Below are 130,977 nucleotides of genomic sequence, written 5' to 3' on the forward strand. Positions count from 1 at the left end.
GATTTTTAACCGACTACTTGGTTTGTCATGGGCGGCACTATCATTTAGATTTTAGAGCTTCAAGCAAACAAACAAAACCAAGTATTCGGTCAAAAATCAACAACGAAGTCCGAATGATGGGCTACTAGTACACTCTTGAGACGAAAATCGTCTTATAGAAAAAAAATTTTTTTTTTTTTCAGGATGAAATGGGTTTAGATATAAAGCTGATTGAAAATATTAGGCAAGATACTAAATTATAATTATACTACACAATTGTATTTTTTTTTGTAGGTTGTTACGTTTTTATAAGAATTTCCGCGAGGTAGTAAAAAAAACGATTTTCAGCGATTTTTTTATACTTCCAATATTATTTAAGTAAAGGTTACAGTTAATTTTGAAACAATGTCAAGTAATGCAGAAGAATTATAAAAAAAGATCCAATATAAATGATATAAAGTTATAGCTTTTCCCTAATTTTCATTTTCCTATTGACTGCTATTATATTATATATTGCACACAGCTGTAATAGTTAAGAGGCCGTAGTCGATTTTGGAGCAAAAATTTAAATTTATAGATTTAGTCGTTGAAATTATCCACGTTTTGTTACGTAATATCTAAATAACAAGTATTGGTTTCTATTAGCACGTTTTCTCATCTTGCCTTATAATAATGAGGTCGCGATAGTGCGTCACCGGTAATATATGTAGAGAAGGGTTAGTTTTTAAAAATTCGTCATAAAATTATGGTGGTAAATTATACAAATTGATGTATAAGAATAGTTTCAGCAAATGTTGTAGATAGTTCAAGTATCCAAATTACGTTGAACTTAAGTCGATTTTCAGAGAAATTGTTACTTGTTTTGAAGTAATTTCTGGAGAAAATTGAATTCGTTTATCTTTCATTTCCTCGAACTCATATATATAAGTCATATATATAACAAAAATGTAATCTGATAAAGGTCAAATACAGAATACGTGTAATACAAATTTACCATTTTTAGCAGTCCAAACTTTACGAAATTTACAAATAAGAGCGACAAAATCAGTGCTTTACGCGCGTTTACCTAAACGTCCTTCAGAAAAAAAATCATTACTAATTTAGTGAGTATGTTTTCAAAAAATTGATCTGATAAAAGGCAAGATAAGGAGACGTGCTAATAGAAACCAGTACTTGTTATTTCAATTTGGTAACAAAAGGTGTACAATTTCATCGACTAAATCTATCAATTTTACATTTTTGCGACTAAAATCGACACCGGCCTCTTAGAGTGAAGAATACCACGCACCTACCTACTCGTCCATACAAAAAGAGAAAATAGTTTCCCACTAATGTAATTAGTAAATATTTACCATTCTCCAATTTCTCCATGATTTTTTAGTACGTTATTGACACAACGAAAGACTAGGTTTATAGGTTTTTCTTTTTTTTTTCAAAATTTCCTTTTTTTTAAATGCGAAACCTGTAAACCTAGGTTTACACCTAGAATATATTATGCTGAATCGACATCAAAATCAAAGTGATTTGTTAAGATTTAGTTAGTGGAAACCGTTTTCCCCCGAAATAGAAATTCAAAAAAGTACCTAGGATCGCAAATATTCGCAAAGCTATTCTTCCTTCTTAACGCTGCTAGTTTAGAATTTTGCCACCGTTTCAGTTCAAGGGCAAGACGTTCATATATAGAGTGGAGCTTGGGTATAAAATAACATTTTAGAGAACATTTGATTCTCTTGAAATGAGCCAGCTATTTTCAGAAGAGTCAGCGCTTCTTAAAGCTTTTATTTTATGCGTTTTATGCGGAAATTCTATGAGTAAAGCTTGACGGTTGTTATGAAGTGCAGAGAGACGGCTCGCGTAGACGAGTGTCTGGCCATCGTGTCCGTCGTTACGGATGTAACACGCAGGCAAGTCGTATCGTCGTCTAGCGGCTAATTAATAAACGTCTAGCGGGCGATAAAAATATGCCAGTTACGAGCTGGCTGAGGAGATGTGGCTTCCATCAGCGACCGTTAGAACACTAATAGACGTGTTGTTACTGTTGTTCAAGGGCCATGCCATAGTTTAACGATGAGGCTGCTAGCCAGTAAAGATTCGGCCTCAACCGCTTTTCTATGTGTCATTCCTGAGAATGTTTACTTTATCTATTTGTAAATGTAAGAATTCATGGTCATGGATAAATACTTGAGGGTGGAACACATCATCCACAACTCATCCCTCGATTTATACAGTATATTACAAAATTAAGATTGATTGGTTAATAACAATTGGGAGCTAATAGAGTATTGCCACCACACGCATTTCCGACTCTAATAGATATGGATACCGCGTAAACTAGAATAGTTATAAGAAGGTAACTACGACAAGAGGGATAATAGGACGAAAAAGAAACTGAAATATTACACTGGTGACTGTCGTTATTATTCAGGATCCTGCAAAACCTTTGACATATTTAATGCTGCATGATAATAGGAAACTGCTTGTCAGTGGTTTTGAAATATTTAAGTTATTTTCAGAGTTTAATCGTTGCCGAACCGCACCGGTTGTAATACGAATAGCTCCGTAATTAGCCTCCCGGCCAAAAACGACAACTTTTTGCAGGTAAGCACGCAGACGTGCTTGATGTCGGTTCCGCTAGGTTTAGCTGAAGTCTGAGCGCGCGCGGCATGCGTGTCGTGTCGGTAATTATACCACAGACGACAAGTGTCGCACCGGCGATTAGCCTATTTATACTCCTTCCTGGATTACCATGATCGTTGCTCATTAACGGCGACTTCAGATGGGAACTGCTAAAGCGATACTGATGCAGCGTTGCGATAGCGGAATATAGACGATGTATGTCGCTGCCATATTACTTGATAGTGACCGACAATAAATAAAAAAGAACTTAATAGGCCCATGACTGTAACCGCTGTTGCCAAGACACTGGTGACTTAGGATAGGTTACTTACAGTCACCAAACAGTCCGTTTCTCTTAAAACATTCGCTAATAAAATGTTATTGTACATAATATATCCAGTTGACCAAATAATGGTTGGGAAATTTTATAGTTCACTGCTTGTTTTTTTTTTGACATGGATGTAACCTAATATTATCCATTAATGGAAATAAATGATTTAAGTTCACTGCTGAAGTAGCGTTGATCTGTCCGTCAATTACCTATGGTTAGTGCAGTTATTACGTACAATACATATAGGAATGCTTGTCAAAAATGATAATGACGCGTGGGAAAGCCGGACACAGACCGATTGTTTCCAGATTGGTTGAGTTTCGTGTTTTTCAACAGATACTAGGAAAACGCCTCATAGTTGCGGTGTTCCCACAGCGCGTCAATTCCTTTCACTTTCGTTTTCCTGTACAATTTGTTCGATTTTTTTGTTTAGTAATAATGCGGGGAGAACGTAACCACAAGATATAGTTCTAAAAATAAAACTTCAATTTGTATCGGCTCTGGAAAACAATTTGTGTCTGCTGTAATGTAAGATATATCTAGTTCACTGCTGTATATGTAAGATGGCATATAAGACAACGAAGAAAGACACATATTTATTAGGTTTACTTTTATTCTATCGCCTCAAATTTTTGATCCGTCTTTAGCATGTCGCATTTATAGAATTACAGCATTAGTAAACAATTCTTCATTATCGGACTAAGGTTCTGATATTTGCTTGTAAATTTTAATACCCTTAAATCGAATAATGTTCCGAAATTTTGCAGTTAAATGCCTACAATCCGAATAAAAGTTTCACTAGCAGCATCGTGGTCATAAAACCACACAATTACTTTTTTTTTACTGGCAAAATAAGGCTGGTTTCAGAAATTATAGTGCAACATTTTATATACCTCTTTATTAACTCCTTGACTATTCTAAAAAATAGATTATACTATCGTAAGTAGTTTTCTAATCTATTTTATCGCATATTAATTAAATATACCTAACCAATTGTAATTGTAATAGCTTTAGCTCCAATAACATTTCTACTAAACAAACGCAGCAACTTGATGTTGTGAAATTTTAACTCGAAACTGTTAAAAACACGACACGATTAGAACCATCAACCATGTTTCCAAGTAAGCGAACAAAGAAATTGTGAAGGTATCCAGTTGCCGTTTAAATCTAAAACATCGTATATGTACACATATGTCCTTATGTTATGGTATGTGGTAGACGCGCTGCGCGAGCGCGGATCGGGTGCGCGCTTTCTGGGAACGGAGGCGCTGACGCTGACGGCCGCGATAACCCTGTCGATCGACGCCAACTCGATCCTGCTATGATGCTACATAATAACAGTACCTAGGGTTGGTAAAATTTTAATAGCGGTTTCTAGAGGCTGGCCGGTACACCTAAAGAATATAATGTGCCAATAAAAGCTATTTTGTTTGATCATAGCCGTCGATACAAAACGGCAATCGAATCTTAATTAATGTATGAAGATAATCACATGACTTTTCTTAGTCGTTCGATTAACAGTTATAATCTTGACTATGGTACTTATTGTCGCTTGTCAGTAAGGCGCTATTTCCATATAGCTTCAATTAGAAATCAACCTTATCGACAATGTGGTACCTTTTGATTGAAAACGTCACATATATATTATATTATTGCGTGTGACTGTACACGCCATAAAAACACCATAAGAATCTTCTCGCTGCACATATAGCCCCCGCAGTGCAAATGCATTGACAAGTTATCGCCACCCGCTGAAGGGTTTTATCTTATCTCAACACTCGGCAAGTCGGCATGCCTGGACTGGAATGGCTGGCACGGTTGGCCTGAGACCCCACATTGAGAGCTGCTCTGTATATTTATTGTTTTTTTAAACTAGGATATTAAAGATACGATTTAAGAAGTAAAGCATTCGTAAATTCTTTGGACTCAGAAAAGCACCACTCTGGAAGTCTGGACTGGATAGGTGCCGATCGTTTAATCTCGCTTCCATTATTCCGCTATTTACGTATTCCGCGAAGCGTTATGATTTATGCCAGGCTTGTGGTATTTTATACCATTGTTCACTTCTGGAATCGAATAATAATAGGAGTGAGCAACGATTTTCATCCACAACCATTCATCATGGCTGACTCAGCCGCTATTAATACGACAAATCTATTGAAGTTTAGAATTGTTATTGTGTTCTTTACAAATTAAGCGAGCGCGTAGTTAGTTAATTATGCGCTAAGCCAAGCATGTCTATCTAATGCAATCCGGCGGAATAGCATGCTCGTTGCTGACCATAATAAAAAAAGGAGGTACAGATAAGAACCATGTATAATATATATTATAGCACTGACTTTACCTACATAATACATACAGTTCAGTTCAAGTAAATACTAAATACAAAGCTTACTCTATCAGAATTCTCGGTGCACTAACCATCTTTAGCTGTGAAGTCGATAATAAATAACATCTGTCAAAACCATTGACAGATGTATTTATATAGTAACTACCAATTACAGATGATTATTTAGGAACACAAATAAAACTCATTTTGACTAATTTCTACACCGCTATACCTAATAGACATTTTGATATTTCTGATGACGTTGTGGCAACGTTTCCACGCAAGAGCTTCGGTATTTTTCAACGAGATTTTACTAGATAAAACATAATGTAGAAACGGGTATTACAAATGTAGTTTTAACTGATCTCATTAACATTTAATTATCGCTCAATTAATATTCGATTATAACAATCAAGTTCTGTTTAATTACATCTTGTATCCATCACTAATACAGCGCCAAATATAAACACAAGATATGTAAACATTGTAACAGTTGGACTCGTTCAACTTTGTCCAATAGCTGATACCGGTGCAGCGCGATAAGAGAATACTATTCATAAAATGAAGATAGTTACTGGATTTATATGACAATGTTAAGTTTTACTGCCTTTCTCTTTCGGGCGATAAAATAGTTGAAGACAGACGAGGTCGTCGGCGGCGGAGGCGGAGGCGGAGGCGGCGGCGGCGGCGGCGGCGGTGGGCGAGCGGAGATATCCGCGGAATGCTGCGCCGATAGCTCCGGACCACTTTATTGCAGCCATCAGTACAAGTACATGGGCCGACTCGCTGTGTATGGAGCAGTCAGCACATAGTGCCCACGACACCATAATAATACGTGCCTGAATGTTGTAGTTTTAGTACACATTTGATTTGCAACGTAGATCGTAGCTACATTAAGATTTATGTAGAACAGACATAAATTTTATTTATTTATGATAATAATGATACAACTATCATAACAGTAAATATTCATAAGTATTCTACAGGGTGGAGAAAATTAATGGGCCCTGGAGGGAAAGTGCCTTAAAACTTTAAGTTAGCCCATTGTACTTAAAGTTTAAACTTTATTTTTAAAAAGAAACAAAACTGCATTCAAAGCTTGTCTAAAAAATTCATGAGAACTAAATATTCGATTAACGGATATTTTGCACGACAGATGAGTGAGATAAGAGAGATAAGACCAGACCTAATGTTTCTTGAAGAAATGTTATCATTATCATTAACTGTATTGACTAGTAGAATAAAATAGTGAGTGTTTATTTTTTTGTAATTTTGAGTCGGATCGATTCCCGGACGAGACAAGCGAATTTAAAAAAATCTTTAAATGCAGTTTTGTTTCTTTTTAAAAATAAATAAATGTTTCCTTTAAGTAAAATGTAACTTAAGGTTTAAAAGCACTTTCCCTCCAGGGCCCATACATTATTTTAACACTGTATATGTATTTATTTAGGAGCAGGCACAGCGCATCATAAGTATTTCAAGTATTGGCTATGCTCACGCCTGTGATGCTCACCTGGTGGCCATTAACCAATTTACGATAAATTTCGAATAAAATACATATACATGTGTAAGGTACCCTTAACTAGGCTTACTTAATCAATTAACTCTTTTTCCTGTTAATTTCGTACAGCCACCACCAAATAGATAGTGACGGCCGAAGTGGTCACTAAGGTCCAACGATATAATGTTTCAACTTTGGCCGTCAGGGTTCATCCACATATTACGTCACAGAATCGGGGAGGGGTCATGTTAAGTGTGACAGAACGTAAATACGTATCTCTTTCCTGTGAAAAAGTATGACAAGGGGGGAGAGGGCGGCTCTAAAAAATTTAAATTTTGTGTTATGTTAGTTATGTAATTAATAGATGTCCCCTATCTATTATATGGGAACTGTACAACATTGTTTTATTGCATAATTTCATAAACATTCGACATACATAGGTACTCGTACTTTAGCTAAATAAAAATAAAAATTCTAACAAGTTATTCGTTTACAATTAAAAAGAGGAACTAAAAAAACTATTTTCAGTATTAACAGTAACTTTAATAACAATAACATAAACCAATTCCTTACTCATTACACCTTTACCTCATTAGAGAATAACTGCTGTGCTAAGTTTGTTTCCAGTTGAGTCATTGTTAATCGGAGTCATATTCCGACAAAGCCTTATCTCATCAGGCATTCGGTAATGACCTCTGCGATTCCGATGCTCTTTAGGTAGAACAAAGAAATTACTACTATACGAAGAATGCCTCAAAATTACTATTATACGAAGAATGCCTCAACCGCGCGTTATCTATGTGTGTCATTTACTGGAACATGCTATTTTTGAGGCGCAAAGCTACCTTTTTTTTACGTTGGAGAGATGCGTTTACGCATGCCACTTGCACAGTGGCTCTGTAGTAGGCCCATAATAGTGACTTGGGTAAAGATTATATATTATTAACTAATAGCCATACTACCTAAGACTATATATAGTTTCTAAATTATTTAAGTAGATCGTTAAATTTCGGACCCTCGAAATGAGCACATCGACCACGCGTAATTAGCGTTATCAGTGACACAGTGAAGTGAAAGTTTGTCTACGGCACATATTTCGAAATTATTTAATTTTTATCAATTGCATCATTATGAAAGTCTTAAATTGTTTTTAGGGTTCCGTACCTCAAAAGGAAAAAAGGGAACCCTTATAGGATCACTCGTGCGTCTGTCTGTCTGTCTGTCCGTCTGTCACAGCCTATTTTCTCCGAAACGAATGGACCAATTAAGTTGAAATTTGGTATACATATGTAAGTTTGTGACCCAAAGAGGGACATGTAACGTAAACAAATTAATTTTAAACATAGGGGCCACTTTTGGGGGGTAAATGAGAAAATTAAAAAATTAAGTTTTAAAAACTATATCGTGTTACATACCAAAAGAAAGAACTCATTGTGAGAATCTCAAATATATATTTTTTATAATTTTAGGTTAAACACTTTAAAAGTTATTCAAGAAAATAGGCAAAAAATGACCATTCTTCCCCCTTTATCTCCGAAACTACTGGGTCTAAAATTTTGAAAAAAATTCGCAAAATAGATCTCTACCTATAGATCACAGGAAAACCTATTAGACATGTGCAGTCAAGCATGAGTCGGACTTACTTATTTAGTTTTTGATCCAACCTTTTTTTTTTAAAGGGTTTTATAAAGACATTTCACGCACGTTTCACATAAAAAATACATTGTTTAAATTGTGTAATGTACGGAACCCTTGGAACGCGAGTCCGACACGCACTTGGCCGGTTTTTTATTAGTAGCATGGTATTTATTTAATAATATTAGATTAGCTTAGCTTGGGGTCTACGTGACGTCTTAATGTTACCCAGTTATTTACTACTAAGAGCATTCACGGTAGCTTTTAAAAGTACGGGGCCATATGGGGCCAATGACTTTATATACGTCGTATTGCCCATAAAGCGTAGTTATAAGATCATTGTATTTCGCTGGCCGGGTCGTGCCTTACTGAAGGTTATAAGCCCTCTACGAATTTCGTTGCACCTGCTACGAAATTGAGTTGTGTTTTACTAATCTTGAATTATACTTTCTAACGATTTTTGTTTTTATTCAGGTACTTTTTTTAGCATCTGTGTAAATATGTAAGTTTTACTTTTAAATATAGATTTTTTACATTATGATTGATAAAAACTATTTGTTTTAATATATTGTTGAAGAATATGTTGGAAAACTATTTTATACCACGGACTAACCAGAGGACTACCGTCTAAAACCACACACGAGTGCCGACTCCGCCTTAGACGGGGTGCCGCAGGGTCGCTATCAGCATTCGACCGCGTGCAAAAAATGAGGTCAACGCGGAGAATTTCGTCAATGATGTAATAAATTCAATATCACCACAATTATAAATATATATGTTAGCGGCTTTCCAAAAATAAGAGTAATAAAACTTCGCATTTTTATTTACTTGTGTTCATTTATAACAAGTAATGTGATTGAACTTGCCAATTTAACTTAAGTTAAAATTATTAAATAATTGTAACGTCACTAACGGTCTGCCTACCTCACCTGCCGAACAGGTAGAAGTGGTCAGGCTTGGAGAAGTGATGATCTAATAAAAAGCCTCGCACCTCATTGAAGCGACGATTACATATTGTCTGATTAGCCTTAGGAGTAAAGACCTTAACAGCCTGTGGTTACAATTAAGTGTCTTAAAAAGTGTATTATTGTTATTTGCTGTACGATGGTGCTACTAATATTAACAAAATAGTGAAAGTGCTGATAGTTTGAAAAGTGTGCTGTATAAAGTTATAAATAAATGATAAGTATTAGAGTTTTACAACGAAGTTTCTTTTCTACACCGAAGACTTCAGCCCCCCTGCTACAAATTACCACGAATAGCGCTCAAAACGAAGCCGAATGCTAACATATTATTATTATTATTATAGCCTCTTTATTCCTTAGAAAAAAAAAAGAAAAAAAAACTATATATTATGGATAATTAACATAGGGTTTTATTAGTTAGGTATATCATCATCATCAGCATCATGTCAGCCGATAGACGTCCACTGCTGGACATAGGCCTCCCCCAAGGCTCGCCACTCCGACCGATCCTGTGCCACTCGCATCCACCGAATTCCCGCGACCTTCACCAGGTCTTCGCGCCATCTCGTTGGAGGCCTGCCGGTATATGTATGTAAGTAACTTGGACACATTTAGCCCACCTCAAGCTGTCGAACGAAAATGTTGCCATACCTAGATCAACTGGATCACTTTCACTATGCTACTTTAATATTCTAAAAAAAGCATATTTTGCCTTCAGACGGAATACCGTGGTTGATCTTCACTATTTTACAGGAATTCTTATCACGGCTTAAGAATGCCGCCGTGGTTAAGGAATATTCATCAGGTATTAGTGTCGACATGCCGTCACAAAACACCTGACATTGACGCGTGAATCCCTGGATAATCATGTCTATTGACTTCAAACGGCCCTCTTTTATACTTGCAGCATTGGATTTTCGTAGTGTTGGCGTTTGTCAGATGTAGGTGTACGATTAGCACAAGTTCACTTAATAATCTCGGTAATAATCCTAAAATGAGAGTTAACTTGAACGACTTGAAGTCTATCCGTGTGTGGGCATCATCAAAGGGGGACTTTTAGCGACAAGTGAATTAACAAAACTTGGACTGAATTTCGAGAGACAATTGGATACCAATATGTGCATTACTTTGCTTTCCCGGCATTTTGCCACGGCTCATGGGAGCCTGGGGTCCGCTTGACAACTAATCCTAAGAATTGGCGTAGGCACTAGTTTTTACGAAAGCGATTGCCATCTGACCTTCCAACCCAGAGGGGGAAACTAGGCCTTGTTAGGATTAGTCCGGTTTCCTCACGATGTTTTCCTTCACCGAAGAGCGATTGGTATAAATATCAAATGATATTTCGTACATAAGTTCCGAAAAACTCATCGGTACGAGCCGGGGGTTTGAACCCGCGACCTCCGGATTGAAAGTCGCACGCTCTTACCACTAAGCCACCAGCGCTTCAGCCGATATTTGGCATAATAACGTTTAATAACTTTGCTTTAAATTCATATCTTTCTTTATAATACTATATGTAATACAGATTTCAGTAATTCCTTAAGATAGAGCTATCATAGACGTCACGTTCCCGACAAAGTAGACCTTTTTGTGGAATGCCTCCACGGATATATCACATTGGTATCATCAGTATCATGTTAGACGTTTCCAAACACGCTCCCTAGCCGCTGCAGGGGCGGCATCCTTATACCATTCATAGCCCGTCGCTGTCCCACGGTGGAGCTCCGCGAGTCCCCACACCGAGAGACGCCTAATAACAGACTTGTCTAGACCTATTTCTGGCTCACTTTGTAATTTCAAATGTCTATTTCCAGAAGCGTGGAATCAACGTGTCTTTCAATCCAGATTGTGAACATGTACATTAGTATTTTGCTTTGCTTAAGAATTCACTTCAGGCTAATCATGGCTTGTGAATACTATAAGAACAAACATGAGTGATGTAACCTACAACAGCTATTTATGTCTGAGGGCAATATAGGCAAGTCTGACTTCTTGCTGTTTCATAATTATCTTCCACTAGGTACTACATTTAACTAAAAATATTCGAGTAAACCATTACTCGCGTGTACTGTAAATTGTACTTTTTACTAAATAAATACCAGACACTACATAATTCGTGTTTATAATACAAGCAATAACCTAATCCATTTAAAGCTGAGCGCCTTGAACAAACTTTAGATTTTAGATTTTCGCGGTAGGCCCTCTGAAGTCCCTAATCGTCCTGGACACTCGACGAGCGATAAAAAGATGGCGCGATTTCGCGAAGACCAATGTTCAGCTATATATATTACCCAAATGTCCCAAATACAGAATATAGAATCCAAGAATATAGGTCCAAGTGCAGAATATAGAAGATATCGCTTCTTCGTTTCCTGCTGGGGTGTAGGGCTCGAATCTTGTTCTTCCATTGACTTCGGTCTTGGGCAGCTTGGGTAACCTCCTCCCACCCCATCCCCAATACACCCAGCTCTTGCTCCACAGAACTACGCCAAGTGGATTTAGGGCGACCATGTTTCCGCTTGCCGGGCATCTTCTAGGTCAGGGCTACTTTGAATAGGTAATATCGATATAACAGAAGAAAATATCTACTTCAATAAAATTGTATGAAATTCGCACCGCACGTTACCTTTTCCCTTCAACCATTTTATTGAAATGAATAGCAAATGACGGAAGCTGCAGAGAATGTAGAACAATTGCCAGTATTTACAGTCCACGGTGCACAGGGCTCATTCATGTCTGATGTGTTCATTAGCTCAATTGTTGGTAATAATAGGTAATGCACCGCTAGCGCCCAACGACACAGGCATTGTGCGTGAACAACATTGTCAAATCTATAATATATACCATACATGCAGATCTTTTGCTAAATCAGGCTATAATCAGGAGGTTCAGGAATTTGCGAATAAAAATCTGTTGTGACATATTAAACGTCGGCTTATGATCCCTCGAATGAAATGCTATTTTTTTTATTTGTGGTTGCCGTGGTTGACATAGTTTTGTCCTAGATAACATGTCTTCGAGTATGGCTAGACAACTAAATCATCCTATATATATATATATATATATATATATGTATGCAATTCTGCATCTCCTATTAAGCGGTGGCATGCCTTCTAATTACAGCCATACAGCCGAGATCAGGTGAACGAATGGAACTGGGCCACACGCGGCATCATGAAATAAACCTAACTCCCGTGCAAAGTAAGTACACACCCAGCCGCCGCTCGCTCACTGCCCCGGTGCAAAAGGTTCCAGGTGACAAATCGTAAAAATATAGCAGCAGCAACACTGCAAAATATCGCTTTTCGCGAAGTAGACACACGGCAGCGTGTCTCGGCAAGTTTGATGAAAAAAGCCAGGCAATGTGTATATTTATATTTACACGAACCCCTTCGATCTCATTATTCCCCTTTATAACTTTTGCCCCATATAAGTAACACACACACCTACACCTTTGTAATAAATAAAATAACCATATTTACAACCTTGACTGTACTTGAACACTCTCACGTCGATTCTATTGCTCGCCTCCGAGACACCTCGAAGCGCGGAATGCAATTAAACCTCTCCGATCCTATCAGTCCCTTCCCTTCCCCCCCTTCCCCCTTACTTCACCTTCCACACGCTACGCCTACGCCTGCATCTGGTACATACCACTTGCCACCAAATCGCACTTGTTTCATTTTATACCAAGTAACTGTGAAGTTAAATCCGTCCGCGCGACGAAAATAGCTAGTTTGAGATAAAAATATGTTCCCGGAATCGTGTGAGTACGCTTCCTGGTAATTACTAACCCGTTTATGTTATTTATAATTACGGTGAGAGCATATGAGTTTATATGAAACCGCCTGATTGAGATTGCACGTCGTGTATCTTGATGGACGATGATGATGATGACTCGTGAATATATAAGCGTATCCGTCAAAATTCATATTTTCGTAGTAGGTATATATATTTTAGATTTATTTTCGGTCTACTCTACTTATTTGTTTTGATCTAACCTCATATGCAATAAGAGACACAAGAGTACATTGAAAAAAAATAAAAAAGTACCTTTAGGATTACTCATGTTAAATAGAATAAAAAATCATTTATTTCAATTCGGATTCCATATATCACATACCTGCAATCGTGTATACATTAAAACTATATTACTAAATTACATTAATTATAAATTATTAATTTAAGGAGGTTTATTTAAAAAAAAGATCACAAAATACAACGGAAGACCTAAAATATAACACTAAATATATTTACATTTCCATCAAATTTTCACATTCTGTGGAATCCAGTTATTTTTAAGAGCTCTCAAAGGAAAAACCCCCAATTTTCATCCACGCATTCAAAGAGAAAACTAAAACGTTGCTTTGTACGCTTTTGAAACTAAATATTTCTCGGAAAATCTTTTATCGTCCTACATTTGTGTGCCATTTAAACGAAAACATCAATTAAGGCAGTAATTATTGAAACACCTGGAACATGGCAACATGTTTCAGTTTAATGGCTTCCTTCAATTATTTTGGCCGACGACGCGACAGCGTGAGCGTGACCCACACCAGGACCTTATTCCAGCCGCTCACTACTAGGAGTCGACAGCTCGGACATCCATTTTATAAATTCAAATTCAAATAATTTATTTCAGAATAAAAATTCCATATACAATTACATTTACATTTAAAAAATACAAGATATATACAGTGGTACTACGTAAACGAAATTAATAACTAGCTTAAATCTAAAATAGGCCCTTGAGGCATTGTACCAAGGATGCTGGCGGCATTTCCCCGCTGTATCGCAATGCTGATACGTTGTGCGAGAAAGCCGCCAGCTCTTCGGTCACCAGTTACGTCAACCAGACGCTTCGCGATTTCTGCAAACAACTTATGCGCGCTGGGACCAGAGTTTCAACTCCAAATGGAACGAAATGATACTCTCTACCGAGGCTCTTATATTTATTACGTTTTAAAATTTCGGCGCTTTCCGCCGCTCCGCCCGCTTTTACATTTAAAATAAAATAACTAATCCTAAATTAAAACTAAATATGTTAGGTAACAATAGGTAATACTTAGAAAAACTATGTTAGTACACAGGAAATAATAAAGCTGCAAGTTAAATTTTACAGGTCCTTAACGATCGCAACTGATAACACTGCGCACTCATACTGAATTAGTAATAGGTACCGGGTTACTGGATGTGCAGTCGGAAACATTCCAACCATCTAACTAGATGCTTATTGCTCTTGTTAGCTACTGCTAAGAAAACCCAGTCAGTGCTGATTGATTAAATATGCGCTCTCAGATTACCTACGTGCTTTTCGAGGCCACATTTCAGTGGAGTATTCTCACACCCGACTTACCTGCGCCCGGAACGAAAAAGACTCGTCCCCGAGTTTCACTCCGCCGTTTCGCCACCACCACACCACACCACTCTCAACTCAAGTCCTTTCAAGCCGTCAGGTTTGCGTAATATAATTCGCGAACTCTCGTCCTATAATGACTCTTGTGTTAATGTTCATTAATGTCTGTGATCAAGCCTGCCATGTGTTTGCTTTGACAGTTTTAATAGTTGTCAATCGAATATTTTTTTCGTTGTTTGTGTTATAAAACCATTGTTAACTTTGACAACTGCCTTCACCTTTCGTTTTCCGTCTTTCGAGAACACGTGCACATATCCAAATCACTATAGGTGTGCATATCTTGAAGGGTTCCTTTCCTTCGAATTTTAGGATACTCGTACCATCTTCAGAACCTGATGATCACAATAGGGCCTGTATAACAACTGTAAACACCCTTTTAAATCAAAATAATCCAAACTGGTACAGCCGTCTTCAATAAATCGGAGAACATGCAAAGAAAAGCTAAAAGTTTTTAAAAACATTCTCAATCCAAAGAATTGAGTTTGAGAACCATCTTTTTGAAGTTATAAACTATGTGTATCCCACATAACGGGGGTGTTTACTGGCCATTACGGGGTCAAGGGAATCCTGGCCAAGATGGGGCACGCTGACAACACCGATTGTCGTATGTGTGGCGAAGAGGAAGAGACAATAGAACACCTTATGTGTGAATGTCACGCCCTCGCCAGACAAAGAATGAAGGACTTTGGAACAGGCTACCTGGTACCAAAGGAATTCAAAAAGCTACCCATAAGGTCCATCATCCGGCATATGGAGATGGTGGGGAAGGCTCTTGAGTAGCGGACGGATCTTTTCTAGGGGGTAACTGCACAAAAGATCCCTATGGGTCGAAGTGTATCCGTAAGGGCCCCCGAAACCATAAGATAAGATAAGATGTGTATCCCACGGATCGATATCGAATTTAATAACTATAATTACTTAATTATTAGTAATTAAGTAATAATAAGTCAAGTTTGTTTATTACCTAGAACTTGCAGCCACCAGTGATTAAGCGTTTAATAAACAGATTTGATTACAGATATCATTCAACTTCGCGGGTTCATAAAGTTAACACGATCGGCTGCAGATGGAATTACCGCGCACGCGCAGCCGTATATCCTTTTCCGGAAAATGCGCGCTACCAGCCTCGAGGGAGCGTTTCGAAGAACGAAACTTAATATCAATTTGATAATATTATTATTGCGTTGATAACATTTTTATAAAATTGCAGTTAATGTTTTGCGGGAATTGCATCCGATTCAATTTAATAAGCACTAATATAAACAGGTACTACAGGTATGCCTTGAGAATTTCGGTTTGAAAGTTACGCTAAGAACCTTAAAAAAAACCGGCCAAGTGCGAGTCGGACTCGTGTTCCAAGTGATCCGAATATTACACAATTTTTAACAATGTATTTTTTATGTGAAACGTGAGTTTTTTAAAACCCGTATAGGGTCGGATCAAAAACTATGTAATTAAGTCCGGCTCACGCTTGACTGCACATTTGTAATAGGTTTTCCTGTTATGTTGAGGTAAAGAACTATTTTGTGTATTTTTTTTCAAATTTTTAGACCCGATAGTTTCGGTGATAAAGTATAGAAATATTTTAGAAGTTATTTTCCTTAATAACTTCTAAACTAATTATTACAAAAAAAATATTTGAGATTCTCAAAATGAGCCCCTTTATTTGAAATGTAATGTAACACGATATATTTAGTTTGAAAAACTTTATTTTTTGATTTTTCCATTTACCCCCCGAAACTGCCCCCCATGTTGAAACTTCATTTGTTTACCTTTCATGTCCGTCATTGGGTTACAACATATGTACCAAATTTCACCTTAAATGTTCCAGCAGTTTTGGAGAAAATGGGTTGTTCTGTCTGACTGTCTGTCTGTCTGTCCGTCTGTCACAGTGACAGACGGACAAACAGACAGACAGTCAGACAGACAGGCAGACGCACGAGTGATCCTATAAGGGTTCCGTTTTTTCCTTTTGAAATACGGAACCCTAAAAAACGAACATAATTATAAGATAAGATAAGATAAGATGTTTATTTGTAAAAGTCATGTACATGAGATGTTATTGAAGTTATACAGGAAGCTTCCATGACACCCTGTCAGGGCATACAAATTGTCTTATATCTAGCTTATTACTAAATTATCACGGAGGCCCCGTAAGAGAATGTTCTAATCTAATGGATAGATGAGCGTAATGCTGTTAAAACGCAGCACGCTGTATAAAGCATCAACGGTACCTAGATCGGGGCACATTACAGGAATGCACGATTGCACACACTCACACAGTACGCACTGATACTAATATGAAATTTGTATAACATTGTCCGTATCGGAATACCCTACTTACTCGATCGCTATCTACGGGAGTTTATGATCCGCAAGCCGACATCGCTCGGATAACTCACCGACCTATTCCATGTGTTTATGGCATGGCCTGTGAGGAAAAGTAATTCACCCAGAGATTAAATACTTCTAAGAAAAGCACAATAATATACTTCACTGGAAAATAATATACCTATAAGTATCCCCTTCTGCTATCAAGGAACTTTTTTAATATTTCGTAGAATACTCAAACATCAGGGGAAGAACTTTGTAAACTCCTTGATTGATTGATCAATTTTTAAGCAACAACGGGATATTATTACCGGTACGGAAAATACTTCCAAAAATCGTCTGTTAATATAGGCTTTATTCGATAAATATTATTATCAAAGTGAAAGACGTTTATAAATGACAACAGCTATCTACTTATTCTCTTCGTCGATATGTCTTCGTCTACTGAGCATAGTATTCTATTTTGCAGAAGGCGGCCTAAGATTGATTTATATTCACTAAGTGGACTTTATCAAACCAAATCAATCACATCGTACTGACAGCTCATTTCCTTCGACTTTCGTCACTCACAACTCGTATATTATGCTGGAAATACAGTCTACAAGTATAGAATTATGTCGCATAGTGTATCGATAAACACAACAGGTTATATCCAACGAAAGGGGACGGTATCAATCAATCACCTCACGAGATTACCAACACGAGTCACGAAGTCGTCGTCTCGGTGAATTTCTTCGTATTTGCGGATTTCGTGGGAAATCCGAATGATAAGCGATCGAAACGCTTGCGAAAATATGATGAGATCATGAAGATCCCTCGTGTCGCGTTTACATCTCTTTGACAGACTTTGTTGTCTTAGAAGGTCAATTAGCAACATATACATAGACAGCCTTTAATATGTACTCTGTGTATGATGGTTGTAAGTCAAGTACAAAACCAAAACTCCTAATAAAGCGTTAGTATCTTAGTAGACTTGCAATTTAACCTCCTAACACGATAATAAAACCGAAAATCGACTAAGCACAGCCAATTATTTAAAAATAAGAAAACATTTCGTCCCCGACTTACAAGCGCATGATAAAGAAAGCTTTTTACATTCTTAATTTTTAAATTAAAGTAAAAATGGAAACTTTACACCTCCGGCAGGACTCGAACCTGCGACAATTGGAACACCGGTCCAATCGCTTCTGCCAACTGAGCCACGCCACGGAGGCCTACCAGATGTGTGCGAATCCTGCCGCAGCAGGCAGTCAGGTTCGAGTCCGGCCGGAGGTGTAAATTTTTCCTTTTTTCCTTTAATTAATAAATTCGCAGACGTTTCTGCTTCATAAAGAAAAGTTTTTTACATTCTTGCCAAGTTGTAGCTCGTAGGTGCATTGTCGTAATGCACAGGCGCGCAATGCAGACATCCTTTCAATACAATATTTAACAGTAGGATTGTTACAATGCTGACAAGTGGAGACGGCACTGTCGCCGGCACGGCGCGGCGCGGCTGAATGCCGCTGATAAGAGCAGCTAGCGTGTAATATTGCTGAGCCAGCGTCAGCACGCTTGAGTGCGCCGGACATTCACGTTTATTTCGCGAGCCTGAGAAGCAGTCAGACGAACTAGTGTAATATGATCTCAAGATCCTTAACCTTCCTCATTTTAAAAATCTCACTAATCATTACAAACGCGACTAACGTCTGGTCTGATTATAGAACTCACCGAGGTGTACTTCGTATGATTTGTATCACATTATAATTATACAGCTTAGATGAAAACTTTACATTTTCCTTCACAAATCCCAGTAAATCCTTCCTTCGCAGTAGTGCATGCCATTCGAGTCCATGCTGAAGAACAGGTGGTTGGAGTTGGTACAAATAACTACAATGTGTGTTACCGTTAAGCGCTATTAATGGTGAATCTGATTCGCCTGTGCCTCATCTGAATGACCCTTCTGCCAAGAGAGGCGGGTTGATGTACATTATTGAGCTCGCTGAGTGGTGGTAATATCACGCGGTAGTGCAGCGCGCCGGCCACGAATGTACAGTCAAGGGCATAAATATATATACATTCCCAAAGTTTCAAAAATATGTGTACGCTCTTACACTTTAGACAATAAAGTCGTGTTCACATATTTTTGTGCCATTTGTCTGGATCGATATTTTTGCCTTCGACTGTACATCTAACGACAAATAAACGTAGTCAAGTGTAGAGCTATTCACTAAGCTATCAAGCATTGTTGACCGATAAATAGTAAAGATTACTGACGAAGAGACAGAACCAGATTCCTTACTTTTGAAGATATTATATAATTAGTTGAATTTTGATTTACGAAATTGGGGCCTATTAAATGTTTTTGAGCTGTTTTCTGGAATGAAAAACGTGCCACTTAGACTTTTTCATTTTTTGCCAAAACACGAAACAATTCTAGATAGTATAAAAAAATATTTACAAGCATCCTTCCTAGATAAGATTCAACTAAGTTTAATGATTTAAAACGTTTGCCAAACTTAGATTAGCTTACGTATTTTATTTAGAGACGCCGGTTCTAAATCTAAGAGCCTAAATCGATGTGCTAATGACTAAATGTGTTGTGAATTATACTGCAACACTGCAGACGCAACTGCATCCCGGGGCGGGGGGAGGGGGTGGCTAAGGACGAACGGGACAATGCGACGGAACTGAGATACGGCGTGTCCTGCTGTCCGAGCTGGCTACACGGCACTTCCGGAAACTCCAGCGATGTTGGAATACATAGCACAGGTACTCGTTCCATGGAACAACACTAACTGACTACTGTCTGCTGGAGTTTATAAACGAGTTGTTTTCAAACTTCAATGTATTTAAACTATATATATAATCGAGTATAAATTTATATATATAACTAAGAAAATGAAATTTCCTTAATGAAAATGTTGATCACTTTGTTATAAACTTCTGACTCTCGGAGCTAAGTTCTCAATTCAAACAAGAAGAAGGAAGAAGGTGAAGGTAGAAGAAGGGCTGAATACCGAAAATAAACTTTAAAATACTTAAATGCACGACAGAGTCCATTAGCCTCTCTTTATCCAAGACGTGTCAAACAAGCTATTGAATATTGGAATTGGGATTTCAAACATAAGCATTGTTTACCTTAGTTGTTTTGAATCAAATCAAGTTGTATTATGGACTGGCTAGTGCAATCAGTTGTTGAGGAATGAAAGGATAAATATTAAGTATAAATAAAATAATATGATAATATTAAGCACCTGTACTTATACCTTGTATGTTATCTTTCTAAACGGACTGACTGACTGTCTCCCTAGACAGTTGGTCGCGACGCGAGCTGCGCGTGAGTGGGCATTTGTCTGCGCGGAACAGTTATAATGCGAGGTCGTCACCCGCGCCTGCGCTCGCGGCAGGTGACCGCGGTCAAATATTACTTATCTCTAAAGACCATCGGGGAATATTCATTGCTCTGTAGGAAATGGAGCCGCTCAAATCTACTTTAGGTCGTGATAATCGGCTATAATCAGCCGTGTTGAGAAGCGGATAAATACCTCTCTGATGGCGACTGTAGGCTATGATATGAACTAATATAGTTGCGTTTTGCTGCTGATAAAAGACATGTCACAATAAAACGATTGTGCTTCATTGGCCTCTTGGATTCATGAAAATTATGTATACAAAAAACCGTGAGGAGTGTGGGAGTGTTACACTCCTACTCCTACTCCACGTGTAGGGTACAGTACCCTACACGTGGTGATCAGGATCTCGGGATTAGTCATGGTTGCACCACGTGCGCCCGCGCAGAACCGGCGCCAAAACACACAACTCACCTCCTCCCTCCCCTGCTCCACACCCCCGGCCTCGCCCGCCGCCCAAACGTCCGTTATGTATAATAACAGTTTGTTTTAAAACTAATGCCTCGCTCGAACATTAGCGTTTTTAAATTTGATGTAATCATTTTAACTGTCAAAACAACACATTCTTAGCCCGGAGCATACAATTAGTTGCTCAAGTTGCGATGCGAACAGAAAGTGCTCAAGAAGAACTCTATCCGCACCAGCTTACCTATTTTGAGACAATAAAGAACGCTTAATTTACAAATTTCAAATTAAAAGAAAAACTAAATTAACTCCAGCTTGCCTAACGATTACTTTCCGCGCTCCGCCGCTGCACGTTTAGGTTAGCTTACCGCACAAACGAACCACAATAATAAAGCAACTAAACTATTTACATACTCACCTACCTACATAACGTTATATGTAAATACATAATTAGGAATGATTGAATGAACTCATTAAATGTTACCTAGATAGTGGAGTCATTATCATTGTTAATGACCACGTTGTGATCCTCGGCCGCGGTCTAGGCCACAGATAACAGCACACAGCATTCATTATTTAATCGGATAAGTAAGTAGACAACGAGAAGCACAAAACAACTTTGAGTAGCGCTTTAAGATGTACTAGAGGATGCTAAAATGAAGAGTTGCCTTGTTCACTTGTCACACATTTAACGTCTTGACGACTGGATCAAAGTTGACAAAAAGTCAAAACTTGATTGAGGCCTATGTAAGTATGTAATGTACTACCTACCTACGTTTAGGACGCTACTGGTCGTCAAAAGGATACATTAACCAAAAAGCCTGACAATTTACATAAACTATCAACAGACGGTCTTTATCAAAAGTTGTTTGTTACTCTTAGTGTTATTTCTCAAGCGTATGCTCAGATTTAATTTTAGTCGCTCGTCGGAACATCACAGAATTTATAAATCACCGACAATTCGATCTTTACGCATCGCATCATATTATCATACATAGCGACAAACTAACACGATTCATGGCTACTATAGACAGTTATTAAAGACATAGAACCTCGGTGACAAACTGACATGGCTAATGAAAACGTGGAATCTCGCAACGAACAGATATGGAGACACGAGTTGACACGACGAATGGAAACTTTGAACTTCAGTGGCAAGCTGACATTAATTGTGACATAGTAAATGGAAACATTGAACCCCGATGAAAATCCTCATCATTATTCGAATAAAACGGTAATAAAAGTCAATCCTTGGCCCGTTTACACAGTCGCGTGAAAGATAATTGCTCGAGCCAGCAAATATAATAGCAACTGGAGACTAGAAACGAGCGAAGACATGAAGGCGACCGACATCGACATCGTTTTCTCTTCTCGTGTTCGTAAATTTCGCCTTTATGGATTTTGCAGGCTGTATAAAACCGCTTTGCTCTAGTGTAGTGCACAACAGTAAAATCTTCTTTACTAACAGCGTCCCAGCGTACATATTAGTGCATTAACCAAAGCCCGCAGTACAGACGACGACAGCAGCCACACCGCCTGCACCGCTCCGCGTAGGGCTATTTATTTATCTTTGTTTTCCTCGTACCATCTAATTGAAAAGCTGAACAGTTTCACCTCAACTGATACATGCGCGGCGGCCTGGGTTCAGGTTCAGTTGCAATGAAATTTTATCTAAATACTTATTCATTTTACCCATATATTATGTCCATTGGGTTGTTTCGACCCACTGGAAAATATTCATTCCTAACTACCTAATTGGACAAAGAGCCTCTGTAACCTCAAGGCGTTCTGAACAAAAATTAGATCTGGGCATATATGGGTTAAGAAGTTTATTCCACTGCGAAGCTATTTCTATCGCTGATTGTATTTAAGCCATAGTGGACCAAAGAATCCTGGTGGATGAACCCTTTGTCCGATAATGGTCATCCGAGTGTGTCCGTTAAGTAGCACTCACTCTAATGAGGAGTGTAGCTAATGGCCCCCGATAATGCGCTGTTATGTAAATACTAAAGACTAACAGTGGCATAATTAACTGGCTAATGGTGGACCTTAACCCGTAGCAGTACGGTTGAGGAATAGTCAACTAACAGTGTGTACTCGTTAGCCGCGGTCCCAATCATGCTGCTGATGCACACAAGGATACATCCCGATGCAAGTTCATGTAAACTTACGCTCTTTGGGCTCTGGTAGATGTTTGTTGATAATTAATCCTAACCATTGTGAATCTCTGCCACTAAGAGGCTTTGTAGAGGTAAAATAGTGGTAATATGTACTGTTTAAATCTCTAAAAATTATGTGGCGGGCTTCTAAAGGCCCGTTGTCTGGTTTTTGGTAATCAACTCATCTAATAATAAAAGTCAAAGCCATCTTTATCGCCGCGGCGATGAATCAAGCAGTTTTTAAGACTTTTGTCTGATTTTCTCAGTTGGTCTTGTTTTAACTGTATAAAAACAAAATTAACTTCAAGACTGAATTTTCAACTGAAAATTACAAGATTCTTCCAGGAAGTATGCTTGATATTGTGCATAAGTTTAATGTAAGTATACGCCTCTAGATAGGATTAAATAAACACATGCGCTTACAGGAAATATGCAAATGAATACTCATTAAGCGCATGATCCTATGAGTCCTATGACCTGTCCTATCCGACCGGCAACTCAAACACGTAGGTGAAATGAATAACAATGTGCAATAACAACAATGAATAATAACAAGGTACTAATGTGTATTTATTTTAATGTAGAGCATACATAAGTATATTTGCCAGGATTTCATGAGATTAACAAAAGCAATTCAACAACTAATTAATAATGTGAATATAGATCAGGTAAGAAGAACAACGAATTATATCTTGATATTTAATCGGACATTGCGAATAATCATCGGCACCATACTTAACAATGTTAGCTGCCATACGTAGGTAGGCTTTAATTGCAGTGAAATAAAGTCTACCTGTGGTGAGTTAAGAGTGCAGTTAGTAGTTCCACCGCCCCCGCGGGGCGGGGCTCGGGGCTACCGGCCGCTGGTCAGTCGGAGAATTTCCCAAGCGGCCATCCGACATTGCGGACATCAGGCTGTCTTAGTTGTGTGTCTAAAAGGCTGGCACGCTATACGCCGCACGCCGCTACTCAAAAAAAACCGGCCAAGTGCAAGTCGGATTCGCGCACGAAGGGTTCCGTACCATTAGGCAAAAAAACGGCAAATAATCACGTTTGTTGTATAGGAGACTGTTACCAACCGTGAATTGACTCCAATAAATCGCTTCGCGTGAAAATTCAACATCACAAACTGCCACAACGCGCAAATAAGTTGTGGATTAAATAAGAACTATCGTCCACACTGTTATCTGAATTCGTATACCTTGTTGCAAATACATAAGGTCCACTGATGGTCAGTTAAGTATGTTGCTATTAGTACAGCAGATACATGAGGGGTGAATACAACTGAGGACGTTATCGCCAGGATTCAGGACGCCACATCGGGCTATTGTCCGACGCACAACATTTCCATTTGTAATGTAACCAAGCTTGAATTCCAGCAGAGTTTGCATTGTGTGCTCGCAACAGTCAACACTTGTCAGCCGAGGCTTATGTCGTCCTCTAAAACGGATTGTGTCAAATTTTGTTACGCATTTGTAAGCCCAAGGATGACTGCATTTCCCTGGTCACAAATGTTACAATGGGGAAGGCAACTGTAAAAAACATACAAGTTTAATGAAGCTGCAGTTAATTGTCATCCGAACGTCACCTTTAGAAGAATAAATACAATACAGATTGGAAGTTAGGTGATTATCCACCCACCGAAGAAAAACACAGTTTTATTTTAACATTTAGAAAGTTTTAGCAAATTAAAGCAGGGATTGAACCACAGAATATAGACGTTTCTGTGGTTCAATGTAGCAACGCTACAGACAAGACAATACATCTATTACACCTTACACAAGTAAAATTTCTCTTCCTTAAGCCGATTGTAAACGCTTTATTTTAAATGGCCGGGTGCGATAGCATCTACGAGTATTCAATATTGCTGTGCTCGGCTTGACCGATAGACTTGGCCGCGGGCGAGACCGGTTCCTGCGTGGACGCTGCTAGTGGCCCTATATAGTGGGGCTGACGTGGTCATTTCATTTCCAATAAGTCTTATGTGCAGTCTAGCTGTCTTTTATGTTAGGCTTTTTTGGTCGGCGGCTAGAACCGCAAACACTTAAGCTATGTGTGCGTGCATACCAGAACAGAGGCGGACAGAAGCAACCCCTGAATTCATTACCATCAATATCGATTACTGGGGAATTATATTTATTTAAACACGCTATGCGGTGGTGTCTCTTAGTGTCACACACGGATCTTAAATAAAGAATCTGAATGTTCTGGTAAATTTTATACTAGTTGTACCACTTGTACCCTACCTACTAATTTGTCTAATTTTTGCCAAGGAAAAGTTATAGAGCAGACTCTATAATTTTTCCTTGGCAAAAATGTATGCAGAAATTAATACTAAGAATTTCACAAACATATCGTCAAACATAAAACAATTGTATAAAAAAATATATAATCTTACATAATCGGCTTAAAAAAGGTCCAAATCAAAAAACGCAAAAATTGTTCTAGGCCTTACGAGGACGATAATCAGAACCCAAAAATATTCAGATTTAAAAATGTAAGATCCGTGTGGCATAACTGCCATCGCCATTTCTATTTCATTCTCTAACTTTTGCCTTACGTAGGTGTAAGTATTTATCCATCGGATATGACGTTTCACGTATGCCACAAGGCGTAGCATTATTGCAGCCATCATCATCAGGTAGCGTATCTGGTGTGTGACAGGTAAAGTTCCACTCGTTTGCTGCACTACTTCAGCATTGTCGTTGCACGCGTTGCAGTGCAATGACATCAGGCGCGGCGGCCACTAAACACCAACACTATTGAGAGACTTTATTACCGATGCAGTAAGGGTTACGAACAGTCAATTATCTGTGGCAACGATGATACTCGTGGAAAGGCAATTAGCCTCGTGCTGATCGTCACGTAACATCGCGATAGACAACGGTATCCTTGCGTAGTGCCTTCATAATTATTATCTTTCCGAATACAAAATTCGTAACGAAACTGTTCAATCAAAAAATATGCTTTCATCATAATTTGCTCCATGCATGAATTTATTTTTATTTTTGGATTCATAATTTATATCGTTGGAACACCGGAAATGATAAAAATACTTTTGTAAACCATAACATTATTTTATTAAAAAATATTTAAAATGTTGAAAATTTTTGAGCGGTTGAAACGCTCATAATTTTTGGCGCGAATTCGACAGAGCGTGATGACGTCACACGTTGGGCGGCCCAACTGACGTTTGCTACTAATGACACTAATCTGTCGAACGCGTGACGTCACGTGGCGTTTCGAGCGTTTCGCTCACTAGCTTTTCGCGGGCAAATTTTTGTACTTTTTATTTATAATTTTAAGTAATTAAATGGTAATTTAAAAACGGAAATGCATTTGTAACATGATATAACGGTAACAAACATCCGAATAAAACATATTTCGTTCAAATATAAACTTCATGCATGAGGCTAATTGTTGGTCCTGTAGCCCTAGGTTTTGTGTGGTTTCATTTCACGGAATTACGAAACTTTCTGCGATGGTTCGTAAATTGATTCTCGGAATTAAAATTTTGTTATATTTATTACGGTGCCCTTGGTCTGACGCGAGCCATTCTAATAAACAATGTAAATTTTAATTGTCAATTGGCTGAACTTGTCGAGTTTCCCTAACAGCACCCGAAATTAATATTTTCTAAGGGATAAAGCAATTACGTCATGAATATAGCACTCAAAGGGCTTCGAAGGCGCACCGGCCTTTGGGCTCCACTTATTTATTTACAGTGCTCGCTATTATAAATCAATTTATTCAAATACAAGAATTGGCTGAGGTCAAACTGCCCTTTAGGTGTTCATGTCCTACTCGTATACAAACCCGCCTTGGTTTTCAAGGTCTGACGTGTAGTAATGTGCGCTGAATTTGTATGTTATAGGGAACGATCAACCCAGTACTAAAAAAAAACCGGCCAAGTGCGAGTCGGACTCGCGTTCCAAGGGTTCCGTACATTACACAATTTAAACAATGTATTTTTTATGTGAAACGTGAGTTACGTAAGTGAAATGTCTTTAAACAACCCTTAGGGGTCGGATCAAAAACTAAGTAATTAAGTCCGACTCACGCTTGACTGCACATTTCTAATAGGTTTTCCAGTAATTTCTATAGATTACTGGAAAACCTATAACTTCTAAATTATTTATGCTAAAATTATAAAAAAAATATATCTGAGATTCTCACAATAAGCTCTTTCATTTGATATGTAACATGATATAGTTTGAAAAACTTTATTTTTTAATTTTCTCATTTACCCTCCAAAAGTGGCCTCCATATTTAAAATTCATTTGTTTACGTTACATGTCCGTCTTTGGGTCACAAACTTGCACACGTATACCAAACTTCAACTTAATTGGTCTAGTAGTTTCGGAGAAAATAGGCTGTGACAGACAGACAGACAGACAGACGCACGAGTGATCCTATAAGGGTTCCGTTTTTTCCTGTTGAGGTACGGAACCCTAAAAAAACTAAAAAAGAAGAAAATAGTATGTTTTTATATTTTTAGTTCCGTAACCCGTGATTAAAGTCGTCTCTACTTTTTGATTTTGAACAGGACACAGTAAATTAAAGCGCTATCCTGACTGCTTCCAGCTGATGAGAAATTAATAATTCCGACTGACTTCATCTAGTTCGGGTGTAAATTTAAATTTATGTGTTATATTGTATGGTCTATTGGTGTAATCGTAAATATCGTAATGGCCTCGGGTGAAAGCATTGGTGCTCAACGAAAACGCCGGTTTTCTAACGCGACGCTTTCATTTCCGTCTCAGCGCCCGGATTTCAGATTCCGTATTGCAATCCATATTATAAGTTTGTGAAAGTTCTACCCTTTGTCAAAGTTGCACCCTGAAGGCATGACTGCACCCCTTCTATTATTCTTGACCTCTGTCTCAGCACAAACAACACGGGGAAAAAGAGCCAAATTAGCCAATTAATTAATTTAATTAAAAATTATAATAGATGTCATATATTAAAGAAAAAGTGACGAAGCCCTCCAGTGGTGAAGGCCGGATTCGAATTATTAATTAAATTAATTACCTGTTATTAAATCAGTCACAAAATTAAGTTCCGCAACTGACGCAATAAATGTCGTCGAACAATTAACAACAACAACACGCTACACGGTAACATATCTGCTTATACCTGCAGCCGGCATTCAAGTGTAGATAAGTACCTAAATAAAAAGTAATAATTTCTGGCAATCAAGTGTTTTGTTATCATTTTGTCGAAAACAGACAAATAAAAATAATTATGTGAGTCAACAAAAATATCCATAAACAAGGTGAGCTGCGGTGAGGTGAGGACGGGATGTGGCCGGCGCGGCGAGCGGCGGAGCGTTCGCCAGGGCTGCGCGTGCACATGTGCAGCTTGCACTGCATGCACCACAACTATAGTTGGTCAAGCAAATCTTGTCAGTAGAAAAAGGAGCGCGAAATTCAAATTCGCGCCTACATTTTTTTTAAATTTGCCGACTTTTTCAAGACAAGATTTGCTTGACCAAGTATAACAACGACGTAAGCGCCACCACATGGCTTTGAACATACGCCGCTTGGCGCCGGTATCGGTTCTCCGCGACGCGAACCCAAGACCTCGTTGCTCAGCGTTTTGTTACACGACCGACCTATTCACTAATCATTCCATCTTGATTGAGCTGGCTTCTAGTATGACCTCAAGAACCACCTTAAAACTATGAGTAATCGACTGACACTTGCACTGGCTTGACTAAGTCAAAGGTTGGTGAGCTTTGTGAATGCGTTGGATTGGAGTCACCGACAGCTTCTGTTTATGTTTTCTCACAACATTCAGGCAATCGGGGCGCGCTGTTAGCTCGTGATCGTGACACCGTAAGCGGCTCGTTTACACCGACTGCACATCACCAGAGGTTGAACGAGTACGCTATTAGCGCAGTTAAAATCCCCGTTTCTTTTCTGAATGGGCATTGTTTTCTGTTTCTTAGTCATATTTTAATGATTTATAAAAATCTTGACAATTCCATCCGCCGGTTCTAGACACATGGCAGTGTGTCCGGCAAAATTTGAAGACAAAACCGTTAGACTGCGGTGTTCATACCTATACGAGAAACCCTTCGAGCCACTTTCGTAATCGTATCGCAGTAACTTCATTCCAGTATCAGGGCTTACGTAATTCGGCATACTTAACAGTCCCTCCTTCTTTGGTTTGGACTTGTTAGATACTTGGAGCTTAAAAATCAAATGATGAAACAAGTATTTAGCATCCGGATAGCCGAGTTGAGTATTGGATAACATTGAGCCGGAACACGACCGAAGTTGCCAAATCTATCTACATAGCTCTTTACTTTGCGGCTTTGTTAGGGACGTAAAAAAGGCCGGCATGCCGTGAAAATATTCCCTATTACTGCACTCGCAATTGTAAATGAACATACGAGTGATGTTTGTCCAGCGATAAGGATGCGCTATTTGCTCTAGCGGCTATCTCTATCTACTACTGCTAGTACAAGAAACAGAAGCAAAGGGCAACGACACTTGATAACGCTTTCACCGAGTCCCGGTGAGTAGAGGCGGTGAGCGAAACAAGTACACGGGGCACGCCTACGACTTACAAGACTGAAGACGGAGTGGACACTTCCTATAACTATTCATAATCTGGCAATCTGATACCTATTACTATTTAGTTACTAGACAAGGTACAAGAAAAGGGCGACACGCCAACAACACTAATAGTGCCTTCACCGACTTGCCATCAGCAGCGAAATATTCAAGACAAGCCTGCTAAACGTGTCCGCGAAATAGAACCAGAAAAGTAATGACCAGAAACCAGTCTTAGCGGCCATATTTTCATCACTGTGAATGTTACCGGTGTCAAATAAAAATTTGTTGCCTCTCATAGTTTTTAAAAGCTAACTTCTTTATCAGGTGGTTTCTATCAGCTATTTATATTTAGCTATACCATGTTTTGTCACTAAAGGTAGACTATGGTAAAGTTGCTTACAGAAGGTAATGTTGCCAGGTTTGACGGTAAGTGAATTGTACCCCATATTGTTTTAAAGACATACATTCTTAAACCATAGCCATATTTCTCTACAGTTTGTACAGTGTAGATGTAAAGTTACATGTAGGTATCACATAGATATAAGAGAATAACGACAATAACAACTATAGCAGCTGACTGCAGGTACTACGAGACGAGTCACAGCTTGAGTGTGTGACCGGCTTCAGCTACGCGCGCCGTAGTGCATTGTCTGCGGCAGCGCTGCGCGTTCCGGAAGATGCGCAAGAGCACGACCTTCATTGTGCGCTTGACTTGACCTGACCTCCTTAGCACGGCGTTCCGCTTGCCCACTGCGCTTAGAAGGTACATCTTCCATCAATAACAACATTTATTTTCATCTCATTTCTTGCATTTTGGGACACTATTCTTAGAAACATGCAAATAAGATTATTGCAGGTAATCGATGCTTGACCAAAAACGCAAATATTAAAAGTATTGCCTATTACATAACCATCAAGCATTTTAAGTAGATGACAGACAAGGCCGCAATTCATTGACGTAAATGCCGTGTACAAACGGATTACGGATCGTCATTGGCCTATAAGCTTGCGAAACTGAGAACAGGCACCTGGGTGGTTCCGGCGCACCTCCGTGCGTCGGCGTTGTTGTAGTTCGGCGTCTGCAGAGTTGCAGACGCATCTACCAAACCCACAATCCCCACCCGAGACCTTGTGCAGTCCACATTAGGCGCATTATCGCCTGATGTTGCGGTGTTGCGCAAGAAACCGCTGACGCGCTGTACGTGCATATTTAGCGAAGATGTGCTTTCCAATCCGTGATTCATCGATTACAACACGTTGCTCCATCGCACCATTGTATTCCAAACCGTTCGCACTCCTGTCAAAATAACTATCTGCTTTAAAGAGCAAATGACATCTAATTTCGTCGCTTTTAAGGAAGTCAGATAACAGAGAGTGCCAAAGATAAGAGTAAGTGCTGCAACTAAATGGTCTGTTATCATAAATACCACTGAGTTATCGGCAGTGGCGGGCGCCTCGGCGCAGAACCGACGCACAAGTGCGTACATCTGTGCTGAGGCCAGTAGAATTAAAACGTTGTAAGAATGTACAAACTTGTCTAAGCTTAGTGCCTTTATCACTGGAGCAGGGTGTCGTAACGTAATGGTCGAAAGCAGCTATCAGCGACGCCGTGCAGATAACCGAGCAGGGTTCCACACACGAACATGTGAGAATGTTCAATTGAGAATTAAACAATTCTCACGTCACAGACGAGTAAGGCTTGCGGTAAGAGGTAGCTATTATATACGACCCTGATCCTAAATACACTCTGTGATATATTTACTGATGCCAAGAATAACTAGCTCAATAAGTTAAATCACAATACATTTATGTCTGTGCTTACGTTATCTACAGCACAAAACATACGGGTGTAGGTACTCTTATCTGTAGGGCTGTCTTCGCCCCACGTGCCAGGAGCAAGCACACATCTTTGCCAATGAGTGGCAACCCTGCCCGCAAGCGTCGCAGGGCAGCACGACGCACAAAGAGCCAGCTATTCGCGCCGGTGACGCGCCCGCGGCCGTGATGTGCGCTGCCGGCGCCTGCAGAATGAGGCCGCAGAACCACTTCACAAACCCGCCGTTTCTTCACAGCTCTCCAAATAGAAAACATAAACCGTCAAGTAACCACATGTCCGATTTTGCAACCCATATTTGCTCTAACAACAGCCGCTGCTTTGAGACAAATCGTGATCGACGCGTCCTAGTTACTATATATGTGGCATTTTCAACCAAAAGGGTACTTATTGTCGGTTGTCAATAAGGCGTAATTTCCAAGAAGCTTCAATATAAAATCAACCTTATCGACAACCGACAATGTAGCACCTTCTAGTTGAAAACGTCACATATACTGACGTCAAAAATCACACACCTACTTTATAAGTATGACAGCGAGGACTGAAATGTCACTTTAAGCATACAAGGTAGAAACCTGTTAATCCTGTTATCTTACGGTAAAGTTCAAACCGATTTCAACCCTAAATTGAAATAATTGTAGTGTTATAGATTCCTGCTTCTAGTATGTTGACTGGAGTGTCTGATGGGGTCAGTATATTTTTACGTAACATTATTTATTCGAAGTACAATTTTCGCAATAGTTAAACGGAACTGCTGACCCAAGCTATCACCCTAGCTAGAACAAGACGACAAACCTCAAATAACTGCATATCAAACAAGCGGTTACTATTTCTAGCACCGCTGCAGTCATATCACATTACATAAATCATTGTCATGTTGTGGAAGGTCGCGCCCGGCCGGAGCGTCAACGCTCGGTTGATGTAATCGCATCCTGGAGACGTGAAAACAACGGTATTGTGAGTTCACAATGCCGGCTAAGTAATCGCCATTCAAGCGAACAATGCCGCATTATTGAAGCGATTCCCCTCGCGCTGAACCCAGACCGCGAGCGCAACAACAAGCTCTTTCTTTGTGCAGAGATGCACTTCAGACGGTCGCTTCCAAAAGGTCTCATAAAATACTGATCGCTCCAGAGCATTTACCCTTTCTTAATATTGCCCAAAGCTGGTGTAGACTGTAGAGTCTCGGCCTGCCGTGCGGTGTCCGGTGCGTGGGACCCTCACCGATTCCTTTGTTTGGATGATGAACGGATATATATTTGTGGCCGCGGCCCGCGGCGCCGGCGTGCGTGCAGCGTGCACCGCCTGCTGAATGTTGATCACTCCACTCGCAAGCTCTATCAATCCAAATTATTTATTGTCTTTAAAGTAAAAGCACGTACTTGTCTAATATAATACAATATTTATTTTGCGAGCATGCTTCGATTACATTTGCCGCATAAGTATGTGAAAATACGTGACGAGACGGTTGGTTGTGAGCATTTGCCCCGGATTCGATACCCGGATGTTTATCTTTACCTTACCTACTGAATACTTTTTCGTATGTTTCGTATGTATGGATTGGGTAAAAGGAGTTGAAGTCCGGTTAATTAAATTATCTGAACGTATATGTCGTGATTGCTACATACTTTCGAATAATTTGCAACCATAATGGCCTCAGACAAAATAACAGTTTCACGAGACGAGTCAAGTAGCACGAAATGTTTTAAATTGGCGGGTTGGAACATATGGCCGGCATTTCGCAAGCGGCCGCGGCCGCGCATCCTGCCGTGACGAAAGGGGTTTTCCATCACCGGAGGCGAGGCAGGACGACGCGAGTAATATTCATGTGATAGGCGATAAATGTTGCCTTGGAAAGAAAAGAGCAACAACACTGATACGTGTAGTGCTTTCACCGACTTCCTAGTACAAAGACAAAGCTCACTAAGCGCTTCCAGAGGGATATCGTCCTATCTCTCTGTTTCTTTGAAATGTCTTTAAAATTAACTGCAATTAGTAATCCCTGTACATAACATAAGTGATTACGATGACATAAAAACATGTATATAAAACAGTTTCGTAATCCTCCTTTTTTCCTATTAAGGATAGAAAGCGAGATTTACTTACTTATTCGTAAGTAGGTATCAGACGCATAAAAGGACTGCTGGACAATAGGCCGTACGCCGCAATAACTCATATTAATTTTTTGTCGGAAAGGAACGAATTGTCACCAATTATCTAATAATATATTTCTCGCCTCTCTTTGCCCGTATAGGCGTATAGTTATGTTAAAATAATCTTCAAATCCAGCGCAACAGGTAATTAACGCAACGCCCGGAGTGGCCCTTCGCAATTAAAAATTACACTGTGTCTATTAACTGGAAGCAGTGAGAAGACATTTGCAGCGACGTTCCAACGCTTTCTAAGGGCCCATTATCTCCGCTTTATCTCGTCACATACCGACTATTAAAAATAACTTGATAGATGATACATCAACGTCAGCAAATTGGCCGTACGGCCGCTGATCCCATTCGTGTAAGCGAGTCGACACCACGACCATCGCGCTCACAGCAAGGCCGGTTAATTTAGCAAGTGCGAGGACCCATTCACTAGTTTTACAACGCTTACTGACCAGTTAAAGTCCAACCTCTAATAACGCATAGTTCTCATGAATCTGATGGTCAAGTTATACTGGAGGTACCTACAGTCGAGTACCTACGATGTGTTGCGAATGGTTGGTGGGCTACGGCGATCGGCATTGTTTCGCATACTTGGAGCACCCGAGCCGCTTATGGCGTGCGCGGGCGCGGCGCGCGGCGCGGGTGTAGGCATGGGGTAGGGGAGGAGGTGGCGCATTGACATTCCACAGGCCTTCGAGCTGGGGAGGGGCACCTGCTCCCCTGCGGCGATCGGAGGCTACAAAACTTCAATATGCCGAACGATTTCACTTTTTTGTGCAACTTGATTTAAACCGGTTTGGATTTGGATCTGGGTTTAAATCGAAAACAGAGCACGCAACGGTGATACATATTGTACCTAATACCTAAACATATTTTATTATCTTACATCACAATGCTTGCACGATCCAGACTGGTCGGGGCTCATGATGGACACGTAACATTTTTTGTGCTTCGTTACTTTCGTTAGTCATCTACTCATTTGGACGTATTTATGTAGAAGGGAACCAGTATTGAGAGAAAGCGGTTTTTGTTAAAAAAAACCGGCCAAGTGCGAGTCGGACTCGCGCAAGAAGGGTTCCGTACCATTGCGCAAAAAACGGCAAAAAAATCACGTCGGAAGTAGGCAATTTTTAATTCGCGTTATTAGAGTGTAGCTGATCCGCTCTCCATAATCCACTCCAAAAATCAACCGCTTTAGTTAAAAATTATAGAAAAATTTAGCGACAAGCATTTTCATTTATTCATAATAATATCAATGGTGCAGCTAGTCACCAACAAAATTGTTCAAAGCGGAGTATAATATGTTATAGGTACTATACATACTCGTCCTCACAGATATTTTTCTAGTAGTTGACTGTAGGTACAGTTATTTAATTTCGCTGAAGGACAGCATTCAGAACATAATCTGAGATAGTTTTAGTAAGAGACGGGACACTGAGAGAGAGGATAGCCGTATCCGTAACAACGTTTAATTGAAACGGTCAGCCGTACGTGGTTACGTGGTGGTTACATAACCGCGTGTCCAGCAAGTGGCCGCGTCTCACGTCTCGCGTCGCGTCGTGGTTCCGCGAAACTTTCTCAAAACAAAGCGTCCGGAATGCGCCGCAGCCGCACACACTGCACTGCGACTGCTGCGAGCCACTATGTACCTACACACGAGAAACACACTAAACGAGTATAAAGCCCCGTGCTATGTCAGAGCTTTTTCCCGTGGCAATGGTTACGGTATCTAGAGAAAGCGCTCGCGTCTCGCGGACCAACAACACATAAATTCTCAACAGCGCATTTCATATTTACTAACAAACATAAACTGGACAAAAAGTTGTAAAACAGCAGCTGTTTGGCAAGTACAAAAATAAAAAAAGCCTTCGATCGAGTCTTCACTGAAAAACGAATACTTATAAAATATCTAATCTTGTTCCATAATTTAAGAAAATGGTCGCTCGGCTTAAATTACACAACTTCCGACAAAGTTTTGACCTTTCGTAATTTAGAATAGGTTTTCCTTTTTATTTCCTTAATACTTAACGATAACAGGCAGGAAAGACAAATTAGCACGTTCATCTCTGCATCTCGTCATAATTGTTAGTAGTAGGTACGTAACAGAAAGGAAAGGATTACCACTAATCCCCCGCAGTCATTCAACACACGGAGATGTGAACGGCCAGTAATAGGCCCATTAGCTCTTAAATGGCTCTTCGCCAATTGAAGATGAAATAAAAAGCATCTAATAAGGAAGCACCGGGCGGAAGTGGACAGAGTTCCAACTTAATTGGAACAGGAACACTGAGACTGAGAGGCTTGCACTTTGTGCTGATGCACTGGTACACTCTGCACTGGCCACGTCGTAGTTGATTAAAAGCAAAGTATTGCAGGGCTATTAATAAAATAATCTAACGCTCGACTGCAGAGTAAGAGCGTTTTTATTTCACATTGCCTGATCCGATAACGGATGTCGGATAAAAAAACAATAGAAACCGCTATGTTTTCCTACACCAAAAAGCAACCATAAATAAATTTTCCATAATAAAAACCGGACAAGTGCGAGTCGGACTCGCCCACTGAGGGTTCCGTACTTTTTAGTATTTGTTGTTATAGCGGAAACAAAAATACATCATCTGTGAAAATTTCAACTGTCTAACTATTACGGTTCATGAGATACAGCCTGGTGACAGACAGACGGACAGCGGAGTCTTAGTAATACGGTCCCGTTTTTACCCTTTCGGGACGGAACCCTAAAAAGTAAAACTTGTTGTTATTAGCCGGAGTTTAAGTTTATTCAAATGCTCAGAACCTCCAGTTTATAAATCCAGGGTCCGGTCTTTACTTTTTTTGGATAACTATAAGAGCCACAAGCGGCTTGCAACTCGCAGTTCATCGAGCTAGGAGCAAGAACGTGAGAGGTCAGCAGTTGCCAGTGAAGGGGGCGTGTGAGGAAAGTGTGGCCGGCTCCACCGTATAGTTGTACTTTCTCACGCCGGCGTAGTCCGAGATCGGTTTAGCTGGCGCAGCTCTCTATTCGCTGCACCGTCGGCAATTGTATGTACCTATTTTATTAAATTGCTCATTGATAACTATGTACACTAAAGTTGACATTCGGACGCCAACTGCAGCTGCGGCATCGTTGTTACCGCCAGCCACTGTATCTGTAAATTTTCTGATAAAATGAGTAACGGAATGAACGTCTTAATCGCGGCAGTAATGCGGCAGTGAACGTCACTCATCTTATCAAAGAAATTGCAGATACACCGGCGGCAACACTAATGCAGTTGCTGTTGAAATCCTTTGGAGAAATGATAGTTCATTTGTTTTTTTCCGTAATGATTGTACAGCGACTAAGTATGGGCTTGGCTCTTTTTGCCTCCATCTCCAATCGTGATAATTACGATTCATTTCATTCATTTATTTATTTCTATAACAATAATACATTGTGTTGTGTTAGAAAACTTACGAACTAATTGCTTATAATTCAATCAGAAGTGGAAAGTACAAATAAAATAATATAATTTCAAAAATAAAATGTTAATTATTAAATAGCGTCTAGACTAACAATAAAACTTGACAAATTGACATCTTCAAAAAAAAAGTACTGTATTAAAACATCTGCTACGTAAATTTTGCAAGTTTTCTCATTACCTTGAAGTATTTTAAAAGTTAAAGGTAAATTTCACGTCACTGCATGATGTCACTGTAAATGTTAAATAAGTAAAGGTAAATTTCACGTCACTGCATGGTGTCACTGTAAATGTTAAATAATGTTATATAATACTGTAATGTGTAAATGTGTGTGTGTGACTTGTGAAAGATCCCTTGACTTACAGAATATTTTTTTGAATAAATACATTCAACCTGGTTTTACTGCAAGCTTGAAGATAAAAGACAAACACCACTATGATGACAACGAAAACGCACAGCTCAGAATGTGATAGTAAGTGGACACGGACGCCGTAGTGAAGGGGCCCTGTACAACTCCAAAGGCGTTTGATTCTTGAATCTATACGAGTCTTACCTACTGTGGACTGTGGATTATGGAGTAACGTACTAAATCCCACATACGGGTATGTAATGTACAGTAGAACATAGTGTAGGTAGATCTGCTGCATTCCTTGCAATTAGCGGCTAGCCGTAGGATAGGAACACGCCTCGAGGCCACTTTTAATTGATCAATAAGAGCTTCTTGTTCCTAATCAACATCGCAATACATACGTAAAACACGACATTCCTATGCACTTGATTAAAATAACTCCCAATAAAGTATTCTAACAATTATTAAACATCACAATAAATACGTTGCATGATACCAAATATGTATAGCGGTATTGCGTTCAAATGAAAAACATAGACAGACATGCACGTACCATCGAGAAACAAAATAATTGACCATTATGTAACCCTTATTGGAACGAGATAACGTCCACAAAATAAATGGTCAGTTAAGGTTCTCGATGGGCTGAACAACGTACAAAACGGAAACTGTATTCTGAAGGTAACGTTGGGTGCATTTACGATTGCATGCCGCGCTCCGCGCTGCGTGCCGTGGCCGTGGCAGCCGTGGTGACCACGCGCACGCGCACGCGCACGCCATTCGCCGAGAGCAAAACAGCCTATTCACTGAACGTCATTTGAAATGAAAACTCACTCAATTGTCTACCTTGTTCTCCCGCAGTAAAGTATACGTTAGTACTGGCTTTTAAATGCACTTAAAGTGGATATAGCAGCAACAGAATGGCAGACAATACTGAAGTATTATAGCATAGCGTGGTGGACTGTGATCAACGAAATCAACTGAATGCAAACTTCAGGACGTAGTGACTTATTGTTAAGGTTACCTATCATCTTATTGTAAAATTCCAGTGCAATCAGATCGCCTTCAATATGGAACACGGCAGAAAATTCTTTCGCTTGTACCTAATAATTTCAGATCATTAGAAAGGCATTTTATGTTCCGCTATTACAAATTCTTCTCCGTTCACTACAACCGTTAATAAACAGGCATTGGCAAATAGGAACTGCGCAGCAAATACCATAATTATATCTTTTTAAAAGTACTGCAAAGGCCATCATGCACATAAACACGCATTCGTGCCTCTGCCTATTACCAAAGATAGATATAACTCCGTAATAGATGGATACAGTTTAAGGAAAAAACGTGCCTCAAAAATCAAGAAAATTTGACTCTCGATCAGAGGGCGCTACTAGCTTTGGCCTACTGTCATATAGATGGCGTTGACGGTTTCGTTTGTTATTTAACAATTTTTACGCATATCAGTGAAAGAACATGGGTCAAAATCATAAAAATAATTAATGCAAATAAAAAAAATCATTTATCCATATTTAAATACATTTTATCGTATTTTTATAAATCTTCATTCTTAGTTTTAAAGTGTGTCGATAGATGGCAGTGAATTTACTGTGGTTACAAAATTTACTATGACAGTACCGCTCTATATAGTATAAGTTACTCTATGCTATTACCCTTAACTGCTATTGCAATAGTTCGTCAGATAAAGTTTATGCCCCGTGGCCCTCGCGTTCATCTAATGTGATAATAAGTGCCCTTGTATGTTTAAACACGTGTAATGAAGTAGTACCTGCTGGTAGAAGATGTAAATGAATATTGAGTTGGTGGAGGCATCGGTTGGTTGAGGCGCGGCCGCCAACAATAGATATAAACGAGCGCGCGAGCGGCACAGCACGCTGGGCCAGCCCAGCCGGCGGTCGGGTCGGGTCGGGTCGCCTGTCAGACCTTCAGAATTATTGCGTCGAGTCACTGAAGTGGGGAGCCAGCCGACCCCCAGGTACGACCCACAGATGTTTGAAAGATTCATTGTATCTAACACGTATCAATCTTTATTCCAACCTATAGTCGAGAAATGTAATATTTACAAGTTGTTTTCTATGGATCGATACCTATATGTCAGTCGATGCCCTGTTTCGATTCCTCGATTTTTTGACAAATTAACCCACGTGAAACCTACTAAGAGAATACCTACGACAAAAATGTAGGTAATACCGTCTTACGGCATAAGAATTAAAAGTAACTCACCAATATACTCGCTGCGCTACGAAGGCCGCCGACTCCGGACACAGGGGAATTGGCACCACTACACCAAACTATAAGTACACTACACACTCACACACAGCTTATTTTTAATGATTATGAATTAATGAATATGTAATGTATAACTCACTACTATCACCGTTATCAGGTTATGAACTTATCACCTTTTATCACCGTTGATTCCTAACGTGAATTTTATTGACTGACGCGTGACCGGCGTGACAGAAAACGCCAGTGATGTTGAGTGATGAGATGACTGATGACTGAATATCAATCGACGTTGTAGGTTTGTATAATTTCAGGTTGGTTAAATAGGGAATTATTAGGGAATATTACGCGAAACTGCGAAGGGGGCGCCACTACCACAATCTGAGGGTCTATCGCGAAACAAGAAAATCGAAATTTCGTTATCTAACATCTCTGTCACTCTTGCGTATTCGAGCGATAGAGGCAGATAGCGAAATTCCGGATTCGCGTTTCCCGGTAGGTTCTCTGTAAACAAACCGCCTTGATGCATCAATGTCATATTTTATTATGTATGAAAGCTTGTCAAAAACCTGTTAAGTTACTCTATGGTTTACTAAAAAGGCTAGTGCTGTAGCAGAACATTGTAGTAATCCCTGAGATATCCCCTATTAAAAAGAGGAAAATAATAGTGTAGAGTAAAAGTGATGAGAAATAAGTACTATTAGTAAAATATATTTTTTAATATTTATTTTATAACAGTCAATCGATCGGGGCAAGATTTACCAACAACATCAAAAACTACTTCCGCGGGACGAAGTAGACATTCAATTGTAATATTTAAAAACGAACATAACTTTTACAACACCGGCCGGGCTACGGGCACGATACAGGATCATACAACATACAAATCGTAATCGTTAACAAAAATACAAAAATAATACTGTAGAATACAATAAATATCGAGTACAAGAGGAAGTACATTAAAGCTCGGTTGTCGCCTTCACTTGGCGTTCGTCAGCGCACGCTGTCACGTCACGTCACGAGTGTCACACGGGCGTGAAACGAAACACAGATCCGCGCATTTGTCATTATGTCACTAGTTATCACTTACACGCGGGTAGAAAAATAGCACAGAGTTGACGCGTGCAGAAGTCTTGTAAACACACATGCTCGGGTTTAATGGCGTGGCGCTCAACAAACGGTCTCCATGGGAACCTTGGCGGGCGCCGGGGGAGCAGCGCTGGAGGGCGGCGCGGCCGTGGTGTTGGTGAGCGACTCGCCGCAGGACGGCAGGTGCGTGGAGGAGTGCGTGGCGCGGTCGGGGCGGCGCCGCGCGGGCGGCGCGGGCGCGCGGCAGCAGCGCGCCAGCGCGTCGCGCAGCGCCGCCAGCGCGGCCGGCTGCGCGCCCACCACCAGGAAGATCAGCACGCCCTGCAGCGCGTTCAGCAGGTCCGTGCCGTACCACACGTACTCGGGCCCGCCCGCCACCCAAGACACCACGTCGGCGCCCCACGTCACGCCCATCACCACCACCAGCTTGGCGCACACGCGCCCCAGAGCGGCCCTATACAACATTATATACTGGTTAGCTTTTTTATAGTTATATTTAGCCAACGTATCGATTGCCACTACAGCCCGTGACGAGTTGAAATGTCTTCGAGATTCGAACAATTCGTTTTGATTTTGGAAATCGCAGCGGTGTACCTTGGTTTATACCTATACATTAAGATTACTATCTTGTAGTCGCATGTATAGGTATTACGTTACCTATAACATCATACTAAATAAATCTTGAAAAGCATTTCGAAACATGCACGGTATGAAGATTTCATGCAAATAAAATACTCGCGTATCAGAATCTGGGTCAGTAAATCAACTATTTTTCTAAAGAATCTAAAGTAACCTATTTAATTTAAACCACAGTACGCGGAAGTTATCTCAATTAACTAGATTAATGAAGTATCGTCAGCAGTGACTATCGTTAAAAAGTTTTTTTTTAATGATGAATAGGCAGGCGTTTGACCACGATCCCACCTGATGGTAAGTGATGATGCGGTCTACGGTGGAGCACGCTTACCTACGCGCCATGTATCCGACCTTGCATCAGGGAGGAACAGTTAGTTATTATTATTATTTTATTTATTTGGAGATCCAACAGCTGTGACATTAACATAAAAATTACAGGTAGTTATAGTTAGGTTAGTTATAGTTATATTATAACACGCTCAGAGACTCACCGTTCGCTCGTAGACTTGACCTCGTCGCGTCGCCAGAGGCCACAGGTGAGCTGCCTGGTGGTGGACACGAACAGCGCCAGGTTGACCAGCAGCAGCACGCCCACCGGCCCGAAGAAGTACACCAGAATCTCCGCGTCGCCGTAGAACCAACAGCGCTGGTCGCCGAACCTCGGGCGGAGGAGGTCAGGGCCCTCGGGGGGCGGGGGGAGGGCGTCGAGCAGCGCCGCGATGCCGGCGATGCAGAGCGGGCCGCCCCACGCGTACACCGTGTACACACGCAGGCGCCACGACTCCTGTCCGCGCTCGAGGCTCGTCGGACGGAAGTCCCTAAGGAAATGAGACCGTCAGAATGACAAGACTGTAAACAGGTGACAAGATTGTTAGTGTGCTAATGCTAACCTAATTTGTTTGTTGATTCGGTAAATAGTGAGGTGGGTGTATGAAGCAGTGATCTCCAAACTACGGCCCTCGGGCCATATCCAGCCCGTGGCCCGTAAGCCCCTACTCAGAGTTGAACGTGTACTTTTGACCCGCGATAAGCATGCGGGAAAGCCTTACACCAAAAAAAAAACAGTTTTAATGTATGAGGATTTGAGGACATACAAAATACAAATTATTTATTGTTATATGCCTAGTAGATACCCTAGTTCTCTATGCCGTTTAGATTCCTTGCAATTTTTTATGTAATACATATTAGGTCAATATTACCTTTGAGTCCGATATCGTACCTTACATATTTAGGTATTAGCCGGGGATAATTATCGCGGGATCATATTATAACTATATTGATAAGCTTAATAATTATAATTAACAATAATTTTATAATCTTGTATAGTAAATGAAATATACATTGCAAGTCCTAGTGTCCTTGCAGACTTTAATAACTAAGCAATTAAAAATGCACTAGCCTTTATACCTAGCCCGCGCCTATCTATAAAATCAATAAATAAGCCATTAGTAATTCATAGAAGCAAAGGTCGTAAATAACGCATTCCGCGATGAAACACCTTTTAAATAAACAAAACTTAGGAATTCCGTACGGCTACTTAGTTACAGATTACCGGATGTAGTCTGTAGGACGTTCACTACTGCTGTATTTGTTAATACTACACATACGCACCAACACTCACCACACCTATACATCCCTACGACACATCTATTCTATTCAGACATTATAATGGCAATTTTATTAGAAATAGGCCAATTATTCATTACTATTATAACATTATAATTTCTACATTGATAGTCTGTTAGTGACCTGGGTTCTAGCAGAATTACCAGTGCTTCGCTCGAAAGAGCGGAGTGTATAACTGAGCCAGAACCCTTTTGTTTTGCTGCAACGCACACAGCAATTCTACGGTTTATTTTTTTTAAGTTTTGTTTTTTATCTTAATGTTGCTTTTTTGTATCTCCTGTGTTTCTTTTGTTTTAATATGTGTGTATTGTGGCAAACGAATAAATGGTTTATCTATCTATCTAATGACCAATATCGCAAATAAATTCCTCGACACATGAGGCCTTATGGGTTTACTAATGTATTGCCAAAATCGTTTCCCAAAGTATTACTTCCCAAACTATTTTACGCAAATTATCATTTGGCAAAATTTCATTTCGCAAATTTTCATAATCCAACCTAACCTAACCCAACCTTGTACGTGATTTTCATTTCCCAACTATGGGGTTGCGAAATGAAATGGTTGCGAAATAAAAACTTGCTAAAATTTCATTTGGGAAATTAAACTGATGCCATAAGTTTGTTGGGAAGTGAAATTTGGCGAAAAATATTTTGGCTAAACGGCGGTATCCCATCCTCATGGGATGATTATTATAAAATACTTAATAAAATAATAAAAAATGATTTATTCAGTAACTTATTAACTTAACAATATGCAGGTTGGTGTCTCCCTTTTTAGTATACAGGATACTTGTGTTAAGATACACCGCTCTTCCTTACAGGTTTGCTTAGTAACAATATCAAAACATCAGTTAAAACAAACAAAACAACACTAAAAATTAAAATTAATATTAATATTACTTTAGCTTTGAAATTAACGTTACAGGAACAGGAAATTATGGTTGGTCGGAACTAAGTGTTGGGAGTTAAAACACGCTTTCTGTATACTGAGAAAGCTAATTTTCTCGATTCTCAAAGAGGCCTAACTTAAGGCGGTTCCCTGAGCCAGAAGGCGAAAAATCTCCTTATATTATCATGTTTTTCTAAGAGGCGTTGATATTCGTAGACGTGGAAAAATATATGTAGTTCTTGACTATGTTATCTTTAATATCATAGCTTCAGATACACGAATTATGACACTTCGCTCGATACAATTAATTCCCAAAGTAACCTCTAACTCGGACTTTTAATCCAACTTTACTCGGTTATTTATTATGTAATACAATAAACAAAAAAAGAAGAAAAAACAATCTTAAATTAAATAGTAATTTCATAGATTTCGAATTTCGATATTGTAAGGTAACGTTTTTAAAATAAATAAAAGTCAACAAAATTCGATCAAAATTGGCACTTGGCGCGCATGATCTTTCCCGTTCTTTCTTGCGAAATGTGACAGTGACAGCGGCAAACCGATGGAACGGCCTTAATAAGCACTAAATAGTGGTACGTGAACCCTTCCTGGCCGGAATACATGCCAACATCCATCAGCAGAGCTGTCTCCCGGTGACTTCTGCTTAAAAGGTCAGTGTTAATAGCCGTCTATTCCGCCGATACAATTACGATCAATCAAACGAGCATTGGAGTCGTGTGCGGTAGATACAAAATCCAAGTGTGTGGTGACGGCGGGTCGCGGACCTCCTTGGAACGGTTTTGACAACTTGTGCAATTATGGGCTGTGTTTTCTATACTTACTAAGGATTTTGTTGTTTTCCCGTGACCCCAACTTTGGATGTTATAATTTAATGTGAGCAAGTAATTTGTGCGCGAATGTTGTAAGTGTTGTAGGTAAACTTACATAGTAAGTATACCGGTAGTTTAGTCGATGAATGGATCTAGGCCTAATCAATACGAGGTGTGCTGCTGCTGCACTGAGAACATGGTCGGATCTACAGGCTACAGCAACACATCTAGTTCGGACGATTTCGTTGCAGTTTTCTGTGAAGGATTTGTTTATGACATATCGGCTACGATTCTTAAACAGCCACTATTTAGCCCGGTGGTTTGATTTTTAATTCGCTATCAATAAGCGATGCTATAATTTTATTTTTGTGAGCGTTGAATCTATTATTGTTGATGTTATTCGTATCTCGTGTTCGTGTTCTGACGGTTAAGGATTTATTAACCCTAGCACAATAATTACAATAATTTTCACTTCAAATCAAACTATGATCTGTTCTTCAGACTGGTACCTATGATCAGTTTATATTAATTGGTCAGAAAGGCTAAGATGATGTTAGGAAGGATATTCGGGCAACGGCTAAGAACATGGACAGTACTCACCGGAAGGTCCACCAGATGTTGAAGCACATGGTGTTGAGCCAGAAGAACGCCGCCAGGAACAGGAAGTGCATGCACACCGCTGCCGACAAACACACCGTTATGTTCCAGCTCCACACATGTACATTATTTACTAATGGACAAATTTAGAGGAACGCAAAAAAAAAGGTTTAATTACTGGATTACAGCACCTTAAGTAATGTCTAAATTAGTAATTATACTTTTTTTTGCGTTCCTCTAAATTTTCCATGAGTGTAGTAGATATGCTTCCAGACAACCTTTGGGTAGAGGAAACAGAGAATTTTGAGAAGTTACCCCAGTAAAGATAACCATTTTTAGGAATCTCAAAGAACTACAAATTTTGTTATCCGTAGTCTAGAAACTCCAAGTATGTATGAATGATATCAAATATCAATGTTTTGAGTGACTATATATTTAGGTATGGTAGGTTAGGTATTTAGGTATATCGAGTAACGAAAAAAGTTGGAAATATAACCAGTAGGTACCTATCATCCAGCTTCTAGTTCTACCAGTTCTACCCACGTTAAAAGAAAGATTGTTGCTATATCGAGTTTCGTGATGAGAAATTTACACTGTATTTACAGTTTTACATCCAGATTCCGTCCTATTAACTCCAATTTTGGAATTCTTATGATGTTAGTCACATTTTCTACCTGCAGGAAATATTCTACAGTTCGAAGCTACTGTGTTATTTTATATATATTTACTCATAGCTTGCAAAAGTCAACTGTGTTTGTTAAACAAACCCTTTGGATAGAAGTTTCAAGGTTGTTTATGTTATTATTGTTGTTTATTATTGTTGCAAGTTACAAGCATTTCTCGATAGAACTTAGGTAGCTTAAGTACATCCATGTTAGAAAATTTAAATGTCTGAGTTGACCACCTTACAGGTGCAGACAACCAACAGGACGGGATGCACCTAATGCGGTGAATGTGGATTCAGCATGTCAGCCAGGATGTAGAAAAAGACTTGCAGGTGGAAACGCTTTACCTATATTTAAATATATACCCTAGCGCCCTAGCAGTGTATCTAGAAATTGAGAGACTCACCTAGTGCTCGGCACAGCGCGGGCGGCACCTGATCGGCGGCGAGCTGCGTGCCTGCCAGCAAAATATCGGCCAGCATCAGCGACGCCACGTACTGCGTCTGGCAGCGCCAGTGCAGCGCGTGGTGCGCCGCCGGCAGCGCGCACCCGGCGGCCAGCGTCGCCGCCAGGAACGCCGCGCCCACCGCCAGCCCACACCCGTACAGCAGGTGCCGCGGTGAGCGCGGGCTCTCCTGCGCCTCCGCCGCGCACGCCAGCACGCGCGTGCCCGACGAACCCTCCACCGCCTCCGCGCACCACGCGCCGCCCGCCACCAGCAAACCGCTCGCCAGTCGCAGTGACCCGTTGCCTTCCAGTGTCGCCTTCGCCAGCTCCCCCGACACCGAGTACTGCATCCCCGGCGGGCATGCCGGCCAGCCGATGCTCACGTCCGCTTCGCCGGCAAACGTCCTCAGCTCCTGCCACGCTGCTGCCGCCCTAACGTCGTCCGGCACGCAGCCTGCGCCGTCGTACACTTTCCCGGCCCCGCAACACTTGGACGGCGGCCGCTCGTCGTCCTCCAGGCACAGAAGCGCGGCCGCGTGGTCGGCGCAGTACCGCGTCGTCGGCAGCACGCGCGGCGGGCTCCGCAGCATGATGGAGCCGTTGTTGGCGAGCAGCGCGTACGGCGCCGCGTCGGCGGGCAGCACGCGTAGGTCGGCACAGGCCGGCAGCGCGCCATCCGCCAGCCGCCAGTGCGGCGGCAGCTGCCCCGGCTTGAGGAAGGAGTTGCGCGCGGGCGCGTACACACGGGGCGCCCAGGGCCGGGCCTCGGCGTCTTCCACGCAGGAGGCGGCGGCGGCGGCGCGCGTGAGTACGGGCGCCTGCAGCGCGTCGGCCGCCAGCGTGCGCCCGGCCGAGCAACACCGCGGCACGGCCACGGGCGCCGGTCGCACGCCGTCGGCGCCCGCCACCGCCAGCAACGCCGCCGCCAGCAGCGACAGCATTGCGGTTACCGCGGGATCGAGTCGCACGCGCATCGCACACACTGGCACATTATCATCCTAGCACTAGGTTTCACACTATGTCAATCCAGAGAAGAGCACGATAGTAGTTGATAACAGAACGGTCACAATAAGGGTAGATGCAGTAACATGTCCGGAAGTCGATCGCAGTAGCACGTGTAGTGGGGCTCGGCGCGGCATAGACGCGTGCTCCCACCTCGAGCGCGCGGTTGACACTGACGGTCGCGGGTCGGTTGCATTGCAAGCTCGGCTCGCGGCCGCCGACCGTACTTACACCATCCGCCCCGCCGCCGCGCCGCGTACGCGACCACAACAAACAATCTACCTTTTAGGGACACCGCGTCATAATCAAAACAAAACAAGTTTGCACTATTTATCATTACTTTTTAATTGTACCTCGATATGTGAATTAGGAAACTATAGGTCTATAAAAAATCAATTTGTAGCTATTAGCTAAGTTGCTTATGTTTATTTTAAGACTGTTTGTTTCTCAATAAATAATAATAATAAATAAAAAACACCACATCCATAAACATCATTGCAAGTTATAATAAGAACTTAGGTAGGTAGGTAACTAGGTACCTACTCAACTTAACTATAAAACCGGCCAAGTGCTTATCGAACCATGCATTATAGGGTTTTTTAATAAAATGCAATAAGAAAAGGTTTTATCTAATAAAACCACAATATATTTTTTTATTTTTTCATGTTGTTTTTCTATTACCTTACCCATTGATTTGTAAACACGGCGACCATAGTGAAAAACGAGTGCGACAGAAAAATCACAACACAACTTCACAAAGTTTTCTGTTGGACAACTCGTCGTGAAGTAAATGCCGTGCATATTTGCATATGAGGCTGCTAGCGACATCTATCGACACGGCCACGAAATACTCGGTTCCGTTAGCTAACGTTACGCGTTAGGTGACGTTAGAATGGTTCCGAACTCTCTACTCGAAGTTACTACTCAACGGTAGATGGCGTTAAAATTTCCGTCTGTATTTTTAGCAGAATACAATATTCAGCCCGATAGCCAAAACAGAAACTAAACAAACTTTTAAAGTCTGGGTTTGTATATGTTTACAATAACTAAAATAAAAAATAAACGTTCATGTGGCTTTTCGTATAAAACTATCTCTAATCTCTAGTTTGCATTTTATCTTATCTAAGCATTAAGCATTCTAATTAACTAATTACCTACGTTGTGGACGTTTTCCACTATTCCAGCCTGGAGTAGCTACCCAGAGATATGGCAAATAGATAATCCAGTGCTCAATGCACAAATCCGGACTCACGACAATAGCCACAATATAGGTAAGTATTACGGTATTACGGTATTACCTACTAATCCTATCTTACACATAATACCTGTGTAGTTCTTTCTTCGGAAGGACTGGATGGTAAACAAGTAGGTACCACTCGTTTTCTTTATACTTACCTATCATAATAGGAATTTATGTGGGATTATGGATGGGCTTACAGTATACGGGTCAAAAGTTTGTTCATTCTTTGTTTTCGGTACAAACACAGTAAATTTTAGGTCTGTGGGTACAAATGAGTACTTTTGTGCGATAATTTTTTGTAGTTCGGATTTCTGTCTGCACCAAAGTTTCATTCCGCTCCGCAAACACACGTAAGTTTTTCTGTTTCCTCGGCTCTTTCCTTTACAATAAATTCAATCTGTTACGGAATATTTACCCAATGCCCAGTAAAGTCTGCATAAAAGCTGTACAAACTAGGGCTCCCGGTATCCGTGTTACACGCCGATACGAATACCCGTGTTCTTAAGCCCGGCGGTACTAAGAACCCGGTTTACACGGAACCGCCGGGATTCGAAAACGTTTCGAAGGAACGTTCCCAAGAAACGTATCTCAGACACGTATCTCCGTTTACACGGGTACTTAAGACCGTTCCGAACGGGTCCAAATACTCCGAACCAGTTTGAGCCAATCTACAATGGTAACAAGGTCCACTATTATTATGTTGACTTCAGATGAATTCGTTTGTCGTACGATTTTTAAAGTGAAGCTTTTATTCTATCGCCCCAATTTATTAAGTTAAGATTAAAACCGCGATTTTAATACCGTAAATCGAATTAATTTCCGATTTTTTTTAGTTAAATGCCTACAATCCGAAAAAAGTTTCACTTGCATCGTAGTTTCATAAAACCGCACAATTACTTTTTTTTTATTGTTTTTAACCGTATTGATAAAACATAGGTACTGAGCCATCTTCCTTATCTTCCTATGTTTAATAGTAGGTATACATAATTTTTATTTTAAACTATTTATATCATTTAATAAAACCGATTGCTTCTAAGCTAATTACAAAAATTTGATATCGATCATAGTTTTTTTTTATAATTACATAATGGTATAGTATTTTCGTTAATAATAGGTGTGCAGACAGAATACAATATTAATTAAAAATAACAGTTTAATTATTTCGTGGTTATTTTTATCTCGGATCTATTACTGCTTTGCGAAAACAACAAACCTGCCAACGGCGCAAAAAAGTTATTAGTAGGTACACAAAAGCGGGATTATCGAGTAATTTTACCCAAGAACCATAAAAACCCATACTACCTTGGATAACTTGCGATAATATTGCTAATTACATTAAGATAGATCTTTAAATTGGTAATCATTCATAATTCACTTTGGTCACTTTCGCACTAGCGTTTAGGTAATAAACTTAAATGCGCACGTTGCCGACCGGTGGTCCATCCATCCATTGTTTTCCAATATCCTTTTGTTTGTCATCGTCGAAAACATGTAGGTTCCCAAACTATTATCACAAGTGTCACTGCCAATTACAAGCTTTATGTCGTTGTAATAAGGTCAAAACATCTGCACAAGAAAATGTTTTCAATTGTTTTGTAGCTGCACCGCACTAAAAAGCTTTTTACTGTGGTAAGAGGTACCTAAAGTAAAAACAATTAGAATTTATTGAGAAGGTGCAATTTTATCAAGTTGATTTAAAGTGTTTATTAATAACTATACCGACCCGCCCCGGCTTCGCATGGAGAGTCAAGCATAATAAAATACATTCTGTAACAAGTATTCACTTCGGAAGCCTAATAATATTAAGAGTTCAATGTCCATTTATCTGTCACCACCCACTAGGCTGTATCTCATGAACCGTAATAGCTAGACAGTTGAAATTTTTACAGATGTATTTGTACGGAACCTTCGGTGGGCGAGTCCGACTTGCACTTGTCCGGTTTTTTTAGAAGTTAATAAAGGGTTAATTATTTTTAAAATATAGACAGACAGCCATGGCGCACTTTTTTGTAGACCAATGAAAAAGAGACAAGTCCACCATACATTGATATCAAATAGATTGGGCAGCGTTTTCGATTAAGCCAGCGTGATTTTTTCTAACTTCATTAGCAAACATCGTCATATTTCTACCAATTTAAACAAAACCTTAACAAAATATACACATAAACATTCCCAAAGAAAAACTTCATTCATAGGTGAGGTCTGGTTATCGCGAACATACAGACAGACATACGGATCCGGCGGGGGACTTTGTTTTATAAGGTTTACCTACATTATGTGACAAGAAATACAATTTCATATCATGTTCTTAAATTAAACTTAAAATAAAGAAGCAAGTTAAAATTGTATTTTTTTATAAATACTTACTTAATGCCAATTTCGAACATTAGTTTGACTTCCTGCCTACATACTGAACTCGATGGTTCTAATATTTTTTTTAAATAGGTACTAGCAGGTTTTTATATTATATTGCTAACCCGCAACGTAAAAAAAAGTAGCTATTTAAAGTGCTATATAAAATACTATACTTTGATAAGAAGCGTGAATACTCTTAATACCTATTGCAAGCAAAAACTACATGCTCAAGAAAGGAGTTTCTAAACCGTTTATTGAATTTCGACTCTATGACCCACGGAACAAGGTTAAATATGACAGAAACTCGTCATGAATCTTTTGTCTATTCATTTGTAGCTGGCGTTCGTTCCTTCGCTACTATCGTCAAGGACGTGTCCGGAGCCACGGATAAATAAGATACGTATCTTCGAATACCCGTTTATCCGTGTACACGGGTCTTAACTACACGTTTCTTAATTAAACGTGTGGAACGGGCCAGAAAACCGTTTACGTATTATTCGGAAACGGGTATTCGAAACGTGTAAACGAAACACGGATTCGACCGCGAGCCCTAGTACAAACATTGCTCATCGGCAAGACGTACGAGGACACAGAAATGCTACTAGAAGTAGTTACATAGAAGTTAAGAAAAGTAGATTTAGGTACCTATATATTATACAAACAATTTTTTTAGTTGTCACCAATTAACGTTCTAGTGAGTGGAAGGTAGAAGATAGTATGGTCATAGTCATTTAGTTTATTGTATATAATCATTTTGTCCGGTATAAGCATTAACCTACTGATATATTGACCTATAAAAAGTGCATTGGGTGCTTTGGGGTATATTCGACATATTTTTAGGCGAGTGTAGAGTATGTTAGGGTTTGGGCTCGTAAGTCAGAACCTAAGAATTATTCCTTCCAACTAATGACATCTTTGCGAAATTGGATATATTCGTCAACGGTTTGTGAAAATAGCGTTTTAATACGTTGCTTGATTTTGGTAATAAATGTAAATAAAAAAATAAAATATTTTGAATACCATTTTTTAAGGAGCGGGTAATTTCGAAAGCAGGTGGGGTAATTTCGAAGGTCTGTAGAAATTGTTTTTATGCAATATGCGTTGAGGATCATATTCCTTTTTCGTTCTAATTTACCCCCTTAAAAAGTCCTGCTGATTCACGGTAAAGAACATTTTTTTTTATTACAATTTATTTTCGAATTTCTCCCGCGCTGTGATCAGTAAAGATCAGTGATTGTCAACATTTTTTAACCGCGTTCGAAGTACTTCGGACCACGATAACCGTAACGTTATATTAATTCCTGGGTTGACAACCTCTGATAAAGGACTATGAAAACCTTAGTTTGGGGTTATTAGTACATTCATTCGAAGTTCTCCCGTGGGGTAAATTCAAATGCTTTTTTTAAACTACAGATAGACCGTTATTCTGTACTCATTAATACGACAAAAATGACAATCTAACGTTAAAACAAACGAACAATGATTTAACTTATCAGTATTTAAGTATAAATTGTATAAATACCATTGTATAAATCCATTTAGCATAAGTTTTAAATTAATAAATATTATCTTATCTTTTATATGGGTACATTTGATATTATTGGTCCCGAAATTCGTCGCGAGTGCCGATCGCCGACTCTGCCGCGCCCGCCGCCGCCGCCGCCGCCGCCGCCGCCGCCGCCGCCGCTGCTAACACAATGCCGTGTTTTATCTTATGTGGGAAAACATAAGAATGTTCCTTCAGTAACTACTAGAAGTAGGTACAATAGCAAAACCACATATCGGCGTTACTTACTTACTCGGCGTACTGCAACTCGCACGCATAAGTGTGAGTTTAGGTAATAGGAAAAAAACGAAGTTATCGTTCGGGCGAAATTTTTACAAGTTAAGAAAATAGGGCAGCCAGTTTATAGGTAGGTACACAAAGCATAGTGCATTGTTCAGTGAGCTTGTCCAAAACATAACCAGTAGGTATTGGTAAGAAAAATATACGTGATTGTGGGTCACATTGAAACTGTTCTAATATCAAAGTGATCAGTTGAGGTGAAGTGATGAGTTGTACCCAGACTGACATGTAAATTAGCTTTACCAATAAAATGATTATGATTATGATTATGATCGCATAAAGCGTTGTTTAGCACGGGGCACATGTCGGCGCTTACGCCCGTGTACACCGACGTATCGTACCGTTTTACGAGCTCTGCGTAAAGTGGCGGCGATGCCATATGCGATAAAACTGCGTTGACACGACGAATTACCGATTATACCATTACTGGCGCATTTTACGCGGAATTCTTGGTCACAGATCCGATTGCTAATCAGGCGTTGCACTCATGCGTCCAATTAATATCTATGCCTAACAGGCTAACAATAGGGTATGGTATATAGGTAGTATGAGTAGTATCTCTATTATTAATTACCTATCACTTTTATATTATATGTGTGTCACTAATGTACTAGGTAGGTACATGTATGACAACATTTACATGCTGCAATTAAAATATGTGTTAGGTAAAGAAATGTACACTACGGGTCAAAAGTTTAAGTTCATTCTTTGTTTTCGGTACAAATAAGTACTTTTGTGCAATATTTTTTTGCAGTTCGAATGTCGAAATTTGTTTCCAACTGATCCGTTATTGTTTTCAGAGATGTGTTTGATTAGTCCAGGGGTCGGCAACAGGCTATTTTGTACATAATTTTGACAAACGACAATACCTGATAAAGTCATAAATATTAACAAAGTGCGGCCCGCGTCAATTTCGTTAACTACTATGTGGCCCTTGGCTGCTAAAAGGTTGCCGACCCCTGGATTAGTCAGAAACAATTTACGTACATTTCTAAACAACTCATTCCCTAAAATCTTATAGGAATGACGGGTTGGAATTAGAATCACAACGAATTGCGTCGGTGGAGACACCCGACGTGTCCGACGTGTGTGTGTGTGATGACTCCATATTATTTGCCTAAAGTTGTTTCAGTTTCTCAGTCTAAGGTAACCGAGAGAAAGCATTGTACGTTTAAAGTGGCAAGGCCATATGGCATGTGGCCCAGCATTAGCCGTCATTCCTATAAGATTTTAGGGATTTTGTGTCTGACTAATCAAACCGAAAACAAAGGGATGAACTTAAACTTTTGACCGGTACTGCAGGTATTGGGTATGTCCATGTTTGATCTATATCGATACATCTGTCGCTTTCTCTACTTACCTATATACAGTCTACAGTGGCAGTCTACAATGGCAGTCTTGCCCCGGGCTATTCAGAGGAACTTTCAGGACATTCAGAACTCATCCCAAGCGGGCGACGAGGACAAATCACAACTTTATTTCGTGTTGCTACCAAAATCGTCGCCGACCACATACTCCACATAAATAACTTAATCCGCACGGGTTCCCAGGCCTTTGACCAGTTATAATAACTCGTATCGCTTACTGAATGAAACATCACTTTTGAAAACAATTGTTATCATCAAATGCAACGTCGTGATAAGCAATATAAACGGCACCATTGAAAAAATATTGCAAAATACAATGTGTATCATCCTGAGCAGGTCAAAAGTCAATCTGATACCAATTATGCAATGACGCATCGAACGGCTGTCGTGGCGTATCAATAGTTTAACAAGATTAAAGTTCAAATCCATCGAGGGGATAGCCACAGAACTTTATAGTATTCCGTGAGGAGGAGGATAGCTGTGCTTTACCCTAGTGGCGTGTGTTGTTGTATGAGAGGCTAGTGAACAGAGTAGACTGACTACCCCCCATTCATCGCTGCTCTTTAACACGTTCCGCTGTCCGTGCCCCGTATAGGTCACGTGACACGTCACGGCAAACCTCTATTACAAAGCTGTAAGGTTAACAATTCAGATAGGGACAGTGAACGTGTTAAGTGTAGCTATCTACAGTCAACGTCAAATAGACAGTGACGGCCAAAGTTCCCAAATATATTTCCATGGTAAAAAAGGTTTATTACCTACGACAGGGGTCGGCAAACCGCGGATCGCAAAAGCCGCATGTGGCTCTTTGGAGGTACGAATGCGACCGTTCAAGGGACTGTTTTAGACCACTGAAAACAACAAAAAGTGTAATCATGTCAAGGTCAAACTGTGGATAAATAAAAGACAAGATAAAATACATGGCCATATATTGTCCCCTACGGCGGTTGCGGCGCGGGCGGGTCGTGTTGCGCGCCGGGCGCGGCGGGCGCGACGGGCGCGACGGGCGGAGGAGGCGCGCGGCCCGGCTCGGGCTCGGCGTACTTGGGCGGGTTGGCCCACGGGTCGTAGCCCAGCACCGACAGCATGGGCGCCAGCTCCGCCATGTCGGCGCGCACGTCCGCCGGGATGGCCGACACCCACTTGTCCAGCGCGTCCAGGTTCACGGGCCGCACCACTTGGTCCGACGACCGTTCCACGCTGTAACACACGACAAAACTTTTAAGAAGTAGGTACCGGAAAACTAGGGTCCCTGAACGTCAGGGAATGATCGATTAGCGATTTTTTAACCATAAGGATTAAGGGTTTAAGGGTTTCTCACTCGTTTTCATAGTGTATTTCTGTTAAGGCTGCTAACCACATCATAAAATTCTTAAGCTTGCGTTCAAAAATGAATAGGACTCGACGTACATCCAAAAGAGAGGTATGGGGCACCTTGAATGTCATCTCGCTTTTTGCGGTAGGGCACAGCACAGCGGATGTTATTCCAGACCTAAAGTAAAGCCCGACTGGGAAAGTACCTCCACCTTACAGAAAACCGCAGCCAAATAACACTAGACCCTACTCATAGGACGGGCATATGTTGTGTTCTTGCCGGTGAGTATAGGTACGGTTTTAGGGTCGGCAACGCGCATGAAACTCCACTTGAGTTGCAGGCGTACTTAGGCTACGGAGCTACGGAGACTGCTTAACATCAGGCGGGCCGTATGCTTGTTTGCCACCGACGTAGTGTAAAAAAAACAACACCCTATTTCTCAAACATGGATGATCAATGTTTTCCCGCGATTCAAAATAACCATAGTTTGCGGTATATATACTCGTACCTACTCAACTGGCTGAAAAATAGGCAAACCTGTGCGAAACGAGTTATATGGACGCTCATCCAATGTTGCCTTATCACTATCAGTAGAGCAGTGTCAAGGTTTTTAATTATCAGTAGGTATTCGTTTATATTTATTTGCATAATTCTTTGTGCGGGGTGAAAGTGAAAACGTTAATTGTATGCAAAACTACGCAAATAATATAGGTAGTTACCGTTATTGTTTTAAAAGCATAATAATATTTCTCAGTAACTCAATGTTTTTTAATCTTTTCAACCACGACGAAAAAGTAATGTATTTTTAGGGTTCCGTACCAAAAAGGTACAAAAGGAACCTATGGTGCGACTCTGTCCGTCTGTTTTTATATAGCTCAAGTCAACAAAAAGAATTTAAAAGAACCACATATATCAGAGTAGGGAGCTAGGGAGTAGGAAAAATACATTTGAAAACAGAATAGGTACTTCTTCCTATAAATCATGAATTAGCATAATCACAAAAACATGCACGCAGCTACGGCGCGGCGTAAGATATGCACATAGACAATGCTGAATCTTAATTCCCCAGACGTAACTTTAACTTCCTGACGATAAATATTATAACACAAACTGCGGCAACGGCAACGCACTCGACTTACTATTGATCAACCTTCTTCGTATTTACATAAGGTCTAGATAAGGTCTGAGAATATTGCTTTGCTTTGCAGATAGCTGACCAATCTGACCATTCTTAACTTAACTGAACCTTTGTCGATCTTATATCTATGCAATAAGGTTTCCGAATTATCAGGTAACTGCGTGTACAGTCAATAGCATAAATATATATACATTCCCAAAGTTTCAAAAATATATGTACGCCTTACAATAAAGTCGTGTTCACATATTTTTGAGCCATTTGTCTGGATCGATATTTTTGCCTTCAAGTCGTACCTAATTAATATAATAGGTACTAGTACTACATATTGATGTTTCATTTTAATTCCAGCTTCGATATTAGTTAGCTTTTTAATGACAAGAAAACTATTAAATATTGGCATACTGTGTTATTATCTTTTGTTTTTCTGTGATAGATAAACAAAGGCAAATAAGTATTATGAAAGATTCAATTTCAACTTGAGATAAGCTGAAGGTGATGAGGTTCCACAACAACATAACTAGGTATATTTCGCGATTTTGTGGTTGGTCCCATAGTAAAAGATGCTTAGTATAATCCCAAAACCTCCCTGGCAACGGGAATGCACATATTTTTAGCCACCCTGTATATATATATAATATGACTATTACCTGCAGGAAACATTTCTGTGTAAGGATTTTACATGAAGGCAAGTACACAAGGTGCTGGTTTCGCGCGGATCTTCTTCATGCGGATCCACCCACCTTTTGTTATGAGAAACAGTCTGGCGGCATCGAGCGCTTTGCCTACATTTCTTCCAGAGGTTGTCTCCGATAAAACTCTTTTTACTTTAAAAATTTTACTCGTTGATAGTAGAACTGTAACTTTTGAAAGACCGGCCCAACAGTCGTTTTATCTTAAGGCTATCAGAACCCTCATCAAAAAAGTTGGTATTTAAATTACAAACCTAATGAAATAAAATTAAAAAATAACAAAAAATTGGTACGCTACGTTCTAGGCCTAGTGGCTAAAGTATTCGGCTAACGTGAGTTCGACAACCGACAACCACCTGGACACACTATAGATGCCCATTAGCGGATTATCTTATCGCCACGTGGATATGTGGACAAGAGACAGGACAGGTGGTCTATGTTGTGTTGTGTTGCGCCAAGCGTCAAGCTACGGCAAACTAGTTACACGTTACACCGATGGTCGTAGCCTAGCGCATTCCAGAACCTATGTGATTGTCCGCGGCCGCGGTGACATGATTCGCATCATTTTGCAGTATTTTCTCAGTACCTTACACTCTACAGTTTAATTAAAGGAAAAAAACACTGAGAAAACTTGAAGTCGGCCGCCAAATAAACGTGAAACACAAACGCGAAGCCAGCATCAACGTAGAACGAAGTCGGTCGGAGTATACAGCAACATTCGTAACTGGACAACGTTAGACCTTAGGTCTTTGCAGTAAGATATACAAATTGCCAATGAACAGTCGAAGGCAAAAATATAGATCCAAACAAATGGCTCAAACATATGTGAACACGACTTTATTGTTTAAGGTGTAAGAGCGTACACATATTTTTGAAACTTTGGGAATGTATATATATTTATGCCCTTGACTGAACAGAATGGAAAGGGGTACGCACTCGGACAGCGCCACGCCGTTGGGCTGGTTGATGTAGCGCTCGTGGTGCAGCACGGCGTCCGTCCAGGGCAGCTCGAGGAAGGCGAGGACGGCGCGCAGCGTCTCCTGCGGGAGGGAAGGGATACGCACTCGGACAGCGCCACGCCGTTGGGCTGGTTGATGTAGCGCTCGTGGTGCAGCACGGCGTCCGTCCAGGGCAGCTCGAGGAAGGCGAGGACGGCGCGCAGCGTCTCCTGCGGGAGGGAAGGGATACGCACTCGGACAGCGCCACGCCGTTGGGCTGGTTGATGTAGCGCTCGTGGTGCAGCACGGCGTCCGTCCAGGGCAGCTCGAGGAAGGCGAGGACGGCGCGCAGCGTCTCCTGCGGGAGGGAAGGGATACGCACTCGGACAGCGCCACGCCGTTGGGCTGGTTGATGTAGCGCTCGTGGTGCAGCACGGCGTCCGTCCAGGGCAGCTCGAGGAAGGCGAGGACGGCGCGCAGCGTCTCCTGCGGGAGGGAAGGGATACGCACTCGGACAGCGCCACGCCGTTGGGCTGGTTGATGTAGCGCTCGTGGTGCAGCACGGCGTCCGTCCAGCGCAGCTCGAGGAAGGCGAGGACGGCGCGCAGCGTCTCCTGCGGGAGGGAAGGGATACGCACTCGGACAGCGCCACGCCGTTGGGCTGGTTGATGTAGCGCTCGTGGTGCAGCACGGCGTCCGTCCAGGGCAGCTCGAGGAAGGCGAGGACGGCGCGCAGCGTCTCCTGCGGGAGGGAAGGGATACGCACTCGGACAGCGCCACGCCGTTGGGCTGGTTGATGTAGCGCTCGTGGTGCAGCACGGCGTCCGTCCAGGGCAGCTCGAGGAAGGCGAGGACGGCGCGCAGCGTCTCCTGCGGGAGGGAAGGGATACGCACTCGGACAGCGCCACGCCGTTGGGCTGGTTGATGTAGCGCTCGTGGTGCAGCACGGCGTCCGTCCAGGGCAGGTCGAGGAAGGCGAGGACGGCGCGCAGCGTCTCCTGCGGCCGCAGCACCAGCGCCTCGTACCGCACCGGCAGGCAGCGCGTCGGGCCCAGCGCCTGCACGCAACACAACACACACCCGTCACCATGCACTCTACTCGAACAATCAATCTTAATGCTACTCAGCACACAAACACGGTAAAAGTACAAATTTTGGTATTACTCTCTTATAGTAATAACAAGTACCTACCTATAAGTGAGCATAATAGAAGCGTGGAGCGACGCGCTAAAAAATAGGTACAATTATACTTTTACATTAAAAAAATGTTTTATTTCGTCATCATTACGATTACGACCATATAACAGAGCTAAATTGGCTGTCACCGGCAAGGCTATCATAAATATATATATATTAGCCTCTGTTTGTACAACTGCAGCGTGCTACAAGTAGGTATCTTGCGCGACATATCTATTAAATTAACAATAATATATTCCATTACGATTTAAAACATTGAACATGAAATATTGCGCAATGAAGATCGAATGGCATTTCAAATGCAAAAATCATTTCTCATGGCTACTTCCGAATCGATAGTAAAAATCTTAATCGCGTCGGTTATGCAAATTTGCACTTGCGCTTACGTGTTATACGCGCAGCGGAGTTACCGAGTTCCGTTAGCATTTTACTGTATTTTTCTTTATTGACTGTATCGTTAAGTATAAAGACAACTTAGCCGTTTTTTTTGGTATTACATTTTTATTTATAAATTACACATGTGTTTAATGATAGCTTGTGCCAGAAAAAAATGACGTTTGTATTCGCACCGGTGGCACATCAGACTCCTGACCAAAAAGGCTTACTTGATCGCGCAAGATGTATGGACTCGCGTGCGACAACGCAACCCATGCTAGACCGCCAGGTTTTATCTGTCTTTATACTTAACGATACAGTATTTATATAGCGACTGTGTGCAGCACGGTTTGTAAAATCAAAGAGGATATAATAGGATAGAGCGGTACTGTCACTGTCATAGTAAATTTTGTAACCACAGTAAATTCACTGCCATCTATCGACACACTTTAAAACGAAAAATGAAGATTTATAAAAATACGATAAAATGTATTTAAATATGGATAAATGATTTTTTCTAATTGCATTATTTATTTTTATGATTTTGACCCATGTTCTTTCACTGATATGCGTTAAAATTGTTAAATAACAAACGAAACCGTCAACGCCCTCTATACGAGAGTAGGCCAAAGGTAGTGGCGCCATCTGATCGAGAATCAAATTTTCGTGATTTTCGAGGCACGTTTTTTCCTTAGACTGTGTCCATCTATTACGGAGTTATATCTATCTTTGGTAAAATCAATGCGATGCTGAATCGCGAGTCATTTCTGGATGTATCTCAGGAGTCAGGACCGACTGACATACTCCAAGAGAAGTATATACTCATCTTATCTGGCTGGCCATAAAATAGATTAAGATTTTAGATTTATTTATTTCAGGATAAAAATTACACTATAAATTTACATCAATGTCAAAATTATGCTTATCATGATCGTCAAACATTACATACTAAAAAAATACAAAATAAATTAAAATAATTTTCTCTCCCAATAAGGATCGTCATATAAGTATGTATAAACAAAAACATGTCAAAAATTGATGTCAATCTTAATAATAAGGTTAACAAATTGTTAATCAACAGTGGTGACGATAATACCCAGTGCTTGGTACCTACTGTGATAACAGGGTGATTATATGGGCTCATATCATAGGTAAAGAGGAGTACCCACCTTGCACTGCTGGTACATGAGGCCCACGGCGTGGTTCCACTTGGTGAGGCACTGCCGGTACGACGTCAAGTCGAACCCAGTGATTGTTACCTGCGGAAACACATTGATTATCACTAGACATATAGATACCTATACTATATCTACCTATACTAGTCCGTATATAGAGGATAACCATAATCGCCCGTCAGCGGCCTGTATTCCTGTATAGATCCGCGGAAAACCACATATTCTTAACAACTATGCTTGACATCAGATCAGAGCCATCGGTTATTGTAATTAGTATATCTACCCCATTGTTTCTTGTAGAGTCATTCACATGTTATAACAACTATGTATAACATAAACACAGCAGCTGTGACGAGTATTTATTCAACAAAAACGTGGACATATTGTCACCGACGTTCACAACTCCTTCGGTTTTTATATCCGGCAACGTTACGCGTGAGAACACATACATAACTTAACGAAGATAACACGGTATACGAATATATGCATGCAATTTATGCCATATTTTACTGCGATGTTTGACCGATGAATAATGCATTTTTTTCTCTTGATATGGAAAGATTTTCCTCTAACTTAATTACTATTTATAGATCATAAATAGAAAAAGTTGTGGGTAAGTTCGTGTGACGTGACGTGTGGCACGCACGACACGACTGATGTTCTCAGAATTTCTTAACTATCGAATCAACTATTGAAAAGTATATAAAGGGCTCTGGACCGCAACAATACTTTGAAACCAGTATTGGGCAAACCAGTATAAAAGTGTTTTTCGGTTAGGCATTTTGAATCTCGAGGCCACGTTAGGTACAGTGGCGCCAGATACCACGTCCGCGTTCGCACTGCAATGTAAGCTCGGCGGCACAGTTATACTTATAGGAATTATCGCGCGTCTACGTCTAGTGCGTGCAAACTGCTAGTTGTTTACACTGGCGACTCCTAACTAGAACCGCACACATCGGACCGTTGAACCCATAACATAACGTCCATACCAACTGAACACACCAGCTATGTGTGATAAACTTAACTGTTTCTAGTACAATCACGCTGATTTTCAGTAACTCCAGTACAGTGAAGGAAAACATTGTTAGGAAATCGGACTGAGCCAGTGAGCGAGTGGCAAAATGCCGGGACAACGCAGGGAAGATGAACAATCTGATGAAAGGCCATACGTAGCGAGCTACTCGTTCAACCAACAAACAGTTTATAAATTCACTCGAATAATTAGTAGACCGCAGCCTCCACTGGCTGAACAAGCGAGCCAGTCAAATTTTACTAAAAAAATCTAAAAACGCAAAGCGTGTTATAAGTTATAAACAATCCATTATTAGACAGTTGTCTTTCCCACTATAGGTATTTTTTTTAACGATAATGAGAGAACTGGAATGTGAAGGATGTACTGACCCTCTTTTGCACTTAAATAAGAGGCAAGTAATTAAATTTGCTGCAACTCGATTTATTACAATTTAGGTATCTCACAGCATAACCTTGTGCCGATATTTTACTGAAATTAAAATGAAACACATTTTTTGACGAGAACTTTTTGACGTACGGCGCTGTGAGTGGGCTTAAATTATTCCAATTTTGATGTGCTTTCAATATTACAAAGCAACTTATATCGGAAGAGTTTCTTTGCTTTTGTTTCATTGCACCTAAATATCATAATGCCCAATTTTTCTTTATTTATCCTATTTTTTTTGTATGTCAGCATAATAACATTTATTCATATTCTCCAAGTCCCAAAACACCCAAATGTTAAAAAGTATGTTTCATTAAATGCCGAATTTTCAATAGCACTTTTTTTAAATATATTATTATTTTTAGCTATATATTCCTCCAAGGAGTCAAAATAACATACCAAAAATACAGCTTTACATCATGCTTTGTATTTAGAATTTAGAATTTGACTGTTGTAGTAGCTTTGTTCGATTTTGCCTGTGTAGAGCTACCTGCTACAGCGTGGAAGGATTTATCATTTATTTTGGTTACATGGCTTCAATGTCGGAGTGGCTGACTGACCTTGCGGCTGATGATGGAGTGCACGGTGGCGCGGCCGTCGCGCATCATGAACAGGAACTTGGCGTTGGGGAACAGCTCCAGCACGTAGCCGCCCATCTTCAGCACCAGCGGGTCCTTGTTGCACAGCCGCGGCGCCGGCTCGCCGTGCCCCGCGATCACCTCCAGGCAGAACGCCGCGATGGCGTTGTCGAGCACCGCTTTAGAGACGCCGGCGGCCTCGAGCCGGACGGACTCCTTAGCGGAGTGCGCCCAGTGCTGGCGCATCTGCAGGATGCGCGGGACGACGCGCGTCTCCTGGCCGCAGCGCACGTCGGGGTGCGCGTCGAGCATGGCGCGCATGAGCGTGGTGCCGGAGCGCGGCACGCCGCCGATGAAGATGAGCGGCAGCTCGCGGCCCTCCACCCACTGGTCGGGGGAGCGCAGGCGCGCGCCGCGGGGCGAGCCGCCGGCGCCGCCGCGCAGCGCCCACACGAGCGCGCCGCCCAGCAGCAGCGCGAGCGCCCAGCGCCAACGAGGCCCGCGCCACATGCCGCCGCGCGCCGCCTCCGCCTGCACACACACACACACACACAAACTACCGATATTATCGCGAAACCAAGGAAAAACACTTGCCAAAATATAACATCTTATCTGGCACTATTGTTACTATTAATGTTACTATTTGGTTTGGCAACAACTTCAAACATATCGGTTGGTAATGCATACACTTAAATAGGATATTAATATTTTTATCCCTTCTGAAGTCGGTTTTTTTTTTGTAAAAAGTTTTTCATTTCTCTTTTGCGGTGGGAATTATACAACTAAACTCTATGTGTTGGTGGAAACGCAAACTTATTTTATAAAAACCAAGTCTGCGCTGCTTAGCTATCACCCGCTCATGATGACTCGTTCGCGTCGCGAGCGCGAGTCGCGGTGGATGGATACCGTCTACCGATATCGATACACGTCTCTTCCGTCGCACTCGTCACGTTATTAAGTAGTTCTTAATTACCGGCGATCGCTTGCGCAAGTGCTTTCTACTAATTGCAACTGCAAATAATAAACCTGTCATTATTAGATCGTAAATATTTTCATTGCTACAATTATTAATATTGTTCACGCGTTTTAATAAATCGTAAAAACGAGGTCGGAGCTAATAGACAGTTCTCAGCCAAGTAATAATATGTTTGACTCGCAGTTCCAAAAAAAAAGGGAGTGCTGCAACATTTTTATTTTGTATGGATTTTTTTAAACCTATCATACGAAAGGGCTTTTTGAGGGGATTCTAAAAATATACCACATCATTACATTTCGGCCATTTTTTTAAAATTAAAACAAAAATAATTTTTAAAACATACCAAGTTGGCTCCTCCATATACGATATGGCCGATTTTTTTTGTACAATATACCACAAATGATACGTGATATCCTCATATCTAACCCCAAGAAAGCAATTTTGAAAATAGTTTCATTTAATAACAAAACTTCCGTGAGACACAGACATATTAAACATATTAATATACATATATTAATACGTGAGTCACCCGTTATTAATATGTTTAATAGTTTAATTTAGTTTTTTTTTTTTCAATATTACAAAGTGACAGTTCTACTTCAAAACATACAAAAGGGTTAAAGAGGTATTTCCCGTCGGATATATGAATATTACGATTATGATTAATATGTACCATATCTGCAGTACAGTTCCATAAGTCTCGTAAAATAGGTATTGAAGTGTCACTTTGTAATATTGAAAAATTTAAAAAAAATACTTAATAAAATTATTTTCAAAATTGCTTTCTTGGGGTTAGATATGAGGATATAACGTATCATTTGTGGTATATCAACCTAATCTTGTTTGCAATATAACACTAAAGTCTCGCGTTTTGTACACATAATTAATGTCATTACCGGGTCTAACGCTATTAAATTTCATTATTTTACCTCTTTTCGGCGGAAAAAAGGTAAAATAATGAAATTGAATTACATTAGACCCCGTAATGACATTAATTATGTGTACAAAACGCGAGAGTTTAAAGTGTTATATTGCAAACAAGATTAGGTTGATTAGGGTATTGCCATGTATTGTTAGATGGTAAGTGTGCTTATTAGGGTGTCACTTTTGTATGGAGAAAAAAAAACTTCTTTTTTTCAACTTCTAATAGTTACCAAAAGTGAGGTTTAGGTCTAAAATAAAGAAATATTTAAAAAAAAGAAGTACTGTTCTAATATACTTTTAGCTTGCTCAAACAAGGTTAAAAATGGCCAAGTTCATGCAAACACTAAATTTTAAACATTGGCATAGAATTAGATTAAAATAAACTAAATTAAATCAAATATACATTATATTTTAACCTACTCTAAAACAATAAGAGCCTTAGAGAGGCTTGGACACCAGTACGTGAATCATAAGACAGTGATTCAAGAGAGAGAGTGCGAGTTAATGTTATTCTGTATATTCTCTCTATGTAATATAGTTTGTCAACGGAATGTCATCTTTGAATCTTTGAATGTCTCATTTCAAACATAGACAGAGAGAATTATACTGTTTGTCTTACACTAGTACTAGCACCCAAAAGAAAGGGATGAGTATAATTTTCCTGGTTGTTACTGACAAATCGGTTTGACCAACTACTAATTAATTCAACACCTCATTAATTCTTTTCCTACTGCTCAGAATGCTCAGACCCCAATTCTGCCTTTTGAAACATAAAACTAAACATTTAATATTATTTCTTATTTATTCTTATCACTTATGAAGTTGAGGTAAACAGCATTGTGGATTGAGAAGGAAATATATATTTTTTATTTCAGTAGATATCCTCTTACTAGTACTAGTCTAGTAGTACCACATCCCTACAAACTCTGTCACAGAGGTTGATAAACCTCATACACATTTCCCCTACCTACTTGTGAGTTATGTGTACCGACTAAGTGCTACTCGTAACATGCAAATATCGAGTTGGTTTCAACTTTACTTTCATGCAATGAAACTGCAACATTTTCAGGACTCTATGTAAACAAATTTCAATAGCACATGTTCAGTACACACCAGCACATTCTAGTGAACGTAGTAATCCCACAAACCTGTTAGGAAACATGATAATTGGTTATATATATGTCGATTATGAGATTGTGTACTCACCTACATAAAAATCCAAACTATCCAAATATAACAGTTACTCGCAGCGAATGCATTTCTTTGAGTCAAATCAATCGAAAAATCCAATTTAACTGAAAAGTGCTCGTAGCCGGCGGCGCGCCGCAGCCCGCGCTTGAGCTGGCTCCCACAACAACACGTAGTGGGCTCAACGGCCAGCGATTCGGAAGCTTGCAAAACAGTTCTCAGTTCTTACACCACAAGTCACAACCGTATTTATGCGCCTCCAATCGATTAAACTAGCATTTGATTAGCAATTACGGCTCTAACCAAAAAAGATACGGAAATAAAAATTAGTCTTTTGTTTTTTCAATTAAATCCAATTTGACTGTGTCTGTCGAATCGTGGTCGAATCCTACTCTTGCTATGCCCTGCCGTCTCACTGACATTGACAGTTGAATTGACATGCGTGACAGTGACACATACGTGACATGACCAATCTGTTGACAGTTGGTTGACAGATCTATCTAGAGATGTCCCAATATATGTTCCAAAACGATATCGAATGAAAGTTATTCATATTCATTTTAGTTAAATGTGAGACATGTGTTTTTCTGTATTTATCTATTTGTAACCTGTATATTAAGCTATGGATTATATGTAGGTTCTCTCAGGGTCGTGGGCCTCGACGCTGCTATCACAATACACGTCTGGCAGTTTCCTAAGGTATCTCCAAGTAGATAAAGTATGTTAAGCTAAAGAAAGACTGGGCGCCAGCACACATAAATCGTGCAAAAGATGGAAGATTAATATGAGATGAAATAAACTATTGTTTGAACAATCCTTAAATAAATAGATGACGGGCAGTAGGCCTGATACAGAATTTACATACTTATGGTAATTATGCTAGGGTGAACTAAGCTATAATGAGACGTTAAACGTGAGAAAGTATGAAGTCCTGTTTTCACGCTTAGCACTTCGCACTTGAAATCAAATCTAAGAGGCCACTATTATATGTTCCTTGCTAGGTTAATTTAAGTCTTAAGAGATCACTAAGAGAAATTAGAGTTGACCACACCTGAGACACGTGTTGCTACAGAGGCAGCAGAACTGTCGCTACATGCCGTTCCAGTGGCGCGCAGCAGATGGCAGGAGTCGCGACGATACGCATTTAATAAATCATTATTACTAAAATTGTTTGTTGCCGGTCCCATATTGGGATACCCTCCTCCAATTGAGGGGGGATTTCAATGATTTAAATCTTCTCGAGGCAGAGGTGAAGGGTTAGAGCCAGCGTAGCTTTATTTGACGTTTATAAGCGTATTGTAATTTGATTGTAATATGCATACTTGAATAATAAACTATCTTTATCTTATTTTTATTTACTGACAATTTGGTTTGACCAACTATAGATTCATGGTCACTGGTCACAACTCACAACCCTATAAATACTTTTTGACATAGAAAACTTCTGTTAGGGTGCTAAATAGGATGGTAACATCTGTTAATCATTTCTTCCATCCTTTCTAGTGAGTATTATATTCGTTGATCCTTTCCTTCGAAAAGCGTCCGTCGACCACTTATAATTTATTATAATAATAAGCTCTGTATAATAGGCGCTGGCGCTTCCCTCAAGTCCTACGAAGTCTAATTATTCTGAGGTCTAAACAGCACTTTGGAACGCCACCTAACCTACCGAAAAAAAAGATACAAAAAAGTAGTCCATCTCCATGTAGTGTTCTGGCCAGTCTTCATGATAAAAATAAAATTCGACTAGATTTGATGAAGTATATTTCAAATCATCCAAATTTGCAAATATATTTGGCATATCAAAATTTATACACAAAAGGAAAACAAACATTATCGATTCTCGAAGAGGTGGAAACCTGCCACACAGTAAAAAAATGTTTTTACCAAATGGCAACACTGTCAGTCAGTCAAAAATCAGTCAATGCCAAACACCCAAACCGAACAAAGATCGAAGATATTAAGAAAATTTAATATTTTTCTTTTCGGAAAGTCAGTGCAATTCTTTAAATATTATTATATTAATTTTGCGGGGAATGCTCAAAGTACAATTTGTGATATTCTTTGGTGCGATGTATGAACTTAGTCATGTTAATTAGTGATTACTGCAGTGGACTCGGCGGCGCGAAATCGTTCAATATGGCCGCCGGAACTGAAACCGTTTCTCAGATTTGTTTACTGCGGGTCCGGCTGTGTTATTTTTGTTAGTAGGCAAAGAGTGATAGTGTATCATAAGTGAATTTGCATATTTTTTAGAGCAGATTCGATTATTTATATGATCTCCTGTAAAATATTAGATTTTTAAGAAGTGCATTGAATTAAAATAAGTGCATAAGTGATCATCTTCTTTTCTATTTATATGGGTCGGTGGAGTCCCTGAGTGTGTTTAGTCTATAAAAATATTTCGTTGTGAGTGCTTGCCGTCCCTCGCAATGTCTCAGCATGAGCGGTCGGAGCCGCGATGAGCGCGCCACGGCCGCGCCTGCAGCTGTCGCCGCTGCCGTGCCGCCACTCATGGTATTTTTTTTATATTTATGAATATGATATTATGTTAATACAGCTTGTGGTCACATGCCTTCTGGAAGTTCTGGATGCTGTTAAGATAATTCACCGAACATATGTAAACATCGTCAGTTGGCTAGCTGATTCAATGACAGTAAACATGATCATGAAAATGATAAGTGACCTGCCTACTTATAGTGTTATGTTTTAGGTTATGAACGGGGCCTAAACATCACGCAGTTTCTGTTTAATCCAGAATTATGTAACCCCCCAATGTCCCGATTCATTTATAGAAGGGTTAATGTTCAAACCTTTGTTTTAGGGTTCCGTACCTCAAAAGGAAAAAAACGAAACCCTTATAGAATCACTCGTGCGTCTCTCTCTGTCTGTCCGTCTGTCACAGCCTTTTTTTCTCCGAAACTACTGGACCAATTAGGTTGAAATTTGGTACACATATGAAAGTTTGTAACCCAAAGACGGACATGACATGTAGCGTAAACAAATGAACTTTATACATGAGGACTAAAGCAAAGGGGGTGCCGACACTTAGAAAAAATTTCATCCAAGTGATGTTATTATGACACCTACTTTTCATGATGTAATCGTAGAAAATACACTAAAATGAGCATGTTTTGAAGCAAAAACTTCTCTCTAAAATAAAAAATATATTACACACATATTTGACCTAAAAATGGGAAAAATCTCAGCAATCAGCGAGCGAGCAAGACCTTCCTGGACAGAGCCGACTTGGACACTATCACTTACAAACCTGTTTGTAAACCCTATGATAGACCATAGTAAACTACAGTCAGATCTGAACCGAATTAGGGACTGGTGCCTAGACTGGCTTATAAACCTCAATGAATCAAAATGCACAGTCCTCCACATGCACAACAAAAACGCAGTTGCCCTACACTTTAAACAGTGTACAGTTAGCAGGAACCAGGACCCAACAAGATCTGCGAGTCATTGTGTCTAATGATCTCAAGTGGGAACCCCATATTTCACGAATGGTATAATACAAAATTGTGTTGACGTAATACGCGTTGGACGAAATGCATGTTGGACCAAATACGTGTTGACGTAATACGCGTTGGACGAAATGCATGTTGGACCAAGTGCGCGTTAGACGAAATGCTGTTGGACGAAATGCATGTTGGACCAAATACGTGTTGGACGAAATGCGAATTGAAATATCATTTGGACGAACTGCGTATTGGACGAACAGCTAACAAATCCTCTATAATCTACATAATTAGAAAAGCTTTTCGTATTCTCACCACAACTAAAGTCACTTTCGTACGAAGAAAGATTAGTCAAGCTGGGCCTGACAACACTGCAAAAAAAAGGTGACTTGATCGAGACGTTCAAGATCATTCACGGATATTATTACTGTCCAGAACTAAGCGATCTGTTCACTCGAAACTCAAACACGCGCACAAGAGGACGCAACCTTAAACTAATAACAACAAAGCACAAAACAAATATCGGCAAAAACTTGATTACAAACCGAATAGTAAAGACTTGGAATAAATTACCCTCTGAAGTTGTGAACTCTACAAGTGTGAATTGATTTAAAAATAGACTAGACAAACTATCTAAAAAGGATTGGGAATAATGGGATTACTATCAGATCAGCTCTACTGTAAAACCACCTGGCTTCTCATTGCCTAGAAAATATTGGTGCCAACTGAATAGGTTGAGAACTGGCTGCGGTCGCTTACGAGCATTCCTGCACAAATGTGGATGGATAGTCTCCAAAATGCGATTGTGGTGCTCCTGTGCAGGACATCGAGCACATCATTCAGTACTGCTCGCCATATCCTACGGAAACCCTGCAGACTTGTTTACCCTCAACAGTGACGTAATCCAATGGATACAGGACCTTAGAATATCTTTATAAACAACTGAACAATTATGCCATACGCATAAATAAAGCTAGTGTGTAGAAAAAAAATTCTGATATAGATATATTCCATTTATCATTACAACATTTTGATTCTGCAACAAAAATACACCTAATAATAAAAATAACATCCATTAGTAAAATTGTATTATCATCATACTTGCCAACGTTTAAATGCTTTTTTCAACAATTTGAGTTAGGTATTTGAGTTTTGCATGTTGTAAATTGTATTAATGTTAAATTAAGTTCAAATTGTATTAACGAAATAAATATCATATACCAAGGCCTCCAAATTAAATTGTATTAATGTTAGTTTCTGAGCAACATAATTGTTATCATTCATTAGTGGAAACTGTGTGGCTTGTGAATGTGATTCTGATTGTGTGGTTGTTGATCTGATTTACTATGTGTGTTGTTTTTGCCTGTTTGTTTCCCAAAGGTTTAAATAAATAATTAAATCTTCGCCACATATACAATAGTAGGTGTTCTCATAGTGTTCCATATGTTCCATGTTGGCCAAGACTCCTTTGACCCAATTGTGACCAGTAAACACCCCTGTTAAGAGGCCGTAGTCGATTTTGGCGCAAAAATTTAAAATTGATAGATTTAGTCGTTGAAATTATACACGTTTTGTTACGTTATATCTAAATAACAAGTATTGGTTTCTATTAGCACGTCTTCTCATCTTGGCTTTTAATAATGAGGTCGCGAGCGTGCGTCACCGGCAATATATGAAGAGAAGGGGCAGTTTTTAAAAATTCAGCAAAAGATTATGGTGGTAAATTATACAAATTGAGGTATAAGAATAGTTTCAGCAAATGTTGTAGATTGTTTAAAAAATTACGTTGAAATTAAGTCGATTTTCAGAGAACTTGTCACTTGTTTTGAAGTTATTTCTGGAGAAAATTAAATTCGTTTAACTTTCATTTTCTCGAACTCTAAGTCATATAACAAAAATGTAATCTGATAAAGGTCAAGTACAGAATATGTGTAATACAAATTTACCATTTTTCCATTACAAATAAGAGCGACAAAATCAGTGCTTTACGCGCGTTTACCTAAACGTCCATCAGAAAAAAAATCATTACTAATTTAGTGAGTGTGTTTTAAAAAAATTGATCTGATAAAAGGCAAGATAAGAAGACGTGCTAATAGAAACCAGTACTTGTTATTTCAATTAGGTAACAAAAGGTGTACAATTTCACCGACTAAATCTATCAATTTTACATTTTTGCGACTAAAATCGACACCGGCCCTACCGGCTGGCTTAAGTTGAGGCACTTACTGTACACTGTTGGTGTTGAATATGTTTTATGTTTTGTTGCAGGGGGTGGAGCGCGTGGTGGGCGCGGTGCCGGGCGGCGGGGGCGGCGCGGAGGTGCTCAACGGCGCCGCCGCGCCGCCCGAGCGCGCGCCCGACGAACCGCCGCGCAAGCGCACCAAGCTCGATGAAGCGCCCTCGCTGCGCAAGCGAGTGCTCGAGTACAAGCTGCTGCGGCTCAAGACGCTGCGTGACCGGTAATGTTCTTCCACCATTCCTACACCTTGCACTACTAGGCTCAGTCAAGCACAGCATGAGCACAATAGCTCCAAACTCGAAGATGCTATGTAATCATGACAAGAAATGTAAGGAAATGCGTGCTTAATGCTTATGGCCCAGTCACGGTCGTTACTTGATCAGCCTTGTCTTCATAGGGTGTGCTGCACTTCTGCCTTGTTTCTGTCTAATTTTTATTGTGTCCTAATAACACCCGAAGCGACTTCTACCGGGCTTGACTAGTCCAGTCCAGGTTAGAGGAGTTACTGAGAAAATCTTAAAATTCATAGGTATCTTAAAACTTCTAACCTTCTATAATTAGGCCGGTCCGCACAGTTCAAAATGTATGAGAAATCTACATTAATTCTCACATTAGAGATTTTTTGAGATGTGATTACCTATGTTACAAATAATATATTTTGAAAAAAAATCTCCACAAAATATGTCAATTTGTTTTTATAAATCCAAATTATTACTAAAATAGAAAAATAAACCAAAACATCAATCCCCACACTAGAGATTTTCTAATATGCTGTTCTCAAGCATATACTCATTAAGTATTTATATTTTCTTCCAGCTTGACACAGAAACCTGCCCCCAATAACTTTCTTTATTAAAAATTTTTTTTACATAAAAATAACAACTAATGTGTACATAAAAATTACATGTTAATTAAGCTCTTTATATTTACTATATTCTACAAAAAAATCTCTAACGTAAATGAATCCGTTTAATTACTATTAACCATTTTTGTTTCGAATTTTTTTTGTTGCTTATAGAAAATGGACACTCGACTTTTGTTTCACCTTCATAAATCTCTTACTCATGTTAGTGTAATAACAAAAAAAATCTCACGTATATGTAATATTGTATGGAATACAACCATAATTATTACGACATCCAAGCTATTTAATTTACCCACGCAGACACTATCTGACGGGTACTGATTCACTGTAGAGAACGTTTGATCGACTTCCATATCTCCGTCTCACTTCAATGTTCGCGGTAGACGATCGGTCCGCTTGAACTGCCGAGAGTTCGCGATGCGGTCGACCGTTAATTCTCCCATGACTAACTTACCCAGTTTCATCGGTACGCGTAACGATTGTTTACGCATGTTTAATTTTGATTGCGCGCTTACTTAACACACCTCAGGCAAAGCTCCGATAAAACGCGCAATGCATACATTGCGGCATATATCTCACGTATGTCAGCTATGAGGCTATGACATAGCAATGACAGACAGTGGCAGTTAGTGCCAAATTAGAATACAGACTTTTTTACCAACCATAAAGTTTAGTGCAAAGAGAATTTTAAACTCCTTAGTGAAAACCTCACGGTTTGTGCGAAATTGAGCGTTAAGCAATGCTATGCTTATAAAGATGATGGTGTGATTTACGGAAATTAATAATAGATATAATTTATTTTATTGTATAATACATTCCCGTTTCATTTACACCCAATATTATATCTTTTTCCGTAATCAAATGCGTTTATAATTACTGTAACCGTCTGTGTAGTGTACCATAATATACGCGATGGTTTGTCCTCCGGGCCCAAAATCGATGATCCCCTTTGATTATTTATTTTAAATGAACGTCAAAATCCAGACAGGAAATTTGATTTTGACATTTACGGCTACTGCCGTAGCAGTCGACAGCAATGTCGCGCTTCAATATTGCTGCAGTCGACTGCATTGCTGCAGAAAACGTGAAAAAGGTCATACAATTCAATGGGTAGTAGGGTTATGAGATGAAATGACGCAATAATGAAACTTTAGTTAATTAACAATATTATATTAAATCATTATTACATACTATTTTACTCGCAAAAAGGTTTACTACCAACATACTTCTTGGTGCCCAAATGAAATAAATAGTACATTTCGATGCTAGTGCGGAAAGTATGTCATTACTTCACGAGTACCGAGATAGGTATCTTGGCAAGACTCGGGACGAGTGAAGAATGACATTTCCGCACGTGTATCGAACGACGTTTTTTAACACAGTTGCGAAAAAATAATAAAAACAACAAGTGAGGAATAAAAACAACAAGTAAGGAATAAAAACTTGGAAACTTAAAACACCGCTTAGTAAGAAAAAACGCCTCTTTTTTGACAGGCGTTTCGGCAGCTATTCCTTTAAAGTGATATTTTCCAGTGTTCACGCGCCTATGAGGCGTGAACTATATTCTTGATTTTGTTGTTGTAATAATAAAAACTTGTTATTATAATAAATCAGAATATTATTTATTGTATTTTTACATTGAATGTATTGACATATCTTATTGTTTTTTTATAGCGAATGTTTTATGACATATATTTAAATCATAGTTTTATAAGTAGCATCCGCGCTAGACCACAAAGGTTGGATCGCTAACATACTGCCCCACCTTGAAAGCCTGGCTTTCAAGAGGCTCATGGGAGGGATACGGCTCGATTTATAATGCCGTTCTTTGTTTGTAGGTCGACTACTCTGCAGACTCCATCATTTCCAGTATAAAGTTTGACGATGCGCCCTAGTAGCCATTTCATTGGTGGCAGCTGATCATCCATGACTAGGACTAGGTCGTCGATCTTGATGGATCCCTTGCTGGTTTTCCACTTGAAACGTTTCTGGAGAGTAGCGAGATAATTCTTAGTCCACCGCGTCCAAAAATGTTGCTGAAGTCGTTCTACGAGCTGGTATCTATTGACCGTCATCATCTTCACTTCAGGCGATGGCAGTGACATCAATGGTCGCCCGATAAGGAAGTGCCTAGACGTGAGTGGAGTTGATTCCAATAATCCTCAGACAAATTGTCAGAGGACGCGAAATCATGATTGCCTTTGTCCATGCAAACAGATTAGGCTAATTTCTTAAAGGTTAAATGGATATTAGCAGTAATACATTTAAATTAATATTAGCTAAGCAGACATGACTGCTGCCTTCCAGACTCCGCCGAAGTTCGGGGTGTATACCGGAAAATAATGAAAGATAAGTTGCTCACTACAAGTAAACTCTCCGATTTGCCGTATGTACACGTTTGTAGTAACATTCTGTTCAATTCATTATAAATTACCTTTAAAGTTTATTTAACTGTCACAAAAGATGTTTAGCTACATACTAATAATTATTAATAATAAAATTAGCAAACACACAAAGATACGTTGTTAGGCCACTTAACGAACTATACTCTACTACTTCCTTTAAAGTAATATAATAAATGTGTAGTAAGTAATAAACGATTTAACATCTAGTAATTGAACGTCAAAGTGTTTGGCTAAAGGCCACTCAGACTGGTTTCTCAAGGAAGCAGGGTCCTTCCCACCACAGAGTACTGGCGAGTATATTGTTGAGGTTTGACTCCCCTTGAAGCCCGATCTGGTGAGTTCAATTCTGATGAGACGTGATGTCTTGCATTAGGATGGACTACAGGTCCATTAACATTTCGCGAATCACGTAATGATGTATTATAAAATACCCGAAAACGGGACGGTCCATTTCGGTCAGGTGCTCTAACCTTTCGTATACTTTGAAGGAAAGCATAATCATGTTCGTGGTTAAATATACCGCCTTTAGAAGCATAATAACATTCGCTTAAGGCGTCCTCCGGGGCCTCACGAAGTGGAAGCTTCTCTTGAGAAAATTGGCATCGAGTAGAAGAGCTTGAACCCTGACCTGTCGGACCAGACACAAGCCAACCTAGATAAGATTCTTTTAGAATTGGTTTGTTTTTGCCTAATTTAATTTTCTTGGATCCTACAATGTCCCAAAACACATCACCTCCTAGTAACACATGTATTTCAGACGGACGATAAAAACTGGGATCCGCTAACTTAATAGATGCAGGAATGTCAAAGTGTGATGTGTCAATTTCTAAATTTGGTGTAAGTCCTGATACCTTTGGCATAACCAAACAAGACACATCTATTTCAAATTGGTCGGTTTTAGATTGTACTATAACATCGCTAAGTTTTGAAGCACTGCCAATCAGGTAGTCATTTAATCCAGTTATAGGAGTCGGCTCAATTTCACTGTAGGTAAGGTTCAACCTTCTTTGCATTGTTGTAGATATATAAGAAGATTGACTCCCTGGATCTAATAGAGCTTTAGTAATGTGAGTTTCTTTTGTTACAGGATTAACTAAATTTACCTCAGCAGTACATAACAGCACATAACCTTTGTTGTTTGGGCTGAATGTAGACATTGCAGTAGTAGTATTTGTATCATTGTTGTCATTAGTTTCAATATGTAATAGTGTATTGTGTTTTTTATGACATGTCTTACATGGGCTTAACCGGCAATGAAAGTGGTGATGACCAGGGCGCAGACAATTTTTACATAATTTGTTTTTCGCAACGTCATTTTGCCTGCTATCTAATGACATTTCCTTAAACTTGTCACACTCAAAATTGAAGTGATTTTCATTGCAAAACGCACAAGTTATTCTTGTTTTTGTGTCTAAGTTATTAACACTAGCTGTGTATTTATTTTCACTTGTACCTAGCATTGTTGTAACGTATTTGTTTTCTCTTATTTGGTTAGTAGGCTTATCATGTTTTTGTGTAGAAGCACTAAACTGTATTGTTTCCAAAACATCCGCTCGATTACGAAGGAATACTAAGAAATTATCGAGCTTAGGAGAAACTTCGAATGTACCTTTGTGTTCTTCCCACTTCCTACTAGTGGCGCCATCTAGTTTCGACACCATCATGTATATAACTAACGTATCCCAACTATCTGTGGGCTCTTTGAGTGTGTGTAAGGCTCGTAGGTTTTTGGAATAAAAGTCAATCATGTACCTTATAGCCTTATGAGATTCCCTAGTTATTGGTTCAAAGTTGAACAGTGACTTAATGTGGTTATTTATTAATATTCTCTCATTGTTGTATCGTTCGCACAGTAAATCCCATGCGATTTTGTAATTAGTACTTGTAAACTCAATAGATTTTATGACTATCGCTGCTCCACCCTCCAAAGATGCACGCAAATAATGAAATTTACTTATTGTAGGGATGGACTCGTTTTTATTTATTAATGAATCAAAGCTATCACGAAACTCCATCCATTTTGAATAACAACCGTCAAAGGAAGGTAATTTTATAGAAGGAAGCCGAATGTGACAGTTGACAGACGCCTGAGAACTGCCATTTGAAGGAATTGAACCTTCGGCCCGAGAAACAGCGGTGGCATATTTAGTAGTCGCTGGTTGGTTCGACTCAAGTATCAATTGTGACAATGAAATCAACCTTATGATAGAATCCTCAACTTGCTCACGTTCTAAAAGCTGATCGGCTAAGTTGATGTCATCAAAATTTTCAATTTCTGACTGAATTTCATCAAACTGAGATAACAATTCTTGAAATCGACCTAGTTTCAACTGGAGTTCACCGAATAGAGCCTTAGTGAAGTTCTCAGTCGAAATCGCCTTTATAGTGTCAATATATTTTTCAAATAAAGTAACCTTTGCCTTTATAGTGCCGCGCTTGCGAACTAGCGGCTTTAGTTCTTCAGACATTTTGTAAATACAATTAAATTCACATACAATTAAGAAACCGGCATAAATAAATTGAACAGACTGTACTAAAAATAAATTAAAATTCAAACCGTGCAGGCCACCGTATTAACGTCCACGTGTAGTGATGATATCCTCGCGATCAAGCGGAAGAACTACGCAGAAAACCAGCTTACACCCGTATCTCCGGAAGAATTTCGAAGGCAACATATAGTTTATTCCCTGAAATTTTAATTACGCTATTATCAGAGCATACTAATATGCTGCAAATTATGCGCAAGTCTCGTTTCTTGCGTATGCCTTGATTCTTATATAGTTTTAGAATTTTCAAGAAAATTTTCAATATTTTTTTGTATTTTATTGGACTATCAGTCTGAAGTGACTGGACTATTTGTAATTTAAAATAAAATTGTTGTAAATCTAAATAAAATTAAATGTAAGTATTAAATCAATGCAATATTTTGCTTTTAACGTTATAATAGAAGAATACAACCTGATGCAGAGCAGGATTAAGGCAACCATGAAATTCGTAATTTACGTTACTCAAACACTTCACGCAAGGGTTCCTGTATAATCTCCGTGCTCCGTGCTCGTGGTTGATGGTTGATGTTGGTTTATTGAAGACTGACTCAGTAGTTATCCGTGCGCCGCTTCGATAGAAGATTGTTGCTCAAAGAGCGTTAAGGTCATCAAATGACCTATACTATCACGTCGGGGGTCACCAAATGTTCACGCGCCTATGAGGCGTGAACTATATTCTTGATTTTGTTGTTGTAATAATAAAAACTTGTTATTATAATAAATCAGAATATTATTTATTGTATTTTTACATTGAATGTATTGACATATCTTATTGTTTTTTTAGCGAATGTTTTATGACATATATTTAAAATTATAGTTTTATAAGTAGCATCCGCGCTAGACCACAAAGGTTGGATCGCTAACATCCAGAATGAACAATAAATGGGCTACATTGTCCATTTTTTTATTGAGTGCAAATCGCCACACTGTAATTGTAACAGGGAAAATTGTCACAAAAAATTACATAACATTTAATTTTCTTGTAAACAACTCATTTTTTTTTGTATGGAAAGGTCTAATAATTTTTTCAAAAATGAATTCCTCGTTCCTAAATTATACGAAAATGATATATAAGTTGTCCTAGTTGCTAAGAACAGGAAGAAATATAGCATAGATTGGACTTGGGGAGCCGACCCTTTCACCCCCCTTTTGGGGGGGTTACGATCTTGTGGCTACCGGGCTGAATCAGTTTTATTTGCCCTAAGGAACAATCAATCGTGCCAAGCGGCATCGCCTGAGACAAAAGTGCATACTCAATGCGCTTACTTACCACTATAATTTAATAATCAAATTAATGGGCCCTGGAGGGAAATTCTCTGAAAACATTAAGTTAGCTCATTTTACTTAAAGGAGACATTCTTTTATTTTTAAAAAGAAGCTAAATTGCATTCAAAGGTTTTTAATTTTTTTTTTTTTCAATTGTGCTTGTCTAAAAATATTCTTGAGTACTAAATATTCGATTTTATGGAAATTTTGTACGACAGACGAGTGTAAGACCTAATGTTTCTTGAAGAAATGTTATCATTAACATTAACTGTATCGACGTGGTATCGACTAGTAGAATAAAATAGGGAGTCACAATTTCTGCGGTCGCCCAAAGACAATTTTCCCCTGGAAAAACCTGGTGTATACAAAGTTGAGTGCAGCTGCGGTAGTTCGTACATTGGGCAGACCAAACGCACTATTTCCTGCAGAATTAAAGAACACATTGCTGCGGTCAAGAACAATGACGTTCGCAAGTCAGCTATTGCTCAGCATCTCCTTGAGTCGGGTACAAATCACTGGATCGAGTTGCATAGTCCCAAGGTCATTTCGACAGAACGCCACTATATACCAAGATTGGTAAGAGAAGCCGTTGAAATTCACAAATACAAAAATTTTAATCGTGAAGATGGGTTTAAACTGTCAAATGTGTGGAATCCTGTGATTTGTTTGTGTAAAAAACCAGTGATATCCGTATCAATCACGCGTAGTGACACCGTGAGTGTAGTTTGTTTGGACAGACCAACGAGTGTGAACGCGACCGGACCAACAAGTGTGAATGCGACCGTTGGTAACGTTGAAAGTGAACGCAGCCGACGCGCAAGAATGAGGGTAGACAGAGCGCTGTCTACACAACTTTGACACCCACCCGCTATCTTCAGTCACCCGTGAACATGATGCATGTAACTGCGTCGAAATATCGGGAGCTCACAAATAATACAAAAGGTAATCACGGTCTATATCCCGGTCAATATAAGTCTAGTGAAACTAACCGTGAATCATTCAAAACTCTAAAATAGGGAGTGTTTATTGTTTGGAATTTTTAGTCGGTTCGATTTCCAGGCGAGACAAGCGAATTTCAAAAAACCTTTGAATGCAGTTTTGTTTCTTTTTAAAAATAAAATGAGCTAACTTAAGGTTTTAAGGCACTTTCCCTTCAGGGCCCATAAAAAAATTCCACACTGTATATTCAGAGCACGTCTTATTCTCAACTGTTAGACCTTAGACTAATATAACTTGATCCCAAGTTTCCTTACAATTATACGTAATCGAGGGCCAGGTTCATACTGGTTTCATGTGGCGATGCGCTCGCTGACAAATACCAAGCGGTAAGAATTGCTGACATTTGCGTCTTTTCACTCTCACAGCTCCCGCTACTAAAAGCATCGGATGACAGGATCGTTGAAAAGGGACAAACATATCGTTTGACGTTACGTTACTCTTCTCGTGAATTGTCAAAATTTAAAATTCGAAATTAGCTTTATAATTTGTCCGGGCGGCTATTCGAAGTATAACTAAGTGGACGGTCCTTACTAACCAGTAAGATTCAGATGAAGCATAATAGATAGTTGTAAGACTTCAAGGGTCTATTTATATCTGACACAGCATCCAGTATTCTAAACGTTTTGTGAATAGATATAAAAATTTTACAGCTATCGTTTTTCATATAAAGACAGACACTTAATGCATTGAACTATTGAACCTTAACGCAATGCCATAAGCCATAAGGTATACTTTCCTAATATACCTTGAGGCTAATTCGAACTTTGTTATTAAAGATATCATTTTTTTAATTTGCGTGTGCGTTTCGCTCGTACTAGTTAAAATATGTTTTGGAGCGAGCGAGACGGTCGGGCGAATGATAACAAAATGATATATTATTGACATCTTAAATAAAGTTCGAATTGGCCTCTGTGAATGCCTGGAAATACCGCATACTTTTTAATTTTTTTATGCTGGAAATTGATTTAATTATCGAGAGAAAAATGAATACGTTATTCTTCCATAACTTGTGCAGTTACTGGCAAAAAACTAGAAATGTCCATTAATTGTGCAGAACATTATTTGCTGTTTGTTTCCAAAATCTTGCTGCTATTCTACAAATATAGTAGTGACTCGGGAGATTTTTAAACATGATCGATACAACTACTTCATAACCACCATAGTAAACTTTTCTCTCGGTGTGGGAGTTCCTCGGTCATGAAAAACTTACAAAATAATAATTTGTTTCAATAAATCTATAATTTACATTATTGTCGAGAGATATTCTGACCGTGTAGTCGTATAAGCTTCATAACCCATTCTACGAAAAATATCTTATGTGGGAATTATTGTTTAAGTAGTATAAAAGATTTAAAAAAAAGTTTTATTTCTCAAAAACGGGAACTGATATCAAGTTGTTACTTTACAGACGGCTATTCAATATGATATAGAATTCACCCATGTAGAAAAATTTGAGTGTGCATTTAATGTAACTTAAACTTTATATTGACTCCACTAAATATATATAAATAGCCATTTGAGTGAGAAATGTAGGGCTCGACTCTTATTCTTCCATTGACTCTGGTCCTGCGCAGTTTGAGTAACCTCCACCCACTCCAACCCCATCCCAATGACCCCAATACACTCAGCTCTCGCTCCACAGAACGACGCCAAGTAAATTTAGGGCGACCATGTTTCCGTTTGCCGGGCAACTTCCAGGTCAGGGCCACTTTGGATAGGTTGGTGGTTGATTTGGATAGATAGATAAGAGCTTTAAATTAATAGAGAAATAACAAAATTTGTATGAAAAAATGAGTGTCGTGGAAAACTCGGTTGGAAAGAAGTTAAGAAAGGGTGGTGACGTTTTCATATTTATTTGTGTTCATTCATGTTCAGTTATGTTCATGTCCTTCGTTTCCGTGTCCGTGTCCGTCATCCTCATCCTCATTTTCATTCTCCTTCTTTCTCAATAGCATGATGGTCTGTGGCAAAATCTTACACTTTTTTTCGCCTAGCCCCCATCATCCGCTAACCGTCCGATAAGGAACTTCTTTCCAAAAAACTTAAATTCGTTGTATTTTTTTGACTATGGTATCTGAAGTTACATAAACTAATTACAGGCATAGATATAATATATCTTATCCAAACTACACCGACACAGGGGTGTGTAAGTTGTAAGTACAAAATTTCAAAGCAATCTAGCTAGTCGTTTTAAAATGAGAGCGTAAGTACGTTTGTATGGGGAACTGAGCTTTTTTTTTTTTTTTTTTTATGAAATAGGAGGCAAACGAGCAGACGGATCACCTGATGAAGCGATTACCGCCGCCCATGGACACCCGCAACACCAGAGGGGTTGTAAGTGCGTTGCCGGCCTTTAAGATGGGAATACGCTCTTTTCTTGAAGGTTTGAAGGTCATATCGGTCCGGAAATACCGCAGGCGACAGTTCATTCCACAGTTTAGCTGTGCGAGGCAGGAAGTTTCTAGAGAAACGCACAGTTGAGGACTGCCAACCATCTAAGTGGTGAGGATGGTAATGTTGTCGCGTAGGGCGATGGCGAAAAGAAGCTGCAGGGATTAATCCGAACAATTCCTCGGAGCACTCCCCGTTATACACGCGATAGAAAATGCAGAGCGAGGCCACATCTCTACGCAGCGCCAAGGAGTCAAGCCGTTCCGAAGTACGCTGGCAGTCGACAATTCGAGTCGCTCTTCGCTGGATGCGGTCCAGAGGGAGAAGCTAGTATTGGGGTGCCCCTGCCCATAGATGAGAACAGTATTCCATGTGTGGGCGAACCTGCGCTTTATACAGCTGTAGGCGGTGGGCCGGCGTGAAATACTGTCTCGATCTGTTGAGCACACCGAGCTTTTTTGAGGCTAATTTGGCCTTACCCTCTAAATGGCCGCGGAACTGAACTTCACTCGAAATGTCGACGCCGAGGATTCCGATACTGGCTGCGGCAGTCAGGGGAGTGCTCTCAAAACGAGGTGATACGACAAACTCTAACTTTTTTGCGGTAAACGCGCAAACCTGTGTCTTGGCAGGGTTAAAACGGACTAAGTTTAGTCGACCCCATTCAGAGATTTCTTTTAGGGAAGTCTCAATTTCAGACACAAGTTTGTTCCGGCTCTCGATGACGTTTTCCCGAGAGATATTGGTGCGGCCGGTGTAAGAGGCATCACCCGTACTATCATCAGCATAACAATGAATTCCGCTGATTTGCAGCATGTCATTTATATGCAGAAGGAATAGCGTGGGTGATAGCACACAGCCTTGGGGGACACCAGCATTCACAGACATGGAGTCTGAGCATTCGCCGTCAACTACGACCTTTATGCTTCTGTGAGCTTGCTGCAAACTCAAGAACGCATTTTGTGCAAGGTTTAAAGTTTTTTTTCCTTTAGCATCTCCATTGAATAGGCGGGTCTTGACTCTTGGTATTTGTATTTGGTAACAGTGATGTCGCTGCAGGTACACGGAGCAGCTCAGCGAGCTGTACTTCCTGCAAGCGGGCGGCAACATGATGGACTACGCGGCGTGGCACAAGCGGCCGCCCGCGCCGCAGCTCGTGGCGTTCCTGGAGGCGCGCCGGCCGCCGGTCGTGCCGCCCGCGCCCGAGCCGCCCGCGCCCGAACCGCCCGCGCCCGAGCCGCCCGCGCCCGACCCGCCGCCGCCGCCCACCGAGATGGTGGAGAAGGTGAAGCTACTTTGTTTTTTCTCAAATCCATTGGCCATCAGTCGCGAGACTAAACCTGATTGGATTGAAGCAACTAGTGTAATTTTTCGCCGGATACCATGTCTCACTCGCTTTGCTGGCTGAACCCATGGCACCTTAACAATTGAATGTTTTTAGTGAATAATGATTCGTTTTGTTGTACAGGCACGACAAGAAGCGTACGTGGCCGCGCGCGTGGCCGAGCTGGCTCGCGCCGGGCTGTGGGCGGAGCGGCGGCTGCCGCGCGTGTGCGAGCCGCCGCGGCCCAAGACGCACTGGGACTACCTGCTCGAGGAGATGGCCTGGCTCGCGCAGGACTTCGCGCACGAGCGCAAGTGGAAGAAGCAGGCCGCCAAGAAGGTACTTGTTTTCCTAAATCATATGTCCAAATACCACAATGGTCATATGACTGGTTCTACAAGTGCCACTTCATTCCCACGAGGGTAGAGCCAAAGTCGTCCATAATTTCGCCACCCAATTTGAAGAAAGCAAGGAGCACACAATTGACACAATACACACATTTGAATACTTTGGATACCTATGAAATGCTTAATTTTGTAATCAATGGCCTCGTTCTTTGCTCAGAGGCTAGGCCTGGCGATTCAGAGGGGGAATGTCGCCAGCATTTTGGGGAGATTCCCGGAAGCGGGTGATTTTAGGGAGATTTTTTACTTTTAGTTATTACTGTTTTAGTTTTATCTATCTGTAGCTTTATTAGTTATAATAAGTTTTACAACTTAAACCTGTGTGGAACTCATCTACCCTGACGAGAAGAACTAAAGTAAGGATCTTCAATTCCAATGTAAAGGCCGTATTCAATGTGTCAAGGTGTGTGTACCCAATTTTATTAAGTGTGTGTGAAATTTGTAATTAATGCTGTACGAATTCGTTCGAGAAAAAAAAATGTATTGGCCATATTTTCTTAGAAAATGTGATGTTTTATGACATAACATAAGAAATGCTCAATGAACGCACAGATTTTTCTACTTGACAGTGTGCCCGAGCCGTACAGAAATATTTCCAAGACAAGGCGGCCGCGGCGCAGAAGGCGGAGAAGGCGCAGGAGCTGCAGCTCAAGAGGATCGCCGCCTTCGCGGCCAAGGAGATCCGGACCTTCTGGCTCAATGTGGAAAAGGTAAGGTTTGCATATACAACACATATAATATGTGAGAAACAGACATGACAATCATTGTACATTATCCCTTCCTTCACGTTGCAAAATCCCATAGAGTAGGACTAGGAGAAAGCTGTAATTCCAACAAGTCTAAAATGATTAATGCCCTCTGAAGGGTTATAATAATTATAATTACTCATGACTTTTTATATTTTAGATTTTCTTTCACATTAATTGTTGGTTGAGGTTGGGTGAAGAGACTTACAAAGTGGAAAGTTCTTTCATTGAAATTAAGATATGTTTTGTCTTATTTGAGGTCCTTAGTGAATCGGTTCCGCCGTTCAACCAGTATGGAACATGTCAGTGGGACAGGTTTAATCGGTATGTTGTTCAGTTGGTGGAGTGGAAGCGGTCGCGACGCGTGGAGCGCGCGCGCAAGGAGGCGCTGGACGAGCAGCTGTCCATCATCGTGGACCGAACGGAGCAGTACTCCAGGCAGCTGGCCGCCAGTCTGCAGCCGCAGCCCGACACGCCGCCCTCCGACGACGAGTTCACACCCCGGGGACCGGACTCCGACGACGAGGAGACCATCGCGCAGGCCGAGCAGGAGGCGCAGGTATGCGTGCTTTACGTGACGACGATCTAATACCTAAATCTATATATTAGGCTCTATCCTACATGTAATATACTCGCTCACTCGTTTGTCGGTTAGCATGACGCGTCGCACCACCGCGACGAGATCGAGGCGCTGCGGCGCGAGTCGCGACTCGCGCTGCCCGACCTCCTCCCCCCCGGCTACACCCCCGCCGCGCCCTCCCCGCCGCCCTCCCCCGGCTCCTCCGACTACAGCGCCGACGCCGACTCCGCCGACGACGAGGACACCATCGCCGAGCAGGAGCGCCGCGAGCGCACCGACCACAAGCAGGAGATGGACGAGCTACAGGAGGAGGCCGACCTCGACATCGAGGAGCTGAGGCGGCGGTACTCGGCGCCGCCGCCGCCGCCGCCGCCGCCGCCGCCTGACGCCGACACGGACAGCGAGACGGACTCGGAGTCGACGGAGTCGTCGGCGAGCGGCGGGTCGGAGCAGCTGGCCACGCTGGTGGACGAGGCGGGCGCCGGGTCGGAGCGGCGCGTGGAGGCGGCCGCGTCGCTGGCGGCCACGCTGCAGCCCACCGGCACCACGCTGCAGTCCACGGCCGTGGCCACGCCCGTGCCGCGCCTGCTGAAGCACCCGCTGCGCGAGTACCAGCACGTGGGGCTGCACTGGCTGGCCACCATGCACGCGCGCGCGCTCAACGGCATCCTGGCCGACGAGATGGGGCTCGGCAAGACCATCCAGACCATCGCGCTGCTCGCCCACCTGGCGCTCGAGCTGCAGGACTGGGGGCCGCACCTCGTGGTGGCGCCCACCTCCGTCGTGCTCAACTGGGAGATGGAGTTCAAGAAGTGGTGTCCCGCCTTCAAGATCCTCACATACTATGGGACCATCAAGGTAATTTTATTTATTTATATTATGGAGATCCAACAGCTATCAATACAAAGCACATATTGTGCGATGGTATCATAGCGTGTACTGTACTGTGTAGCATATTATTATATTCAGTCTCTATTTGCGAGTTCCTGTAATTGGCTCTGTATTGTTATTTGAAAAGTTAAAGTAATATTTCATAGCTGTTGGAATTCCTTGTATAAATAAACGGCTTCTAGAATACTCTCAAGAAATCACTACCTAATTGGCTGCCGAAGTCCCAACTATCAGCTAAAGTAGTTTCTCAAATTTTTAACACAGGATTTTTTTTCAATATAAAACTTCTTTCTTTTAAGTTGTAAGTACTTAACTTTCCTGCTACCCAAAGGTTGTTTGGAAGAGATCGTTTTTTAACGATAAGAGCACCTGTTGTTACCTAGACCTTAACTTGTGTTTCCTTTTCTGTGTATTTTTTAACTTTACGGTGTTCAATAAAAACATTTAGTTACTTCTTTTGTTCGTCAATCCGTATCAAAAACGTTCTTTCCAGTCTAGCTTAGTGGTCATACAAATATCAGTGTTTAGTGAAGTAGCCAAGAATATGATTGTTCATATGGTTTGACGTATGTGTTGCGCAGGAGCGCAAGCTGAAGCGCGTGGGCTGGACGAAGCCGAACTCGTTCCACGTGTGCATCACGTCCTACAAGCTGGTCGTGCAGGACCACCAGTCCTTCCGCCGCAAGCGGTGGCGGTACCTCGTGCTCGACGAGGCGCAGAACATCAAAAACTTCAAGAGCCAGCGCTGGCAGATGCTACTCAACTTCCAGACCGACAGGTGAGCTAACAGCTAGATGCTTCCAGATTGCCAGGTCCCCATTAACATTTGCCTCCAGAAATCCTCCTTCCGTCGACTCGTACACCGAGATGCGTACAGGCCTTGTGTTAACACGGTTGTATGTTTCAGACGGCTGCTGCTGACGGGCACGCCACTGCAGAACAGCCTGCTGGAGCTGTGGTCGCTGATGCACTTCCTCATGCCCGACGTGTTCGCGTCTCACTCAGAGTTTCGCGAGTGGTTCGCGCCGGTGGCCGCGCTCGCGGGCGAGGGCGGCGCCGGCGCCGGCACGGCGGGCCTGGTGCGCCGCCTGCACGAGGTACGTACGTCACTCCTAGTGCCCGACGTGTCGTCACACCGGAGTTCCGCGAGTGCGGAGCGCCGGTGGCCGCGCTCGCGGGCGAGGGCGGCGCCGGCGCCGGCACGGCGGGCCTGGTGCGCCGCCTGCACGAGGTACGTACGTCACTCCTAGTGCCCGACGTGTCGTCACACCGGAGTTCCGCGAGTGCGGAGCGCCGGTGGCCGCGCTCGCGGGCGAGGGCGGCGCCGGCGCCGGCACGGCGGGCCTGGTGCGCCGCCTGCACGAGGTACGTACGTCACTCCTAGTGCCCGACGTGTCGTCACACCGGAGTTCCGCGAGTGCGGAGCGCCGGTGGCCGCGCTCGCGGGCGAGGGCGGCGCCGGCGCCGGCACGGCGGGCCTGGTGCGCCGCCTGCACGAGGTACGTACGTCACTCCTAGTGCCCGACGTGTCGTCACACCGGAGTTCCGCGAGTGCGGAGCGCCGGTGGCCGCGCTCGCGGGCGAGGGCGGCGCCGGCGCCGGCACGGCGGGCCTGGTGCGCCGCCTGCACGAGGTACGTACGTCACTCCTAGTGCCCGACGTGTCGTCACACCGGAGTTCCGCGAGTGCGGAGCGCCGGTGGCCGCGCTCGCGGGCGAGGGCGGCGCCGGCGCCGGCACGGCGGGCCTGGTGCGCCGCCTGCACGAGGTACGTACGTCACTCCTAGTGCCCGACGTGTCGTCACACCGGAGTTCCGCGAGTGCGGAGCGCCGGTGGCCGCGCTCGCGGGCGAGGGCGGCGCCGGCGCCGGCACGGCGGGCCTGGTGCGCCGCCTGCACGAGGTACGTACGTCACTCCTAGTGCCCGACGTGTCGTCACACCGGAGTTCCGCGAGTGCGGAGCGCCGGTGGCCGCGCTCGCGGGCGAGGGCGGCGCCGGCGCCGGCACGGCGGGCCTGGTGCGCCGCCTGCACGAGGTACGTACGTCACTCCTAGTGCCCGACGTGTCGTCACACCGGAGTTCCGCGAGTGCGGAGCGCCGGTGGCCGCGCTCGCGGGCGAGGGCGGCGCCGGCGCCGGCACGGCGGGCCTGGTGCGCCGCCTGCACGAGGTACGTACGTCACTCCTAGTGCCCGACGTGTCGTCACACCGGAGTTCCGCGAGTGCGGAGCGCCGGTGGCCGCGCTCGCGGGCGAGGGCGGCGCCGGCGCCGGCACGGCGGGCCTGGTGCGCCGCCTGCACGAGGTACGTACGTCACTCCTAGTGCCCGACGTGTCGTCACACCGGAGTTCCGCGAGTGCGGAGCGCCGGTGGCCGCGCTCGCGGGCGAGGGCGGCGCCGGCGCCGGCACGGCGGGCCTGGTGCGCCGCCTGCACGAGGTACGTACGTCACTCCTAGTGCCCGACGTGTCGTCACACCGGAGTTCCGCGAGTGCGGAGCGCCGGTGGCCGCGCTCGCGGGCGAGGGCGGCGCCGGCGCCGGCACGGCGGGCCTGGTGCGCCGCCTGCACGAGGTACGTACGTCACTCCTAGTGCCCGACGTGTCGTCACACCGGAGTTCCGCGAGTGCGGAGCGCCGGTGGCCGCGCTCGCGGGCGAGGGCGGCGCCGGCGCCGGCACGGCGGGCCTGGTGCGCCGCCTGCACGAGGTACGTACGTCACTCCTAGTGCCCGACGTGTCGTCACACCGGAGTTCCGCGAGTGCGGAGCGCCGGTGGCCGCGCTCGCGGGCGAGGGCGGCGCCGGCGCCGGCACGGCGGGCCTGGTGCGCCGCCTGCACGAGGTACGTACGTCACTCCTAGTGCCCGACGTGTCGTCACACGAATTGAATGAATCTGTTGTGGACGACAGCGGCGGCGACTTTCCGCGCCGCTCCGCCCCGCGTGCGTCCAGTCCGCGGCCTAGCTCACGTTTTTTTTTTTAACGTATTTTTATTCACTTGCGCGGCATGACTTTAAATTCCCCAACTCACACGCGGTATTAAACCTTAAAGTCTAAGGAGAGACTGCCTCCTTGTGTGTGTTCTACCGCGTGTACAATAGGCTGTGCTCTGAAGAATTGTTTGACATGATGCCCACGGCCGCTTTCTAAGTATAGGTTTCTTCAAAAAAGGAGTTTACAGGTTTTTAAAGGGTCGGCAACGCGCATGTAATAGTTCTGGTGTTGCACGCGTCCATAGGCCACGATGACTGCTTACCATCAGGCGGGCCGTATGCTTGTTTGTCGGTGGCGGTTGTACGAAAACCGTACTACGGGAACCACAGGAATCGTAAATAATCACTACAATTGATATTTTAAGTACTTGATGATTTATTCTGCAACACTTAGAAGCTATTTTTATCAGCGACCAGTAAGTAATGAATAGATATGAATTGAACAAAGACAACCAATGTTGCCAACCAGATAAAACATTTTTATAATGATCTACATTTTGCATTAGTCTTTGCATGTTAACTTTATTGTAAATATTTCTAAGTATTTATACAAATTAAGTCTAATATTTAAATAGATTAAAGTACATATTCAACTAAACTTGTACAATCATAATCCATAAACATTAAAAGCAATTAATCACTAAACTTAAATGATTTTCAATTATACCCTCAACTGTCAATCATGAAATTGAATGTTTACATTGTTCGTTACCCACCATTAGCTAACATTCGGCCTTTTCTGACACCGTAAGCGTCCTCGCGTGTACGTGTTACTAATTATTTATGAATACATAAAACAATACATACCAATTGTTATCATAAATAAATATTAATCTCTTAACATATACAATCCTTAAGCAATCTCATCATAAATATTTACTAGATAATTAACATTATGCACTTCAAATCAATCAATTTAAATCAATGATAACTGATAATCACACTGCACTTACTTTCATTATAAAACACCTTGTCCTTACCTATTGACGCCACTCCGGGATAACAACGCCATCAGGGCTAGTGACGCCACCAAGGGCTAGTAACGCCACCAGGGCTAGTATCGCCACCAAGGGCTTATAACGCCACCAGGGCTAGTATCGCCACCAAAGGCTAGTAACGCCACCAGGGCTAGTAACGCCACCAAGGGCTAGTAACGCCATCAAGGGCTAGTAACGCCACCAGGGCTAGTATCGCCACCAAGGGCTAGATTTAATTCAACACAGTACATTTACATTACCTAATCATTAAGTAACACAAACTTCAAAGTAATCATTAATTTGTTTATCCATTTATGTTATACAATTACTTTTCCAAGTGATAATCAATTAAGATAATTTACTTCACACTTTAATACTTTCTGGGTCAGAATCACTCTCCATGGGATCATTTTCAAAAACCAACCAAGGGTGTATCTTATCTACCGCAAATACTGATTTGTATATTGGTTTTCCTACCTTTTTAGTAATAGGCGTGTCTTCAACCTCATACCTATCATTACCTAAAACTTTGGTAATTTTATAAGGCCCGCTACATTTAGGTTGCAATTTCTTACTTTGACCAGTTGGGTTACCTATTTCTCTTTCAATTCGCACTAGGTCACCTACACTATATTTATGTGGACATTTTCTCTTACTATCAAATCGCTCCTTTTGTTTCTCTTGTTCTATACACATCCTTTCACTAGCCTCTGCCCTTATTACATCAGGATTCTCATACTCTTGAGCTTCGGAAACTATCGCATTCATTACCCCATCAGAACTGCCTGTGGGGCTTAAGCTAAATAATAGTTGAGCCGGCGTTTTATTAGTGGCCTTATTGATGGTATTGTTAAGACCCCATTGGACTTTTGGTACACAGACGTCCCACTCATTATCAGGTTTTCCATGATTCATTGATGTAAGTGCGTCTACAATGGAACGATTGTAGCGCTCAATCTGGCCATTTGCGCGAGGACTAGCAACCGCGTTAAGTATGTGAACAGTCCCTTGATCTTTTATATATTTTTTAAAAGAGTTACTGGTGAAACTAGTCCCCCTATCTGTAATTAAACGCCTCGGTACGGCAAAGATGCTGAAATATTCTTCAAAGACATTTATGGTGGTGCTAGTCTTACAATTTTTGACAGGTTTTATATATATGAATTTGGTAAATGCGTCAATTATTGCTAGGATGTATACATTTCGACGTTTACTCACAGGGAAAGGACCGCAATGATCTGCGTGTAAGGTGTGAAACGGTCTATCAGGTTTTTGGATTGGATGTAGCATGCCTTCTTTAGGGCCGCCGGGCACTTTGTTATACGCGCAGTGTAAACATGCATTACAATATTTTTTGACAAACCGCCGCATCTTTTTGAACCAATATACCTTGCGAATTCTTTCATAAGTCTTTTCATATCCAAAGTGCCCAACGTCATCATGGTGACTTTTAAGTATCTGCCATCTAACTGATTTCGGAACAACCCACAGCAAACTCACATCCTCACCCTTTTTAACCATACGATACAGCCTATCATTTTTACACACAAAATTATTTTTAATATCTACCGTTGTGTTAGTTTCAGGGTCTTGTAAAATTTGTACTATTCTTTGTAATTCGGGATCAGCCTGTTGAATAGTTTGTAGCCACCTATCATCAACTGTGACATTTGATTCTGCACCAACTATGTGAAAGACGTGACAATCATCATCGCGACATGGTGGATTATCTGCTGCAATAGCGTTTCGACTCAGGGCGTCTACATGAGTCATCTTTGTGCCCGCTCGATATTCTATAGCAAAATCAAACTCTTGCATCGCCATCCACCATCTCGCCACTCTAGGGACTAAGTCTTTCTTAGTCATGGTACTACGAATTGCATGGCAATCCGTTACTAATTTAAACGAGCAGCCCAACAAATAAACTCTAAATCGGTTCAGAGCAGTTATGACTGCTAGGGTCTCCAACTCATAGGCGTGGAATTTTTGTTCCTCAGGCGACGTTTGCCTACTATAAAATGCTATGGGTTGGAGTCCCCGACCAGCATCCTGCAATAAAATGGCCCCAAGTCCCATTTTGCTCGCATCCGTGTGAACCTCTAACCGTGCATGCGGTTCATACAATGCCAAAACGGGTCTGCTGACCAGTATGTCCTTCAATTGATTAAACGCTTTTAATTGTTCGGATTCGAACCGCCAAGGCTCGTTCTTTTTCGTAAGAACAGTAAGAGGTCTAGCTATTACAGAGAAATTGCGAACGAATTTACGGAAGTAACTCGCTAATCCTACAAACTGGCGGACCTCGTGTACGTTCTTTGGAGTAGGAAACTTTTTAACGGCATCGATTTTGAATGACCCCGGCCTAACACCCTCTTTAGAAATTTCATAGCCGAGATATTCTATTTTTTCTTGGAAAAACCGGCATTTCTTTAAGTTCAACGTTAGCTTAGCGTTACGAAGCATATTAAATACCCTTTCAAGCTTTTCAAGACCCTCTTCAACAGATTTTGACGGTACTAAAAGATCATCCATGTACGCAAGAACCAGTTTCTGCCCAACACCATTTACCATCGAGTTTATTGCGCGCTGGAAGACACTTGGAGCGTTTGCCAAACCGAACGGCATTCTATTGAACTCGTAGAGGCCGTCCGGGGTGACAAACGCTGTCAAGTGTTTACTGCCCTCAGCCATTGGTACTTGGTAATATCCGCTAGCTAAATCGAGGCTGGTGAAGAAGTTGTTACCACCAAGACAATCTAATTTATCCTCAATGCGTGGCAGTGGATATTTATCTTTAAGTGTTTTCCGGTTCAACGCCCGATAATCGACACATAAACGTTTTTGTCCATTTTTCTTGCTAACTAATAACACTGGACTTGCATAAGATGATGAACTTTCCCGGATAATTCCGTTTTTAAGAAGATCTTCTATAATGATTGATAGTTGCTCTTTTTCTTTGAGGGACATACGGTAAGGATTATAAACTACAGGATTGTCATCCTTAAGTTTAATGTCCATCTTGACCAGATCAGTTTTGCCTAATTCGGATAAGTCTAATGCGAAACAATCGCGGTATTTCGACAAAAGCGCATGGAATGCATCGCGTTCAGTTTCATTTAATTGCGTCCCTATTACGACGTCTTCTATTGGTAATTCTTGCTCGATTTCATCTGTGGTTGACAATAACCTAACTGTTGGCTCATTAATTTCATCATAACTACTTCCTCTAGCTAATACTTGATTTTTATCAAACTTTAGTTCCACAGCAGCCAGATTTGAAATCATAACGAACCCGTGACTGTCACGAAAACTATACAATCCCGGTAAAATTATGTAATCTTTTTGCTGTGAATTGCAAAATGAAGCAGCTATATAAAGGGACCCAGTAAAATTTGTTGTTGTACTCACGTCTATAGGTGAGGTACAACTCGCCGCAACCGTTACATCAACAGCTGTATTTAGAGTATATTTTGTATTAGGTAGAACACATCCCTCCCCTGGAGCTCTATAAAATGTTAAATTTTTTGGAGTTTTTATAACCACAATGTTTGGTAATTCTGTAAAAGTGCGGCCTATCATAATTTCGCTTGGCATGTGGTGGTCAGGCACGACAATAAAATCGACTGGATTATCTACCTCATCTACCACTAGAGTACCGTTGACAATACCTAGGGGTCGCACGATCCCATTACCAAAACCTCTTAAATTTGCCAAATTGTTTGAGCGTTGCCATGATCCAAATATTTCATTCGCGTAACTTTCCCTAATCAAAGTGCGCGCACTTCCGAAATCAATGAAAGCAGGCGTAACTACGCCTTCAAGCTTAACGTCTTTATAGTACTTGTCGCTTCCGGATTCTACTGTTTGAACATCGGGTGTTTCAGTGTTATTTATTTCAATACGTCTTACGTCGTTATTGTCAGATGGAGCTGGCAGTTGCAACAAACCGCTATTGTTAGAATTGGTTGATGACCCTAAAGTCGTCCTATTACGGCACTCAGTAGCCACGTGCCCCGCCCTGCGGCAAACACTACACTTCTTCATAGGTTTTGTACATTTGGTGCGAATGTGACCAACCTCTCCACAGTTATAGCAAACTATTTCTGGTTTAACTGGCTCGTTACTTGTTGCTGTATTCGTGGCGTTTTGAGTAGGCCGTGGATCTTTGTTCCAAGGTTTATTGCGTTTTTGTGACATTAAATAACTGTCATTCTGAGACAACGTGCGTAAGTACGAGAATAATTGTTCCGGTTCCTCAAAACGGCACGAATTTGCACTCATCCTAACAAACTTATCGTCAATTCCGTGAACTAAACACCCTACGGCCTTACGGCCTGCTACGTCACATTTATTTATCAATATCATTTTTTCGTAATAGTATACGTCTAGTGGTTGTCCAACTTTACAACGCACATTAAGCATTCGTTGCAAAAGATCGCCATAATTGTCAGTTGAGGGAAAGGCTAGTTTTAACTTCTCAACCCACTGAGGCCAAGTGTATAAAAGGGATGGCAGTCCTTGATACCAACGCTTTGCCAAACCAGACAGCTTAGGTAGAGCATAATGACACGTCTGAGTGTCTGTCCACGAATATATTTGAGCGCACTCACTGACCTTGTGAATCCAGCATTCGATATTCTGAGCACCATCGTTAGGGTCAAACTCAGGCACTACGTTAACGTGTGCAGTGTAAGCATGACCCGGCAAAATATTTCCTACTGACATACTACTTGTACTAGTTTGATTCGCTCCAGCGGTACTAGCAGACAGATTCCCAGACAGATGATCATTACTAGGATTACCTTTTGAAGGTAACGGCGGTGTAGAACTTTTAGGCCCTACACTACGATAAGTTTCAGGTTTGTTCGTCAGAGCATCCCTTTGTTTACTTTTGCGATGGCGATGTTTTCTTTGTTTCTTATGTCGCCGACGCGGCGGCGAATATGTCGAACTACGTGATGACGCCGTCGATATGCTTCGGCCAGAGGAATTTGAATAGCGACGGTGATGTTTAGAGCGACGCTTACGTGATCTAGAAGCCCTATCTGATCCCATGGTTAATAATTCTGAATGTACTTCACCATACGACAAGTAATCAACTAGTCATTACTCAACTTATTAAGAAATATACAATACATTACATAAATCATCTAATTATGATATACTAAAGTAATTAACCAAACTTGCTTTGTCACTAATTAACTACTATTGTTCTCACGTATCGTTACTTGAACCAACGTATCTTTGTAGAAGCGTACGTATCTACGTAAACACACATAAATCTATCTGTGCAACGAGTTCATTACGTAACAGTTTCATTATGAACATTCGAAAGTAAACGGTTAATCGAAGGGAAAAGTTTAAGAATTTTGCGTTTATCACTTCACTATACGCGGTACCAACAATGATCAGATCATAAAATAAGCACAAATCACCAATTATATAAAATTCAAATCACTGACCTTCACTCGGGATCAAATACCTCGGTTCCAGGCGACGTAGGTTTGCTTTTCCAGTATCGCACTTCTGAATTGTACGAAAACCGTACTACGGGAACCACAGGAATCGTAAATAATCACTACAATTGATATTTTAAGTACTTGATGATTTATTCTGCAACACTTAGAAGCTATTTTTATCAGCGACCAGTAAGTAATGAATAGATATGAATTGAACAAAGACAACCAATGTTGCCAACCAGATAAAACATTTTTATAATGATCTACATTTTGCATTAGTCTTTGCATGTTAACTTTATTGTAAATATTTCTAAGTATTTATACAAATTAAGTCTAATATTTAAATAGATTAAAGTACATATTCAACTAAACTTGTACAATCATAATCCATAAACATTAAAAGCAATTAATCACTAAACTTAAATGATTTTCAATTATACCCTCAACTGTCAATCATGAAATTGAATGTTTACATTGTTCGTTACCCACCATTAGCTAACACGGTCGTGGTATAAAAAAAAAGAAAAAAAAATTGGATTTTAGCAAATAATCCGATATAATGGTGGGGTATAAACCGATTGTTATCATGATATGTGTTGAGCAGGTGCTGCGGCCTTTCCTGCTGCGGCGGCTGAAGGCGGACGTGGAGCGGCAGATGCCGCGCAAGTACGAGCACGTGCTGCTGTGCCGCCTTGCCAAGCGGCAGCGCTGCCTTTACGACGACTTCATGGCGAGGGCCAAGTGAGTTCACCATTTCATTTACACATTTTTGATTTAAAAAACCACAGTTCATGTATAAAGTTATTTTTAATTATTTTATTTGTGGGCCTAATAAATATTTCACGCGTGTATATTTGATGTGCAGGACGAAAGAGAGCCTGGCGTCCGGCAACTTGCTGAGCGTGATCAACGTTCTCATGCAGCTGCGGAAAGTGTGCAACCATCCCGACCTGTTCGAGCCGCGCGCCGTCGCCTCGCCCTTCCACATGGACGCGCTGCGGATACACGTGCCTGCCGTCGTACTGCTGGAGGAGGTGGGTATTCTGTACAACACCCCGACCTGGTTGTTTTTTCCATTCCGTCCCAAAAAAAGGATATTAAAACGAAATTATTAATAAATATTTTACTATAAATCGATTCTCAAACATAAGACAAAACTTTATAAACCTTTAGATTTAGAAAAAAAAAAAAAAAAAAAGATTTGTGTCCGTCGAGGAAAAAATCCTTCAAAATCTCTCTCAAAGTTCAAAATCATCCCTATTCACCCCATTTGACGGTACGGGTTATTATTTTCGAAACGTAATTGTCACCTTTTATACAGGTTCGGGAGCGGATAGCGTGCGCAGCGCGGCTAGGCGGTGACCTCGCCTCCCTCGAGGTTAGCGACGCGGGCGCGTTCGCGGCGCACCGCGCGCGGCACCTCGCCCCCCCGCGCCGCATGGTGGAGGAGCTGTGCGCCGCGCCGCCCCCCGCGCCGCCGCGCCCGCCCGAGGCCAAGCTCCGGATACATCTGCGGCTCGTGCCGCGCGCGCTGCCGCCCGCCGCGCTGGGTCAGTATATAGACTAGTCGCCGGGGGACACCGGCGCGGCACCTCGCCCCCCCGCGCCGCATGGTGGAGGAGCTGTGCGCCGCGCCGCCCCCCGCGCCGCCGCGCCCGCCCGAGGCCAAGCTCCGGATACATCTGCGGCTCGTGCCGCGCGCGCTGCCGCCCGCCGCGCTGGGTCAGTATATAGACTAGTCGCCGGGGGACACCGGCGCGGCACCTCGCCCCCCCGCGCCGCATGGTGGAGGAGCTGTGCGCCGCGCCGCCCCCCGCGCCGCCGCGCCCGCCCGAGGCCAAGCTCCGGATACATCTGCGGCTCGTGCCGCGCGCGCTGCCGCCCGCCGCGCTGGGTCAGTATATAGACTAGTCGCCGGGGGACACCGGCGCGGCACCTCGCCCCCCCGCGCCGCATGGTGGAGGAGCTGTGCGCCGCGCCGCCCCCCGCGCCGCCGCGCCCGCCCGAGGCCAAGCTCCGGATACATCTGCGGCTCGTGCCGCGCGCGCTGCCGCCCGCCGCGCTGGGTCAGTATATAGACTAGTCGCCGGGGGACACCGGCGCGGCACCTCGCCCCCCCGCGCCGCATGGTGGAGGAGCTGTGCGCCGCGCCGCCCCCCGCGCCGCCGCGCCCGCCCGAGGCCAAGCTCCGGATACATCTGCGGCTCGTGCCGCGCGCGCTGCCGCCCGCCGCGCTGGGTCAGTATATAGACTAGTCGCCGGGGGACACCGGCGCGGCACCTCGCCCCCCCGCGCCGCATGGTGGAGGAGCTGTGCGCCGCGCCGCCCCCCGCGCCGCCGCGCCCGCCCGAGGCCAAGCTCCGGATACATCTGCGGCTCGTGCCGCGCGCGCTGCCGCCCGCCGCGCTGGGTCAGTATATAGACTAGTCGCCGGGGGACACCGGCGCGGCACCTCGCCCCCCCGCGCCGCATGGTGGAGGAGCTGTGCGCCGCGCCGCCCCCCGCGCCGCCGCGCCCGCCCGAGGCCAAGCTCCGGATACATCTGCGGCTCGTGCCGCGCGCGCTGCCGCCCGCCGCGCTGGGTCAGTATATAGACTAGTCGCCGGGGGACACCGGCGCGGCACCTCGCCCCCCCGCGCCGCATGGTGGAGGAGCTGTGCGCCGCGCCGCCCCCCGCGCCGCCGCGCCCGCCCGAGGCCAAGCTCCGGATACATCTGCGGCTCGTGCCGCGCGCGCTGCCGCCCGCCGCGCTGGGTCAGTATATAGACTAGTCGCCGGGGGACACCGGCGCGGCACCTCGCCCCCCCGCGCCGCATGGTGGAGGAGCTGTGCGCCGCGCCGCCCCCCGCGCCGCCGCGCCCGCCCGAGGCCAAGCTCCGGATACATCTGCGGCTCGTGCCGCGCGCGCTGCCGCCCGCCGCGCTGGGTCAGTATATAGACTAGTCGCCGGGGGACACCGGCGCGGCACCTCGCCCCCCCGCGCCGCATGGTGGAGGAGCTGTGCGCCGCGCCGCCCCCCGCGCCGCCGCGCCCGCCCGAGGCCAAGCTCCGGATACATCTGCGGCTCGTGCCGCGCGCGCTGCCGCCCGCCGCGCTGGGTCAGTATATAGACTAGTCGCCGGGGGACACCGGCGCGGCACCTCGCCCCCCCGCGCCGCATGGTGGAGGAGCTGTGCGCCGCGCCGCCCCCCGCGCCGCCGCGCCCGCCCGAGGCCAAGCTCCGGATACATCTGCGGCTCGTGCCGCGCGCGCTGCCGCCCGCCGCGCTGGGTCAGTATATAGACTAGTCGCCGGGGGACACCGGCGCGGCACCTCGCCCCCCCGCGCCGCATGGTGGAGGAGCTGTGCGCCGCGCCGCCCCCCGCGCCGCCGCGCCCGCCCGAGGCCAAGCTCCGGATACATCTGCGGCTCGTGCCGCGCGCGCTGCCGCCCGCCGCGCTGGGTCAGTATATAGACTAGTCGCCGGGGGACACCGGCGCGGCACCTCGCCCCCCCGCGCCGCATGGTGGAGGAGCTGTGCGCCGCGCCGCCCCCCGCGCCGCCGCGCCCGCCCGAGGCCAAGCTCCGGATACATCTGCGGCTCGTGCCGCGCGCGCTGCCGCCCGCCGCGCTGGGTCAGTATATAGACTAGTCGCCGGGGGACACCGGCGCGGCACCTCGCCCCCCCGCGCCGCATGGTGGAGGAGCTGTGCGCCGCGCCGCCCCCCGCGCCGCCGCGCCCGCCCGAGGCCAAGCTCCGGATACATCTGCGGCTCGTGCCGCGCGCGCTGCCGCCCGCCGCGCTGGGTCAGTATATAGACTAGTCGCCGGGGGACACCGGCGCGGCACCTCGCCCCCCCGCGCCGCATGGTGGAGGAGCTGTGCGCCGCGCCGCCCCCCGCGCCGCCCCGCCCGCCCGAGGCCAAGCTCCGGATACATCTGCGGCTCGTGCCGCGCGCGCTGCCGCCCGCCGCGCTGGGTCAGTATATAGACTAGTCGCCGGGGGACACCGGCGCGGCACCTCGCCCCCCCGCGCCGCATGGTGGTTCTTTTTATTATTATTTATTTATTTTCGGAGAACCAACAGCTATCAATTATACAATAGTTATATAAGTAAATAACAAAAAGCCAATTATAGTCCCACCAATAGCAACAAGTTAACACATAATTGGTGGTTAGCACTAAAATTTTTTTTTTACAACGTATTCAACTAATACTAATTTCAAAATGTGAATACCTACTTATTAAATACCCACAATTCAATACTCTTAATATACTGAGCTAAGAAAAACAAAACTTATTAATAAAATACATCAATCGATACAATGATATTATTATGAGTATGCTATCGCATACGACTCGCTCACTTAGGTAATTTGTTTGCCAGAATCCGTCTTATAGTTGTGATGTTACTATTAAAAACGTCAATATCACACTCTTTCGTTAGTTCATTTAGACTTTTACCAGCTCGCAATAGAAAGCTATTCTTTCTGTAATTACGTGATGAAATTGGGATTGAGAGGGGAGGGAAGTATCTTTTAGGTCTAGATGGAGTGTTGAAGGAGAGCTTAGCGAGCAATTCAGGACAATCAATGTTACCATTTAAAATTTTGAGTATATATGTAATATCCGCAATTTGTCGACGTTTATGTAGTGGGAGAAGGTGATGTTTTTTACAAACATTATCATAATTTGATGAATTATAGGGGGTTTTCAATTTAAAGTAGAGGTATTTTACAAACTTTTTCTGTATACGTTCTATTTTGTTAATATAAATATTATAATGTGGGTTCCAAATTTGAGACGCGTATTCAAGCTTGTATTGTTATCAATATCAGTATGTTATAATTAATGGAACTATAGGTCTTATTGATAATCTGCAAGTTTAAACTTATCTGTATGTGACTGTTTCCTAAATAAATAAAAATAAAAAAAATATAGCATTGAAATTGATTACTAGGTGCCGCTACGGCGCCCGCGCTGTGCGGTACCGTGCGGGCGGCGCGCCGGCCGCGCCCCGCCCCGGCTCGGGCGCCCCCCGCTCGCCCGTGCGCCCCCGCCCCCGCCCCCGGTGCCGCGGCGCGGCTGGAGGCGCGGCGGCTGGCGTGCCTGCGGCGGCTGGCGACGGCTAACGAGCGGCGCTGCTGGCGGCTGCCGCTGCTGGGCGCCGACCTGCGCCGCGCCGTGCGCGCCCCCCCACCCCCACCGCCCGCGCCCCCCGCGCACGACCTGGCCGCGCTGCTCGACCGGATGCACGACGTCATCGACAGGTAACACTAGTTGTTTCCTCATTAACATTTACCGGATGAGATAACCCCGTTTTGACTATTATTGTTTATCTTCTGTGATATTATGATTAGTGTGTATTTTTATTGAATTTGTATGCCAATAGGTACAACAATATTTCAGTATCTAGATACTGAAATGTTGAACAAATACATCTTTGAGTCTAGCATATTTTTACTAAAACGATATACTAAAATACGAACATTAATGACAGAAAACTGGGAATCAAAATTTAAAAATGCATACGATTTTGTGATAGATATTGAAGAATTCTATCACGAAAAATGTGAAATTGATAGTTTACATTGTTGAAATTTTAAAACACTTTTCGTTTACTAATATAAATAAACAGTACCTGTTCCAATTGGCACGTCTTTTTATCTTCCATTTTAAAGGAATTTTAGTTTTCCCCGTTGTGTTTTAATTTGTTACATTATGTTTAGGTACTTATCAGTGTGGTCAAGTTATTTGGAGACAAAGTTAATAAAAAAAAAAAACCATGTCAAAAAAGGAAACAGATTGTTATAGGTAGGTATAGGTACCTACTATTATTTTAAGCCAATCGGTCTCACTACACATCTTACTTTATTATTTAGAGCATTAGAAATGACGAAAAAAACTGATTGAAATAATGTATGGAAAAAAATTAGGTACTTTGATTTCGTCATTTCCAGTGATCTGATTGTTAATCAAAGGATATTATTACAGCGTTCTGCAACTCTTAAAGAGTTGTAATTGCTCAGAAATACGAGCATAATTAAATTATAATATTACAAAATTAAAGCTAAAGTTCAACCTAGAAATAAAATAAAATAAAAACTAGTCAAGTCTCTATATTGGTGTATGTTGTGGATTGTGGAATTAAATTATTCTCTCTTAATATTGTGGATAATACGAGTACAAAATCGAGTTGGATCTGGTGAAGTGTTATATTTAAAGGACATATCATATCGGTTATGCGTAGGTAAGTACCTATATATTGTATCGATGTAAATATGAACACAGGTTCAGCGTGTGTTGGCGTTCGTGCGTGGCGACGACGCCGACGCTGGAGGCGGGCGCGGGGGCGGGCGCGCGCGCGTGGCGCCTCGTGGCGGGCGCCGCGGAGGAGGGCGCCACGCCGGCGGCCAAGGCGGCGCTGGCGCTGCTGCACGCCGTCGCCAGCCGGCAGACCGTCGCCTTCCCGCACCCGCGCCTGCTGCAGTTCGACTGCGGCAAGCTGCAGGCGCTCGCCCCGCTGCTGCGCCGCCTCAAGGCCGGCGGCCACCGCGTGCTCATCTTCACGCAGATGACGCGCGTGCTCGACGTGCTCGAGGCGTTCCTCAGCCTGCACGGGCACGCGTACGCGCGGCTCGACGGCGCCACCAAGGTGGAGCGGCGCCAGGCGCTGGTGGAGCGCTTCAACGCGGACCCGCGCCTGTTCGCCTTCATCCTGTCCACGCGCTCCGGCGGCGTCGGCCTCAACCTCACCGGCGCCGACTGCGTCATCTTCTACGACTCCGACTGGAACCCCACCATGGACGCGCAGGCCCAGGTACCTATCGTTCGCACTACGGGGACGGACAAGTCTCCTCCCGTCGCTACTTGTACGTATGTAGTGACATACGGTAACGCGATACTCGTGTCTGTGTAGGACCGCTGCCATCGCATAGGGCAGACTCGCGACGTGCACGTGTTCCGGCTGGTGACGCAGGCCACGGTGGAGGAGAACATCCTGCGCAAGGCCACCGAGAAGCGGCGCCTCGGCGAGCTGGCCATCGACGACGGCCACTTCACCACCTCCTACCTGCGCGAGGTCAGTGTCACCCGAGGGGGGGAACATCAACCACCAATACGTAGGCTACAAGTTATCTTCGCTTTAGATAATGTTTTCATTTCGCAGGCAAAGTGATCAATTTTTAGTCGAATTCACCTCGCCCATTTTATGCGGTTTTCTCCAGATTTCAAACGGCAATTATGCCGCAAGCGCCTAGCCCGGGGGTTCCCAAACCGGACCCTGATGCGCCGGAGACAGTGGAGAGGGGCGCCGGGAGGCAACCCACCTCACGATGTCACCTATCTATTTCGAATAGCCTAGCTAGGCTAGGACGCCACCGCCGAAATGTTAAACTTGCAAGTGCGCCGCGGAGTGAAAAAGATTTGGAACCCCCGGCCTAGCCAATGTTGTAAATTGAACGTAGATAATGTAAATATGTTTGTGCAGGCGAGCATCAAGGAGCTGTTCGGGTCGGACGCGGGCGGGGCGGTGGTGGCGGTGGGGGAGGTGGCGGCGGTCGCGGGGGGGGACGTGGAGGGCGCGCTCGCGGCCGCCGAGGACGAGCAGGACGCCGCGGCCGCGCGCGCCGCCCGCGCCGAGCAGCAGGGCGAGCTGGCCGAGTTCGACGAGGCCGTGCCCTACCGCGACGACGACCACCACGACCGCAACAAGGACGAGCTCGCCGCGCTCATGAGCCAGGTACACACCACACACACCACACACCTACCCTACCCGACCCTTACCGAGGTTATTGCACAACGTAACAAGTAAAAACTGTCGACACGTAAACACAATGTTGCCACCTCTTACAGATTATGTAAAACGAAGCAGAAATATTTATTTCTGACTTTCTGAAACATAATATTTTGATCAAAAAAATGTACATTTTACTATAGTTCATTTTTTTGGCACCAAATATAATGACCGCCAAAACATACTCTGGTACCCTAAATAAAGAAATCGCTTTCACCAAAAAAAAAAAAAAATAAACCAAAAAAAATAAGGTCTAAAATTACAAAACTACCACCTGTTTAAATCACGACTGCGCTTCAAATTGTATTCAAACACCAAAAATCATGAATGATCACCAAATATAATTAATGATCACCAAATCTTGAAGAGCAAATTAATGCGATATTTTCACTTAAGTAAACCACTATGATTACCAAAAAATGTATACATATTACCAAATAAAGTAAAATTATGCCAAAATTACCACCCCCTCCCGCTCAATCCCCCGTACACCGCACCGCGCGCGCGTGCTCGCCTGACCCAATCCTCAATTCAGTCACGCGCCACGCTTACAGAAAAGAAATGCTACTAGAGAAGTGGATATGATTAGGTTAGAACTGCGATCGTCACAGAAACGAAATGCTACTATAAAAGTGGGTTAGGTTAGAACTGCGACCCTTACAGAAACGAAGTGCTACAAGAAAAGTGGGCTAGATTAGAACTGCGACCCTTACAGAAACGAAATGCTATTAGAAAAAAGTGACGAAGTGGATTAATTAATTTAATGGAATAACAAAATGATAAATATTTGCACATTTTTAACCGACTTCAAGTAATTTGCTTTAATAGGATAGCAAAAATAAAAGATTTGGTTATAATTTCACATTAAAATGGAGGTCTAAGTTTGGTGATCCTTTACAATTTTTGTGTTAAAAATGATTATTTTAGTGTTATTCGTTTTGAAAGGATAAAAATATGGTACAAATTTGGGAATTATTTCTCATTAAATAGGAGTTCTTATTTTGGTGATCATTCATTATAGGCTTTAACAGGCTTTAATTAGAAAATTAACTTTAATTGCACTTTTGTTTTGTTTACAATTTATCCATTTTAGTTTTATCCATTTTTGTTTTATTTTTCCATTCTTGTTTTATTTTTGTTAAAATGAAAGAGTATTGTTGTAACATTGTTTTGACAACTTGGAATTTCTATTTCTAGTTTAATTTAGTATTTATATAAGTCACATGGTTTTCATACTATTTTTTAGGAAACTGTAGGTCTATAAGTCTATTACCCTACATTGTAACAACTTATTAATATAAGAGACTGTTTGTTTCTAAATAAATAAAATAAAATAAAATAAAAATAAATAAAATAAAATATATTTCAATAGAAAGACACGTCAAGATTGTTTATCTTTTTTTTAATGCTAAAAAAAATGAATTATAACGTTCACGGAAATTTTTAGCTGACGCCGATCGAGAAATACGCAATGCGGTGCGTCGAGAGCAGCGAAGCCGGATGCGAGGCGGAGCGGGAGGCGCTCAGCGCCGTCCGGCGCTCGCTCGGCGACTGGGAGCGGCGCCGCCGCCGCGACGCCGACGCCGACGCCGACGCCGACCCCGAGCCCGCCGACGCCGACGCCGAGCCGGAGCTCACCTACTCGCGCCGCGACGCCGACACCAAGGTGCGCCCCCGCCGCCGCGTCGCTCCCCCGCCGCCGCCGCCGCCCTCGCCCCCGCCCTCGCCCTCCCGCGAGGACGCGAGAGAGGAGACGATAGACACGAAAGAGAAGACGGATACGAAAGAGAGTGCGGAGCCGCCGGCGAGTAAGAAGGCGGGCACGCGCGCCACCCGGTCGCGGGGAGGAGTGCAGATCGACCTGTGGCGGCTGGACGCGCGCCGCGGCCGGCGGCCGGACCGCGCGGACCGCACGGACCGCACGGACCGCACGGACCGCGCGGACCGGCCCCAGCTCCGCAACGGCACGCTGGACGCGTGGCTGGCCAAGCCGCGCCCGCCCGACCCCTGACTGACCGCATAATAAATGATTTGATACGAGCCCGCGTTTTATATTCCTGACGTTGCCGTTTTGGTGCCGCTCGACCGTCCGTGAATGCTTGTGTCCGCGCCCGCCGCCCCGCGCCCCTCTGGCGCCCGGGCCCGAGTCACCAAAACCGCGACGTCAGGGATGCAACTCGCAAGCATTTACGGGCGGGCGGGCCGGCTGCCGACCCCGCGGCCATCCTGTCCGTGTTCCGTCAGTTCCGTGTCCGTGTCCGTGTCCGTATCCGGGTGGACAGCACGGGAGACTCGACACCCACATCCACACCGTGCTCGCCTGCTGTCCGCCGACGGTCAATGTCTACACGAGACGCTTCCCTACTAATTACGGTTCCCTTTGCAACGCTACACATATTTAATATTATCTAATCTTTTTGATATGTAGCTAGTAGAAACTGAATTTGGCAGCACTCTTGATCGTTTCGTTAAAGCACACTGAAATTTTCACTTTGCCATTTTACCCAGATTAGCGTCTTAAAAAAACCAGCTAAAACAAAATAACAGCGGACGGGTACTTTGCACGCCCCGAGGTACGACGGTCGCTCCTTTCAAAACTGTACTGCGCTTTGTTACGACTACATTCAATTCGGTGTCGCAGGCTGGAGCAGCCGTGGTACCCGCGGTGGGCCAGAGTCAAATGAAAGTCTAACTAACCAGTCATCCGTATCACTAGCAAAACACAATATTAAAAACATTGCTTTTGATGAAAATATGAATGAAAATAAAATAATTCAGCGCAACAAGTGTCGAGTCTACTTTCTGGTGATACAGGTGGATACAAGACTTGACCTAACTATAACTATACGAGGATAACTGCCGTCCGAGAGCGATATAAAGGCTATAGCGATGGTGCTGGAGGTGATTGGGCATCCATTATTTAGGTAAGGGGTCATGTGACTTATGCGAAATCTTATGTGGGGTAGAAGAGTCTGCAAATGTCGCGTACTTTTATTTTTCCACAGGAAACTAAAGTAGTATGACAAAATCTCACCGAAGGGGCCTCCCACTTGGTAAGACTTATATATTGGTCGGCTCGTAAGTGCTGAAAATGCATTCGGTAACAAATTGATCTCAGAAAGCGTTTAAGTAGTTACAAATTCAATGTTCAGGGTGGTTTAAGATAACCAGAAATGCATTGTGCGATATTATCCCAGGACGTGTGTCAACTTGATATTTTGCGAACTTGGCTAACACACTGTCGTGTCGTGTGTCCAGGTTGACAAAAAAAAGTTTGTGTCTGGTAAGTAAAAGAATGAAATTTATACTTATATATGCCTATATTGGATGTGGAATAAACTAGGTACTTAATTTGATTAAACAAATCTCACTCTAGTACGGCTAATTTCCCTAACAAATTGGCATGCATGTAGGTTAAAATGTAGGAAAGAAAAAGTAGAAGAAGCAAGCTGTCTAGTAGATGCTGCCCCAGTTTTGTGTCTCATTCTGCAGTTTTTTTTTTTCGTTTTAGAAAAACGGTTAAAATTACAACAAAGCTGCCAATGAACAAAAGATTCTCCACAAATTAATCCATACTTCCATACTAATATTATAAATGCGAAAGTCTGTCTGTTTGTGTGTTCCCTCTTCACGCTTAAACCGCTGAATCGATTTAGATGAAATTTGGCATAGAGATAGGTTTAGTCCCTGAGAAGGACATAGGATAGTTTTATCCCGTAAATCATCCCTTAAGAAAGTAAAAAGCGGGATGGAATTGAGATAATTAATGAAGTGTCTGCTAATTTGTGTGCATAATATGCTCAAATTGAATAATTGCTATAAGATTTTCTCCAGGCGCTATTCTTACTCTAGCTGGGGTTACTAAGTCCACGCAGACAAAGTCGCGGGCAAAAGCTAGTCTACTATAATTGTCTATGGAGCATGTTGCTAGGACTTGAATCCCATAATAAGGCCAACCCTCACCGCTCTGCCTAACGGATGAAACTTATTTATATTTTATCAAATAAACATATGTTCCTGAACATATATAAATAGGGTTGCCCATAAAAATACGGTGAATGTTTTATCTAATTAACTAGCGACCCGCCCCGGCTTCGCACGGGTAGTTCAACTAATTTACACAAAACCTTTACAAATTATACATATAAACCTTCCTCTTGAATCACTATCTTTTAGAAAAACGCATAAAAATCTGTTGCCTAATTTTAAAGATCTAAGCATACATAAGGACAGACAGCGAAAAGCTACTTTGTTATACCATGTGGTGATTTAAAAAAACATTTTTTTCTTGAAATTTCTCACTTTTTTTCCTTTGGAACATAGTTCGTTCGGTAGGCAAGTTAGTGAAATTTTAAGTTTTTTTTTATGAATTAAAAATAGCCTTGACCATATTTTTATATATGCAACCTAATTTATTCAATATAAGTTCCATCTGGTAGGCAGATAGGTGAAGTGAAAGGTCGGGTTTAGGCTGAGAACGCACTGCGATTATTTTTTATGCTATTAAAAAGTGTAACGTACGGCATATTGGCCATATCGAAATAGTACGGTGTACCTAATGTGATCGTTCCCCGCAGGTGTGGCTGAGCGGCGGCCGCGGCGCGCGCGCCGAGCGGATGCCGGTGAGGGTCTTTATGTAATCATTAACATCGGAACATTTTAAACTCATGCCATCATTCTCGATATAAACTCACCTGACCGGTTTCGGGCGCTTGCAGATCTGGTGTCCGCCCTCCCCGCCCGCCAGCGACGGCGACGGCGAGCCGTACCGGCCCTCGTGGGCGCGCGCGCTGTACCGCGCCGGGCCCGCGCCCGAGCACGCGCTGCCCGCCCTGCCCCGCGCCCGCGCCCCGCCCGCCGCGCACCCGCACCCGCCCGCGCACCCGCATCCGCACCCGCGCCCGCCCCGCCCGCCCCGGCCGCCGCCCTCGCTGTTCGAGCGCGGCGGCGGCGGCGGCGGCGCCGGCGCCCGGGCGCGCATGCGGCCCCGCGCGCCCGCCGCCGACAAGCACAGGGACGCGCCCGCGCCCGACTGGGCGCCCGCCGAGGACGCCGCCCTGCGCCGCGCGCTGCGCCTGCAGCGCCTGCCGCCCGACGCGCCGCCCGCGCGCGCGCCCAACTGGGAGTGGACCGCCGAGCTCGTCGCCGACGTCGCCCGCGCCTACCGCGCGCCGCGCGCCTGCCGCGACCGCCACGAGCGCCTCGCCGCGCCCGACGAGCGCGAGCGCGACCGCCAGGACCGCCTCGACCGCCACCAGCGCCGCAAGCAGCGCAAGCCGGGCGCGGGCTCGGGCGCGGGTGCGGGCGCCGGCGCAGGCACCGGCGCCGGCGCGCGCCGCCGCCCCGACGACGACGCGCCGCGCCCGCCGCTCGCGCGCCTCGACGCCATGCGCGAGGCGGCCGAGCGCCGCCGCGCCGCGCCCAAGCGCCGGCTCGACGACGCGCAGCACCACAACCCCAAGCACGCGCAGCTGCTCGCCGACCACGGGCTCGACTACGACCGCCCGCCGACGCCCATGGAGGTGGCGTCGCGCCGCGCCGACCGCATCGCCAAGGAGAAGTCGAAGGCGGGCGGCGCGGGCCCGAGCGGCGTCGCCCCGGCCGCGACGCCCGCCCCCGCGCCGCCCGCGCCCGCCGCCGCCGCCGCCGCCGCCCCCGCGGGCCCGCCGGCCCCCGCGGCGTCGGCGGCGGGCGCGCGCGTGGTGGTGGCGGCGCACGCGGCGGCCGGCAAGGCGGAGGCGGCGCGGCGCGCGCGCGCGGCGGGCACGATGAGCACGATGAGCACGATGAGCACGATGAACACGGCGGGCACGGTGGCCGCGCAGCCGCAGCAGCTGCTGTACCGCCACCAGCCGCTGCAGGCCCGACACCACCTCAAGATCCTGCACCACGCCAATGCGAGCACGGCTCAGGTATCTAACGCCTCGATTTATCCTGACAAAACAAACATTTACTCTGTTAGGTAGCCGGTATACGATGTTTTCGATTTAGGCTGAGAACGCACTGCGATTATTTTTTTGCGGCTTCAGAACTGTAAGAAGTGTAACGTACGGCATGCTTCATTAGCGCACGCACTTAACACAAGAAATTAGACTGAAATCGCAAGAAATTAATCGCAGTGCGTTCTAAGCCTTAGACCTCGCTTTGTGAAAATAGTTTGTTCAATAAATGTTTAAATAATTTCATTAATTTACACATAATTTGTTCACGAAGAAGCCGTGTAGCGACCCATCACGCCATTTTATTTCTTATTTGCTGTTATTCTCTGTTGTGAATGTTTCACTCTGTGGCAAAATATATTTAACCCTCGCGCCTCGAAACCCTCGGAACGCTCAAAATTCTATTTTTCGCTCGCTACGCTCGTGGTTTAATTTTGGAATCTTTCGCTCGCTCGGGTATCAATATTAGCACGAGAGATTAAACAACAACTTTACCCCCTTGTAGCTATTTATCTTCTTCATACAACACATTTATGGTGTCGCTCATCCGCGTAGATCGCCGCGTTATTTATGTACATATATTACTTTGCAGGTTGCTGGTGGGAGCGGCGTGACGGTGGCGAGCGTGGCGGGCATGGCGGGCGTGACGGTGGCGGGCGAGAGCGCGCTGCGCACGTTGCAGCTGCAGCAGCTCGCGCTGCGCCGTCCGCCGCCCGCCACCCCCGCCCCCGCCCCCGCCCCCGCCCCCGCCCCCGCCGCCGCGCACCAACACCAGGTACCTTACCTATGTCTTGCCCCGTATACGTACCACACAATTTGAACTGTAATTTACAGTTTCAAGGTTATTAATTCAGTAGAAAATTTTGACAAAGGCACACGAAGGGTTAATCGTAAAACTCGCAACTTTTTTGTGACGTATATTTTCTTTGTTGTTTTAAGGTGGCGACTGCGGCCGGCACGCGGCTGCTGGCGCGCGCGGCGGCGCCGCACCCGCACGTGGTGGTGGCGCACACTTCGCACGCGCCGCACACTCCGCACGCGCCCCACACGTCCGCGCCCGCCGACCACTGACCGAGTGTACAGAATACCCGCCCGCCGCCCCGCGTTGCGACTCCTGCGAGAGCGCCGGCCTTAAACCGAAACGTGAACAATAAACATTGACTGATGTTATTTGCATTTTTAATTTTTTCCGCCGCTCCTGTGGGCTCCGCTTATACTTAGGCATACCATACGACTCGGTATGAGGGCGTCCGCTCGCAGGCGCGGTTGCACGGAGCGGGTAAGCGGGTTAACGAGCTATAGTATGAACGACACTAATTAACTGACGCGTGCGACTAATTTTACCTACAATGGCACGCGCGCCATCTAGCGGACGCCCTTAGAGTATTTTTAAGTGGGACAGTGTTAGAGAATCCGAAACTTTTGAAGATACAGGAAAACTGTCTTAAAAACCTAAAACCTAAAGGTCTTTAATGGATTTAAAAAAAAAAAGTTTATGCCAATCGATTCCAGCAATCAAAAGCTTCTTAGACCAACCAAAGATAGATATAACTCCGTAATAGATGGATACAGTCTAAGGAAAAAACGTGCCTCGAAAATCTAAAAAATTTGATTCTCGTTCAGAGGGCGCTACTAGTTTTGGCCTACAGTCGTATAGATGGCGTTGACGGTTTCGTTTGTTATTTAACAATTTTAACGCATATCAGTGAAAGAACATGGGTCAAAATCATAAAAATAATTAATGCAAATAAAAAAAATCATTTATCTATATTTAAATACATTCTGTCGTATGTTTATAAATCTTCATTTTTAGTTTTAAAGTGTGTCGACAGATGGCAGTGAATTTACTGGGGTTACAAAATTTACTATGACAGTACCGCTCTAGTATAAGTTACTCTATGGACCAACCTACGTTAGGTTAGAAAATGATTAATTAGTATGTATTAAAAAACTTACCTTTTTTTTACAACAATCATTCCTATTGATAACACTTAATAGATGGATGGATACATTACATTTAGAAATGTGGAAAGAATCCCAAAATCCTTTCCCGGGCTTCACTACTTTCTTAATGAGAACTCACATTTTGCTTAATGAGAGAGTGAGACGCAATGCACATTGGACAAGTGGAATACTACCCTAAGGTAAACGATTACAGCATTTCGAACACAGGGGTTACTACCGCCATCTATGAGCGCACGTAGTTAATACTTTTGTTTTTTCTACTCGACACTAGATGCCTCTAGATGTAGATGGACTGCCAAGCATTCTTGAAAGATCTTCAATATTTAACGAAAGCCTGTAAATTATTTAGTTATAAGAAAATTGCTAGTAGACCACTTCTCCATACAAACGTAGTCCCCATTTTCCTCCCGGGATATCGACATTCTGGAAAATGTTTTATACAATTTAATATTATATAATCATAAACAGCTATGCCCCTTCGTTTGGCTATTTAGATTATTATCGTTAAGTGGAGCGAAAAATGAATTCCATACAAATAATTGCGTAAAAATATTTTCTATAATGTCATATAACATCCAGAGAGGCAAAGGATGGAGATGTGGTCACGTTACTTCGTTGTAAGGTCCAAAGTCTGCTTCGTATTTTGGTATAACTTTTGACAATTTACCGTTTCTTCCCTTCCTCCCTAGTTTACCACTTATCTCAGGCAGTTGGCAAACAAGTTGCGCGGTGATATTCTAATTCTATTGGGTAGCTGAGTTTTGAGACTAAAACTAGTTTATTTTATATGTTACGTTTTACTCAACATAATACAAATCAGCTTCATGCAGTCAAACATGACCATAATAACTTTTTACCGACCCCCTCAGTTAACTAATTAATTTAGCTCTGCTCCTCGTCGTCGGATGGCGTTAGTAGTAGATGGTATGTATGCGACTGTATGTAAGTATACGCAAGTATAAGGCTGGGTCAAGAACAATATTTTTTTTTTAATAATTGTCGTAATTTGTTGTTTTCTAAAAAGTAATGTCTACTTAGTTTCTTAGCTTTTTAGAGTACCGTAACAAAATGGCAAAAACAGATCCATTATAGTTTCCTCATGTCCGTCTGTCCATTCATCCGTCCTTCTGTCTGTCCGTCTGTTTACTTAGCTGTAAATGATTTTCTTCTTTTTAAATGGAATGGGAATGAAATAGAACAAGTTTTTGAGTGCTAAAAACTTAGTCTTATATTTACCCTACCTGGAAAGGAATAATAAATGAATACAATCTTCATTATTTATTAAAATATTTACGTTATTTTGTTTTTAGTATTTGCTGTTATAGCGTCAACAGAAATACATCATATGTGAAAATTTCAACTGTCTAGTTCACGGCCGGACAGAGACAGACAGATAGACATCTTAGTAATAGGTTCCAGTTTTTACCTTTAGGGTACGGAACCCTAAACAGCATCAGAAAACCAACAGCGTAAAAAAATTGTGTTAAATATAAATAAGACAACTCCGATAGATGGCGCTCACCTATAAAAGCATAGCAGATAGATCGCGCTGTTAACATTTTTTCACAAACACCCAGGTGGTTTGGACAAAACATGGGTTAGGCACGGTTCGGAGTTAGGTTAGGTTCTGAGTTAGGTTAGGTTCTGAGTTAGGTTAGGTTCTGAGTTAGGTTAGGTTCTGAGTTAGGTTAGGTTCTGAGTTAGGTTAGGTTCTGAGTTAGGTTAGGTTCTGAGTTAGGTTAGGTTCTGAGTTAGGTTAGGTTCTGAGTTAGGTTAGGTTCTGAGTTAGGTTAGGTTCTGAGTTAGGTTAGGTTCTGAGTTAGGTTAGGTTCTGAGTTAGGTTAGGTTCTGAGTTAGGTTAGGTTCTGAGTTAGGTTAGGTTCTGAGTTAGGTTAGGTTCTGAGTTAGGTTAGGTTCTGAGTTAGGTTAGGTTCTGAGTTAGGTTAGGTTCTGAGTTAGGTTAGGTTCTGAGTTAGGTTAGGTTCTGAGTTAGGTTAGGTTCTGAGTTAGGTTAGGTTCTGAGTTAGGTTAGGTTCTGAGTTAGGTTAGGTTCTGAGTTAGGTTAGGTTCTGAGTTAGGTTAGGTTCTGAGTTAGGTTAGGTTCTGAGTTAGGTTAGGTTCTGAGTTAGGTTAGGTTCTGAGTTAGGTTAGGTTCTGAGTTAGGTTAGGTTCTGAGTTAGGTTAGGTTCTGAGTTAGGTTAGGTTCTGAGTTAGGTTAGGTTCTGAGTTAGGTTAGGTTCTGAGTTAGGTTAGGTTCTGAGTTAGGTTAGGTTCTGAGTTAGGTTAGGTTCTGAGTTAGGTTAGGTTCTGAGTTAGGTTAGGTTCTGAGTTAGGTTAGGTTCTGAGTTAGGTTAGGTTCTGAGTTAGGTTAGGTTCTGAGTTAGGTTAGGTTCTGAGTTAGGTTAGGTTCTGAGTTAGGTTAGGTTCTGAGTTAGGTTAGGTTCTGAGTTAGGTTAGGTTCTGAGTTAGGTTAGGTTCTGAGTTAGGTTAGGTTCTGAGTTAGGTTAGGTTCTGAGTTAGGTTAGGTTCTGAGTTAGGTTAGGTTCTGAGTTAGGTTAGGTTCTGAGTTAGGTTAGGTTCTGAGTTAGGTTAGGTTCTGAGTTAGGTTAGGTTCTGAGTTAGGTTAGGTTCTGAGTTAGGTTAGGTTCTGAGTTAGGTTAGGTTCTGAGTTAGGTTAGGTTCTGAGTTAGGTTAGGTTCTGAGTTAGGTTAGGTTCTGAGTTAGGTTAGGTTAGGTTAGGTTATTGGGTCTATTCTCGGTCGATTTCGTTCAAATTTGGCATAGGGGCTTTTTTTTACCTGATCTATCTATGGTCTTTCGCTTTTGGTATTGAATCGCCCTGCGTCTGGTACCTCCCATACATTTTTTTTGAAAATTTGCGGTTTTTAATTTTTTATTAAAAACTTATAATAATTAGGTGTTTGGTTTCTACCCTACCCCAAAATTTCTATAATTGCGCATCGAATGACGTTTTTTACATTAAAATCGGATAATAAATAAAGATTTTAGACCCGGGTTAGATTATTTTTGCATTTTTTTTAATTTTTTTTTAGCGTCCAAAAATTTTGAAAAAAATATATAAGGTAGGCATGCCGTACCTCGTGCACCTACTACGTGGTGCCGATAGCTCGAATTTCAAGTCCATTTTTTTTTATCTCTTACCGTTTTTGAGATATTAATTTTTTAGAGGTAAAAATATAGAGAAACATTGCTATTACCTTCATCAGGCGCCTCGACCGATTTTGTATGGAAAATGCTAATTCCGACTCGAACTTGACCGAAATTCAGTTTGAGGAAAAATTCTGTATCTTCTAAACGGCTGGTCCGATTTTGATAGGACTTTCAACATTGGTCATGGGATGGAAAATGTAGTATGACGCATCTGTCAAAACTGTCAAAATTGACAGTTTGAAAGTTTTTGTCATTTTTACTGAAAATTAACATGTTTTGTTATTGTTTGGTACTAAGTGACATAGTTTAATGTACTTAGTGTTGTTTGACATATCTGTCAAATTTGACAGTTTGACAGTTTTTGCCATTTTCAGTGAAAATTCTCATTTTGGGATATAATTTAGCACCAAGTGACATTGTAAAGTGTAGATTTATACTATCTGTCAAATCTGTCAAAATTGACATTTTGTGAAATTTTGACAGTTTTGGGTCCAAAATCGAAACGGCTGGTCCGATTTTGATAGGAACTTCAACAGTAGTCATGGGATGGAAAATGTAGTTTGACACATCTGTCAAAAATGTCAAAATTGACAGTTTGACAGTTTTTGTCATTTTTACTGAAAATTAACATGTTTTGCTAAAGTTTGGTACTAAGTGACATAGTATAGAGTTGTTTGACATATCAGTCAAATTTGACAGATTGACAGTTTTGGTCATTTTCAGTGAAAATTATCTTTTTGGGATAAAATATAGCACCAAGTGACATTGTTAATACTATCTGTCAAAATTGACAGTTTGTGACATTTTGTCCGTTTTGGTTCCCAAATCGAAACGGCTTGTCCGATTTTGATAGGACCTTCAACATTAGTCATGGGATGGAAAATGGAAAACCTATTAGGTTAGGTTAGGTTAGGTTAGGTTAGGTTAGGTTAGGTTAGGTTAGGTTAGGTTAGGTTAGGTTAGGTTAGGTTAGGTTAGGTTAGGTTAGGTTAGGTTAGGTTAGGTTAGGTTAGGTTAGGTTAGGTTAGGTTAGGTTAGGTTAGGTTAGGTTAGGTTAGGTTAGGTTAGGTTAGGTTAGGTTAGGTTAGGTTAGGTTAGGTTAGGTTAGGTTAGGTTAGGTTAGGTTAGGTTAGGTTAGGTTAGGTTAGGTTAGGTTAGGTTAGGTTAGGTTAGGTTAGGTTAGGTTAGGTTAGGTTAGGTTAGGTTAGGTTAGGTTAGGTTAGGTTAGGTTATTGGGTCTATTCTCGGTCGATTTCGTTCAAATTTGGCATAGGGGCTTTTTTTTACCTGATCTATCTATGGTCTTTCGCTTTTGGTATTGAATCGCCCTGCGTCTGGTACCTCCCATACATTTTTTTTGAAAATTTGCGGTTTTTAATTTTTTATTAAAAACTTATAATAATTAGGTGTTTGGTTTCTACCCTACCCCAAAATTTCTATAATTGCGCATCGAATGACGTTTTTTACATTAAAATCGGATAATAAATAAAGATTTTAGACCCGGGTTAGATTATTTTTGCATTTTTTTTAATTTTTTTTTAGCGTCCAAAAATTTTGAAAAAAATATATAAGGTAGGCATGCCGTACCTCGTGCACCTACTACGTGGTGCCGATAGCTCGAATTTCAAGTCCATTTTTTTTTATCTCTTACCGTTTTTGAGATATTAATTTTTTAGAGGTAAAAATATAGAGAAACATTGCTATTACCTTCATCAGGCGCCTCGACCGATTTTGTATGGAAAATGCTAATTCCGACTCGAACTTGACCGAAATTCAGTTTGAGGAAAAATTCTGTATCTTCTAAACGGCTGGTCCGATTTTGATAGGACTTTCAACATTGGTCATGGGATGGAAAATGTAGTATGACGCATCTGTCAAAACTGTCAAAATTGACAGTTTGAAAGTTTTTGTCATTTTTACTGAAAATTAACATGTTTTGTTATTGTTTGGTACTAAGTGACATAGTTTAATGTACTTAGTGTTGTTTGACATATCTGTCAAATTTGACAGTTTGACAGTTTTTGCCATTTTCAGTGAAAATTCTCATTTTGGGATATAATTTAGCACCAAGTGACATTGTAAAGTGTAGATTTATACTATCTGTCAAATCTGTCAAAATTGACATTTTGTGAAATTTTGACAGTTTTGGGTCCAAAATCGAAACGGCTGGTCCGATTTTGATAGGAACTTCAACAGTAGTCATGGGATGGAAAATGTAGTTTGACACATCTGTCAAAAATGTCAAAATTGACAGTTTGACAGTTTTTGTCATTTTTACTGAAAATTAACATGTTTTGCTAAAGTTTGGTACTAAGTGACATAGTATAGAGTTGTTTGACATATCAGTCAAATTTGACAGATTGACAGTTTTGGTCATTTTCAGTGAAAATTATCTTTTTGGGATAAAATATAGCACCAAGTGACATTGTTAATACTATCTGTCAAAATTGACAGTTTGTGACATTTTGTCCGTTTTGGTTCCCAAATCGAAACGGCTTGTCCGATTTTGATAGGACCTTCAACATTAGTCATGGGATGGAAAATGGAAAACCTATTAGGTTAGGTTAGGTTAGGTTAGGTTAGGTTAGGTTAGGTTAGGTTAGGTTAGGTTAGGTTAGGTTAGGTTAGGTTAGGTTAGGTTAGGTTAGGTTAGGTTAGGTTAGGTTAGGTTAGGTTAGGTTAGGTTAGGTTAGGTTAGGTTAGGTTAGGTTAGGTTAGGTTAGGTTAGGTTAGGTTAGGTTAGGTTTTTTTTTTTTTTTTTTTTTTTTTTTTTTTTTTTTTTTTTTTTTTTTTATACAGTGCTCCTCCAACATGATCGGAGACTTTGCCTAGCTAGTTTTTCATTCATACCAGTTCTCGCTTGTATACCTCTCGTACTAGCATACTTCATACTTGATCTTTCTTTCATTCATCTCTTTCGTTCCTTATGTGGGTAGTCCCACCTATCAGCTTATTACTTATTACTTACTATTCGGGAAAAAGGAAACACAGGGTTTGAACTTTATTCATGAGTGCTCACTGCATGGGTAGCGCTTTTTATACAATTTCTTATTACATGTTTATATTTAATATTATTATCTATGTTACATTTTTCATATATTCGCTATTGTATTACTATCTTAAATCTAATATACATATTGTGCGTTTCTTATGACACGAGTTTGGCTCTCTCTTTTGATTATTCCTACTGGGTTTTTTATGTTTTTCTTAAATATATTTACTATATTTTAAAAACATATATTTCTATCTAGTTTTATTTCTTTTTACGACTCTTCTCACAATTTTTAAGCAGAACTCTATAAATTGGTCCATTTCCGCACTAGCCATTATGTTGTGTAGTTTGTCGGCAGTTATACTAATTTTAATTTTTTGCTCCATATCAAAGCGCTCACTATCATGAACTGGACACTCAAATATTATATGTGGCACCGTTTCTTGCGTATTGTTGTCACAGACGCACGATGGACTCTCCTTGCACTTGAAGCGGTTTAAATACTCAGAGAATCCACCGTGTCCCGTCATCAACTGCGTCTTTAGGTTGTTTGGCTCTGATTTCCTTGTCACCCTATAAGCCGCCACTGCATCTGGGAAGAATAACTTCGTGATGGAAGCCGTTTCGCCAGACTTATACCTCCGATTCCATTCGTCAAGCGTCGACATGCGAATGCTACGCTTGACGAATGAAACCGGGCATTGGTCATAGTCCGGCTTTCGTTTGGAGCCTACTGCTGCTCCTTTCGCCAACTCGTCTGCCCGCTCGTTGCCTTCTAACCCTGCGTGAGCTTTAATCCAGTGTAGGGTGACTACCTTACCCTGGAGAGACATAGCTTTTAAATTCTCTCTGGCCTCTACAGCGAGGGGGTGAAGGCAACTGTGGTTTTGTATTGTTTGAAGGGCTGCCATAGAGTCGCTGTAGACTCCACACGATTTCTCGGCATACTTCTTTGCTTCCCTAGTGGCCCTGCACAGGGCAAGGAGCTCCGCCTGGTAAACCGTACAGTATCTCGATAGAGCAAGCTTGTGGGCTTTGGTTTCGGTTTCTCCCTTCCAAATAGAAAGTGAGGCTCCAACCCCGCCCTCAAGCCTGCTGCCATCGGTAAATATTCGCACATCGAACTCACTGTTCGAGTTCACATCGTCTTGGTTCACCAGGCGAACCACCCTCAATTCTTCGCGATCCGCAGGATGAGGCATTTCAGTTGCGGATGCCATTTGTTCCACCTCTCTATCTCCAGGCCACAGGGCAGGCAGAGACTCTCCCTTCTTGGCTTCGTACAACGAAGCCGCCTCTCGGACTCGGAGGTCAAGAGGGAGCATCCCCGCCAGAACCAGCGCCGAGTTGAGGGACACGGTGCGGTATGCCTTGCATATCTTCTGCGCCATTCCGCGTTGCACCACTGCCAACTGCTTTTGGACACCCAATTTGTTTGCAGCATGCGCCCAAACACTAGCGGCATACAGTATGATGGGCTCTACGGTTGCCACATATATTATTTTTACGACTTCAGGATGGAGCCCCCAGTCTGTCTTGGCAGCCCTAGATAGCTGTTTATAGACTGCTATCGCTTTCCTGCAGACATTCGAAACATGGCTGTTAAAAGTCAGCTTGTCGTCGATGGTTACACCAAGTAATTTCATCTCTTTTACCATGGCGATGCTGGTTCCGCCCATACTCAGTCGAGGGGTGTCATACTTGAGCCTCCGTGTAATTACCATTGCATTAGTTTTATGCGGTGCGAATCGAAGCTTATTACTGACACCCCACTCCCGAGCATGGTCGAGAGCAGCGTTTGCGCGCGTTTCAATTTCCAGAGCGGTATTCCCATCAACGACAAGTACGACATCGTCTGCGAATGCCTGGCAGTAGTCGCCCCTTTGCCCGTAACTTTTAAGTAGTGGGTCCAAGAGCAAGTTCCACAGAATGGGGCCCGCTATCGATCCCTGTACGCATCCCTTGGTGGTGTCCAGACTGTATTGCTCTCCCGCGTATCTAACTGTTACTCTTCGGTCTGTGAGGTAGCTATCGATTACGCGTCTCAGTTCAACTGGGCAATTCTCTTCCGCCAACCGGGACCTGATAGCCGGCCACCAAGCACCATCGAAGGCCCCCTCTATGTCCAGTGATATTAGTGTTACGATCTTTTTAGAGTCTAATTTCTTTCGTATGTATTTCATTAGGGCATAAAGGGAGTCCTCGGTGCTGCGCTGTGGCATGAACCCGTATTGGCGATCACTCATTTGGGGCAGCAAGTAAAACTTTAGCCTGTTCACCACCATCTTCTCAAACACTTTACCCATGATCGGAAGCAGTCCTATTGGCCTGTACGATTTGGGCGTTGTATAGTCTCCTCTACCAGGCTTTCGGAGGACCACCACCGTTGCGGTTTTCCAAGCCCTAGGGAAGTATCCTCGGCTTAAACATTTATTAAGCAGTGCAAGGAACGTCTCTGGGTCCGTTTCTATGGCGTGAAGGCAAATATCAGAGGTAAAGCCGTCCTCCCCTGGGGCTTTCTTTGGGTTGAAGGAGTCGTACGCACGTTTCAGTTCCGCCATTGTGAACGAGGGTTCGCAAGTGTTATCTTGCTCCCCGTCGTTCACAATGTCGGCTCTCTCCCTCACTTGACGATGGTAGTCATTGTCGCTAGTGGTACAATCCTTGGGGTAGAAAGTTTCCGCTAGCAGGCGCACTGAACTCTTCGCATCGAGCACTACTCCATCCTTCTCTAGCGGTGAGTCCTCTTCCCTGCGTGCGGTTCTTCCAATTACCCGGTAGATGCCCTCCCAGACCCCTTCTCTGCTTTGTTTATGGCAGAAGTCCTTCCAACTGTCCACTTGCGCTTTTGCCGTTGCCCTTTCATACTCTTCTTTGTATTGTACTAAGTGACATAGTATAGAGTTGTTTGACATATCAGTCAAATTTGACAGATTGACAGTTTTGGTCATTTTCAGTGAAAATTATCTTTTTGGGATAAAATATAGCACCAAGTGACATTGTTAATACTATCTGTCAAAATTGACAGTTTGTGACATTTTGTCCGTTTTGGTTCCCAAATCGAAACGGCTTGTCCGATTTTGATAGGACCTTCAACATTAGTCATGGGATGGAAAATGGAAAACCTATTAGGTTAGGTTAGGTTAGGTTAGGTTAGGTTAGGTTAGGTTAGGTTAGGTTAGGTTAGGTTAGGTTAGGTTAGGTTAGGTTAGGTTAGGTTAGGTTAGGTTAGGTTAGGTTAGGTTAGGTTAGGTTAGGTTAGGTTAGGTTAGGTTAGGTTAGGTTAGGTTAGGTTAGGTTAGGTTAGGTTAGGTTAGGTTAGGTTAGGTTAGGTTAGGTTAGGTTAGGTTAGGTTAGGTTAGGTTAGGTTAGGTTAGGTTAGGTTAGGTTAGGTTAGGTTAGGTTAGGTTAGGTTAGGTTAGGTTAGGTTAGGTTAGGTTAGGTTAGGTTAGGTTAGGTTAGGTTAGGTTAGGTTAGGTTAGGTTAGGTTAGGTTAGGTTAGGTTAGGTTAGGTTAGGTTAGGTTAGGTTAGGTTAGGTTAGGTTAGGTTAGGTTAGGTTAGGTTAGGTTAGGTTAGGTTAGGTTAGGTTAGGTTAGGTTAGGTTAGGTTAGGTTAGGTTAGGTTAGGTTAGGTTAGGTTAGGTTAGGTTAGGTTAGGTTAGGTTAGGTTAGGTTAGGTTAGGTTAGGTTAGGTTAGGTTAGGTTAGGTTAGGTTAGGTTAGGTTAGGTTAGGTTAGGTTAGGTTAGGTTAGGTTAGGTTAGGTTAGGTTAGGTTAGGTTAGGTTAGGTTAGGTTAGGTTAGGTTAGGTTAGGTTAGGTTAGGTTAGGTTAGGTTAGGTTAGGTTAGGTTAGGTTAGGTTAGGTTAGGTTAGGTTAGGTTAGGTTAGGTTAGGTTAGGTTAGGTTAGGTTAGGTTAGGTTAGGTTAGGTTAGGTTAGGTTAGGTTAGGTTAGGTTAGGTTAGGTTAGGTTAGGTTAGGTTAGGTTAGGTTAGGTTAGGTTAGGTTAGGTTAGGTTAGGTTAGGTTAGGTTAGGTTAGGTTAGGTTAGGTTAGGTTAGGTTAGGTTAGGTTAGGTTAGGTTAGGTTAGGTTAGGTTAGGTTAGGTTAGGTTAGGTTAGGTTAGGTTAGGTTAGGTTAGGTTAGGTTAGGTTAGGTTAGGTTAGGTTAGGTTAGGTTAGGTTAGGTTAGGTTAGGTTAGGTTAGGTTAGGTTAGGTTAGGTTAGGTTAGGTTAGGTTAGGTTAGGTTAGGTTAGGTTAGGTTATTGGGTCTATTCTCGGTCGATTTCGTTCAAATTTGGCATAGGGGCTTTTTTTTACCTGATCTATCTATGGTCTTTCGCTTTTGGTATTGAATCGCCCTGCGTCTGGTACCTCCCATACATTTTTTTTGAAAATTTGCGGTTTTTAATTTTTTATTAAAAACTTATAATAATTAGGTGTTTGGTTTCTACCCTACCCCAAAATTTCTATAATTGCGCATCGAATGACGTTTTTTACATTAAAATCGGATAATAAATAAAGATTTTAGACCCGGGTTAGATTATTTTTGCATTTTTTTTAATTTTTTTTTAGCGTCCAAAAATTTTGAAAAAAATATATAAGGTAGGCATGCCGTACCTCGTGCACCTACTACGTGGTGCCGATAGCTCGAATTTCAAGTCCATTTTTTTTTATCTCTTACCGTTTTTGAGATATTAATTTTTTAGAGGTAAAAATATAGAGAAACATTGCTATTACCTTCATCAGGCGCCTCGACCGATTTTGTATGGAAAATGCTAATTCCGACTCGAACTTGACCGAAATTCAGTTTGAGGAAAAATTCTGTATCTTCTAAACGGCTGGTCCGATTTTGATAGGACTTTCAACATTGGTCATGGGATGGAAAATGTAGTATGACGCATCTGTCAAAACTGTCAAAATTGACAGTTTGAAAGTTTTTGTCATTTTTACTGAAAATTAACATGTTTTGTTATTGTTTGGTACTAAGTGACATAGTTTAATGTACTTAGTGTTGTTTGACATATCTGTCAAATTTGACAGTTTGACAGTTTTTGCCATTTTCAGTGAAAATTCTCATTTTGGGATATAATTTAGCACCAAGTGACATTGTAAAGTGTAGATTTATACTATCTGTCAAATCTGTCAAAATTGACATTTTGTGAAATTTTGACAGTTTTGGGTCCAAAATCGAAACGGCTGGTCCGATTTTGATAGGAACTTCAACAGTAGTCATGGGATGGAAAATGTAGTTTGACACATCTGTCAAAAATGTCAAAATTGACAGTTTGACAGTTTTTGTCATTTTTACTGAAAATTAACATGTTTTGCTAAAGTTTGGTACTAAGTGACATAGTATAGAGTTGTTTGACATATCAGTCAAATTTGACAGATTGACAGTTTTGGTCATTTTCAGTGAAAATTATCTTTTTGGGATAAAATATAGCACCAAGTGACATTGTTAATACTATCTGTCAAAATTGACAGTTTGTGACATTTTGTCCGTTTTGGTTCCCAAATCGAAACGGCTTGTCCGATTTTGATAGGACCTTCAACATTAGTCATGGGATGGAAAATGGAAAACCTATTAGGTTAGGTTAGGTTAGGTTAGGTTAGGTTAGGTTAGGTTAGGTTAGGTTAGGTTAGGTTAGGTTAGGTTAGGTTAGGTTAGGTTAGGTTAGGTTAGGTTAGGTTAGGTTAGGTTAGGTTAGGTTAGGTTAGGTTAGGTTAGGTTAGGTTAGGTTAGGTTAGGTTAGGTTAGGTTAGGTTAGGTTAGGTTAGGTTAGGTTAGGTTAGGTTAGGTTAGGTTAGGTTAGGTTAGGTTAGGTTAGGTTAGGTTAGGTTAGGTTAGGTTAGGTTAGGTTAGGTTAGGTTAGGTTAGGTTAGGTTAGGTTAGGTTAGGTTAGGTTAGGTTATTGGGTCTATTCTCGGTCGATTTCGTTCAAATTTGGCATAGGGGCTTTTTTTTACCTGATCTATCTATGGTCTTTCGCTTTTGGTATTGAATCGCCCTGCGTCTGGTACCTCCCATACATTTTTTTTGAAAATTTGCGGTTTTTAATTTTTTATTAAAAACTTATAATAATTAGGTGTTTGGTTTCTACCCTACCCCAAAATTTCTATAATTGCGCATCGAATGACGTTTTTTACATTAAAATCGGATAATAAATAAAGATTTTAGACCCGGGTTAGATTATTTTTGCATTTTTTTTAATTTTTTTTTAGCGTCCAAAAATTTTGAAAAAAATATATAAGGTAGGCATGCCGTACCTCGTGCACCTACTACGTGGTGCCGATAGCTCGAATTTCAAGTCCATTTTTTTTTATCTCTTACCGTTTTTGAGATATTAATTTTTTAGAGGTAAAAATATAGAGAAACATTGCTATTACCTTCATCAGGCGCCTCGACCGATTTTGTATGGAAAATGCTAATTCCGACTCGAACTTGACCGAAATTCAGTTTGAGGAAAAATTCTGTATCTTCTAAACGGCTGGTCCGATTTTGATAGGACTTTCAACATTGGTCATGGGATGGAAAATGTAGTATGACGCATCTGTCAAAACTGTCAAAATTGACAGTTTGAAAGTTTTTGTCATTTTTACTGAAAATTAACATGTTTTGTTATTGTTTGGTACTAAGTGACATAGTTTAATGTACTTAGTGTTGTTTGACATATCTGTCAAATTTGACAGTTTGACAGTTTTTGCCATTTTCAGTGAAAATTCTCATTTTGGGATATAATTTAGCACCAAGTGACATTGTAAAGTGTAGATTTATACTATCTGTCAAATCTGTCAAAATTGACATTTTGTGAAATTTTGACAGTTTTGGGTCCAAAATCGAAACGGCTGGTCCGATTTTGATAGGAACTTCAACAGTAGTCATGGGATGGAAAATGTAGTTTGACACATCTGTCAAAAATGTCAAAATTGACAGTTTGACAGTTTTTGTCATTTTTACTGAAAATTAACATGTTTTGCTAAAGTTTGGTACTAAGTGACATAGTATAGAGTTGTTTGACATATCAGTCAAATTTGACAGATTGACAGTTTTGGTCATTTTCAGTGAAAATTATCTTTTTGGGATAAAATATAGCACCAAGTGACATTGTTAATACTATCTGTCAAAATTGACAGTTTGTGACATTTTGTCCGTTTTGGTTCCCAAATCGAAACGGCTTGTCCGATTTTGATAGGACCTTCAACATTAGTCATGGGATGGAAAATGGAAAACCTATTAGGTTAGGTTAGGTTAGGTTAGGTTAGGTTAGGTTAGGTTAGGTTAGGTTAGGTTAGGTTAGGTTAGGTTAGGTTAGGTTAGGTTAGGTTAGGTTAGGTTAGGTTAGGTTAGGTTAGGTTAGGTTAGGTTAGGTTAGGTTAGGTTAGGTTAGGTTAGGTTAGGTTAGGTTAGGTTAGGTTAGGTTAGGTTAGGTTAGGTTAGGTTAGGTTAGGTTAGGTTAGGTTAGGTTAGGTTAGGTTAGGTTAGGTTAGGTTAGGTTAGGTTAGGTTAGGTTAGGTTAGGTTAGGTTAGGTTAGGTTAGGTTAGGTTAGGTTAGGTTAGGTTAGGTTAGGTTAGGTTAGGTTAGGTTAGGTTAGGTTAGGTTAGGTTAGGTTAGGTTAGGTTAGGTTAGGTTAGGTTAGGTTAGGTTAGGTTAGGTTAGGTTAGGTTAGGTTAGGTTAGGTTAGGTTAGGTTAGGTTAGGTTAGGTTAGGTTAGGTTAGGTTAGGTTAGGTTAGGTTAGGTTAGGTTAGGTTAGGTTAGGTTAGGTTAGGTTAGGTTAGGTTAGGTTAGGTTAGGTTAGGTTAGGTTAGGTTAGGTTAGGTTAGGTTAGGTTAGGTTAGGTTAGGTTAGGTTAGGTTAGGTTAGGTTAGGTTAGGTTAGGTTAGGTTAGGTTAGGTTAGGTTAGGTTAGGTTAGGTTAGGTTAGGTTAGGTTAGGTTAGGTTAGGTTAGGTTAGGTTAGGTTAGGTTAGGTTAGGTTAGGTTAGGTTAGGTTAGGTTAGGTTAGGTTAGGTTAGGTTAGGTTAGGTTAGGTTAGGTTAGGTTAGGTTAGGTTAGGTTAGGTTAGGTTAGGTTAGGTTAGGTTAGGTTAGGTTAGGTTAGGTTAGGTTAGGTTAGGTTAGGTTAGGTTAGGTTAGGTTAGGTTAGGTTAGGTTAGGTTAGGTTAGGTTAGGTTAGGTTAGGTTAGGTTAGGTTAGGTTAGGTTAGGTTAGGTTAGGTTAGGTTAGGTTAGGTTAGGTTAGGTTAGGTTAGGTTAGGTTAGGTTAGGTTAGGTTAGGTTAGGTTAGGTTAGGTTAGGTTAGGTTAGGTTAGGTTAGGTTAGGTTAGGTTAGGTTAGGTTAGGTTAGGTTAGGTTAGGTTAGGTTAGGTTAGGTTAGGTTAGGTTAGGTTAGGTTAGGTTAGGTTAGGTTAGGTTAGGTTAGGTTAGGTTAGGTTAGGTTAGGTTAGGTTAGGTTAGGTTAGGTTAGGTTAGGTTAGGTTATTGGGTCTATTCTCGGTCGATTTCGTTCAAATTTGGCATAGGGGCTTTTTTTTACCTGATCTATCTATGGTCTTTCGCTTTTGGTATTGAATCGCCCTGCGTCTGGTACCTCCCATACATTTTTTTTGAAAATTTGCGGTTTTTAATTTTTTATTAAAAACTTATAATAATTAGGTGTTTGGTTTCTACCCTACCCCAAAATTTCTATAATTGCGCATCGAATGACGTTTTTTACATTAAAATCGGATAATAAATAAAGATTTTAGACCCGGGTTAGATTATTTTTGCATTTTTTTTAATTTTTTTTTAGCGTCCAAAAATTTTGAAAAAAATATATAAGGTAGGCATGCCGTACCTCGTGCACCTACTACGTGGTGCCGATAGCTCGAATTTCAAGTCCATTTTTTTTTATCTCTTACCGTTTTTGAGATATTAATTTTTTAGAGGTAAAAATATAGAGAAACATTGCTATTACCTTCATCAGGCGCCTCGACCGATTTTGTATGGAAAATGCTAATTCCGACTCGAACTTGACCGAAATTCAGTTTGAGGAAAAATTCTGTATCTTCTAAACGGCTGGTCCGATTTTGATAGGACTTTCAACATTGGTCATGGGATGGAAAATGTAGTATGACGCATCTGTCAAAACTGTCAAAATTGACAGTTTGAAAGTTTTTGTCATTTTTACTGAAAATTAACATGTTTTGTTATTGTTTGGTACTAAGTGACATAGTTTAATGTACTTAGTGTTGTTTGACATATCTGTCAAATTTGACAGTTTGACAGTTTTTGCCATTTTCAGTGAAAATTCTCATTTTGGGATATAATTTAGCACCAAGTGACATTGTAAAGTGTAGATTTATACTATCTGTCAAATCTGTCAAAATTGACATTTTGTGAAATTTTGACAGTTTTGGGTCCAAAATCGAAACGGCTGGTCCGATTTTGATAGGAACTTCAACAGTAGTCATGGGATGGAAAATGTAGTTTGACACATCTGTCAAAAATGTCAAAATTGACAGTTTGACAGTTTTTGTCATTTTTACTGAAAATTAACATGTTTTGCTAAAGTTTGGTACTAAGTGACATAGTATAGAGTTGTTTGACATATCAGTCAAATTTGACAGATTGACAGTTTTGGTCATTTTCAGTGAAAATTATCTTTTTGGGATAAAATATAGCACCAAGTGACATTGTTAATACTATCTGTCAAAATTGACAGTTTGTGACATTTTGTCCGTTTTGGTTCCCAAATCGAAACGGCTTGTCCGATTTTGATAGGACCTTCAACATTAGTCATGGGATGGAAAATGGAAAACCTATTAGGTTAGGTTAGGTTAGGTTAGGTTAGGTTAGGTTAGGTTAGGTTAGGTTAGGTTAGGTTAGGTTAGGTTAGGTTAGGTTAGGTTAGGTTAGGTTAGGTTAGGTTAGGTTAGGTTAGGTTAGGTTAGGTTAGGTTAGGTTAGGTTAGGTTAGGTTAGGTTAGGTTAGGTTAGGTTAGGTTAGGTTAGGTTAGGTTAGGTTAGGTTAGGTTAGGTTAGGTTAGGTTAGGTTAGGTTAGGTTAGGTTAGGTTAGGTTAGGTTAGGTTAGGTTAGGTTAGGTTAGGTTAGGTTAGGTTAGGTTAGGTTAGGTTAGGTTAGGTTAGGTTAGGTTAGGTTAGGTTAGGTTAGGTTAGGTTAGGTTAGGTTAGGTTAGGTTAGGTTAGGTTAGGTTAGGTTAGGTTAGGTTAGGTTAGGTTAGGTTAGGTTAGGTTAGGTTAGGTTAGGTTAGGTTAGGTTAGGTTAGGTTAGGTTAGGTTAGGTTAGGTTAGGTTAGGTTAGGTTAGGTTAGGTTAGGTTAGGTTAGGTTAGGTTAGGTTAGGTTAGGTTAGGTTAGGTTAGGTTAGGTTAGGTTAGGTTAGGTTAGGTTAGGTTAGGTTAGGTTAGGTTAGGTTAGGTTAGGTTAGGTTAGGTTAGGTTAGGTTAGGTTAGGTTAGGTTAGGTTAGGTTAGGTTAGGTTAGGTTAGGTTAGGTTAGGTTAGGTTAGGTTAGGTTAGGTTAGGTTAGGTTAGGTTAGGTTAGGTTAGGTTAGGTTAGGTTAGGTTAGGTTAGGTTAGGTTAGGTTAGGTTAGGTTAGGTTAGGTTAGGTTAGGTTAGGTTAGGTTAGGTTAGGTTAGGTTAGGTTAGGTTAGGTTAGGTTAGGTTAGGTTAGGTTAGGTTAGGTTAGGTTAGGTTAGGTTAGGTTAGGTTAGGTTAGGTTAGGTTAGGTTAGGTTAGGTTAGGTTAGGTTAGGTTAGGTTAGGTTAGGTTAGGTTAGGTTAGGTTAGGTTAGGTTAGGTTAGGTTAGGTTAGGTTAGGTTAGGTTAGGTTAGGTTAGGTTAGGTTAGGTTAGGTTAGGTTAGGTTAGGTTAGGTTAGGTTAGGTTAGGTTAGGTTAGGTTAGGTTAGGTTAGGTTAGGTTAGGTTAGGTTAGGTTAGGTTAGGTTAGGTTATTGGGTCTATTCTCGGTCGATTTCGTTCAAATTTGGCATAGGGGCTTTTTTTTACCTGATCTATCTATGGTCTTTCGCTTTTGGTATTGAATCGCCCTGCGTCTGGTACCTCCCATACATTTTTTTTGAAAATTTGCGGTTTTTAATTTTTTATTAAAAACTTATAATAATTAGGTGTTTGGTTTCTACCCTACCCCAAAATTTCTATAATTGCGCATCGAATGACGTTTTTTACATTAAAATCGGATAATAAATAAAGATTTTAGACCCGGGTTAGATTATTTTTGCATTTTTTTTAATTTTTTTTTAGCGTCCAAAAATTTTGAAAAAAATATATAAGGTAGGCATGCCGTACCTCGTGCACCTACTACGTGGTGCCGATAGCTCGAATTTCAAGTCCATTTTTTTTTATCTCTTACCGTTTTTGAGATATTAATTTTTTAGAGGTAAAAATATAGAGAAACATTGCTATTACCTTCATCAGGCGCCTCGACCGATTTTGTATGGAAAATGCTAATTCCGACTCGAACTTGACCGAAATTCAGTTTGAGGAAAAATTCTGTATCTTCTAAACGGCTGGTCCGATTTTGATAGGACTTTCAACATTGGTCATGGGATGGAAAATGTAGTATGACGCATCTGTCAAAACTGTCAAAATTGACAGTTTGAAAGTTTTTGTCATTTTTACTGAAAATTAACATGTTTTGTTATTGTTTGGTACTAAGTGACATAGTTTAATGTACTTAGTGTTGTTTGACATATCTGTCAAATTTGACAGTTTGACAGTTTTTGCCATTTTCAGTGAAAATTCTCATTTTGGGATATAATTTAGCACCAAGTGACATTGTAAAGTGTAGATTTATACTATCTGTCAAATCTGTCAAAATTGACATTTTGTGAAATTTTGACAGTTTTGGGTCCAAAATCGAAACGGCTGGTCCGATTTTGATAGGAACTTCAACAGTAGTCATGGGATGGAAAATGTAGTTTGACACATCTGTCAAAAATGTCAAAATTGACAGTTTGACAGTTTTTGTCATTTTTACTGAAAATTAACATGTTTTGCTAAAGTTTGGTACTAAGTGACATAGTATAGAGTTGTTTGACATATCAGTCAAATTTGACAGATTGACAGTTTTGGTCATTTTCAGTGAAAATTATCTTTTTGGGATAAAATATAGCACCAAGTGACATTGTTAATACTATCTGTCAAAATTGACAGTTTGTGACATTTTGTCCGTTTTGGTTCCCAAATCGAAACGGCTTGTCCGATTTTGATAGGACCTTCAACATTAGTCATGGGATGGAAAATGGAAAACCTATTAGGTTAGGTTAGGTTAGGTTAGGTTAGGTTAGGTTAGGTTAGGTTAGGTTAGGTTAGGTTAGGTTAGGTTAGGTTAGGTTAGGTTAGGTTAGGTTAGGTTAGGTTAGGTTAGGTTAGGTTAGGTTAGGTTAGGTTAGGTTAGGTTAGGTTAGGTTAGGTTAGGTTAGGTTAGGTTAGGTTAGGTTAGGTTAGGTTAGGTTAGGTTAGGTTAGGTTAGGTTAGGTTAGGTTAGGTTAGGTTAGGTTAGGTTAGGTTAGGTTAGGTTAGGTTAGGTTAGGTTAGGTTAGGTTAGGTTAGGTTAGGTTAGGTTAGGTTAGGTTAGGTTAGGTTAGGTTATTGGGTCTATTCTCGGTCGATTTCGTTCAAATTTGGCATAGGGGCTTTTTTTTACCTGATCTATCTATGGTCTTTCGCTTTTGGTATTGAATCGCCCTGCGTCTGGTACCTCCCATACATTTTTTTTGAAAATTTGCGGTTTTTAATTTTTTATTAAAAACTTATAATAATTAGGTGTTTGGTTTCTACCCTACCCCAAAATTTCTATAATTGCGCATCGAATGACGTTTTTTACATTAAAATCGGATAATAAATAAAGATTTTAGACCCGGGTTAGATTATTTTTGCATTTTTTTTAATTTTTTTTTAGCGTCCAAAAATTTTGAAAAAAATATATAAGGTAGGCATGCCGTACCTCGTGCACCTACTACGTGGTGCCGATAGCTCGAATTTCAAGTCCATTTTTTTTTATCTCTTACCGTTTTTGAGATATTAATTTTTTAGAGGTAAAAATATAGAGAAACATTGCTATTACCTTCATCAGGCGCCTCGACCGATTTTGTATGGAAAATGCTAATTCCGACTCGAACTTGACCGAAATTCAGTTTGAGGAAAAATTCTGTATCTTCTAAACGGCTGGTCCGATTTTGATAGGACTTTCAACATTGGTCATGGGATGGAAAATGTAGTATGACGCATCTGTCAAAACTGTCAAAATTGACAGTTTGAAAGTTTTTGTCATTTTTACTGAAAATTAACATGTTTTGTTATTGTTTGGTACTAAGTGACATAGTTTAATGTACTTAGTGTTGTTTGACATATCTGTCAAATTTGACAGTTTG

The 130,977-nt window shown here is 42.1% G+C and overlaps 3 protein-coding genes across 3 annotated transcripts; 1 reads left to right on the plus strand and 2 right to left on the minus strand.

Annotated features, from left to right (window-relative positions):
* Positions 1-40,473: 40,473 nt before the first annotated feature.
* Positions 40,474-47,627, minus strand: LOC134742288 (probable G-protein coupled receptor Mth-like 1). Its single transcript, XM_063675338.1, has 4 exons — positions 46,400-47,627; positions 45,332-45,410; positions 41,878-42,204; positions 40,474-41,204 (listed from the first exon to the last, which is right to left on the minus strand). The coding sequence occupies exons 1-4, from the start codon at positions 47,412-47,414 to the stop codon at positions 40,832-40,834; spliced, it is 1,794 nt and encodes a 597-aa protein (XP_063531408.1). The 5' UTR covers positions 47,415-47,627; the 3' UTR covers positions 40,474-40,831.
* Positions 47,628-55,162: 7,535 nt separating this feature from the next.
* On the minus strand, positions 55,163-66,599 carry LOC134742289 (protein-tyrosine sulfotransferase). Its single transcript, XM_063675339.1, has 5 exons — positions 66,218-66,599; positions 63,094-63,642; positions 61,072-61,161; positions 59,225-59,388; positions 55,163-55,450 (listed from the first exon to the last, which is right to left on the minus strand). Exons 2-5 carry the CDS (start codon positions 63,619-63,621, stop codon positions 55,189-55,191), a joined length of 1,044 nt encoding a protein of 347 aa, XP_063531409.1. The 5' UTR covers positions 63,622-63,642; positions 66,218-66,599; the 3' UTR covers positions 55,163-55,188.
* Positions 66,600-68,103: 1,504 nt separating this feature from the next.
* On the plus strand, positions 68,104-110,623 carry LOC134742349 (helicase SRCAP). The gene is made up of 29 exons (XM_063675399.1): positions 68,104-68,716; positions 71,935-72,125; positions 83,437-83,662; positions 83,846-84,040; positions 84,675-84,815; positions 85,189-85,410; positions 85,507-86,289; positions 86,904-87,100; positions 87,230-87,419; positions 96,353-96,489; positions 96,614-96,782; positions 97,070-97,314; positions 97,488-97,642; positions 97,712-97,986; positions 98,056-98,158; positions 98,228-98,502; positions 98,687-98,846; positions 98,916-99,190; positions 99,375-99,534; positions 100,688-100,997; positions 102,019-102,547; positions 102,647-102,808; positions 103,217-103,468; positions 104,970-105,530; positions 108,100-108,144; positions 108,241-109,130; positions 109,161-109,434; positions 110,054-110,236; positions 110,401-110,623. Exons 1-29 carry the CDS (start codon positions 68,642-68,644, stop codon positions 110,530-110,532), a joined length of 7,512 nt encoding a protein of 2,503 aa, XP_063531469.1. The 5' UTR covers positions 68,104-68,641; the 3' UTR covers positions 110,533-110,623.
* The last annotated feature ends 20,354 nt before the right edge of the window (positions 110,624-130,977 follow it).

The sequence above is a fragment of the Cydia strobilella genome, chromosome 6, assembly GCF_947568885.1.
Source record: "Cydia strobilella chromosome 6, ilCydStro3.1, whole genome shotgun sequence".
Taxonomy (NCBI): domain Eukaryota; kingdom Metazoa; phylum Arthropoda; class Insecta; order Lepidoptera; family Tortricidae; genus Cydia; species Cydia strobilella.

What these genes read in the sequence shown, in the direction of transcription:
- LOC134742288 (XM_063675338.1), bottom strand. Translation starts at nt 47,414, where the DNA reads ATGCGCGTGCGACTCGATCCCGCGGTAACCGCAATGCTGTCGCTGCTG. An exon ending in AACATCTGGTGGACCTTCCG is followed by an intron (nt 42,205 to 45,331) that starts GTGAGTACTGTC and finishes TCATTTCCTTAG; the next exon opens with GGACTTCCGTCCGACGAGCC. An exon ending in GTCAAGTCTACGAGCGAACG is followed by an intron (nt 41,205 to 41,877) that starts GTGAGTCTCTGA and finishes AATGTTGTATAG; the next exon opens with GGCCGCTCTGGGGCGCGTGT.
- LOC134742289 (XM_063675339.1), bottom strand. Translation starts at nt 63,621, where the DNA reads ATGTGGCGCGGGCCTCGTTGGCGCTGGGCGCTCGCGCTGCTGCTGGGC. An exon ending in ACTCCATCATCAGCCGCAAG is followed by an intron (nt 61,162 to 63,093) that starts GTCAGTCAGCCA and finishes GTGTTTCCGCAG; the next exon opens with GTAACAATCACTGGGTTCGA. An exon ending in TCATGTACCAGCAGTGCAAG is followed by an intron (nt 59,389 to 61,071) that starts GTGGGTACTCCT and finishes TGTTGCGTGCAG; the next exon opens with GCGCTGGGCCCGACGCGCTG.
- LOC134742349 (XM_063675399.1), top strand. Translation starts at nt 68,642, where the DNA reads ATGAGCGGTCGGAGCCGCGATGAGCGCGCCACGGCCGCGCCTGCAGCT. An exon ending in GCTGCCGCCCGCCGCGCTGG is followed by an intron (nt 99,191 to 99,374) that starts GTCAGTATATAG and finishes GTCAGTATATAG; the next exon opens with ACTAGTCGCCGGGGGACACC. An exon ending in CCGCCGCGCACCAACACCAG is followed by an intron (nt 110,237 to 110,400) that starts GTACCTTACCTA and finishes TGTTGTTTTAAG; the next exon opens with GTGGCGACTGCGGCCGGCAC.